The sequence below is a fragment of the Mobula hypostoma genome, chromosome 8, assembly GCF_963921235.1.
Source record: "Mobula hypostoma chromosome 8, sMobHyp1.1, whole genome shotgun sequence".
NCBI classification, from domain to species: domain Eukaryota; kingdom Metazoa; phylum Chordata; class Chondrichthyes; order Myliobatiformes; family Myliobatidae; genus Mobula; species Mobula hypostoma.
Genome location: NC_086104.1, coordinates 144,778,255 through 144,922,433, shown reverse-complemented (window position 1 = coordinate 144,922,433; position 144,179 = coordinate 144,778,255). Strand labels below are relative to the sequence as shown.

The following is a 144,179-nucleotide window of genomic DNA, read 5'->3' as shown; positions in this document are numbered from 1 at the left end:
TTTTTCTTTCTGTTATCATGTATTGCATTGTACTGCTGCCGCAAATTTAACAAATTTCACGACGTGCGCCGGTGATATTAACCTTATTCTAATCCTGCAATTAATTACAGTGAATCAAATGCTAATGAAGTTAAAGTTTCTCCATAGGAAGAGGTCATGCTTTCTTACTAAAATAGTTTGGCTTGATAGTACAATACGTGGTACCCTTTAAAATGTCATTGTAATAGAGAATGCAGAACTGGTTGTGGATGAGTCAGAGTGGCCCAGATGTTGGAGTATGTCACGAAGGACGAGAAGTTGGTAGTTGGAATTTAGAAAGTGCTAAACCATAATAAACTAAGATAGAACTCCACCCAACATCGTAATAAACCTTAACCACCCATAAAGTGTATTCATACCTTTACATGTATCATATAAAACTATCTCAAAATAAAGGCATGACCTCGTAAATCACATAATCTCACTTTATAATGATCTTGGAGATCACTGTTATAGGTCTTCTTTAAATTATTGCTTAGAATCCTGCAAAGGAGTTTGATACTGTTTATACCAAAAGATTAAGTGCTACACAACATAGATGTTAAAAGCTTTGCTGAGCAGAATGCTCTGTGGTCCATACTGTCTTAAATCTGGAGGTAACAACCAGCAATAACCAGTATCTTTTACCCTATGTAATCCTTATTGGGATTCTGGAGAAAGCCCAGGTCTCACTGTACACAATGCCATTTAATGTGAATCATCTGGGAGCAAAGATTAAGTAAATTGGGTCATTCGTATTTTCAAAGCTGGTTGCCTTACTTTTGTTCTGGCTGACTTTATCACCAAGATTCATGTAATCCATCTTGTTCAAAGCCTCTAACATAGGCTAATGACAAAGAAGCGATGCAGACTGGAGAGTGCGTTGTACCTTATGAGAGACAGGATATCCCAAAGTTTGCTTCCAAACACGACTCCCTCCACAGCACCATCATCGCTGACCCAAAGTGTCTGAACAATGTGTAAATGCTGGTATTTCAACTAGCTCAGAAAAACATTTTATTAACATGGAACGCAATGAATGCCTCAGCTGTCCATTGACTACTGTTGTGTCCATTTAGATCAGAGGTTCCCATTCCCAACTTTTCTTATTCCGTGGACCAATATCATTAAGCAAGAGGTCTGTGGACCTCAGGTTGGGAACCCCTAATTTAGATGATACCTTGCTTAGTTAACGAAACCAAAATGTGGAACCAGATGTTGCTCGATATTCCACGAGTGATCCTGACCAAGTTGGTGATAATCACCCTTGGGCTTGATGGTTGGTCCAATGGACACCAGGGTTGCATAAATCCTGACATTCAACAGGCAATATTAATAGACGCATAAAATGCAGAAGCAAGAGTAGGCCATTCGACCACACGTGCCTGCTCCAACACCCAGTCAGGTCATGGCTGATCTTTTACTTGAACACCACTTTCCTGCTCTCACCTCATGCCATGATTCCCTTAATACAGCGTTTCCAACCTTTTTTACCCGCCAGGAGGACCACAACCTTGTCATGGTTTGGAGGCTTGTGCACCTCGGTGACCCAAAGAGCTATGCTTTCGCTCCTGGTAGGGTCACTAACGCCAAACAGGTCAAAGGGTAGAGGCCAGGCTAAGAGCAGTCCACTGATCCTCCAGGTTCGGAGATTCAGCTCAGGACTAACAACCCAGACTGGTAATACAAAATTTCTATGGAAACAGCAAGGAAGAATCCTTCTACATCTGACTGCAATGTATTCCTGAGTCTTCACCCAGGACTTGCATGACTGATAGTAGTGAAAACCATGAGGAAGCTATTGATATGATGAAAGAAGCCCTGAACACCACCAGAGATGGAGGACCTTCATTACTGCTCTAAATGCCCCTAGCGTACTGGGCAGTAGATAAGGAACCTTTTTTATGCCACAGACCAATACAATTAAGCAAGGGGTCCGTGGACCCCATGTTGGGATTCCCTACCTTAATATCCAGTAATCTAGAGATGGATGACTTGGATAAACTCAATCAACCTTTTTTGGCAAAAAGCTACAAAGGCTCACTACCTTCTGAATGATAAAAGTTCTTCTCATCTCTATTTAGAATGGCTGATCACTTATGTTGGAACTATAACTGCTGGTTCACGATATCCTGGTTAGAGGAGACATGATTCCCATATCTACCCTGTCAAACCCTGTTAGAATTTCCTGTTTCAACTAGATCATCTCTCATTTCCTCATCTGGGGTGACATGGTAACAGAGTGGTTAGCACAACGCTTTACAGTACCAGTGACCGGGGTTCAATTCCCACCACTCTCTGTAAGGAGTTTGTACGTCCTCCCCGTGGCCATATGGGTTTCCTCTAGGTGCTCCAGTTTCCTTCCATGGTCTAAAGACATACCAGTAGGTTAATTGGTCATTGTAATTGTCCTGTGATTAGTTGCTGTTGTTCCTTTGTTAAGTCGAGTCGGACTCTTCGTGACTTTGTGACCTGCACATCAAGCTTTCTTGTTGGAAACTGTCTCTCTAAGATCCCCCAAGGTCATACGTATTGCCTGAGTAATATTATCTATCCAGTGTAGCCTCTGTCGTCCTCTCCTTCTTTTACTTTCTGTATTACCTAACACGATTTAACCCTTAGCCTGTGATTAGGCTAAGAGTGAAATCAGGGGTTGCTAGGCAATGCGACTCAAAGGGCCGAAAGGGTCTGATCCACGGTGTATCTCAATAAGTAAATAAGCAAGTTTTCCTAAAGGACCAAGCTGCCACCCTTGGAATCAATCTGGCTAACCTTGGCCCTCCCTCTCTTGCAAGTATCTCCTATAGGTGAGGAAATTGAAAATGTACATAATATTCCAGATTTGATATCCCAAGCACCACGTATTGTTGCAGTAATACTTCTTTACCTTTGCATACAACACATCACACAGTAAATTCTAATTCCTTTTTCTATCTGGATGTTGCTATTCAGTGATTTGAGCACAAGACAGCCTGGTCCCTCTGTGTACCAACACCCTGAATCTCTCTCATTTTAAAAATGTCCAACCTGAAACTCTGTAGTTGGCTTCATATTTTCCAAATTCGATACCATCTGCTGTGCCCTTGCCCACTTGGTCTCATTAAATGGCCTTAAAGATCTTCTGCTTCCTCGGCCAGCTGTTTCCCATCTTGGATCAGAATCAGAATCAGGTTTATTATTGCTGACATATGTTGTGAGATTTGTTGTTTTGCAACAGCAGCACATTGCAAAATATATAAAAATATTACTATAAGTTACAATAAAAATATTAAAATAGCTAAGTAGTGCAAAAAGAGAGCAAGATAATGGAGTCATGTCCATGGGTTCATGGACCGTTCAGAAATCCGGTGGCAGAAGGGAAGAAACTGCTCTTAAAACGTTGAGTCTTCAGTCTCCTGCACCTCCTCTCTGATGGTAGTAATGAGAAGAGTCCACGTCCTGGTTGGTGTGAGTCCTCAACGATGGATCCCACCTTCTTGAGGCATTGCCTTTTGAAGATATTCTCGATGGTGAAAAGGCTAGTGCCCATGATAGAGCTGGTTGAATTTGCAACTCTCTGTAGCTTTTACCAATCCTGTGCATTGTTGCCCCCATACCAGATGGTGTTGCAACCAGTCAGATACTATAGAGATATTACGTGCACTACAGTAGCGTAGCAGTTAGCTCGACGCTATTACAGCTCGGAGCATCAGAGTTCAATCCCAGCATCCTCTGTAAGGGATCTCTGTACATCCTCCCCGTGGAATGTGTGGGTTTTTATTTTCTCCCACAGTCCAAAGATGTACCAGGCAGGTTAATAGGTCATTGTAAATCGTCGCGTGATTAGGTTAGGGTTAAATCAGAGGCTTTTGAGGGTAGCTGGGCGGTGTGGTTCGAGCGGCCACAAGGTCCTATTCCGCTCTGCATCTCAAAACAAAATACAATAAAAATCGTGGTGCTGTCATCCAAATCATTGACAACTGGGGTCCCAGCACCAATCCTTGTGATGTCCCATTAAGCATTGTCTCCGAAATAGCTTATTCCCGCTCTCTTGTGTACTAACTAAACCAGCATATAACCCCCAGTGCTCTAATTTTGTTCCATCATCCTTTGTGTAGCAACTTATTGAAGGCCTTCTGAAAGTCCATGTACACCCATATCAGCTGGTCTTCCCCTTTCTATTCTGCTAGGTACAACCTCACTCTCAAATACGCTTTCCCATTCATAAATATTGACTTTGATCTATCCTTTTCTATAAACCCTGTTACCACTCCCTTGGTAATAGAGTATAACCTTTGCCCAATTATTCATGTTGGGCTATCTGGCCTACAGTTTTCCGTTTATTCTTCTCTTCTTTTCATAGATGGTGGGCTTATATCTGGCACCCACCAACTAAACGAACTACTCTAGAATCAGTGGGGTTCTGGAAGATGTGACTTGTGCGTCTATTACCTCCATTTCTACAACCAAAACCAGATCATCAGATCCCAGGGTTTCAGATTTAGATTTCTTTACATGGTAACATGGTAGTTAGCAGAAGGCTTTACAGCAGGGGTACCCAATCTGGGGTCCATGGCCCCCTTGCTTAATGGCATTGGTCCGTGGCATTAAAAAAAAGGATTGGGAGCTCTTACTTCACAGCATCAGAGATCACCGATCAAGTTTCAATTCCTGCCACTGTCTGTGAGGAGTTTGTACCTTCTCCCTGTGACTGTGTGGGTTTCCTCCCACAGTCCAAAGCTGTACAGTTAGGCTAAGTGAATGGTGGGTATGCTGTGTTGCCACTGGTAACATGGCAACATTGCAGACAGCCCCAACACAATCTTCAGACTGTGTTTGTCATTGGCACAAACAACACATTTCACTGGCTGTTTCGATGAACATGTGACAAATAAAGTCAGCCTTTATCTAACCTTTTTACTGTCATAAACACCAGGGTTCCATGAAATCCCTCGTTCACAGAGTAATCAGTACAAATGGCATTGAACAGCAACAAAACAAAACAGAGTGGTGCAAAGACAGTGTAGAAAGAAATGCAGAAGTTTTGATCTCAATTAACCAAGAGAAGTATAATCACATTTCAGTCCCATTAATTCCTCCATTATTAGTTTCTTTAAGCCCTCGTTCACTCTGGACCTGTTGGTCTCCACCATTTCCAGGAAATTTTCTGGATCCCCTGTGAAGATAAGCACAAAATACTTGTCTACTACCATTTTCTTGTCACCAGTGTGATGTTTCCTGCTTTGTTGGTATGGAACCTTCACTAGCTTGGGCTAATCATTTCTTTCTTACATGTCTATGGAAGCATTTTTTTTCTATTTTTATGTTTTGTCCTCCGCTGAATTGTGATATTTTCCCAGTCCTCAAGCTATTAATTATGACAACACAAGGCTTTTCCTTTGATTTAATGCTATCTTTAACATCTCTTGATGGTGACAGCTAGACCATTTCCTTTTGGGGTTTTGAGCTTTAAAGCAGTATTTTATACTGTAAACAATATATTGACTAAGGATCTAGTGCTTTCCTGGTGTAAATGACGAATAAGCTCTTCTTGGGCTTCCTGGGAAGAGTTTATTTGTAATATACTGTTTCTTTTAAATGGTAGCAATTACCTGTTTATATTGCCTTTTTAATGTAGTTTTCCAGACTGCCACGACCATCATATGTACTGTGCCTTTGTAGTTTACTTTTTCATATTTAAATAAACTGTTTTCACTGATAGTGTTAATAATATTATGATCGCTGTTGCCTAAAGGTTCTTGAACTACAAGATCACCAATTAACCATTTCTGACTGCAAAATACTAGCTTTAAAATAGGCTGTTTGCTTGTTGGTTCCTTAACATAATGATCTTGAAAGCTATTTTTATACACTGTGAGTTTGTCTCTCACAATACTATTGTTAATTTGGTGTGTTAATGCTGCCTGTCCCCCATGGTTAATGCAGTTTTTGTTTTTTTGTGCGTGGGGGTTGATGTTCTTGTTGCCATTTGCGCAATTCGGGTTTTTTTTGTGCGGGGGGGCGGTGTTTGATGTGCTTGTTGCCATTTGCACATGGGGGGGGTGTGTGGTTGATGTTTATCTTTGAAAGGGTTCCATGGTTTTCTGTGTTTCATGGCAGTCTGTGGAGAAGACGAATCTCAGGGCTGTATACTGCATGCCTACTTTGATGATAAGTGTACTTTGAACCCATTGAATCATGTGCCTCTAATACACAATAGCACCACTGCTTGAAAGCTGGTATGCAACTCCCAAAGATGTTTCCTGCCTCCTTTCGCTTTTTCATTCCACCAAAACCGATTCCTCCACATGACTCTCTGAGTTAAAATCTTTTTTTCATTCATTTGATATCAGGGCTACCTTAACCCTTTTTATTTTGTCTATCTCTTCCAAGAGTGACGTACGCAATCCCTAACCTTGGGTACTTTGCAGCCACGTCTCCATAATAGCCATAGATCTTGCCCATTGCTGTCCAGTTGTGCTGGTAATACGTTTTGAGCAGTGCCCATTCAAAGAAAATATTTTAAAATGAGCTTTATTTGCCACATGTACATAGAAACATATAGGGAAATGCGCCATTTGTATCAATGACCAATACAATCCAGGGGATGTACTAGACGAGGCCTGCAGGTGTTGTCATGCTCCTGGAGCCAACAAAACATGCTCACAGTTTACTAATCTTAACCTGTACGCCTTTGGAATGCGGGAGGAACCCTCGCGGTCATGGGGAGAACGTACAAACTCTTTAAGGACAACAGTGGGAATTGAACACTAATCGCTGGTGCTGTAATTTACTGCACTAACCACTCCATTACCATGCCACCCTTCAGAGAGAGTCCTCAGTTTTGTCTACTCCACTTTTTCCTTTTGACTTCAATTATGCTCTTAAACATGTACACTTTCCTGACAGATTCTAGTTATTATTGTGCATTTTTCTACTTTTCAGTAGGATTTGCCTTGATCTTTATCCTTTAAATTGATAAATGTACCATGGCAACATCTGGTTTTTCCTTAGGGGTCTGCAGAGGTTCGGCATGACATCTAAAACTTTGACAAACTTCTATAGACGTGTAGTGGAGACTGGCTACATCACAGCCTGGCATGGAAACACCAATGCCTTTGAATGGAAAATCCTACAACAAGTGGTGGATTTGGCTCAGTCCATCACGGGTAGGGCCCTCCCAACCATTGAGCACATCTACATGAAGTGCTACCATAGGAAAGCAGCATCCATCATCAGAGGTCACCACCACCCAGGTTATGCACTCTCCTCGTTACTGCCATCGGGTAGGAGGTATAAGATCCCTGAAACTCGCACCACCAGGTTCAAGAAGACTTACTACCCCATTTGAACAAAAGGGAATAGCTACACTCAGCTTAACTTGTTCCATCACTGAAACATTCCCACAACCAATGATCTCACTTTTAAGGACTCTTTATCTCATTATCTTATGTTTTCGTTATTTATTGCGAGTTATTTATATCTGTATTTGCACGGTTTGTTGTCTTCTGCACATTGGTTGTTCTTTCATTGATTCTGTTATTGTTACTATCCTATAGATTTGCTAAGTATGCCCACAAGAAAATAAATCTGGTGACATACTTCGATAATAACTTTACTTTGAACTTTGAACCCGCACCTCCCCCCCACACACACTTTTTGTTCTTCCTTCTTGGGCAATCCCTCTAGACCGAGGATAACTTGGATCCATTCTGGTTTGCTGGGTCTGAGGTGCCGGCCATTGTGGAAGCCACAGGCTCGCAGGAGGTGACGGACACAGTGGATGGCATAGTTTGTACGATGGTGTGCTCCTTCTGCTGAAATTATTTGTGCTCCTGCTGCATAATCCTGGAGTTCTCAATGCTCCTTTTACACATTGAACATAGGCCAGAGATATCCAAGATTCAGTGGAATTGTTCAAGAAATACTATTTGTCTTAAAGCATTATCTACAACTGACAAAGGGTCTCAGCCTGAAACGTCGACTGTAACTCTTCCTAGAGATGCTGCCTGGCCTGCTGTGTTCACCAGCAACTTTGATGTGTGTTGCTAATACTGGCTCTAATCTGGTTCAAATGAATCCTTCCCAGCCGCACAGCTCCTTCTTTTCACTGTACTGGTGCCAATGTTCCATGTATTAAATCCCACTCCTCATGTGCCAATAAGAATTCTCTTACAGACTCAATCCTCCAACAGGACCACAGCCTTATTGTGGTCCGGAGGCCTGTGTGCCTCAGTGACCTGGAGAGCTATGTCGGCTGGAGTCAGGGCTTTAAGCTTTGGCTCTTGGTAGGGTCACCCATGCCAATCAGGTCAAAGGGTAGAGGCCAACCTAAGAGTGGTCCCCCGGTCTTCCAGGTTCTGGGGTTCAGCTCAGGGCTAACGACCCTGACTGGCGAAACAAAATTTTTACAGACGCAGCAATGAAGAATCCTTCTACATCTGAGTTCTCCACCCAGGACTTGCATGGCTGACAGTAGTGAAGACCGAGAGGAAGCTACTGACACGATGAAGGAAACCCTGAACCACCATCCGAGATGGAGGACCTTCATTGCTGTCCTAAAAGTCAGCGGCATAATGGGCAGTAAGTACACACATTGCCCATTTGCTTGAGGCTCAGGCTGCATCCAGAGGTTGTTACCTCTGTGATTCTGCTATGTAAATTGGATTCTAGCTGCTCATATTCTTTGTTCTAGGAATGTAGTGGTTTCCAGTTTAGACCAGCTATTTCACCTCCTGCTCCAAGTTCTTCTTTAGTGCTAAAGCTAGAGAAGAACTTGACCCTAGCACCTTGAGGAGTCATGGGCCAGAGGTCCCAGGGTATCAGCAGAGTTGTTGGACGACTATTTATTTTATTTATTTATTTATTGAGATACTTCACGGAATGGGCTCCTCCAGCCGTTCGAGCCGTGCTGCCCAGCAACCCCCGATTGAACCCTAGCCTTATCGTGGGACTATTTACAATGACCAAATAACCTACCAGCCGGTAGGTCCTTGGACCATGGTAGGAAACCCGCGCGGTCATGGGGAGAACGTACAAGCTCCTTACATGCAGTGGCAGGAATTGAACCGGGGTCGCCTGTACTGTGAACTTTGTGCTGACCACTATGCTACCAGGCAGCCCTTCACTATTTACTTTAAAGCCTTATTTACAACTCCCATTTCTCTACAACACTGCAACATTAATTTCCCTGATCCCTGATCTGAACCTTGCTCTCTGATTTATCCACCCTGAGTGAAAATTCATCAAACAACTGATAATGCAGATGTGGTTGCCATGGATTCCAATGTCTTCCATCAGCACCCACACGCTTACCTTGCTTTTCCTGCCATAGACTTGATATGATCAATTTTAAATACTGTTACTGTCAGAATCAGAATCAGGTTTATTATCATTGACATATGTTGTGAAGTTTCTTGTTTTTTCAGAAGCAATACAGTGCAATACATGAATGTACTATAAATTATTATAAGCTAAAAGGAAGAACAGGAAAGCTCTCAGAGTGAGAGAGGAAACACAGGAATACAATTTGCAGGCACTAAATAGAGCCCACAGACGTGATGACCTGGTGTAACCCTGATTTTGTCTTGTGGTTTGCCGAGCTGTGTGGAAGGTGTGACGCACCCTGTCTAGCTGTGTCGCACTTGCAATACCTGGGATTGGATGCCTTTAAAGCACTCTCACAAAGCAAGACGGTGAGCTGCACGCATGATAAAATATGGAGCTTCATTTGACTGTCCCAGACCAGCAGGACTTGCAATTTGGCAGACAACCTTCGGCAGCTGTCTCCCCAATTCAGACTTCACTTACACCATCTGAAAACTGCTCGAGCAAAATTTGACAGACTGCATCTGGCAGACCTCGAGAAATGAAATGCTTTGCATCTTAAGTCACAGATTCCTCCCCCTGTCTCCCTAATCTGGAGGGTCATGCTTTTTTGGTTCAAGTTGGCAGGACCTATGTAATTCACCCTTCATTTCAGGCTCTGTGAGCCCTTTAGTGCTTGAAGAGCTTCAACGACATCTGAAACTCTTATCCACCCACCTCTGATTACCCAGTATCTACATACAGGAGCTTTCTGGCGTGGGGTCACTTGACAGCCACCAAGAGCCTAAACCTGGCTGATATCAATTTAATTATCAGCTGCCTTGGAGCTGATAGTTAACAAATAAGGCTGGGGGGGGGTGGGGTAGGAAGCAAAATTTTGGCTGCTCTTCGTCATTCATCGAGCAGCACACTGCGGAGTTGTACTTTGTCAACTTGGAACACGCTTCCCTCTGTAGCTGATTTTGTTTGCCTGTGTGTCAGAAAGGCTTGTTCCAGGTCGTCTCTGACAGCAGCTGGAGAAATGTTAGAGCGGTTCTCTCCTCCTCTCCCCCCCACAACAACCACCCCCACTGGAATGATTCTTTCCAGTCCCCAAAGCACGCTGCACAGCTTGAATCTTAAGCTCTGTAATTTACACTCTGAACCACTCTTTAAAAACTACATTGTTGACTGAGAGCTTTGATCAACAGCAAAGTTCAAAGTAATTTTTTTTTATCGAAGTACACACTGTAAATGTCACCATTTATTAACATGGGATTCATTTCTTTGCAGGCGTTCACAGCAGAACAAAGAAATACAATAGATTCAGTGAAACACTACTCACAAGAAGACAAACAGTACAAATACAAAAACAAATAACAAATAATACTGAGAAAGTGATTGTAGAGTCCATAGATTTTGGAATCTGTTCAGTACTGAGGTGAGAGAAGTTATCCAGGCTGGTTCAAGAGCAGCAACATCTGTTTTATCTTCTTCGTGGCTTGGTACTGAATGTTGATTCTTCAAAGTTTAAAGTAAATTTTATTATCAGAGTACATATATGTTACCACACACGACAGTGAGATTCTTTTTCCTGTGGGCATACTCAGCAAATCTATAGAATAGTAACTGTAAACAGGATCAATGAAAGATCAAGTGGAGATAGAAGACTTCAGTGAAGCATAATGCTGCACTAAATGGACCTGGTCAATGCAAGTTGGTTTCTTGTGCGTATCTCCAGGGCATATCTGACTTAAAAATCTGAAAGCTTGAAGCATCATGAGAAAAGCGCAACTGGAAGCCATCATGGGTAAAGACCTCCCCCACCATTGAGCACAGCTACACGGAGCGTTGTCGCAGGAAAGCGGAATCCATCAGCAAGGATCCCTACCATCCGTGCAATGTTCTTTTCTCACTCCAGCCATCAGAATGTAGGTACAGGGGCCTCAGGACTTGCGTCGCTAGGTTCAGGAACAGTCGTTACCCCTCAGGCTCCTGGACCGGGGAGGATAACTTCACTTGCCCCATTACTGATCCGGACTCACTTTCAATGACTCTTCATCTCATGTTCTTGACATTGATTGCTTATTGATTTATTAATATTATTGTTTTTCTTTTGTGCTTGCACAATTTGTTGTGATTTACACACTGGTTGTCTGCCCTGTTGGTGTGGCCTTTCATTGCTTCTATTATGGTTATTGATTTTACGCAGTATGCCCGGAAGAAAACAAATCTCAAAGTTGTATATGGTGACATATATGTACTTTGATAATAAACTTACTTTGAACTTTGAAGATAACTCAATTTGCCCTAACGTTGAGCTTGAGGGGTTAACGGCAGACAGTGAAATCAAACTAAAGGCCATACATTTACTGGGGATATTCATACCCACAGTGTGCGTGCAATTAGGTATTCTTACAAAAATATACTTAACTACTCCAAGAATGATCAAACTCTATCAGTCGGGAAACTGAATATAGGTCCTGATGAAGGTTCTTGGCCCAAATCACCAACCATTTATTCCCCTCCATAGATGCTGCTTGACTTGCTAAGATCCTTCAGCATCTTATGTGTGTTGCTCAAGATTTACAGCGTCTGCAGAATCTCTTGTGTGCAACTGAATATACTGTAGGAGTTGAGGTGGTGGGGGGGAGAAATGTTGCAGTTGTCCAAGGCGTTGGTGAGGTTCTATTTAAAGTGTCGTGTACAGTTTTGGTTACATTATGATAGGGAAGTTGTCACTAAGCTTGAAAGGTTAACAAGGATGTTGCCAGGATTTGAGGGCCTAAGTTGCAAGGAGGGGGGTAGGAGAATGAGGGGTGACCACAATAGAGTAGTTATAAAATCACAAGGGCTGTAGATTGGGTGAATACACACAGTAATTTTGCCAGGAATCAAAAAATAGAGGGCAATAGGTTTAAAAACACAGAACATAGAATAGTACAACACAGGAACAGGCCCGGTGGCCCACAATGTTGTGCTGAACGAGCTAAAAAGCAAATCAAAAGCACCAAAATACTAACCCTCCTACCTACACAATGTCCATATCCCTCCATTTTTCTTACATCCATGTACCTATCCAAACATCTCTTAAAAGCCTCTACCACCTTTCCGGGCATCCATCACTCAGAGTAAAGTATTTACCCTTCACATCCCCCTTGAACCTATGCCCTCTCACCTTCAGTGTATGCCTTCTGGTATTAGACATTTGAATTGAATTGACTTTATTACTTACATCCTTCATATACATGAGGAGTAAAAATCTTTACATTATGTCTCCATCTTAATATGCAATGTGGAATTTATAGTAATTTATAATAAATATAATGTACAATAGGATAGTCAATATAACATAGAAATACAGTTGCGTCAGCATGAATTAAGCAGTCTGATGGCCTGGTGGAAACAGATACTCCCTGTCGACTCTATCTATGCCTCTCATAATCTTATAAACCTCTATCAGATCTCTCCTCAGCCTCCGCTGCTCCAGAGAAAACACCCCAAGTGTATCTAGCCTCTCGTGATAGCACATGCCCGCTGAACCAGGCAACATCCTGGTAAACCTCTTCTGCACTCTCTCCAAAGCCTCAACGTCCTTCCTATAGTGGGGCGACCACTTAAGGTGAGAAGGGAAAGACTTGAAGGGGACCTGAGGGCTCATTTCACAGAGAGGGTGGTGTGTAAATTGAATGAGCTGCCAAAAGTAGTTAAGACCATAAGAAACAGGAGCAGAATTAGGCCATCTGGCCCATAGAGTCTGCTCAGCCATTCATAGAAACATAGAAACATAGAAAATAGGTGCAGGAGTAGGCCATTTGGCCCTTCGAGCCTGCACCGCCATTCAGTATGATCATGGCTGATCATCCAACTCAGAACCCCGCCCCAGCCTTCCCTCCATATCCCCTGACCCCTGTAGCCACAAGGGCCATATCTAACTCCCTCTTAAATATCGCCAATGAACTGGCCTCAACTGTTTCCTGTGGCAGAGAATTCCACACATTCACCACTCTCTGTGTGAAGAAGTTTTTCCTCATCTCGGTCCTAAAAGGCTTCCCCTTTATCCTCAAACTGTGACCCCTCGTTCTGGACTTCCCCAACATCGGGAACAATCTTCCTGCATCTAGCCTGTCCAATCCCTTTAGGATTTTATATGTTTCAATAAGATCCCCCCTCAATCTTCTAAATTCCAACGAGTATAAGCCTAGTCGATCCAGTCTTTCATCATATGAAAGTCCTGCCATCCCAGGAATCAATTTGGTGAACCTTCTTTGTACTCCCTCTATGGCAAGGATGTCTTTCCTCAGATTAGGGGATCAAAACTGCACACAATACTCCAGGTGTGGTCTCACCAAGGCCTTGTACAACTGCAGTAGTACCTCCCTGCTCCTGTACTTGAATCCTCTTGCTATGAATGCCAGCATACCATTCGCCTTTTTCACCGCCTGCTGTACCTGCATGCCCACTTTCAATGACTGGTGTATAATGACACCCAGGTCTTGTTGTACCTCCCCTTTTCCTAATTGGCCACCATTCAGATAATAATCTGTTTTCCTGTTTTTGCCACCAAAGTGGATAACCTCACATTTATCCACATTTAATTGCATCTGCCATGAATTTGCCCACTCACCTAACCTATCCAAGTCACCCCGCATCCTCTTAGCATCCTCCTCACAGCTAACACTGCTGCCCAGCTTCGTGTCATCCGCAAGCTTGGAGATGCTGCATTTAATTCCCTCATCCAAGTCATTAATATATATTGTAAACAACTGGGGTCCCAGCACTGAGCCTTGCAGTACCCCACTAGTCACCGCCTGCCATTCTGAAAAGGTCCCGTTTATTCCCACTCCTTGCTTCCTGTCTGCCAACCAATTCTCTATCCACATCAATACCATACCCCCAATACTGTGTGCTTTAAGTTTGCACACTAATTTCCTGTGTGGGATCTTGTCAAAAGCCTTTTGAAAATCCAAATATACCACATCCACTGGTTCAATCATGGCTGATCCTTTTTTTTCCCTTCTCCTCAACCCCAGTTCCTGGCCTTCTTCCCATGACCTTTGATTCCATGTCCGATCAAGAACCTATCAATCTCTGCCTTAAATACACCCAACGACCTGGCCTCCACAGCTGCACGTGGCAACAAATTCCACAAATTCACCACCCTCTGGCTAAAGAATTTCCTCTGCATCTCTGTTTTGAATGGACACCCCTCCATCCTGAGGCTGTGCCCTCTTGTCCTAGACTCTCCCACCATGGGACACATCCTTTCCACATCTGCTCTCTCTAGGCCTTTCAACATTCAAAAGGTTTCAACGAGATCCCCCCTCATCCTTCTGAATTCCAGCGAGTACAGACCCAGAGCCATCAAACGTTCCTCCTATGATAACCATTTCATTCCGGGAATCATCCTTGTAAACCTCCTCTGGACTCTCTCCAATGAGGCACATGTTTTCTAAAATGAGGGGCCCAAAACTGTTCACAATATTCAAGGTGAGGCCCCATTAGTGCCTTATAAAGCCTCAGCACAACGTCCCTGCTTTTGTATTCTAGACCTCTTGAAATGAACGCTAATATGGCATTTGTCTTCCTCACCGCTGAATCGACCTGCAAGTTAACCTTTAGGGTGATCTGCACAAGGACTCCCAAGTCCCTTTGCATCTCAGATTTTTGGATTTTCTCCCCGCTTAGAAAGTAGTCAGCTACAATAACATTATTTAAAAGGTATTTCTTCAGGTACACGGATAGGAACTGAGCAGGAGATCCCAACCTGGGGTCCACAAACCCCTCAGTAAATGGTACGGGTCCATGTCATAAAAGTGGTTGGGAACCCCTGATTTAGAGAGACATGAGCCAAACATAAGTCAGAATGGCAGGCAGTGACTAGTCGGGTACTGCAAGGCTCAGTGCTAGGACCCCAGTTGTTTACAATATATATTAATGACTTAGATGAGGGAATTAAATGCAGCATCTCCAAGTTTGCAGATAACACATAGCTGGGCGGCAGTGTTAGCTGTGAGGAGGATGCTAAGAGGATGCAGGGTGACTTGGATAGGTTAGGTGAGTGGGCAAATTCATGGCAGATGCAATTTAATGTGGATAAATGTGAGGTTATCCACTTTGGTGGCAAAAACAGGAAAACAGATTATTATCTGAATGGTGGCCGATTAGGAAAAGAGGAGGTGCAACGAGACCTGGGTGTCATTATACACCAGTCATTGAAAGTGGGCATGCAGGTACAGCAGGCGGTGAAAAAGGCGAATGGTATGCTGGCATTTATAGCGAGAGGATTCGAGTACAGGAGCAGGGAGGTACAACTGCAGTTGTACAAGGCCTTGGTGAGACCACACCTGGAGTATTGTGTGCAGTTTTGATCCCCTAATCTGAGGAAAGACATCCTTGCAATAGAGGGAGTACAAAGAAGGTTCACCAGATTGATTCCTGGGATGGCAGGACTTCAATATGATGAAAGACTGGATCGACTAGGCTTATACTTGTTGGAATTTAGAAGATTGAGGGGGGATCTTATTGAAACATATAAAATCCTAAAGGGATTGGACAGGCTAGATGCAGGAAGATTGTTCCCGATGTTGGGGAAGTCCAGAACGAGGGGTCACAGTTTGAGGATAAAGGGGAAGCCTTTTAGGACCGAGATGAGGAAAAACTTCTTCACACAGAGAGTGGTGAATGTGTGGAATTCTCTGCCACAGGAAACAGTTGAGGCCAGTTCATTGGCGATATTTAAGAGGGAGTTAGATATGGCCCTTGTGGCTACGGGGGTCAGGGGGTATGGGGGGAAGGCTGGTACAGGGTTCTGAGTTGGATGATCAGCCATGATCATACTGAATGGCGGTGCAGGCTCGAAGGGCCAAATGGCCTACTCCTGCACCTATTTTCTATGTTTCTATGTTTCTATGTTTTGAATTAGACGGGATTCTTGATCTTGGTCAAAGGGCCTGCTTCTCTAACTAATAAGCTGGTTTTGGAGACCCATGTGTCGTCAGTGGAGACAGAACGTCTACTGATGCTGTGAGCTCGAAGACCCAGGATCTTTGCGATCTTCAGGCACAGAGCTCGAGAAAGGCGATGTAACGGACTTTCAACATCGTGAACAAGCGAGTTGTTTGTTACGTCTCCCCACTCGCTGGGAAAAACGGAGACACCTCCTTCTCCCTTGTTCAGGAGAGAGAGAACCTGCAGTATGTTGAATGCCGGGTGAAACGCGAAGTCTTTGGGGCAACTGCAAGTCTGTGTCTTTGCTGTTGCTTTGCTCGCGCTTGAGTGATCGGAGACAGTGCTGACGCTTGCTTGCTTTTTTTTTGCCGGTGGGGGGAGGGGGATTGTTACCCGCAGCGGCTTACACATGGGGGGGTGTACTTTGGGATTCTTACATTTAACTGTCATTCATTCTTTGGGGCACTTCTCTGTTTTCTTGGATGTTTGCGAAGTAAAGGCATTTCAGGATGTATATTGTACACATTTCTCTGACATTAAATTGGACCTTTGAACCTTTGAAGATGAGTAGGCTTAACTATTAAATATTAATGTTGCACATCTAAAACAACACAATCTGTAGCTGTCAGAGCACATTGAACTTGAAAGATGGGGCTGGTTCAGGAACAGTTTGGTTCCTGTTGTATTTCATTGGTGTATGCCTACAAGCAGCAGTTTAATCAGACAGCAGCTGATCCGTCGTTCTGACACACATTTCTAAGTTTTCTAATGTTGGCAGCACAGTGGATAGGGAGCATCACCCGACTGGGTCCCTGTTCCAGGGAATGGGAGCTTGCAAATGCACATTGATCTCCCCGTTGCTTGAAGATAGGTCAATATCTGAACCACCTTCCTTGCAATGGAAGATCAGGAGTGAGTCATTTGGCCTGTTTAGCTAGCCAATGGGATCATGAGTGACTTGAGAAATGCCTCTGCTCTGCAGTTCCGTGAATTAAATCATTGCACAAAAAGAGTCCATTCAGTCTATAGGTTATGCTGAATTTCAGAACGCTCCCTCTCCCTGGTCGGAACCTTAAATGTTTTGCCTCCTACAGATTGTCAAGCTTACAATTATACCATTTCACAGTTCAAAAGTAAAGTTTATTATGAACGTACATACATGTCACCATACACAACCATGAGATTCATTTTCACGAGGGCAAGAAACTAAGTAAAGATGTTTCTCCACAAATCTATGGAATGGTAACTATAACAGGATCAATGACGGATCAACCACAGTGCAGAAGACAACAAACTATGCAAATGAAAATATCAAGGAATAGCAATAAATAGCAAGAATGTGAGATAAAGAGTCCTTGAAAGTGATAGTATTGATTGTGAGAACATTTCTGTGACAGGGCAAGTGAGATTGAGGGTAGTTATCCCCTTTTGTCCCAGAATTGATGAATGAGGGATAGTAACTGTTCCTGAACCTGGTGGTGCTCATCCTTAGGTTCTTGTGCCCTTCAACCTGATGGCAGCAGTGAGAAGAGAACATGACCTGGGTGGTGGGGTTCCAGGTGATAGATGCTGCTTTCCTATGACAGTGTGGTACAGCAGGTTGCAGAGTGGTATAAAATGAAGGCTCAGGTTTGATTCAGGTGCTGTGCTGTTCATGTGGAGTTTTGTTCTTACCACAATTACATGAATTTCCACTGCGTACTCCAGTTCCTTCCTCACCGCAACAATAGTTAAAGGAGAGATGTTGCTGCTGGCCGTTATCTTTCAACTTCAGGGGTAAAGCAATTGGTAAACAAGAAAAATAACAGAGAGAAAAGAATATTTCATAAACTCTGGCCATCCCAAAACTATTTATAATCGGTCAATTAGTCTTGGATGTGCTGCTTGTTCTTTGTGATTTCAGAATTGTCATCCCATTTCGAATTACACTTGAGAAGATGGCATTGAGTAACCATCGTTAATTACTGCCATTTGCATAGCAAGTGCTCTGAGAAAGCTGTTCCTTTGGGAGCTTTGGGATATTGAGGGAGCAGCCGGTGTATTTCTTGTATTGGCCCAGAGGAGAAGTGTCGGAATCTAAAGGACATGTTTTTAAAGTGAGAGGAGGAAAGTGTAAAGGAGATTTGTAGGGAAAGTTTTTTTTTACACAGACTGCTAGGTGCTTGGCACAGGCTGCAAGGTGTAGTGTGATACCTGAGAAAGAGGTAGTGGTAATGGTAGAAGTAGATGCGGTAGCATTTTTTAAGATGCTTTTTAGATAGACACATGAATATACAGAGAATGGAGGAATTAGATCATGTGCAGGCAGAAGAGATTTAGTTTATTTTGGCATTGCGGTTGACGCAAACATGGGCCAAAAGCCTGTTCCTGTGCTGTACTGTTCTAGACGGTATCAGGGAACCCAAAGTTCAAAGTAAATTTAAAGAATGTGTGTGTTATGTACCTGGAGTGAGAAAGGCAAATGCAATGTTAGCTTTCATTTCAAGAGGACTAGAATGTAAAAGCAAGGATATAATGCTAAAACTTTATATAAAGAACTGGTGAGGCCTCACTTGGAGTATTGTGAGCCGTTTTGGGCCCCTTATCATAGAAAGGATGTGCTGAAACTGCAGAGGGTTCATGAACATGATTTCAGGATGAAACAGCTTGTCATATGAAGAGCTTTTAATGGCTCTGGACTTGCATTCAATGGAATTCAGAAGAATCAGGGGTGACCTAATTGAAACCTATTGAATGTTGAAATGCCTTGATAGAGTGGAGGTGAATTTGGACCTAAGGACTCAATTTGGTTTGGAATGCTGTAGTTGCTCACTTCTACTGGTTGAATTTTTTTTCTTTCTCTGTGGGCACTGAGGATTGGTCTTATTTTTTAAATTTTTTAAAATTGGGTTCTTTCATGTTCCCTGCCTTGCAACTGCCTGTAAGCAAACAAATCTCAAGGTTGCATAATTTCTACATTCCTTGGTAAAAAATGCACTTTGAATCTTCGAATGTAGAGAAGTTATTTCCTATGGTGGGAGAGTCTTAGACCAGAGGACACAGCCTCAGAACGGAGGGGTGTCCTTTTAGAACAGAGATGAGGAGGAATATTTTTAGCTAGAGAGTGGTGAATCTGTGGAATTCGTTGCCACGGGCAGCAGTGGATGCCAAATCTTTATGTGTACTTAAGGCAGAGGTTGATAGATCCTTGCTTGGTCAGGGCATGAAAGAATACGGGGAGAAAGCAGGAGATTGGGACTGAGAGGAAAATTGGACTAACCATGCTGAAATGGTGAGCAGACTTGATGGGCCAAATGGCCTAACTCTGCTCCTATATCTTATGGTCTTACCATATACCACGTTGATGGTGTTGGTGATGGTTGTGTTCCCATGCATCTCCACCCTTTAATGTTCTCAGATTGACTAAAACCTTCTGTCCACTGAGTGGAACTTAGTCTTTTCTGAACTTGAGTTCCATATTCTCGTACGCCTGTACCAAGACCTACAATGGAAGATATGACTGTAACTAATGAGTGATAATGTTTCTGTAACCTCCAACAGTGCATTTTTCAGTTCCCGGCAGAGGGATGAATGGTGAACTGAAGATGTCACAGGAAAAGAATGAGTCACAGCTGATGGTATCATGAGCCTGAGTTTTAGCAGTCTGAGGATCAACTCTGGAATATTTATGGGCCAGTTTCAAAGAGCACGACACTGCTGAAATCTGTTGTCCCTTGCTAATTCAAATTTAGTGCCTCCAGTTTATTCCCCTTGCTCCGATCCAGCTGTTTTCTCCATTAATTGTATCCACTGACGCAAAACAGCCTGTTCAACACAAGAGCTGCTCACAGATTTGAGAACTGCTACCTTTGCCTCTGACCTGCACTGGTTTAGTTGTGGTACTCTCACAGCCAAAGAGCCAGCAGACACTCGCTGTTTAATCTGCAAATGAAGGATAAAGGTTTGAGTGATGTGACCAAGTTTGGCATTTGTCAGTGCAATTGTTACCAGGCAAGAGAAAAGCAGCCAGGAATAGAGAGGTACGGGGAAGAGAGAGTGCTATTATTTATGGCTAAAAGTTATTTCATCAATTACAAGTGTCTGGGGACTGTAAGCAGAATGAGGTTAACACAGGAAAGAACCAGTACAAGTTCTCCTGGCTGTTAATGTTTGTGGATGGAGAATTACCACAATAGACTGTGATTAATGTCAGCTTATAGTGTTATTGTTAGTGCCATAAAACTCTTGGTTATTTATGGGTCAGTTATACTGCATGGCTTGTCACTATAAATGGGTTTAGCTTACACCAGCATTGAGTGTGTTGTGTAACTTGGATGTAGTGTCAGCTGACTGATCTGTCAGTCCAACAACCATTTCATTAACTACCGTCTGTCAGTCTGTCCGTCTCTCAGAAACTTTCTCACTCTCCATCTCCCGCTTACCCCACTCTATCTCTTTCCATCTATCTATCTCTCCAACTCCCTCTTCCTCCACATCCCTCTCTCCCCCCACATCCCTCTCTCTGTCCACGTCTCACTCTCTTCCTCTCTTCACACTTCTCTCATTCTCTCTCACTCCACACCTCCCCCTCTCTCCCTCCACATCCCTCTCTCCCCACATCTCTCTCTCCCCACATCTTTCTTTCTCTCCACATCTCTCCAAGTCACACACTGCCTTTCTCTCTTTCTCTGTCTGCCTCTGTCTGTTTGTCTATCTTTCTGTCTGCCCATCCTACCCATGCTTTCCTGCTCTCAAGGGGTTGGGGAATCTCACCCACACCCTCTCCAACTCCCTCTTTCATCTCCCTCTCCTTCTCTCCTTCTCCCTCTTTCCCCTCTCCCCTCTTTCCTCTCCCTCTCCCTCTCTCCTTCTCCCCCTCCCTCTCTCCCCTCCTCCTCTCTTCCCCCTCCCTCCGCTCTCCCTCCCCCTCCCTCCACTCTCCCTCCCCTCTCTCCCTTCCCCTCTCTCCTTCCTCCATCTCTCCCTCCCCACTCTCTCCCTCCCCCTCTCTCCCTCCCCTCTCCCTCCCCACTCTTCTCCCCTCTCTCTCCACCCTCTCCCTCCCCCCTCTCCCCCTCCCTCCTCATCCCTCCCAATCTCCCTCTCCCTGTCCCTCCACCCTCTCTCTCCACCCTCTCTCTCCCACCTCACTCTCCCCATTCTCTCTCCTCCTCTCCCCCTCACACCCTCTCTGCCCCCCATCCCCCCTCTCCCCACTAGCTCTCCTCCCCTCTCCCCCTCTCCTCTCCCCTCTCCCCCATCTACCCCCCTCCCCCTCCCTCTCCACCCTCTCTCACTGCCTGCTCCCTCCCTCTCCACCTGCTCTCACTGCCTACTCTCCCCTCTCCTCCTTCTCCCCCCGTCATCCTCTATCCAGTCGTATGGTCAAACCTATCTACATTTACGCCAAGATTTAAGGCCAGCTTCACATCCAAACTGAATTCACTGCTGGTAAAGTCTGGATGGAACTCCTACTAATGGACAGCAGCAGGGTTGTCAGGCTGAGGCAGATCAGAGAGCAATGCTTGGATAATGCTGTAATTGCCTTGTAGATTATGGAGTAACGGATTATCTAAGGACCTGGAGTGCCCTGTGACGGCTGGATGGATATTTGGAGAATCAAAATCAAGCTAAGGAGGCTGGGAAGGAATGAAAGGGTTAAGTAAAGTACGCTGCTTTCGGAAGATGGTGGTAAAGGATTAATGACTTCATCCTCTGAATATAGGTGTAAAATTGTGCATGGAAGAAGCAGAGCATGACTGGTTGCCGGGTAACAAGAGTGTGCTCATCATAATAAGATTGTGGGCAATGCCCATTTGCAGAGATTTCTTAAAATTGGCCATCAAACAATGTGTGGGCATGAAGTACAAAGCATTCTCATCTATGGATAGACACTGTACCAGCCTACTCACAGAGTCCTTTTGTGACAGTTGATGTTATGCCTGGTCCATCCTGGGCTTCCTTTTAACAGGAGCGTGAGGAGGAATTTCTTTAGTCAGAGGGTGGTGAATTTCTGGAATTCATTTCCACAGACAGCTACACAGTACAACTCATGTACTTAGAGTGGAGGTTGATAGGTTCTTGATTAGTAAGGGTGTCAAAGGTTACACGGAGAATGGGGTTGAGAGGGATAATAAATCAGCCAAGATGGAACAGCGAAGCAGGCTCAATGGAATGGCCTAATTCTGCTCTTAAAATTCCGGTCTTAAAATGTAGTTCTCGTTACTCCCTGCTTTCTGCAGATTACACTGATTATTGTGGCCTTGCAGTTCTGCAGCCCCTCCTTATGTAAGCTCTGGGAAGGAGAAGGGAAATCAATTGGATACAAATAAATCTGTTCTATTATAAAACAACAATCCTGCCCTTGAGTCCCTGCACATACTGGGCAGCTATCACTCTCTCTATATGGGGACGCCCACTGGTACCGTCACTACACTGAGTTGCCCGGTGCCTTTAACATTGTACAACATGCCAGGGAGCAGTACAGGATCAAATGTCAAAGTCGGTTTGTTCCATAAAGAGATGCTGACGCATTGATCAAAACCATTATTTGAAAAGATGGGCTGTAAGAGACAGATTAAAGAAGAGAGGTGGGTGGGGGGGGGGGGACAAGTTTAGGTGAGCAATTCCACAATCTTGGGTGTCGTCAGCAAAGGTATGGCTTTCACAGCCTGGTTTGGGAACGTGCAGAAGGTCTGCAATTGGAAGCTGGCTGAGATCTCAAGATGGCCGTGAGAAGTTACAGCTAAGGACGAAGCAGGACCATCGAGAGACTCGCAGTGTGCGTTGTGGATGGCACTTTAGCACAGCAGGTAGGGTAACACTTCAAAGGGCCAGATCAAAGTTCAACTCTTGCTGCTCTCTGTAATGAATTCGTATGTTCTCCCTCTGACCATATGGGATTCCTTTGGGTGCTCCTGTTTTCTCCCACGTTTCAAAGACATATGGGTTATTTTATTTTGTTACAGCACAAACAAACCCTTCTGGCCCAACAAGCACAGCAACCCACTGATTTAACTCCCAGCCTGATCAGAGGACAATTTACAATTACCAATTTTTATTTATTTTATTCATTGAAATATGAATTAGCCCCTAGTTAGTTAGCCCCTAGCCTAATCACGGGACAATTTACAATGACCAATGAATCTACCAACTGGTAAGTCTTTGGACTGTGGGGGGAAACTGGAGCACCCGGAGGAAACTCCTGCATTCATGGGGAGAACATATAAACTTCTGACAGATGGCACCCGAATTGAACTCCATACACAGGAACACCGCCAGCTGTAATAATAGCATCACACTACCCACTACATTGCTGTACTGTTAGAGTAAGTGACTTGTGGGCTTCTCCCAACACACCTTGCTGATTTGATTTGGCACATTTCACTGTGTTTCAATGTGCATGTGTCAAATAAAGCAAATCTTTAAATCTTTAAGCTTGGTAAAATTGAGTTGTTGGCCAGCCTAGGTTGCGGGCATATGAGTGAAAGGCACTTGGTGTGAGCAAAGGCAGGTGTAACAGAGTTTTTGGGAGTAAGGCTAACCAGGCAAGTGTTTTAATAACATAATTGTATCTGCAGCCCTCATTGGTCAGAGCTGGCCATGGATATTGTGTCCTTGCTGTCTAGATACGCAAGCCTGGGCAGTACGATATGGAGAGCAAGCTGTTGCTCATATAGCAAACTCCCCCTCTCCACGCAGCTGATGAACCCAAAAGAATGGCAGAGACCGATACAGTTTGGTACCAGACTGTCGCAGGAACTGCCAGTCAGCTTTGAGCTCAATGTGGGACTGCCTTAGGGACTCCAGCTCCGGAATTTTCCCTCAGGGTTTATTCCCGAAGCCTTCCTCATGAGTGGGTATAGCCTCAAGGTGTCGAAGGTTTCAGATCAAAGTTTTCCCTCTAGATGAGCTGCCAACTTACAGCTGACAAGCCCCATTTGCCCAAGGTGGCTGGTTTTAAGGCGCCAGTAACCCATCTTTGCCCCTCCTCCTGTCATTAGGAACTGTTCCGCTGGGCTTAGTAGCTAAGCCACATGTGAGGGCCAGGAGATGGACTTGGTTGTCAGAGGCTATTTGAGGCACACACCATTGGGAGCATTTAATAGATAGTGGGAGCTTATCCCCATTACCACCCCCAGCTACAACAACCTTAAGGAACCGACATACCCTACACTCATCTTCTTAAGCAGCATTCCATGGAGCATAGTCTCAGGGTGAATATGGCCCTGGTGATTTGGTAATTGTTTTATTATCGTTGCGTGCACTGAGATACTCTGAGCTTTGTTTCTCCTGCCATGCAGACAGCTCATTTCAAGGCACAGGCACAGTACATCAACAAAGGGAAACTTAATAACAGAGTGCAGAATAGACTGTTACAGATACTGTTGCAGAGAAAGAGCAATGCAGATACACAAATAAGGAGCAAGGGCCACAGCAAAATTGACTGCCATGTCAAGAGATCATCTTTATCATACAAAAGGTCCATTAAGGAATTTTATAACAGCAGGATAGAAGCTGGTTTTGAGCCTGTCTTTGCTTTTGGTTCTTCTGCCCAGTTGAGGGGGGAGAGAGATTGACGGGGGGGGGGGGGAAGAGGTTGACCGGGTTGGGAAGGGGTCTTTGATTATGTTGGCCTCTTTCCTGAGGTCACGGAAAAAATAGATACAGTCCACCCCTCCTCCTACCCATAGCCCTTCGATCACATCCAAGTCAGAAGGTTATGGATTCCAGCCAGATTTCAGAGACTTTCAATATTAAGAGAGTGTTGCAAAATCAGATCTGGCATCCTTTCGGTGATAAGTGAAGCCAAGGCTGCGTGTGCTCCTGCTTCTAAGCTCCCCGTGCATTATTCTGAAGAGGAACGTGGTCTCTATCTCGTCAGCGACCTGGCCAATGTTTACCTCCGAACCACAGCAGATGACCTCATCATGTTTCTGTCTGTGGGAGCTTATTGTGCACAAGTTGGCTGCCGACATTGCATGAATTCTGTCGGCAGTAATACTTAAAGGGATTCATTGCCTACAACAGGTTTATGTGTAGTTTCTCATTGACTCCATTGTATTTATTTGTTCTACTGTGAATGCCTGCAAGGAAATGAACTTCCAAGGTAGTCTTATAGTACCTACTTTGATACCAAATGTACTTTGAACTTTGAAATACTTGAGTGAGGCAGAGAGACATGGAAGATGGGGTAGATTGTGCAGCCCTGAACTATACTACATAAATACAATACAACACACACAAAATGCTGGAGGAACTCAGCAGGTCAGGCAGCATCGATGGAAATCAATAAACAGTCCAGGTTTCAGGCTGAGGTCCCTCTTCAGGACTGAGCAAATTTCTATTCTTTGATAAATTTTACTCCAAGTTTGGGTATCATAGAACAATAGTAATTCTTTCCTTTCCTCTCTGCTAATTTAATATTTGCATATTTGTTTTGTACCTCGTGTAAGCGGGAATGGAAGAAGTCAGACGCAGGAAGAGGTTAACTTGTTCACGGGTATCAGGTGCGAGTCAGTGAGGGGTTAACCCTCCGTGTGTGGCTGCTTGGCAGCTTGTCAAATGGCCCTGCAGTTGTTCCTGCTGTTTGTTGGTAACGTGCCAGCAAACAGCACAGAGTATCTGTACAACTTTAAACTCTGCAAAAGGTCATCTCTCCTTCATTGCAATTCAAAGATCCCTTTATTGCTGCGTAACCTTGGCTGAGCAGAACAAGAGCCCCTGACTGGTTGCGCAACAACCTGCCAGACATGAATCAGAAATCCGGTTTATCAGCCTGTTCACACATGGAGACATTTCCACTGGTTGCCAAGCGCAAGACAGCAGTGGAAACAGGCACTCGCAAGCCTGTGCCAGTAACTCACTTCCCTTCCGTCTGCTCGCTCCACTTGTTGCTAACGAGGTTTTGGGTTTCAAAGCCCGTGAAACACGAGCATTCTATCCCGTGGCTGACTCTAAACCTCGGTGACCCACATTTCTGAAGGTGTTATCTGGAGACTCTGGGACGTAGGCTTACACATCACAGGCTAGTGGAGTTCAGCGCGGTTAATGTTTAAGCCCGGGTTTCGTCTCCCTTTGAATGAAAGAAGGTAAGGACACGGCCCTTGAGCATGTTTCTCTAAAAAGCCTGTTCCTTGGTGTGAGGATTTACAAACCAGCGTCTCCGAGGGGAGGGGAATGTAGAAGATTTTTTTTTTGAAGGCTCCAAGTTTATTTTTCTGGTTTGATTTTTTTTTAATCTGGTGGCTGAACACTAGATCAGCTGTCACTTGCTTTCAACTGCTGTGAGCTCCGTCCACAGCAACAGCAGTGTGTCCCAAACACATGGCGTGAGGGGTTGATTTTACTCCTTTTTGTTTGGAATGTCACTCAACTGACTGGCATTAACGTGAGCCTTTATTACATTACCTGGGTATTTTACACGGGTGGGTGATTGGGGGGGCGGTTGAGTGGGCGGGGGAGGGGGGGTGGGCGTAGCAGTTAGATCTGGGGCGAGCACTTGGTGGCAATTTTTTGCCCAATCATACCTCGGGGGCTGTCGGATCTAATTAGACCCCCGTGGGTTCAAACCCCCCTCTTTGGGCTTTTGAGCACCAAATTTCTCAGCATATCCTCCTCGGGAACTGCTGAGGGGGTGCTGTATTGTCGGAGGTGCCATCTGTCATATAAGTAGTAGCAAAAGAGCCCATTGTGTATTTTTGAATAAGAACAGGGTGTTACTCTTGGTGTCCTGCTCAATAGTTATCTCTCAGTCAACACCCCAAAATCATATCATATTGGTGCGTGTGTTAACTTGTTCGCTAATATGCTCTTGGAATATTTCAACAGTTTGAACACTCAAGCGTATTTCTTTGCTGTTAAGTGGATGCGAAAGCCACTATAATATGAGGGGGGGGGGAAGTATCATTATTGCTTAAGCCAGCTGAGATAAGGTCATTGTACAGTCCAGAAATGGCACGATTTGGGCTTCCCCAGATGAATAACATGTTCACAACGCTACTGGGAGAGTTTAGTGAACCTAAGTTCAAAATGTGACATGCGTTTGACATCCTGTTGATTCCAAACTGGGCAAATCGAGGCTTTCTTCTTAAACACGATTTAGCAGCCCGAAGGAAGGTTATAAATCAATGGTAGAGATCATTTTGGGGGGGGGGGGGAAGGAGAGACGCATCGTAGAGGGTCACATGGTGAAAGAGCAGAAGGGCAGAGGAAATGAGAGGACAGCAAAGGAAGTGGGAGTAGGGGCCGGAGGGAGTGTGGTGTTAGCTGTGGGAAGGGTGAGTGTGGTATTGCAGACGTGTGGGAGGAGAACGCGGGTGTGGAGCGTGTAGGGTTGAGGAGAACACGGGTGGAGCTCGTGGGATTAAGGGGAATGTGGCGGGGTGGAGCGTGTGGGGGTGAAGGGAACACGGGTGGAGCGTGTGCGGCTGAGGGGTGCACGGGGAATGCTGAGCGGTGGAGTGCATTTGTCTGAGGGAAATCCAGGGGTGGGGCGTGTAGGGGAGGGAAACGGGTGGCGAGTGTGGGATGAAGAGGTGGCGAGGGGTGGGGCCTTTGTGGACGAGGGGAGAGAGGTGAGACGGTAAAGAAAGGATGAGTGAGAAGCAAACACTTGCAGATAATCCCGTGAAGACAGCCCTGCAGCTTCGGTAACCTTTGCAAAACCATCTCCTGTGTGGTCACTGCATCCTCCTGTGACTCGCTCAGCTCTGTAAGGCGTGATATACTTGCTGCTTGATCATCGACACTTCAGGAGTCGTACATGATTCAAGTTGACCTCACCCCGGATATAAATTATCAGGGAGATTGAGTTTTTTTTAAAAAAAAAATTAAGAATAACAACAGGGAAAGAATTATATTTTATCATGAAGTGTTGAAAGTTGTGGTCACATAAAGGTCATTGATGTAGATGGTGTTAAATGGATTTAAACATCGACTCAATGTGGTTGTAGGTAGGAACAGGAGAGATGCGTGGAAAATGTGATTTTGCTCTCTTAACAATCTTTGTCTTGTTTTCCTGCTCATCGTGCTTAGATTGTGTGCTTTTGCTGGGATGATGGGGGAAGAAAATGGAGAATTCAAGCAATTGAACACATGGACCCAAGCACTGGTGGGTTCATTTTCATCGAGGATTGATGCAGGTTTAGCACAAATAACCAGCTGAGGTGTATGGTAGCCAACCCCCCCCCCCCCATTGTCAGATGGTGCCTACTTGACCCTGGTGATTTTTTTTAATGGCCTGTTATGCCACTGGCATTTAAGGCAGCAATGAAGGTGCTCCATCTCTGGCCATGTTCAAGGCTTCTTTCATGTCAGTAGCTTCCTCTCTATTTTTCGTTACTGTCAGTCGTGCAAATCCTGGGTGAAGACTCAGAAATACCATTGCACTCGGGTGTAGAAGGACTTTTCATTGCTGTTTCCATAACAATTTTGTTTTACCAGTCAGGGTTGTTAGCCCTGAGCTGAACTCCTGATCCTGGAGGACCGGTGGACCACTCTTAGTCTGGCCTCTACCCTCTGACTGTTTTGGCATGGGTGACCCTACCAAGAGGCAAAACATAAGGCCCTGACTCCAGCTATCTGGGTCATTGAGGTACGCAAGCCTACAAATCTTCACAAGGTTGTGGTCCATTTGGAGGGACCTCAGTGATTCTCCCCACTTGTGTAACCTGGTTCCCATCTCTGCAGAATAGTAATGTGAACTCTGAAATTCCTCATTCAACCCTGGGTTATTTTAAGTGGAACAACCTTAGAAATTTACAGTTCAAAAGTTCAATTGCATTTGTTGCTAGGCAAAGGGGGAGCTGTTTGGATCTATTCCAGCATCCCGATCATAGCTTTATAAGACCATGAGGTACCAGAGCAGAATTTGGCTAGGTGGCCCATCAAGCCTGCTCTGCCATTTCATCATGGCTGATCCATTTTTCCACTCAGCGCCAATCTCCTGCCTTCCCTTGTATCCCTTCATACCCTAACCAATCAAGAATTTATCAACCTGTGCCTTAAATATACATAAAGACTTGGCCTCTGCAGCTGTCTGTGGCAAAGAATTCCACAGATTCACCAACTGGGCTAAAGAAATTCTTCCTTATCTCTGTTCTAAAAGGATGCCCCTCTATTCTGAGCTCTGTCCTCTGGTTTTAGACAGTTCTACTGTAGGAAACATCCTCTCCACATCCACTTGATCAAGGCCTTTCACTAGGTTTCAATTAGGTCACTCCTCATTCTTCTGAATTCCAGTGAACACAGGCCCAGAGTCCTAAAATGTTCTTTATATGACAAAGCATTCAATCCTGGAATAATTTTTGTGAACCTCCTTTGAACCCTCTGCAGTTTCAACACATCCTTTCTAAGATAAGGGGATTAAAACTGCTCTCAATACTCCAAGTGAGGTTTTACCAGTGCTTTATAAAGTCTCAACATTTGTAGGTATAGCTTTATAGGTAATGGCTTGTCACATGCTTATCCAGATACATTCTGGATATGATTGGGTCTATCTTTGACAGACCTTTCTGACTACAGTTCCATACTCCACTATGTCAACCTTCCCCCCGCCCCCCCAATCCATCTACTGCTTCTTAACCCTATGTTCCTTATTATTCTCTCTGCCGAGGAAAATGGCTCTTTCTGTTTTCACTGTCTAGATGTCTCATTTTTTTTTTTCCTACACTTTGATTAAATATGCTTTGTTCGAAAGAACACAACCCAAGATTGGGCAGCCTCTCCTCATGACTAAACTTTTCCAAGCCTTGCAGTCAAACCATAAATCTCCTTGTCACTCTATAGTGCTCTCACATCCTCCCATTGTGGTGGTGTTGAGGACTGGTTATTGCCCAACTGATGGTGAGTGCCGTTTTGTCATGACCTCCCTGCTCTTAGCCTGTACCTCAGCTGATAAAGGCAAGTATCTTGTGTGCCGCCTTAATCATCTTATCTGCCTGACCTCCTGTTTTTAAGGGACTGAGGACAGGCACTTCCAAGATCCTAGTACTGTGTGCTCCCTGACCTTTGCCCACACATCAGGAGAGAGCCCACTTTTGTTTTATTTTCCATTTCAAGGCAAGGACAATTTTACGTGAAGCAAGTGGTTTGTTTACCAGAAAAAAATTCCTCCCTCCGCTAGCCTGCAAGACACCCTTGGGCAAGGTGTAGTGCCAGCTTAGCCCCCTCACCACCCCTTCCCCCAGCCCCCCCCGGATCAGGGTCACCTGAAGCCATGGAAGCACGTGGTGGATGGTCATTTGAGCAGCTGGTAAACACTGCAAGACCAGGTTATGTGACCAATGATGCTAGGCAGACAATCTCTGAAGAGTCTTTGCACTAGTATAAATGAGATGATCAGGGCCGAGGAACTTAGTCACTGAAGAGTATGGATAATGGCTGGGGTCACTCGTCTTGGACCTTAAGACATGGGAGCAGAATTGGGCCATTCAGGCCCATTGAGTCTGCTCCACCATTCCATCACGGCTGATTCCAGATCTCACTCAACCCCATACACCCGCCTTCTCACCATATCGTTGATGACCTGACTGATCAGGAAACTATCAACTTCCGCCTTAAACATGTGCACAGAATTGACCTCCACCACAGTCTGTGGCAGAGTATTCCACAGATTTACTACTCTCTGGCTAAAAAAAAAAAAAAAAAATTCCTCCTTGCCTCTGTTGCCTCTCAGTTGTGAGGCTGTGCCCTCTGATTATGAATACCCCCCCTCCCCACCATAGGAAACATCCTCCACATCCACCCTACCTAGTCCTTTCAATATCTGGTAGGTTTCAATGAGATTTTGCCCCCCCCCCCCGCGTATTCTTCTAAATTCCAGTGAATACAGGCCTAGATATGGCAAATGTTACTCGTATGTTAACCGCTTCATTCCCTGAATCATCCTCATGAACCTCCTGTGGACTCTCTCCAATGACAACACATCCTTTCAGAGATGTGGTGCCCAAAACTGTTGACATTACTCTAAGCGTGGCCTGACTAGTACCTTGTAAAGGCTCAGCTTTATCTCCTTGCTTTTATATTCCATTCCCCTCGAAATAAATGCCAACATTGCATTCACCTTCTTTACCACAGTCTCAGCCTGTAAATTAACCTTTTGGGAGTCTTGCACGAGGACTCCTAAGTCCTTCTGCACCTCTGATGTTTGAACCTTATCATCGTTTAGATAACAGCCCGCACTATTGTTCTTTTTACCAAAATGCATTATCATACATTTCCCAACACTATTGCATCTGCCATTTTTTTGCCCATTCTTCCAATTTGTCCAAGTCCTGCTGCAATCGCATTGCTTCCTCAGCACTATTTACCCCTCCACCTATCTTTGTATCATCTGTAAACTTTGCAACAAAGTCATCAATTCCATTATCCAAATTGTTGACAAACAATGTGAAAAGCAGCTGTCCCAATACTGACCCCTGAGGAACACCATTCATCACTGGCAGCTAACCAGAAAAGGCCCCCTTTATTCCCACTTGCTGTCTCCTGCCTGTCAGCCATTCTGCTATCTATGACAGTATCTTTCCTGTAATGCCAGAGGATTTTATCTTGTTAAGCAGCCTCATGTGTGGCACCTTATCAAACTTTTGAAATCCAAGTAAATGATATCCACTGCCTCTCCTTTGTCCACCCTGCTTGTTAATTCCTCAAAGAACTCCTACAGATTTGTCAGGCAAGTTTTCCCTTTATAGACACCATAAAGACTTTGCCTTAATTTATCATTAGTCTTCAAGTACCTTGAAACCTCATCCTTAATAATAGTCACCAACACTTTCCCAACCACTGAGGTTAGGCTAACTGGCCCATAATTTCCTTTCTTTTGCCTTTCTCCCTTCTCAAGGAGTGGAGTGACGTTTGCAGTTTTCCACTCCTCTGGGACCATGCCAGAATCAAGTGATTCTTGAAAGATCATGACCAACGCATCCATTATCTCTTCAGCAACCTTTCTCAGGACTCTGGGATGTAGTCCATCTGGCCCAGGTGACTTATCCACCTTAAGACCTTTGAGTTTACCTAGCACTTTTTCCTTTGTAAATGGCAAAGGAAAAGCCACTGCCCAGAAGAAGGCAATGGCAAACCGCTTCTGCAGAAAATCTTGCCAAGGCTGATCATGGGTTAAATCGCTCACGTCATATGACGTGGCACGTAATGATGACAATGACCGCAATGTGCTGGAGAAAGTCACCAAGTCAGGCAGTGTTAATGGAGAGGAAATGGACAGTCTGGACCTTTTATCTGGACTGAAAGCTAGAGGGGAGGTGGCCAGTGTCAAAAGGTGGGGGGGAGCAGTGGAGCAAGAACTGGAAGGTAATGAGTGAATCCAGGTGAAGGGAGTGGGGTTTGTTTCTGTTGTTTATACTGTTCTGACTGGTATCCTGGTTTTTTTTTTGTTCGGTGTCATTTGAAACCCCCAGGTTGTCTCAATATTGCCTAGAAATTAGATTTTTGAAATGGACTTGGTGTAGAAAATAGTACAGCCAGACTTTGCCTGGCCAGCTCCCACAAACAGCAATGTTAAAAGATGCAAGTATTCTGTTTTTGTGAAATTATTTGGAGGGTTGATGTGTCTCTAACACTGAGGGAGAGCTCACATGTTCTTCAAATAGCAGATGTGGGGGGGGGGGGGCTCTTGCAAAGGAAACGCAGTCCATGGGAAAGACCCATGTAACTGTCCAGCACTGCCCCAGTATTGCCACATAACCCACCTAGATTCTGTGCTCTGGTACTTCGGGGATTGAATTGACACCCGAGAGGCTGTTCTGCTGAGTCACGTTTGTGCAGACATCGGCATTATTGTCACAAAATGTCAGGGGTGTGTTGAGTGATAACTTGGGGTTTACAGATCAGAGAAGGTTATTGAGATAAGAGTTGGAAACATTTAACAGCTCCAGCAAAGGCCAAATGAAAATTGCCATTCTTCACTCCGAAACAGTGCATTCATTTCTTCACCATTAGTGCGAGCTGGTCTTCAGTATTCTCTTTCTATCTCGGGTTCACAGCACCTTATTTTTGTGTTTTAAGGTTTTGGCATGTGGCCATCACCATTAAAATCTGCCCTGTCAGGTGAGACACAAAGAGTAACTAGATTCACCTTTATCACCATTGAGTCTTGCTGGCTAATGGTCACTGTGCACTGGAAAAGCTATTTTCATTCTGGAATCTGAGAGAAACTTGCCCCTTGACACTGCTAGACTGACAGCACCATTCCTGTTTGCTCAGAATTCCTTGGCACTTCCCTAAACTTATCACATAACTGTGCAGATTGAAGAGGCAGCTGGGCCCTCTGAAATTGGCAGTGGCTGGTAACCCTCATTGTATAATTGGAGGAGAGGGAAGGAACTTTCATCAGCACAGTGTAGTTCAGGGGAAATGCTAGCTTACTGGATGTGGACAGATGCTATAATTGAATTGACTTTATTTTATTTCTTGCATCCTTCAGATACCTGAGGAGTAAAAATCTGTCTAAATGTGCAATCATAGTAATTAGAACAGTCAATGTAACATAGAAATGCACTCAAATCAGCGTGAGTTCATCAGTCTGATGGCCTGGTGGAAGAAGCTGTCCCGGAGCCTGTTGGTCCTGGCTTTTATGCTGCGGTACAGTTACCCGGATTGTAGCAGCTGGAATAGATTGTGGCTGGGGTGACTTGGGTCCCCAATGATTCTATGGGCCCTTTTTACACACCTGTCTTTGTAAATGTCCCGAATCATGGAGTTCACAACTACAAATGGACTGGGCTGTCCACACCACTCTCTGCAGACTCCTGCAATTAAGAGTGGTACAGTTCCCATACTAGGTAGTGATGCAGCCAGTCGGGATGCTCTCAGTTGTGCCCCTGTAGAAAGTTCTTGGGATCTGGGGGCCCATACCAAACTTCCTCAACCGTCTGAGGTGAAAGAGGCACTGTTGTGCCCTTTTCACCACAGCTGATGTGTACAGACCACATGAGGTCCTCGGTGTTGTGGATGCCGAGGAACTTGAAGCTGTTTACTCTCAGTCCCAGATCCACTGATGTCAATAGGGGTTAGCCCTTCTCCATTCCTCCTGTAATCCACATCCAGCTTCTCTGTTCTTTGCGACATTGAGGGAGAGGTTGTTTTCTGACACCACTATGTCAGAGATGAATTCTTCCCTGTAAGCCACCTCGTTATTGTTTGAAATTAGGCCATTCAATGTCGTGTCATTGGCAAATTTAATGAGCATATTAGAGCTGTGGGTGGCGACACAGTCATGGCCGTAAAGGTGGGGGGGGCTTAGTACACAGCGCTGAGGGGCTCCTGTATTAAGAGTCAGTGGGGTGGAGATGAGGGAGCCCACTCTTCCCATCTGCCGGCAATCTAACAGGAAGGCCGGGACCCAGCCGCACAAGGCAGGGTCAAGGCCGAGGTCTCTGAGCTTCTTGTCGAGCCTGGATGAAACTATGGTGTTGAATGCTGAAATGTAAGCCAAGAACAGCATTCTCACACAAGTATCTGACTTCTCCAGATGTGTAAGGATGGTATGTAGAGCAGTGGCTATTGCGTCGTCTGGCGATCAGTTGTGTCGGTAGGTGAATTGTAGGGGGTCCAGTGTGGGTGGTAGCAAGCTGCAGATGTAATCCTTGACCAGACTTTCAAAGCATTTGCTTATTATTGAGGTGAGTGCAGTAGGACGTCAGTCGTTCAGACATGGATATTGAGTCTTTCTTGTTTGCGTGATGCACAAGCCAGGCCAGTACGATGTGGAGAGCGAGCTGTTGCCCAGACATCAGGCTCCCTTTCTCCATGCAGCTGATGAATCCCAAGGAACAGCAGAGACCAATACAGTTTGGTACCAGCCGTGTTACAGGAGTTGCCATTCAGCATTGAACTCAATGTGGGACTGCCTTGGGGATGCTGGTCTGGATTTTTCTTGGGGGGGGGTTACTCCTGAAGCCTTCCCCATGAGTGGGTATAGCCACGAGGCAGCAGAGGTTTGAGATCAGAGATTTCCCTCTAGATGAGCTGCCAACCACGGCTGACGAGCCCCATCTGCCCAAAGCAAATGGTTTTAAGGTGCCATTAACCCCTTTTGCCCCTTCTGTCAATAGAAACAGTTCTGCTAGGCTTAGTAGCTAAGCCACATGTGAAGGCCAGGAGCTAGACTTGGTTGTCAGAGGCTATTTGAAGCGCACACCATTGGGAACATTAACACAAGGAAATCTGCAGATGCTGGAAATTCAAGCAACACACACAAAATGCTGGTGGAACGCAGCAGGTCAGGCAGCATCTATAGGAAGAAGTACAGTCGACATTTTGGGCCGAGACCCTTCGTCAGGACTAACTGAAAGAAGAGCTAGTAAGAGATTTGAGAGGGGTGGGGGGGGGAGGTCTGAAATGATAGGAGAAGACAGGAGGGGGAAGGATGAAGCTAAGAGCTGGAAAGTTGATTGGCAAAAGGGATACAGAGCTGGAGAAGGGGGTGGATCATGGGACGGGAGGCCTGGGGAGAAAGAAAGGGGGAGGGGAGCACCAGAGGAAGATGGAGAGCAGGCAAGGAGTTATTGTGAGAGGGACAGAGAGAAAAGGGGGGGGGTGGGAAAAAGGAAAACATAATAAATAACAGATGGGGTATGAGGGGGAGGTGGAGCATTAACAGAAGTTGGAGAAATCAATGTTCTTGCCATCAGGTTGGAGGCTACCCAGACAGAATATAAGGTGTTGTTCCTCCAACCTGAGTGTGGCTTCATCTTTACAGTAGAGGAGGCTGTGGATAGGCATATCAGAATGGAAATGGGACGTGGAATTAAAATGTGTGGCCACTGGGAGATCCTGCTTTCTCGGGTGGACAGAGCATAGGTGTTCAGCAAAATGGTCTCCCAGTCTGTGTCGGATCTCACCAATATATAGAAGGCCGCACCGGGAGCACCGGACGCAGTATATCACCCCAGCCGACTCACAGGTGAAGTGTCGCCTCACCTGGAAGGACTGTCTGGGGCCCTGAATGATGGTGAGGGAGGAAGTGTAAGGGCATGTGTAGCACTTGTTCCGCTTACAATGATAAGTGCCGGGAGGGAGATCGGCGGGAAGGGATGGGGGAGGACGAATGGACAAGGGAGTCACGTAGGGAGTGATCCCTGCGGAAGGCAGAGTGGGGGAGGGAAAGATGTGCTTGGTGGTGGGATCCCGTTGGAGGTGGCGGAAGTTATGGAGAATTATATGTTGGACCTGGAGGCTGGTGGGGTAGTAGGTGAGGACCAGGGGAACCCTATCCCTCGTGGGGTGGCGGGAGGATGGGGTGAGAGCAGATGTGCGTGAAATAGGAGAGATAATTTCTTCTTCCAGTTAGTCCTGACGAAGGGTCTCAGCCCTAAATGTCGACTGTACTTCTTCCTATAGATGCTGCCTGGCCTGCTGCGTTCACCAGCATTTTGTGTGTGTTGATTGGGAACATTAAATAGATTGTGGGAGCTTATTCCCATTACCACTCCCGGCTGTAACAACCTTAAAGAACCTATATATATATATATATATATATATATAATAAAATATTTATCTCTTTTTCTATTAAACATTATGATTAAAATGTAGAATTTCTATCATAGTTTCGTGCACAGTGAAACAGGACAATGAACTGTTCCAGTATTGTTCAACAGAGAAAGCTCCCCAGGAGGTGAACATGACATTGATAAGTACAGATTCTCCTTGCCTGCTGCTGCTCACAGTTGCGGAGGAGACGTGCATCTCTTGGCCACTGTCCTATTTTTTTTTTATGGCCCCCTCCCTGCTACTCCCACCGTTATCTCTCTCGCCCTTCTGTGGATGTGCAGCTGTCTCTTGGCCCATTCTGTCACTCCTCTCTGCAGTATATATCAAATGGTGTGCAGGATGTGAGTGGGAAGTCACTGTGTTAAGCAGCAATGTCTTAAAAAGGACCCATCAAATGCTGCTGCTGAGTCCTTCTCTCTTCCACCTGTCCTCCTCTAATTGCAATTTGGCACCAAAAGTCACCTTTTCAACTCTACTCTTGTGCACCTCTCCATTTAATTCATTGCCTGCCTGTTTCCCCCCCACCCCCATGTCCAATCTCTTGTCCTGCAGCCTGTCTGCAGAGTTCTAGCTACCCTAAATCATCCATGTGTCTATAATCTCATCTCCCTCTTGCTATAACTTCACCATGGCAACCAGATGTTCCCTATTTCCCTGAGTCTCATGACCTCCTTTGCTATTATTACTGTTCTACACTGCCCCCCCCACCCCCACCCAGCTCTCATTCCAATTTGTCCTCCACCTTGCAGCCTGGAGACTAATGGGTTCCTTGGTGTAGGAAAAGTGCCATCAAATGTAGTTTTACAGAGGTGAAGGCAAAATGGATGCCAGTACATAACCACAAGACATTCTGCCAATGCTGGAAATCCGGAGTAACGTGAACAAAATGCTGGAGGAACTCACAGTTTAGGCAGCATCTGTGGAAAGGAGTAAACAGTTGTCAGTTTGGGCCAAGAACCCTTCAGGACTAGAAAGGAAGGGGGGAAGAAGCCAGAATAAGATGGTGGGGGGGGGGAGGGGAAATAGTAGAAGCTGGCAGGTGATGAGGGAAGGAGTGAGAAGCTGGGGGGGGAGGGGGTCGTGGCCTGAAATCTCAACAGTTTATTCCCTTCCACAGATGCTCCCTGACTGGTTGAGTTACTCCAGCATTTTGTCTGTGTTGCCCAAGATTTCAGCATCTGCTGAATCCCTCGTGTATTTGGTTTAATCCGTCCGGTAAACTGCCAGAGCAGTTCAGTTAAGAAAATTTACCAAGAACTATTTTCACTCCAAACCCTGTGGTGTCGAGGCAGATGGCTAAAATATTGGTTAAATTTGTTGGTTATAAGGTGCACCTTGAAGGAGAGTGAGGGAGGGCTGGAGAGGGAATGCTAGAGGTCAGATTCTTGGCAGTAGAAGGCATAGCTGCCAGTATGAGAGGAGTTGTATTGGAGAGTGATCAAGGGAGCCAGAAATAGAGGAACAGAGAACAGTACAGGCCTATCAGCCTATAATGTCCTGTTGGCATTTTAACCTCTTCCAAGATCAATCTAACCTTTCCTTCCTACATAGCCCTCTAAATATTTTTCTATTATCTATGTGCCTATCTAAGAGTGTCTTAAATGTCCCTAATGTATCTGCCCCGACCACCATCTCCAGCAGTGCGTTCCATGCAGCTACCACTCTGTCTTTTTTAAAAAGACAATTGCGTCTACTATTTCCCCCTTGCAGGTGGCACCGTAGCGTAGTGGTTAGCACAACACTAAGACCTACCTGTTGGTAGGTTAATTGGTCATAGTGCAGTGGTTAGCACGACGCTTCACAGTGCAGACGACCCAGGTTCAATTCCTGCTGCTACCTGTGGCTTTATGGGCCTGTCCATTCTGTATCTCAATAAATAAATTAAATACTTTCCTCCAATCACCTTTAAAAGTATGTCTTTTCATGTTAATTGTTACTGCACTGTGAGGTGGGTGGGATGGGGGGGAAGGGAGGTGCTGGCTGTCCATTCGATCTAAGCCCCTTGTCATCTCTCAAGTTCCCTGTCTTCCTCCTTCGCTCCAAGGAGAAGTCCTAGCTTGCTCAAACTCTTCTGATAATAACATGCTCCCGAGTCGAGGTGGCATTTTGGTAAATTTCCTCTGCACCCTCTCAAAAGCTTTCAGGTCGTTCCTATAGTGAGGCGTCCAGAACTGAACACAGGCGTGCCAAGGACTAGAGGAGTTGACACACAGTGAATGTTCCAGCCACCAAAGGAACTACAGTCGCTTACTAAAGATGACCACTTAGAATACACAGGCCATTTGGCCACATTTATTCCTGTATCTTTTTGTTAGCAGCTAGCACTCAATCTGTGGAGGTTCTTCCGAGAGGATTTTTCACCCACCCGGTGTTCAATCGTTGGCAAATTATATTTTACAGAAAATCATAAATACAGCTAAAGTTCTATATCGTCAAAACCAGCCCATGGCAGTGTAGCAGTCAGTGTAATGCTATTCTGGCATTGTCTGTAGGAGCTTGTATGTCTTCCCCCTGTGAACCGTGTGGCTGTCTTCCGGCTGCCTCAGTTTCCCCCTACATTGTGGAGCACTGGGTGGCAACCTTGCCACTTTGTCTGTTTCGTACAACGCCGAGCTGTTGGCTCGACACTCAACCCTGCCGCAGACATCCCACCTCTCCCAGAAGTTCTGGGAGTCTCCCGCATATGAATAGTGGCTCCCTGATGCCCGCAAATTATATACAATATCATGGGAGTCAATTTTTTTGCGAGCGAGAGAAAGCAAGAGAGCGCCAGAGAGAAAGCAAGCGAGAGAGAGCGAGAGCGCGCCATGGCAGAGTGTTCCAAAAATATATAAAATGTACGTCACCCCAGACTACACTAAAGTGTACCCCTGTCTAGTAGGGGTCAAAATAATGACTGTGTTGCTCGCTGCACTGTTTGCAACAGTGACTTTTCTATTGCCCATGGTGGGTTAAGACCGTAAAAGTCATGTTGAGGTAAGTTTAACGGGTGTCATTCGTTCATTAGCATAGCTAACGTTATTTAAACTAGCTGGCTAGCTGCTAAGAAGCTACTCTATTGCAGACAGCCCACCTCTCCCGGAAGTCTCCCGTAAATTGATGGTGCTACCTCCCTGAGATGAGTTTTTTCAGGGTGGGATGTCTGCTGCTGGGATGGAAAGCGTGCAAGGAATGAGCCAGCCGGATTTGAATCCGGGACTGCTTGCCTTGAAGTCTGGCGCTAACACCACTACACCGTCAGCCAGCTGAAGTAGTTGGCCGTTGTGAGTTGTCCTGTGATTAGGCCAGTGGTGGGTGGTGCAGCTTCTGGGGCCACGTGAGCCTGCTCTGCACTGCATCTCTAAATAAATAAAATGAAGTAATATTTCACCAGACAGTTTGGGTTTTGCTTGAATTGCTACATCTCTAAGGGCCCCTGGCCTAAGCAGGGTCCAATTGCAGCTTCTTATCAGGAGATTAGTGTGTTCTCTGCTGAGTGAAGGTGACTAGGGCTTGTTTACCAACCAGGAGCAGTCTGCTCAGCAAGCAGCTTTGGGAAAATGTTCCATTGGTCATTGATTTGGGGCCGTGTTTATCTAAGATAGATAAGACTGTGTGTTTGACTGTAACATCAATCCCCTCTGGTTCATTCACCTCCTCGTAGTACAGGCTGGCCTCCTGTCAAGATGTTGTAGCAATTCACCTTGATTTGTAGAATGCAATGGTAAATGTGGTATAAAAATATTGCACTCCAGTGCTGAACTGCAAATCAAAAGAAAATATAAAATGCCCTGTCACCTTCCGGTTCTGGCCTGTTTTTACAATTCGTCCAGTGGCAGCCACCTTTTCTGGATCCTAAGTACTAGAATTTTTTTTCCATAGCTATGCAGCTTTCAACCTCTCATCCATGAAGGTAAAAAGATTGCCATTCTGGCCAAGCTTTTAAGTAATTTGTGCAAATGCTCCAGCTGAGATGGCTTGGTGACTGGGTTGCTAAACTAGAGAAGCACATGCCCTCTTCCCGTTACTGCCAGCAGCAAGGGAAAAATAAAAGATCTTTTCTTGTATAAAGATTAGCTTTATTTGTCGCATGTACATCGAAACGTACTGTGACATGCGTGGTTTGCATTAACAATCAATGCAGTCTGAGGAAGTGCTTGGGGGGGGGGGTCAGCCTGCGAGTGTTGCTGTATTTGCAACGGCATCAAAATAGAATGTCGGTAACTCACTAACCCTAACCGGAATCAGAATCGGGTTTAATATCACCGGGATATGTCATGAAGTTCATTACATGAACAATCGGTGAAACCCAATGAATATAAAAAAAACTTTTTTTTAGTCTTGTAGTCTGTTTTTATATTTTGTGTGTGGGGGGGAGGGGGATTTGGGGATCAATGTGCCTGTTCCTTTTTTGTTTTGTGCAGGGAGGGGGGGGATTTGGGGGTTGATGATGGTGCTCCCCTTTTCTTGGTTTTGTGGCTATCTGGAGAAGAAGACATTCAGTTGGTTACTTTGTTAATAAATAAACCTTTGAACCTTTAACTTTGCAGCAGTAGTGCAAGAAAATGTAGAAAGTGTTACTGTAAGTATATGTAGAAAATGGTTAAATAAGTAGTGCAAAAACGAATATTAAAAAAAGTAGTGAGATAGTGTTCACGGCTTTGATGTCCATTCAGAAATTGGATGGCAGAGGGGGAAAAAGCTGTTCTTGTGTGTCTTTTAGGCTTCTGTACCTCCTTCCTGATGGTAGCAGTGAGAAGAGGGCACGTCCTGGTTGGTGGGCTGCCTTTTTGAGGCACTGCTTCTTGAAGATGTCTGGCATACAACGGAGGCTAGCGCCCATCAGGGAGTTGACTAATTTATCAACTCTCTGCAGCTTGCTTTGATCCTGTGCAGTAGATTTCCCTCCCCCCCCCCCACCGCCCCCCCCCAATACCAGACAGTGATACAGCTAGTCAGAATGCTCTCCACGGTGCATCTGTAGAAATTTGAGTGTTTTAGGTGACACAGCACATCTTCTCAAACTCTTAAGAAGAGCCACGGTCTTGCCTGCCTTGTAGCATGTGGGAGGAAACCAGAACATCCTGAGGAAACGGGGAGAATGTACACATTTCTTACAGAGAGTGGCGGGGATTTGACCCTGAAGTACTGGAGCCTGAAGACCCACGTGCAGTGATTCAGGAGTGACTTCTTCCCCTTCGCCACCAGCTTTCTGAATGGCCCACAAACCAATATTCCTTTTTTTTGGATTTATTTGTAAATTATAGCAATTTTATGCCTTTGCACTGCAGCTGCAAAACAATTTTCATGTCATGTAAAACTATGAAATCTGATTCTACAAAAGTAGCTGGGAAGTTTAAATGCAGTGAATTGAAGAATAAATTAAAATATTAAGCTCATATTGGTAATGGTGATTGAAACTCGCATTGTCATCTGGAGTCCTTCACCCAGATGGCCAACTGATTGCAGTAATAACTATGTTGACTCTCATTGACTTGCAGAAATAGCTCAGTAAGTCCAATAATCAATGAAACTCACCAGAGAAAACAGTAAGACCAAATGAGTTACCCATCAAGATGGATATCAGATTAGGATTGAACAGAAGTTCACACAGTATACTCAACTGTGTAAACACCCCCTTTATTGATATTTAGAGACTTGTACCGAAGTCGAGAAAGTTCTGCTGCAGTCGAGTACCTCAATAGCTTCACAAAATCCTACCAGGCTGGGTACTAGCCTTATCGCGGTGACTGAGGGTGAGGAACAATCTGTGGTTTGGATGACTTGAGCACTGGGCCGGATGGAAGTGGTCAGGGTGTCTGGGTTGGAGGTGAGAGGTGGGCCAGTCTGGCTTGCTGCTCCATGGGATTTACTCTGCTCTGTGCTGGACTCGGGCCTTAATCGGCTTCTCTGGACCTCTGAACTTCAGTTCTGAATGCTTGCTTTATTGTTTGCACACTTTTTTTCTCTCTCTCTCTGCACATTAGGTATTCAGTCGTCTTTTGTTTCCAGTAAATTCTGTTGGGATTCTTTTGTTTCGTGGCTGTCTGTAAGGAGACAAATCTGAAGGTTGTATAAAGTACACATACTTTTGAACTTTGAACATCTCTTGCATTATGGAGCACTGGAAAGATAGACCAACCAGATGGGAGTGTGTTGCACAATCTTCCTCTTGTAGACCCATGTTATGTCATGACAGTGGAAACTTCCCGCTGTTTGCCAGCTAAACTTCACCAGCTGATTTGCATCATTTAAAAGAAGAACTGAGAGAAACAAGATTCCCCATCACTGTCTGTGAGGAAGTTCATACATTCTCCCTCTGAAGACAAGGGTCTCCTCTGGGTACTCCAGTTTCCTCCCACATTCTAAAGATGTATGGGTTAATGGGTTAATTGGACATATGGATGTAAATGGGTGACGTGGGCTCATTGGGGTAGCCTAATATCATGCTGCATCTCTGACGAGAGATCTTAGTACCCATTGGATTGAAGGGTTCAGTTGAATTATGACTGACTAAAATGGTTCCATCCTTAACTATACTTGCCTTGGCTCCCACATCACTGGCAAGAGGCAAAACTACTTGTCACTTTGGCATAGACACGTCAGTTCCTTGTGAGAGATGACTACTTTGCAGCCCTTCTGGAAACAAAGTCCAATCAAAGTTCAAAGTAAAATTTATCATCAGCATACATGCATGTCACCACATACAACCCTGAGATTCTATTTCCTGCAGGCATACTCAGCAAATCTGTAGAATGGTAACTGTAGACAGGATCATAGAAGATGACAAACTGTTGAAATGCAATGATAAATAACTGGCAATAAATAATGAGAGCATGAAATAAGATTTTAAAAAGTCCCTGAAGTGAGATCATTGGTTGTGGGAGCATCTCAATAGATGAGTGTAGTTATCCTCTTTTGGTCAAGAGCCTGATGATTGAGGGGTTGTAACTGTTCTTGAACCTGGTGGTGAGAGTCTTGAGGCTCTTGTACCTTCTGTCTGATGGCGGTAGCAGCAAGAAAAGAGCGTGACCTGGGTGGGTGGAGAGGATCTTTGATAGAATCTGCTTTCCCGCGACAGTGATACTAATTGGAGAGAAACCTTCAGAGGATCCATAAGGCATCTGCAGCAGTAGGATTGCTTTTCAAAATTTGTAAGATTGTGATCAACTCCATCTTTACCATCAAGCCGGTGAACCTGGGTCAACAAGAGTGCGGAGTAATTGGAATTGGTTTGTTTTTAGTCACGTGTACTGAAATGATGAAAAGCTGGTTTTGCGTGTTGTTCATTCAGATCGTTACACGCTCTTCAAACAGCAGCAGGCATGTCCAAAATGGAACAGTCAACATGGCCACTTGCAACTCAGAATAATAATCGAGTCAAGCAGTGTGCACCGATAGGGTTAAGCAAACCTATAGCTGACAGATCAGATTAAAGCTCTTTTGATCTGCATAGTGTTAATGGACAAATTAAACTGCCAACAGGAGGAGAAGCATTCAAAATCTCCCCATTCAGGCCCACATTTGTGTCAAAGTATGCACTGTATATGTCACCAAATACCCTCAAATTCACTTTCTTGCAGGCATACAAACAAATACAACGAATCAATGAAAAACTACACACTAAGACAAGCAACCAATGTGCGAAAGACAGACTGTGTAAATACAAAAACACACACACACACACACACTAATAAATAATACAGGGAACATGAGTTGTAGAGTTCTTGCAGGTGAGCCTATAGGTTGTGGTGAGTGCAGTTATCCAGCCTGGTTCAGGAGCCAGGTGTTTGTAGGTCAAGTCTTTTTATTTAAAAAAAAGGTATCAGAAATCTTCAGCCAGAAATGCTGAACAGGTGCCATCTGTGTGCGGCTGTAGGGTGCTGTAATGTTTTATCTCTACTCACACTATTGTGCAAGGTTGTCGGGCCAATTTGCTTCCCATAATAATGAGAAATGGTTAAAACCTCTGGCTACAGAAAATGCTAAGGGACCGGATAATATCTCAGCTATAGTACTAAGGACTTAATTCAAAATTAGCCTTGCCTCCAGCCAAGCTGCTCTGATACTAGCATCGATCCAACACAGTGGAAGATTGGCCAGATACACCTTGTTCGCAAAATGCAAGCAAATCGATCCAGACGTTCACCACCCCATAGGTCTATTTTCAACTGTCAAGACAGAATGCAATGCCCTTTTATTAGGGTTATCAAATGGCAATGCTTGCTGAAGGCATTTATTCGCAGTTTGGCCTCAATCTTGAAAGTACTCAGTGTGGCCCTAATTTATCTCCATACGGTTCTGTACATGAAGTGCCCCAGACTGCTCTCGAACGACCATCACTGCTACTTATTTTTACAAAACTATGAAAGTTTATTTACACCCCAAATACACAAGGTACAGACATTCATAATTTACAAGGCAGTGAGTACACTCAGGTTAAAATATGGTTACTACTGGTCTGTTAGACGATCAATGCCCTGGGGGGGGGGGTCCAAGGCTCCCGGAAGTCCCCCGATGTACCCATTGCGATCGCATGCTGCCTCGCCAAAGACAGCCGGACACGAATGCATCCTTGGAAAAAGGGACAGGCATTCGACCCAGGCAGCGCCCGCCACTTTCCGCCGCCTAGACCCATGAACGGCCAACTTGGCCAGGCCCAGGAGAACCTCCTCACCACCCGCCCCTTCCGTACTTGGTGCCCGTAAAGATGAGGACTGCGGGACCAAAATGCAGCCAGAACCTAATCAGCAGCCCTTTCTGAAACCCAAAGAGGGGCTGCAACGTCTCACTCCGTGTAAGCGTAATGCACTGAGTCCTCCGCGGACAGAATGGACAGGTGTCAGTGAACCTGTTGAACGGAACTGCCCGGTGCAACAACTTCCAGCCCAGGTCCCCATTGTACCGGGGAAGCGCCCCTGCTTAACGAACTTCCACTGGGGACCTCTGCTGCCAGGTTGTAACACAGACCGCCAAGGCGAGTCCGGTCGGCAGACGGAGGCAGGGCAGTGACAGCTGTGCACAAGAAACGCTTTGGAGCGTCACGGAACATCCCCGCGAGACGGCTCTCATGCGGGCACCGGTCCCGCGTGGTCTCCCGAGGCCCGGGTCCACCGTGAAGCCGGAACCTCTCCACTTACCCGCGCCCCCCGACACCCACCCTAATAGGATCCTCCACACTCTGACAGAAAGGTCAGGTAAGACCAGAATTTAGTTGACCAGCGACCCCTGCTCCTCTTGCCACCCCCGCACCCCCCCCCCATTACAGAAGCCGCCTAACCTCACAAGAAAGCAGGTAATTCGATCTCAAACGTGAGACAATCTGCAGATTCTTGAAATCCAAAGCAACGCGCGCTAAACGCTGGAGGAACTCAGCAGGCCAGGCCGCATCTATGGGAAAGGGCACAGAGTCGATGTTTCAGGTCTGGATGCTGTGGATTTCCAACATCTGCAGATTTTTCTCATGTTTATCATGACAGTCAAATACCAATCTTCATGTTCCTAACACCTGCGTGAAACATCCTCTGGTCTAAACCAACTGAGTTCCTTCAGCATTTTGTGTGTCTAAACCTGTTAAGTCTCTGCAACACACAAAATGCGGGAGGAACTCAGCAGGTCAGGCAGCATCAATGGCAATCATCGACGTTTCGGGACTGATGAAGGTTCTCGACCCGAACTATCACCCGTTTACTCTTTCCCAGGTCATTAGATCTTTATCGAACCAAGCGACTAGCACAAGAGTCAGACTAGCTAAGCCGTTGAAGGATAGTTGCGAGATTAAAAAACTTTGAGAGAAAATAAAACGTCAGTTCTCCCTGCCTTCCAGGTCCCGTGAAATAAACCAGCAATTTAAACATCACTACTCAGTAATATCCTGCTTAAAGCTCATTATGCCTTGCTATTGCCCCCAGCAAGATGGGCATCACCTAACCCAAAGGTAACAGCGCACAGATGCTTGTCTGGGGAACAGTGCAGGCAGGCTAGATCTAGCAATGCTAATAATGTGCGGTACAACATCAGTGTAGCTGCTAAACCTGCAAGTTCCTCTCAGACATGTCTGAGACCAAGTTCAAAGAAACACTTGGAGATGCACGTTCACGAGCAGACCAGAGACAGGCAGTACAAAATGTTTTACTTTATTCCTTTCCAACCTGCCTGACACATTGCAAGTTTTTTTTTAGAAATAGACAAAGTAAAAGCAGTAAGTGATGGAAAAACTAAACAGACCGAGGTGCATCTGTGGAGAGGGAGAGAGGGAAGAGTTTTTGACCTTTTGTCGGAGCTATTATTTATTAATGAGTACTGATTGTGATCCGGTGTTATGTTTCTGGGGGGGGGGGTGATAAATGCTCATTCAGCAGCTTCCGGGCATAGGAACTTCTGGTCAACAAATCTGATCAGACACAGAGACAACAAGAGAAACGCGACAGTGTTTACCTGCCCCCCCCCCATCATTTGGTGTTTCAAGTCCTCGCCCACGCAATGTTTATTAATCCCTCCCCACTAATTCACTCTCGCCTCCAACCCATCAATATTTTGTGTATCTACCCAACCCATCCTGCAACAACTCCCTCCTCTCCCCCCTCCATGATGTATCTCTACCTCAATCCATCTGCTAATTAATTGAGGATGACTCAGGTTAAAGGTGGAATCCTTTAAACAACCTTCAATGGGGCTCACACTAGAATACACTTCGGCTGTTTATGTCTCAGACTGGAAGTCTTATCATCCAACCTTCAGGTGGCACGGAGCCAGACTGACTTGCCAGGTGCTAGGTGCCAGGTTCTTGCCTCACCCATTTGTCCTCTGTCCCCTCCTTGGTCTTTGCCAATCTGCAGTGGTTAAGTCAAAACTGTGGGCCCGAGCTGGAGACGGGAAGGGCCAAGTCTTTAGCCCGAACCCTCGCCACCACAGCAGCCGTGGTAGAAGAAGCTCGTAGATGGGTGGGTCGCCCTCTTAACGCGGTGCCTCTTGTCGCCGACTAACCTGTCGGGAAGCGGTGTTGGAGAGCTGCCCAGCCTCGTGAGTCAATAACAGCCCAGGATGCTCCGGGTAATGAGGGGACGTTTTTGAGGGGTGGGGGGAACTAAGTGGTGCTCCTTTTTTTAAAAAAAAAGTGGGGACCCTATTCTTCGGGAGAATGGTTACCTTAAAACAAAGTTAATGGACCTTCCCCAACCCCTTTCACATCTGTGTACTGGCGGCAAATGTGTCTGCTGCCTCGCCCATTCTCAGTACATTCCCTGCATAGCCGGCGGCCAGAGCGGAGTGGTCCGTGTTCCTACTCTTTCCCCCGGCGATGACAGCTTTCCTAGGGGCTGGGTCTCCAGCCAGCAGCAGTGAGCAGCAGCAGCAGATGGCAGCCTGCCTCCTAACGGCTGATGTAATTACTTGTGAGTGACTCAGAGATCAATTGTGCATGTGGGGCCGGTTACACATGCCTCTTTGCCTGGGAGAGAGGCCGTTCAGAGGAGATCGTGCGACAGCACGCCTGTTCTTGCAACGAGTTCCTGGTGGGGAGGGGGTGGGGGAAGGATTCCGGCTTGCTTTTATTTTCTCTCACTCTGTAACGAGTGCCGTGCCGCAGGCAATTAAACTTCCCTGCCGTTCCTGCCCTGTCTCCCCAAGTGCTGAGATCGGAAGGCTGGAAATCACTGCTCGTTGTCATTAAAAGAACTGAGTGCCCGGTTGCCTTCAACACAAGCCCGAAACATACGGAACAGGACACCGAGGAGCCGCTACAGTGGAGAGTGCCCAGATTTACACTCTGATCCTTGCTTGCGGAGCAGATTCTCCACAGTGTCAAGGTGAGTGCCGGCGTTAACTTGTTTAAAAAAATTTAATCCGATCTGTTTTTGATGATGGAGGGGCTGGGCCTGTAACCTCATCCTTTTTGAGTGTACAAAATGTTCTAAGAGCAGATCTCAGGAGCAGGCATGCGGGGGTGTAGCCTCTAGCTCAGGGTATAGTGTTCCCCCGGCACTGCTTGCTTGGGCATTAGAATAGATTTGATCCTGTAACCTCCTGACCCTCGACCCGAGCTTGCCAACCGCCCCCCCGCCCCAGCCCAGCCAGACGAGACAGTATATCTCCGCTTTCATTGTCATCCGGAGACACTGTTTGTTTTGACAGGCTAAACTTGACGGGGCTGTGGAAACAAGGGGTCGAGTCTGATTTTAAAGAGGTTTCTCTCCTCGGTCGAACTCTCGCAAGGACATCGAGCCGCGTTTGAAATTTCTGCCCACAAGTTTTCTCTTGTTTCAGTACAGACTGATTTCATCTTTCACCAGCAGAGGTTAGACTTTGCCAAGGTGGCCGCGCACTGGTTGATCTGAGACTCCAGCGGCCCTTCAGCACGGAGTGAGTGTGAATCAACTTTGGCAATGTTTCTGCAGTGTTAGAGACCCCGGCAGCAAGGACTAGCTGTGCTCCATGCTAAACTGGGTCAGGTTATAAAAAGCCGGCACTCTGGGAAACGCTCGGGGAGGGAGTTCTGCTAACCCAGACAGTTCCTCATGCCTTATCATGACGTGGATTCGCAGCAGTGCTGTAGCGAGAACCCGCCCACCGCCTCCGCCTGGAGCTCTCCAAGCAGTTCATTCTGAGTCAGAGTGTATACATGAGGTCGGCCTGGGGTGCAGGGAGTGTGTGGGTGTGTCTGCTGGCAGGGAAGGGGGAAGTGGGGAAGGTGTCCAGGGGCAGTGGGGTGAGCCGAGACTATATCGCTCTCGTGGAGAGCGTGACAGTGGGTGGGCGTGCAGCTGAGGACAGACGCGGGCGGATGTGGGGACTGTGTGAGAAGTGCGGTGTTCTGTGAAAGTGTGGACTGGTCTGTTTGGATGCTGGGCTGAATGTAGGGCGGAGTGGCGTGGAGGGGGGGGGGAGTTGAGGAGGGCTATTGAAGTTGTAGAGGTTCAGATACGTGTGGGAGGGTGTGAGATGGGTGGAGGATGTTGTGGCTGATGTGTCTGTACCTGTGAGGGAGGAGGAGGGGGAGTGGCAACGTAATTAAAATGCAGCATATTTGTGTCTCTGTTGTGGAAACAGTTTGATATCTGGAAACCATGGGAAAACTGTTGCTATATCCTGAGACAGTGCTTGCACAGAACCACAGGCAGGAGCCAATACTTAATTAACTTCTGCTGCAAGCACTTCAACTGCCTGTGCTGTTTAACCCTTTCGGGGGCGGTTTAATTCCCATATCCCATTGGCAACCCCCCTCCTTGGAATCATGCATTGTGCATTCAGTGGGAATATCCCCCACAGTTAAGTTTGCTAAATGGAGATTTGGAATTCTCTTACAGAAAGCGTGACAAATGTTAAATGATGATTAGAGTACAGAATGGGACTATCTGGCCCATTCAGTCCATGCTAGCAATCCAATGTTTCATTTACCTCTCTTTCTGTCTCTCTCTCTCTTTCAGTCTGTGTGTCTTGTGCTCTGTGTGTGTGTGTGTGTGTGTGTGTGTGTGTCTCTCTGTCTGTGGCGTTTCTCTCTCTTTGTGTATCTCTGTGTGTGTCTCTCTCTCTCTCTCTCACACACACTTGCCTCTGCTAAGGTGCAATTTGCTGCATCAAGTTTAAATCTTTAGCACACCTTTGGGATACGAAGGAAACCTGACATCAGAACCCAGTAGAAATCCATGTGGTTGCAGGGAGATCATGCAAACTCCACACAGACAGGAGATCGGGTTCACACGGACTGGACATCGGGGTCACACAGGGAGATCATGCAAACTCCACACGGACTGGAGATTGTGGTCACACAGGGAGATCATGCAAGCTCCACACAGACTGGAGATTGTGGTCACACAGGGAGATCATGCAAACTCCACACAGACTGGAGATCGGGGTCACACAGGGAGATCATGCAAACTCCACACAGACTGGAGATCGGGGTCACACAGGGAGATCATGCAAACTCCACACAGACTGGAGATTGTGGTCACACAGGGAGATCATGCAAACTCTACACAGACTGGAGATCGGGGTCACATCTTTTCATCTGGAACTATGAGGCAGAGTTCTGACGGCCATTAATTTAATACTGATAATATTTATTATCTCAAGACTTATGGCATAAAGGCAGGCAATAGTCATACAACATGGAAAAGGCCAATTGGCTCAAGATTCTCATTTGCCTTTGTGGGGCCCATATTCCCCTAAACCAGGGGTTCCCAAACTAGGGTGCACAGACTCTTCGGTTAATGGTAAGGGTCATGGCATAATAAAGATTGGGGGTCCCTGTGCTAAACCTTTCCTATCTGTGTACCTGTCCAAGTTCCTTTAAAATGTTAATCTATCTGCCTCAACCACTTCCTCTGGCAGCTCATTCCATATATTGACCGGTCTCTGTGTTTGTAAAAGTTGTCCTTGAGTTTCCTATTAACCTCTCCCCTCTCACCTCAAACCTGTGCCCTCTAGTTCTGGATTTTCCAGCCTATTAGGTCACCGCACTTTCACCATCTCTCAGTCTGGTGGTCAAAACACAGTGAGTCAATTAGCCCTCTTGTTCCTCTGGTTCCAGCCCAATATGCCGAGCTGCATTATAATAAATCACATGACATGTTCTGAACGCTATATATAGTAATGGAGGAAGGGCGCTCTCAAGGAAGGCACACAAAATGTTTCAAGGACTTCCTTGTGTTATCCTTGAAGTGTTTCAGCTCTGATCCTGAGACGTGAGATGAGCTCAGCCACAGTCATTCCTTTATCAAAGCCTTCTCCGGACTGGAGTCTCGGTCTGTGGGGGGGGTGGGAGGACAATGAACAGCTGACGACAGCAGTGCAGGCAGCAGCGATCCCACTGTTAATCAGGCAACCCAAACAGTGTCCCCTTGCTCGGTATATCACCGAAAGGACAAATTAGTCAGATCAGCCACGCGCGTTAAGCGCAGCAACCTATCATGTCATGATCATCTTCAAACTCAGAGGACAAATGGATGTAGCACAGCATTATATCGCCTGTGTTGTATAGACTGGGGGCGTTGTACTGACTATCACTGTTTAATGCATGGTCACATATATCCCACTGATGGTGTTGGTTCAGAGAGATTATAATGGTATTTATTAAATCAGAATTTAGTATTGTAGAGCATGCATGTCCTAGTTCAAGTTTATCGTTGTCACAAGCACATATACACAGGTTATAAATACTGTAAAAATTAGCTTTTTTTTTTGCAGTAGCAGCAGAGCAGTCCGGCGGAGTTTGAATGCATGAGTTGTTGGGATATTACGCACGATATTAGCTGATGTGAACGGAGGGGGTCACAGCTAGTCAGATAAATGTCTATCAGTGCAGAATATTTATTACAACTGGAAAAATTAACGTCAGACCCTGGTGATTCACATTCCAGACATCACACTTTTAAGTGCAATGATGTCCCCGTCATTTCTCTAGCGTCTGAAAGAGTCACAATATAAACGGTATGTCCCTGGATTTGAATTGTGCAGACAATTTCCCTCTAGCTATGCCATGAAGCAGGGGGTCACAACTTTTTTATGCCACGCACCCCTACCATTGACTGCCGGTGGGGGGGGGGGGGGGTCCTTGGACCCCAGGTTGGACGCCCCTGCTGTGAAAGGACAGGTTGGGTTGTTGGATCCCCAGTGGCAGACATTGTGACCCGTGCAATCTGGAATCATCTGGGTGGGAGAAACCCGTCGGGGTGTGGGCAAAGAGCGGAATAGCAGGACCAACCGGGTCAGACTCATTCCTGGGATTGCAAGGCCGCCACTACAGAAAAGATTAGATCAGTTAGATCCGTATTTGTTTAGAGTTTGTAAGAGTGAGTAGGGTTTCAATTGAAATGTTTAATGCCGAGAAGGCTGGACAGATTGGATGCAAGGACGGAAAATATGCACCATTGTTATCTCCATTAACCAATATGCATTGGGCAGTTATATAACTGGAAAATGCTTAAGGCTTTCATTGACGATGGAGACACAAATCGGATATCAGTTCAGAGCTCCTGTAACAATCCTAATCTGTTAAGAATGTTTTAGCTTGAAACAAATGCTTAACCATTCAGTATTAGTTCTATTGGGTGTTGGCACGTGGCCAAGTAGTTAAGGCATCAGTCTAGTGATCTGAAGGTCGCTAGTTTGAGCCTCAGCTGAGGCAGCATGTTGTATCCTTGAGCAAGGCACTTAACCACACATTGCTCTACGATGACCCTGGTGCCAAGCTGTATCGGCCCTAGTGCCCTTCCCTTGGACAACGTTGGTGGCGTGGAGAGGGGAGACTTGCAGCATGGGCAACTGCCGGTCCTCCATACAACCTTGCCCAGGCCTACACCCTGGAATCCTTCCAAGGTGCAAATCCATGATCTCACGAGACTAATGGATGCCTATTATTAGTTTTATTGGCTAATGGTTGCCTATTCTTCCTTCCGACTCCACAATACAACCTTTTTCATTTCACTGTCTCCTTTTCCACTCCTTCTCACCTTTCTCCCCTCTGCCTTCTCCTCTGGCCAGTCTCCTTCTCCACTCTCCCTTCCTTCTCCCCAACACATCTTTACCCACAGCCTCTTTCCTACACCCTCACTATTTCCCTGTCCATCTTGATCCCTCCCTTATCCATTCCTGTTTCCCTTCCTCTCCACTCATTCCTTGGTATGGGTGTGCTTTCTCCTCCATTAGCCTCTCCATTTCCCCCTGTACATTCACCACCTGAACTGCTTTCCCTCCTGTCCCATCCTTCAATAAACTTACTATTTCCTCTCTCCCCTCTCTTTATTCCCCCTCCTGCTTCTGCTCCATCCCGTCTCCTTCCCTCCCCTGCCACCTCCCGGGAATGCTAACACCTAGGCCAGACTTGATGCATTCCTGTTGTTCAGCTGCCTGTTACTCTTGCCCACATCCCCCTCACCTTGCCTCGCATGCTGGTGCTCTGACAAGTCTTGGGCTGGGGCACAGTGAGCCTGCAGGCTGTGTTTGCTTTTCCTTTGTGTGACTGTGAACTCCCGGAGATTTCTGACCTGCCACAGTTTATGAAAACAAGAACTTGGCACTGATTGTCTCTGTTCATCAGTTAGCAGGCCCAACCCTGACCACATCTGACTGGGCCACGCCTACCTTTCCTGCTCCAAATTCACAGGGGATTATCCTTGTTCTTTAACTACAAAGCCAGTCGCAACCTTAAACCTGTGCCCTACTCGTCCCCCTCATCACTCTGCCTCCACATTCACTCCTAACAACACGGTTGGCACAGCAGACCGTGTAGCACAGCTCATACAGTGCTAGAGAGACCTGGGTCCAACGTGGAGTCTGCATGTTCTCCTTTCGACCAAGGGGGTTCCCCCTGAGTATTTTGGTTTCTTAGCAACATGGGAAGATGTTGCAGGTTGGTAGGTTAACTGGCATTATAAACTGTTCCTTGAGTAGTTAAGTGATAGCATCGGGGGTGGGGGGGGGGAGGACAGTAATGGGAATGTGGAGAGAATAAAATGGGTTTCTGGCAAATGGGTAGCTGATGGTTGGCATAGGTTGTTTGATGGGCCAAAGGGCCTGTTTCCATGCGTTATGTCCAAATGGCAAGAGTGGTCTCCATGGGATTCTACTTTTTCCCATCTGTTCTTGATTGCCTCCTGCTGTCTATCCCTAGTCCCCATCCTCTAACACCACAAGACATTGTTCATTCCTTGTGCCTTGTGCCGTGTTGTATAACGTGGGTGATCATGGTCTTTTCATGACCATGATTGTTCTTGGCAAATTTTTCTACAGAATTGACTTGCCATTGCTGCCTTCTTGGCAGTGACTTTACAAGATAGGTGACCCCAGCCATTATCAATACTGTTCAGAGATTGTCTGCCTGGCGTCAGTGGTCGCATAACCAGGACTTGTGATGTGCACCGGCTGCTCATATGACCATCCACCACCTGCTCCCATGGCTTCACATGACCTTGATGGTGGGGCTAAGCAGGTGCTATGCCTTGCTCAAAGGTGATCTGCAGACTCGTGGATGGAAAGATTGCCTTGTGCCTCCTTTGGTAGAGATATGTCTCCACCCTACCACCCATAAGATGTAGGAGCAGTATTAAGCCATTTGGCCCATCAAGTCTGCTCTGCTATCTGATCATGGCTGACTCTCAACCCCATTTTTCTGCCTTGTCCCTTTAGCCTTTGTCACCATTACTAATTAAGAAACTTATGAATCTCCTCTTTAAATGTACCCAAAGATGGCCTCTACAGCAATTTGTGCAAATGAATTCCACAGATTCACTACCCTCTGGCTAAAGAAATTCCTCCTCATCTCTGTTCTGAAGTGACATCATTTTATTTCTGATGTTGTACCCTCTGGTACAAGAGGCAGCCACTACAGGAAACATCCTCTCCACCTCCATTCTATCTAGGCCTTTCAATGTTTGCTAGGTTTCAGATTTATTTACCACATGTACGTCAAAATCTACAGTGGAATGTGTTGGCGGCAGCCTGCAAGTGTTGCCACACATTCTGGTGTCAATGTAGCATGCCCCCAATGTTCAGCAGAGCAACAACAATGGAACAAAATAGCACCACAACGAGCCCCTTTCCCACCCACCCCCCAGTCTCACACACAGAAAGGCCTTGAACTCTATGTCTTTGGCCATAGACTCTCAAACTCTCAAATTTCTTCTAACTTCCTGCAAATCCTCTATTTGCACTGTCAATGCCCTCTCTGCCCTCCCATCACCAGCCCATCCCCTTTTCCCCCTTTGACTTGATCTTGATGCCTCATCACCCAACACCTCCCCTCCCCCCCCCACCAATTAAAAAGACCCTTTCTCAGGTGCACCTTCAAGAATAACATGGTCTTTTGAAGTGTTCTCTGGTAATTGGAAGGGGCAGAAACTTGGCTTGGCATTGCCTTCCTGACTTCGGAGAGGAAGACGCGGTGCGGACAGAATTGGTCGGCTGGCCAGCTGCGAACAACATGAGCTTTATGTGTTCTCAGATTTCCAGAAGGCTTGTAAATGAAGGGTCATCTCTTTTTTTTTTAAAAAAAAAGAGTTTAGGCAATTTTGTTTATTCACAGTGACTTAAAAGTCTTTGGAACACTCTTCCCCAGACAATGGTCTTTGAATATTTTTAGATTGAAAGTAAATAAATTCTTGATACGTAAAGAGGCAAAAGGGTATTAGTTTATTATTGGCACATGTACTGAGGCGCAATGAAAAACTTTTGTTTAACTTGCCACCCAGACAGATCTTACATTATTACATCAGGGCAGTAAAAAGAATGCAGAATACAGTGTCACAGTTACAAAGGAAGTGCAGTACATATAGTGTTTTTTTTAAATAATGTACAAGGGCAAAATAAGTTGGATTGGGAGATCAAGATCTTGCTCATCTGATAAGCATGGGATAGAAGCTGTCCTTAAGCCTGGAGGTGCATGCTCGCAGGCTTTTGTATCTTCTGCCCAACAGGAAGGGGGAGAAGGGAGAAAGCCCACAGCAGCAGGGATCCCTGATTATGTTGGCTACCTTCCCAAGGCAGCAGGAGGTGTAGATGGAGTCGAGGGGAAGGGAGGCTGGCTTGTGGAATGGCCTGGGCTGTGCGCACAGTTCTCTGCAACGTTCTGGAACTTGGCCAGCAAGCCACACCAAGTCGTGATGCTTCTGAATAGGATGCCTTCGATGCTGCGCCTCTGAAGATTCCAGTAAGAGTCATCAGGGGCATGCCAAATTTCTGTGACCACCTGAGGAAGTGGGGGCATCGGTGTGCTCTTTTGTAGCGTGCAAGGGATATGTTGGGTTGAAAATGCAATTGTACCTTACTGAACGTCAGAGCGTGTTTGAGGAGCTGAGTAGTATACTCCATCTAATTTGTATGTACCTATGAACCTCTATTGCCAACTTCCATCCAGAAATCCACTCTGACCAGGCTGTCATTCTCATACAACTCACATCAAAGTTGCTGGTGAACGCTGCAGGCCAGGCAGCATCTCTAGGAAGAGGTACAGTCGACGTTTCGGGCCAAGACCCTTCGCCATCCTCGTGCTCAGTTTGCCTCTTCATTCAGTATGTTGTTGCTTCTGTCCTTGGAGTCTCTGTGTCCAGCAAGTCCAATTCTCGGGGGGATTTGAGAAGCTCGAGTGTACAGAAGACCTGCACGTGCAGTGGAAAATGCGCAAAACTACCCGCCTGCTCGCCACCTCCTGTCCCATCTGAGGAAAGGTTTGCTGGTCCCACACTCATCTCATCAGTTACCTCAGAACCTAGAAAACGTGACTGAAAGCAGGTCATCCTCGATCCTGAGGGACTGCTTACAGAGGAAGATATATCAGTGCAAGGTTCCTGTACTGCAGAGTATCTTCACTGCACAGACTACAGCAGCTCAGAACTGCAACTCAGCACGATTTTCCCAATAAAAACTGGCCCAGCTGTTATCCTCCCGTTTCATTTTTCAAAAAAAGGACCATCCTTAAAGTTCACATCAATACCCATAACATGAAGCATTGCTAAAGCAGCTGTTTGCCTCCTTGGATCTCACTGGGCATTATGGCCCCTCTGTGACTTAACTCCATAATTGTTCCACTACTCAGTGGAAATTATCAGGGTCATTTGCTGAATCTTTGCTGATAATGGTATCTCTCTCGGGTTAGATTTGTTCTCTCTGCTCTGTGAGGAGTTGCTGATGATGAATCATGTCACTCTGCAGCAGAACAGAAGGAAAAATGTAGCCTTTCTTTTCTGGGCAACATCACCCACTACAGTCAGCAGAAGGAGACCCTGTACAAATTGTTCTCTCTTGCTTTCTTCTGCATCATGCCTCAGCACAGTCCTTTCTGGATTGTGACTAACCAGAACTGCATTTTTCCAGTGAGGGCTGAACATAGGCCTTTCAGCCTATAATGTTTTGTTAACCTTTTAACCTACTCCAAGGTCAACCTAACCCTTTCCTCCCACATTGTCCTTAATTTCCTTTCATCCATGTACCTATCAAAGTCTTTTAAATGCCCCTAAGTTATCTGTGTTTACCATCACCCCTGATAGTGCATTCAATGTACTTACCACAATGTTAAAAATAAATAAAAACCCTACTTCTGATATTCTCCTCCTCCCGTACTTTCCTCCAATCATCTTAAAATTGTGCCTACTCTTTAATTATTGCTACCCTGTCTGTCCACTCTATTTATGTCTCTATCATCGGTTTGGAGGGTTCTGACTACTAGTGTCCCACAAGGATCAGTTCTGGGACCTCTACTTTTCATGATTTTTATTAACGACCTGGATGTGGGGGTAGAAGGGTGGGTTGGCAAGTTTGCAGATGACAAAGGTTGGTGGTGTTGTGGATAGTGTAGAGGATTGTTGAAGTTTGCAGAGAGACATTGATAGGATGCAGAGGTGGGCTGAGAAGTGGCAGATGGAGTTCAACCTGGAGAAGTGTGAGGTGGTACACTTTGGAAGGACAAACTCCAAGACAGAGTACAAAGTAAATGGCAGGATACTTGGTAGTGTGGAGCAGCAGAGGGATCTGGAGATACATGTCCACAGATCCCTGAAAGTTACCTCACAGGTAGATAGGGTAGTTAAGAAAGCTTGTAGGGTGTTGCTTTCATAAGTCGAGGGATAGAGTTTAAGAGTCGTGATGTAATGATGCAGCTCTATAAAACTCTGGTTAGGCCACACTTGGAGTACTGTGTCCATTTCTGGTTGCCTCACTATAGGAAGGATGTGGAAGCATTGGAAAGGGTACAGAGGAGATTTACCCGGATGCTGCCTGGTTTAGAGTGTATGTATTATGATCAGAGATTAAGGGAGCTAGGGCTTTACTCTTTGGAGAGAAGGAGGATGAAAGGAGACATGATAGAGGTATACAAGATATTAAGAGGAATAGATAGTGGACAGCCAGCACCTCTTCCCCAGGGCACCACTGCTCAATACAAGAGGACATGGCTTTAAGGTAAGGGGTGGGAAGTTCAAGGGGGATATTAGAGGAAGGCTTTTTACTCAGAGTAGTTGGTGCATGGAATGCACTGCCTGAGTCAGTGGTGGAGGCAGATACACTAGTGAAATTTAAGAGACTGCTAGACAGGTATATGGAGGAAGTTAAGGTGGTGGGAGTTATACGGGAGGTAGGGTTTAAGGGTCGCCACAACATTGTGGGCCGAAGGGCCTCTACTGTGTGGTACTATTCTATATTCCATGTTCTATCACCCCTCCTCCTCCAGTCCAAAGAGAAGAGCCCTAGCTTGTTCAACTTTTCCACATAAGACATGCTCTCTAATCCAGGCAGTAGCCCGATAAATCTCCTCTGCGCTCTCTAAAACTTCCATGCCCTTGCCATAATGAGGTGACCAGAACTGAACACAATACTCCAAGCACGATCTAGCCAGAGTTTTATCGAGCTGCAATATTATCTTGTGGCTCTTGAACTCATTCCCTAACTAATGAGGGCCAATACAGCATTCATCCTATCAACGTGCATAGAAACTTTGAGGGATCTGTGGACATGGATGTCAAGGTCCCTTTCTGCCTTTACACGGCTGAGAATCCTGCCATTAAGCTTGTATTCTGCCTTCAAGTCTGACCTTCCAAAGCGTATCACTTTGCACTTTTCTGGATTGAATTGTATCTGCCACTTCTCAGACCAGTTCTGCATTCTATCAGTATCCTCTTGTAACCTTCTACATTATCCACTGCCTTTGTGTCATCCGCAAACTTTCTAACCCACCATTCCACTTCCTCATCTAAGTCATTTATAAAAATCACCAAGAGCAGAGGTCCCAGAACAGATCCCTGCATAACAACACTACTCACAGACTGCCAGGCAGAATATGCTCCACCTACTATCACCATCTGCCTTCAGTGGGGAAGCCAATTGTGAATCCGCACAACCAAGTTTCCCTGGATTTCCTGAAACAACACTTGGTTGCAGAGAATTCCTGCCTTTCACAATATCTCTTCTTCTTGCACTGTGCATGCTAATTGCATTTGTCATCAGAGTAAAGACAGTTGTCATGTTTGCTTTTGTTGGTCGGGGCACTGAGTTACAACTGTGGGGAGTTTGTGCAGTTCTGGTCAGCCAGATGTAGGAAAGATGTCACTGACCCGGAAATGCTACAGAAAAAAATTAATGTGTATGTTATCAGGACTGGAGGGCTTTAGTTACCTGGAGTGACTGGATAGGCTGGGATGTTTTCCCTTGGAGCACAGGAGCCTGAGGGGGTGACCTTTTAGAATTGTATAAAATTACGAGGTTTAGACAAGGAAAGTGGGTATGAAAGATCTGTCGGATCACTGTAGAGGCAGGTAGAATTACAAGGTTAAGAATATATTTAGTTCAAAGTAAGTTTTGTTATCAAAGTATGTGTATGTTTTTGATATATATCATCATAGGAAATCCTGAGACTGGTTTTTCTTGCAAGCATACACAGTAAATCCGAGAAATGCAATAGAATCAATGAAAGGCCACACCCAACAGGACACACCCAACAGGACACACAACAACCAGCGTGCAAAAGACAAACTGTGCAATTACAAAAGAAAAGAAAACTAACAGTAATAAATAGCTGAACAATAAAAATCGAGAACATGAGAGGAAGAGTCCTTGAAAATGAGTCCATAGGTTGTGGAAACAGTTCAGCGAAGGGAGGATTCAGGTTGGGTGAAGTTATCGCGTCTGATTTAAGAGCTTGGTAGTTCAGGGGTAATAACTGTTCCTGAACATGGTGGTGTGATCCCTGAGGCTCCTGTACCACCACCTTGACGGCAGCAGTAAGAAGACGGCATGGCCTGGGTGGCTGGGGGGTCCCTGATGATGGATGCTGCTTTCCTGCAACTACACCCTGTGCAGATGTACTCAACAGTGGGGAGGGCTTTACCCATTATGGACTGAGCCATATCCACTACATTTTGTAGTGTGGCCACCCTCAGGGTCGCTCGGCTCACTGTCGTCTAGGGAAATGGCCCTCGGCCCCAGCACACTGGGTTATTAGTTTGTGTAGGTGCTGTGTGATGTACCCCACCCCGCCCAAATAACAGACAATACACCAGATACGATTAAATGATTTACAGTTTATAGATATTACTGGAACTATATAATTAATAGAGAATAAAATATAAAGGGCGCCGCACTTATCAAAGTTCAATCTCTTCGTGCACAAACAGTTGGAGCTCAGGACGCTTCTTCTTCACCCTGCGACCCCTTGGACCACCTCGACCAACAACGGTGGTCGACCAGACGCTCCACACAAGTCCGTCTCCGTCTCCGTCTCCTCTCCTCGCCGAACACACCGCTCGGGGTCCGACCCCCGTTAGCGGACTCACAGCACCTGGTCCATTCTCCCTCTCCCGCCTTCTGCCCCAAAACCCTGCGCATACAATATCTTCAGACACACCAAAAGCATAACAACTATTGCAATTGGTTCATTTGTCCTCATATCAATAGATAATCCAAAACAAACTGCGAGCGGGAAGGACTTTCTCAGCGTTTAACATAACAAAGAAGCATTCCCAAGTATAACATAACAAAGAAGCATTCCCAAGTATAACATAACAAAGAAGCCATTTTAATTAGCCTAGACAGTAACATAAAAGACGAAACCCCCTTGCAGTAGTATTTTCCATTCAAGGGCGTTCTTCATAACTGCACTTGCGTGCAGGGCCCCGGACGGTCCCTCCGAAATAATAACACAGTTAGGAATTTAAAGTTGCTGACCCTCTCCAACTCTGATCCTCCAATGAGAACTGCTCCTGGACCTCTGGTTTCCTCACCCTGAGATCAATAATCAGCTCCCAGGTCTTGCTGACATTGAATTGTTGTTTTGGTACTACTCAGCTAGATTTTCAGTCTCCCTCCTGTACTGTATGCTGATTCATCACCTCCTCTGACTCTGCCAGCAGCAGTGTTGTCGTCATCAAACTTAGCATGGCATTGGAGCTACGCTTAGCCTCACAGTCATCAGTATAAACCAACTAGAACAGGAGGCTGAGCACACAGCCTTGTGCTATGCTTGTGCTGATGGTGATTGTGGAGGAGACGTTTTTGCCAATCTGAACTGACTGGGGTCTGAATGTGAGGAAATTGAGGATCTAGTTGCACAAAGAGGTATCGAGGCCACTTTCTTGAAGCTTATTGATTAGTTTTGAGGGGACGATGGTATATAATGCCGAGCTGTAGTTGATAAAGAGCATCCTGACGTATGCGTCTTCACTATCCAGATGTTCCAGGGCTGAAAGAAGAGTCCATCAAATGGCATCTGCTGTGCACCTGTTCCTCTGATAGGCAAATTGGAATGGATCCAAGTCACTTCTCAGGCAGGAGTTAATGTTCTTCATCACCAACCTCTCAATGTATTTAATCACAGTGGGTGTAAATGCTACTGGATGACAGTCACTGAGGCAGGTTACCATGTTCTTCCTAGGCACCGGTATAACTGAAGCTGTTTGAAGTAGGTGGGTACTTCAGACTGCGAGAAGTTAAAGATAATCAGTGAACAGTCCAGACAGTTGATCAGCACAGGTCTTTAGTACTCAACCAGTTACCCCATCTGGGTCGGGTGCTTTCCATGGGCACACCCTCCTGAAGGTTCTCTCACGGTGCCCTCAAAGACTTAAAAACACAGGGTCAGTGGGGGCTGTGGGAGTTTGTGAAGGTTTCTCCATGTTTTGACAGTCAAAGCGAGCATAGAAGGCATTGAGCTCACTTGGGTGCGGAGCGTTATTGTCGCCTGTGTTACTTGGTTTCACTTTGTACGAGGTAATAGCGTTCGAGCCCTGCCACAGCTGTTGAGCATCCCCTAGTGATTCAAGTTTGATCCAGAATTGCAACTTCACATGTGAGATGGCTTTCCAGACATCGTTCCTGAACCTTTTGTATCTTCCTCAGTTGCCAGCTGATAATGTCGCTGATCTGACCCTTAGCAGATTGTGGATCTCATGGTTCATCCAGGTATTCTGGTTGGGGAAGGCTGTGAATGAGTTTGTGGGGACACACTCATTGACAACTGTTTTCATGGAAAGTCCGTGACAATTGTGGTGTATTCGTTCAGATCTTCTGAGTCCTTGAACACAGCCCAGTCTACTGACTGGAAGCAATCTCATAGCTGCTCTTCAGCTGCTCACAACTGCCTCTTGTTCTCATCTCTGGAGCCTTGCTCTTTATCCTCTGCCTACATGCAGATAGGAGGAGGACAGCCAAGTGATCAGATTTCCCAACATGCATTCTAAGCATGGAACAGTAGGCATTCCTAATTGTCATTTAGCAGTGGTCGTGTGCTTTGGGACCCCTGGTGCTGTAGGTGATATCTTGATGATAATTAGGCAGCAATTTGTTCAAACAAGCCTGATTGAAGTCACCGACTATGATTTGGAATGCGTTGGGTGGGCTGTTTCTTGTTTAGTGATGGTAGCATTCAATATCTCGAGTGCCTGATTAATGTTGGCTTTTGGTGAAACTTTGAGGGGGAGGGATGAATCATAGAACTAGGAAGTTGATCTGTGAAAGAGACAGAAGGCCATGAAAGAAAGGGAAGTGGGAAGGGGGTAGGAGCATCAGAGGGAGGCGATGGGAAGGCAGGGAGATAACATGAGAAAGGTCCAGGGGGTTGGGACATGGTGAAGGTGGATAGGGTGGAAGCTTTACTGGAAGTCTGAGAAATCAATGTTCATGCCATCAGGTTGGCGGCTACCCAAATGGAATATAACACTCCACCTGTAAGTCTGTTGGGGTCATGTACTGTGTTCAGTGCTCCCAGTGTGGCCTCTTGTGTATCGGTGAAATGCAATGTAGAGTGGGAAACCGCTTTGCCGGGCATCTATGCTCCGTCCGCCAGAACAAGCAGGATCTCCCAGTGTCCACCCATTTTAATTCCTCCTCCACTGTCAGGATAAGGCCACACTTAGGTTGGAGGAACAGCACCTTGTATTCCGTTTGGGTAGCCTCCAACATGATGGCTCAATTTCTCAAACTTCCAGTAATGCCTCCCCCACCCCTTCACCATTTCCCATCCCCTTGTCCCTCTCTCATGTTATCTCCTTGCCCATCGCCTCCCTCTGGTGCTCCTCCACGCTACCCCCCCCCACTCTTCTTTCTTCCATGGTCTTCAGTCTCTGTCACCATTCAACTTCCTAGCTCTTTGCTTCATCCCTCCCCCTCCAAATTTTACCTATCACCTGGCGTTTCTCTCTTCCCCCCCGCCCCCCACCTTTCAAATCTACTCCTCAGCTTTTTTTTTCTCCAGTCCTGCTGGAGGGTTTCAGTCTGTAATGTTGACTGTACTTTTTTCTGTAGATGCTGCCTGTCCTGCTGAGTTCCTCCAGCATTTTGTGTGTGTTGCTCCAATTTCCAGCACCTGCAGGTTTTCTCTTGTGTGTATTGTTGGCTTTTGCCGGTATGTAAGCTGCGGTCAGGATCAAGGAGAAAAGCCCTCTTGATAAGTAAGAGTTGCCACTTGATAGTTAAATATTCCAGGTTAGGGGAACAAGAGTGCGATAAGATCATTACGTCCAAGCACCAAAAAGAGTTTATCGTGAAACACAGACTCCCACCTTTTGCCTTCTCTGAGTCAGCAATCCAGTCCATCTGGTGTATCAAGAAGCCTTCAGGTCTTACCGATATATAGTACACGATCTGGAGTGAGCCATGTCTCTGTGAAACATAGGACGTAGCAATTTCTCATTTCCCTCTGAAATAGCAATTTTATCCTTGGGCCCTCAGTCTTGTTCTCTAGCAAATATACATTTGCTAACAAGATACTGGGTAGAAGTAGCCGTCTAACACTATTACTTCAGAGTACCTCCTGACGAATGCCTCCACCCTGAATAACAGGTTCTATCTTCTAAGCATTTTCTTTCCCACCTTCTTTTGTAATTGCTGTCATAGAACAACTGTAAGTCAGGTTTAAGACAGTTGACTAATCCAATACTCTTAATAACAGGGACTGGATCTCTGTTCCACCACCTCAGATTTGTCTTGAGGGCAGAGTATTGTTTAATGATCCATGCTCTAAGCAGCATTACCTCAAGGAACAGCAACAAAGGCCCTTCAGGGATGCCGTCCAAGTTGGAGCCTTCCTTATTTTTTTTGTAGCAGTTGAATTAATATTTGCTAAGTATGGCTGTGGTTTAGTTACTCCCACTGTAAGAGCCAGGAACAAATTGCTCTTCCATTTCAATCCATTCCAATCCTACAGCTCATTTATTTTGGAACTGACATGGCTTCCTGAATTCCTTCAGCTTGCCCTGAATTTCATGTCCCTAGTCCCCCACATTTTTACTCACCCCAAAATTAGAACATAGAAATTTACAGCATATTACAGGCCCTTTGGACCACAATATTGTGCTGACCATGTAACCTGAGTCTAGAGAATGCCTAGAATTTCCCTACCACATATCCCTGTATTTTTCTAAACTCCATGTACCTATTTAAGAGGCTCTTGAAAAACCCCGTTGTATCCAAGTTTTTCCTCATTACCCTTTTTCTCTGTTCTCTAAACCCCTGACCCTCGCCCCCTCATCCCTCCCCAGTGGTATCGCCATCGGCAATCTTGGAAATAATTTCACGATTCTCTGCTCCAACTACCATTCTACAACGGGCTCTCTGGAACTTATCCTGCCTTCCATCTTCTCCCTCATATTCATTCCTTGGTTATTGCCTCCTCCCCGAGGCAGAAAGGTGGGACATTGTCCTCTGTGAAAGGTACAAGCCTCTGCTATTCAAACTGCCTATGCATGAGAAATAATCATTCACAGTGAATGACTAAGAATGTGTCTGTGGCGGCTGAATGCTGGTGTTCATTTGGAATAACTGTCGAAGCTTGTGTAGACAGACGTAGCAGTCAATTCTAACCAAACCAAATTGCCGCTGCTGGCAATCCCCACAGATTTGTTATCCTTGTATGATGTGTCCTCCGCTCCAATAATTGTTCCAAAAGTCAAAGATGTATATTCAATGCTTTATTAAGAATTAGCAGACATACAATTTTGAAGCAATGAAACTTGACCGCACCCAAGTGTGAGTGGAATGTAATTGAGCAGTCAACAAAAGATGCAACACCCTTCAGATCCTAGCTGCGAACTGTCACGAGCGAAACATGGAGATGTAACTTACTCCCTTTGCTTTTACCACGCCCCCCACTCGTGTGACTAGCTGCCATAATAAACTCGCAATATGGAATATAATGCAGATAGAGAAATGATGCATGTCTCCTAGAGTGTGGACCCATACGATGCCCGAGGGAGAGGTACGGGAGCAGTGCCAGGAGTAGTGGTGGATGCAGATACAGTAGTTACTAAGGAGCAAGGCAAAGACTGTCATTAATTAAGAAGCTGTATATTTCACTGAGTTTTGGAGCATAGGAACATAACGTTCAGCCCGCCACATACAGGTTGTCCATTGTACCTGTTGACACGAATCCCATTTACCAATATTAGGTCTGTTTTCTACCTTGCATTGGCAATTGGGTGCTTCTAAAATGTGGTGTAACTATGTGCATCCACCACCTCTTCAGGCAACACATTCTTGACTCCAATCATGCTCTGAATCTTCTGCTCCACACCTAAAGGCAGGGAAGGGTTCCCAACTTGGGGTCTATGGACCCCTTGCTTAATGGTATTGGACCATGGCATAAAAAAGGGTTGGGAACCTCTGCCTTGAAGTTATTTCTCCTGTGTTAACACCCCCACCGGGGGAGATCGATGAAGAAATGTAGTTGTAGATCTTTGCCCCAAAGGTGTATTCGTTACAGTGGCTCAATGAGAATCCCCAAGCTTTGCCGTGTGTGGTTTTGGTCACCGATGTAACATAGAAAACAGAGGGGTACAAAATGATCCAGGGTTGTTTATAGTCATTCAGTACACGAATGTAAAGTAGAATGGAATGATTGTTACTCTGGATCTGATGCAGCATTTAAAAGAATACACAATAAGCGTAAAAAACACAATAGAATAAATCCACAGTAAATATAATCATTAAAAGCAGTCCTATAAAACAAAATGTAGACGTGACTGTTACATGCGTAGACTGGTTGTATGTATGGTGGTGACGGGTGATGTGTTGGGGGGAGGGCATCAGAGGCATGGATTGGATGGGCAGCCGCAAGCATCTTTCTTAAGGGTAGAACTGGCTAATACAAAGGGGCATAATATTAATATGATTAGAGGAAAATATAGGCGGATGTCAGAGTTGTTTCCCTTAACAGAGAGAGGTGGGTGTGTCGAATGGTCTGCCGGGGCAATGGTAGAGACAGATACATTAAGGATATTTAAGAGACTCTTAGATAGGCACATGGATGCTAATAAAATGGAGGGCTATGTAGGAGGGAAGAGTTAAATAGATCTCGCAGTAGGTTAATAGGTTGGCACAACATTGTAGGACACTGTTCTCTGTTCTATATTCTAAAATCCACACCTGCAATGAAACATTGAGTTGGAATTGAGGGGATGGAGGATCAGAGATAGAAATATTTTCTCATTTAGTTCATTCTGACTGAGATTTGCAACTACAGGCTTCCAGCTAACCCCTAGCAAAGGCCTCTGAGCTCTCTAATTACCTCTCTACTCTAGGGCCCTTGTAAGACACCATTGCCTCTCATGCTGAGATCAGCAACTTAAGCACAGTCTGGATTCAAACCTGTGACATCGGTTAGTTTCCTTGCCTGCTGAGTAACCGCGGAGGAAATGTGAGGGGGAATTGCAACTAACCTTTTGCCAAGAACAATCCCACATTTGAAAAAAAATAGTATCCAAATTACCCCTTCTATACTAACTGCAAATGCTGGTAAACGGCCAGTTCTTGCAGTCACAGTGTTGGGAATGCCCAAAATGACCTTAAAAGTCTCATGAGTTGGGTAAAACAACAACCTCCTGTCCACTGAAACCCTGCGCCTGAAAGAGATGGGATGGACTGTTGCTTGCGCCAGAATCTGAAAGGTTGCCAAGGCAATTGGGCTTTGGGCCTACAATTTCCTGAGCGTTGGCTACAGGCTCAGAATGACTGCCCTCTCTTGCCCCTTGGAATCAAAACCTTTCTAGACAAATGCTGCAGGCTGCAGAGAGAGTGGAGACGGTTTGAGAAGGTTTTTCTTTGTTTGAGTGAGAACAACGCAATGCCGAGGTAGGAATGTTAAAAAGTCCAGCACTTATAGAGGATTTCTTTTTTTTTAAATACACTTTCACAAGTATAGTCAGAATTATGATTTGGAACCTAGGCGCGAGCGCACACGCTCATGCGTGCTCTCTGTCTCTGTCTCTCTGTCTGTCTCTCTGTCTCTGTCTGTCTGTCTCTCTCTCTCTCTGTCATTGGCCTTGTATTCTGTACTGAGGCCTGTTTCTTTCGCTGTTAATGAAGGACATTTCATTGACTTCCAGAAGCTCCCATGAAAGCACGCTTTGAGTGGATGTTTACAGGCCCCTGTGGACTCTTGTATCAGAGTTCAAAAGACCTGAGTGCAAGCATTAGAACTGAGCCTTCGCGGCATGAGATCCAGCCGCCAGCCTTCCGCTGGAGCTGCTGCTCTGTGTGGTTTCTCCACGTGGGATTTGGGGCTGTGAACCACGAGCAAATGAAATGTTGCTGTATTCTTGTCACATACGTTCCTGATGTACAAACTTCTTCCTTCTTTTTTGTGTCTCTCTCTCTCTCTCTCTCTCTCTCTCTCTCTCTCTCTCTCTCTCTCGCTCTCGCTCTCGCTCTCGCTCTCTCTCTCTCTCTCTCTCGTCCCCCACTGCCCCCTCCCCACCTTGTCCTTTCTATTTTCCTACTGGGATTTGACATGTTTTCTTTTACTATCTCCCACTAATGAACAAGAATTGACTGTGGTGGCTAGCAATGATTAAACGGGGCCTTTGATAACCACTGGAGATAATAGTATTCTTCTACCTCTTCTCTTAACCCCTGTCAAGAGCAATATTGGGAGTTAGTGACACAAGCAGATGATCAGCCACCCTAGGTGGGACATTGAAAGTCTCACTAAACCTGTCAGGGAGATGGAGGGATATTTCATTGACTTCTGAACACCAGCTTTGATGATTACTGTCTAACTTAGCAAAGACTTGCATAGGCTGCAGTTCTCAATACAACCTTAAAACAAAATCCCCGTTCTAAAAATATATTTGGCACTGCAGCATCTTGAAATGTTTGTTTTTCTCCAGGGAACTTTCCATTCCTGTGGGGAAGCAGCTCTGTGTGAGTGTTAAGCTCTCTCAGCAACACCCAGTGGAAAGATCGGGGACGGAAATAGAATAGGGCATACATTGGATGCAGGATTATTCTATTGGCTTTGGGTGTCATTGCCAAAGGCAGTGTTGTTGCCAATTCCTGATTGCCCTTGAACTAAAAACAGAGAAATGTTGGGATTATTCTGCAAATGGGGCAGAGTCCATGAAGAGATGAGCAGCTATCATTCTGGGCCAAAGACCTTTCGGGAAGGCCTTATCTCAACACTTGGAGTAGACAGTGAAAAGTCAGTCAGGATCAAAATCAGGTTTAATATCACTGGCAAAAGTCGTGAAACTTGTTAACTTCGCATCAGCAGTACAATGCAATACATAATAATTGAGAAAAAACTGAATTACAGTCGGCATATATATGCATATTAAATAGTTAAAATAAGTAGTGCAAAAACAGAATTTTTTTTTAAAGTGTTGAGGTAGTGTTGATTGTCCATTCAGAAATTGGCTGGCAGAGAGGAAGAAGCTGTTTCTGAATTATTGAGTGTGTGCCTTTAGGCTTCTGTACCTACTTCCTGATTGGAGCAATGAGAAGGGGGCATTTCCTGGGTGGTGGGGGTCCTTAACGATAGATGCCGCCTTTTTTTTTTGAAGTATATACTGCCAGATCTGCTGAGTTCCTCCAACACCTTTGTGCGTTGCTTCAGATTTCTGGCATCTGCAGTCTCTTGTGTCTATGTTCGGGAATATAATGACTTGTTGCCATACCCCACAGTAACTGGAGTTGCTCTGTTTGTATTACCTTCCTCTCATCTGCTGCTTTTTTATTTTTTTGCCTAGACAGAGGGTGGGATTGTGGCCTGGAATGCCAGCCAATTACTTGACCTTGAAGTGCATGATAGGTAGACCATACTGTGGGCGCGTCGGAGAGCCAGTGTCACTGCTCTGTTTTGGCCGAAGGCACTCGGCTCATTTCAATCCATCGGAGGGAAGGCCAGTCTTCCAAGGCCGTCGCCAACGTTGTGCCTGGTCTCTCCGCAGGTTGACGCTGCTGCAGCTGGAAGCAGGACCTCGCGGAATCCGACGGGCGGTGCCAGCCAGTGGTTGCTTCGAATGCGCGGACCCTGTGCCGAGTCTCTGCAGTACGATGATCGTTGTGAATGATAAGGTGGGGACTTCATGGCATTAGCTGTCATTCACTGGGGAAGCCCTGACCCACCTCTGTGTTAAGTTTAGTGGCTTCAAGGCCAACGTGTTGTCTTGCAGACATTAATTCCACCTGCTCTATAACCTTATGAACATTTAAAAGATTCCACCAGCCCTTAATGAAAAATAGATTTCTCCCCAGTGTCCAAGGCCACTGAAGCGTACAACTTAGCAGTTGAAGGAGGCTCGCTGTGCACAAGCTGGCTCCATGTCTTAAGGTCAAGTTTATTGTCAGATGCAAAAGTGCATGTGTGCACAAGCACTGAAAACCTTAAACTTCTTGCAGCATCGTGGCACACAGTATTAGGTACACAGCATTCCCATGAAAAAACATAACTTGCATAAGAAAAAACCAGTTAGAACAAAAAAAACCCATTGTAGTGCAAAGTGGTCATAGTGGTGCTATAATGAGGTGGCGATTAGAATCGTGTAGATTCACCAACCAAATGATTTTTACATAAATGATTGCACTTGGGTGACCCCATGACAGGAAAAGAAAGTAGTACATTAGATTAGACATCCTGAGCTCATGATAGGAGCTTTTGAGGTACACTTCTTTTATCTTATCGAGTGGGGGGGAGGGGGAGGAGAAAAAACGCATTTTACAAAGGGACTGTGTAGATTTGAAGCTCTGACAATCCCCTGAATGAGCGATCGCCTGTGATCAGCACTAACACGTGTGTTCTGGTGCATGAGGCAGAAAGGAATGAGTCAGTGAGATGTGAGGGAGCTCCTGGGGAACATAGACACCAGCGCAGACCTATGGGATTTATCTGCAATTGCAAAAAAAAAAATGGAAAATACACACTGGAGCCGGTCTCCTTATGTTTAGATCCCCGATGCTCGGAGTGTGGAACCTGCGCTGATTCAGGGGAGTGTGCTTGGAGACGAAGACCCGTCACCGTGTGACGGGTGCAGCACCTACGGGACAACTTTGCATCGAAGAAGTCAAGGCGATAGCCATGTGAGTGTCTGACCATTTGTCCTTTCGTAGCATCGTCTCCTTAAACATTGGGCCTTTCTCTCCAGAGGGAAAAGATTTAAAGGGGACCTCGGGGAAATTTCTCACACGCAGGGTGGTGGGGTATGTGAAACGCACTGCTGGAGGAAGTGGTTGAGATGAGTACAATTAGAATCCAGCTTATTATCACTGGCGTGTGTCGTGAAATTAGTTGTCTTTGTGGCAGCAGCGTATTGTAATACATAATTATAAAAACTGTGAATTACAGTGTATATATTGCAATAAGTATATATAAGCATTCTTTGTCCTACATCGATTAGAATTCCAGACCATCTACTTGGCACCAGTCAGTGTGGCTTTGGATGGGGCAGGTTTTGTTCTTACTCATTTGATTTAGTTTTTGAAGAGGTGATTGTTGAAGGTAGATCTGTGGGTGTTGTCCACATGGTTTTTAGTGTGGTGTTTGTCAAGGTCCCTTGTGGGAGGTTCAAACAAGTTTAACCTGCCTGGGATCCATGGTGAATTAGCCGTTCAGATTCAGAATTGCCTTCTTGATAGAAGACAGGGGATAGTCACCAATGGAGCTTATTCCGACTGGTGGTCTGTAACTAGTGGTGTTCCACAGGGATCTCTGATGTTTGTGCTATGTATAAATGACACGAATCAGAATTGGGTTTAATATCAGAGGCATATGTCATGAAACTTGTTGTTTTGCAACGGCAGTACAATGTAATACATAATAAAAGTGCGAATTACACTGAGTGTGTGTGTGTCTGTGTATATGTTTTTTTTCAATAAAAGTAGTGAGGTAATGATCATGGGTTCAATGTCCATTCAGAAATCAAATGGCAGAGGGGAAGAAGTTGTTCCTGAGTCATTGAGTATGTATCTTCAGGCTCCTGTACAAACTTCCTAATGGTAGCAATTACAACATTAAAAGACATTTAGACAGGTAAATGGATAGAAAAGGTTCAGAGGGCTATCAGCCCAGCACAGATAAATGGAACTAGCTTTGTCAGATATTTTAGTCACTATAAAAATGGGTTAAGCCGAAAGGACTGTTTCTCTATGAAATAACACTGTGCCTCTCCTAGGAAAGGTGCAGTAAATGTGCTAAGTGTCTAAATCAAAAGGGCCAGATACAATACGCCTGTGTGAAAGAACTGGTACATCTCATCAGAGATTGCGTGACTCAGACTTCCTAGTGAAGGGCTGTGAATGAGTGACAAAATGTGTGATTCTGAGCTTATTAGGTGCAGGGCAGTATTTAGCTCTGGCATATTTTAAAGATTAGCTTTATTTGTCACTTGTAGTGAAATCGTCGTTTGCATCAACGGCCCGAACATATGCTGGGGGCTGCCCGCAAGTGTTGCCTTGCTTCCGGCGTTAACATATCTTATCCTGCACAAAAAAATTGATTACACGTTATTGATTTTTCTTTGCCTATTGGGAATTATTCATACAGGTTGAATAAATATTAATAAGGAATAGTGATTTTTTTTTTGTTTGTTCAAACATTTAATTGCCTCAATTAGAAATGACCTGGGTGGCACTTCACCCGGTGTACTGAGTACAGTCTCGGTTTACTTAATCAAGAAAGGATACATTTGCCTTGGAGTGTGGCAAAGACATGCAAAACTGATTCCAAGATATAAGATTGCATGATGGGAGCCTAATTGGACCAAATCCATAATTCTCTAGAGTTCAGAAGAATGAGAGGTGATCTCATCCAATGTTACAGTGTTTAACAAGCAGGATGTTTTTCCTGAAAGAGGAGTGTAGACTTGGAATTATTATCTCACACACACACAAAAAAAAAGGTGGACTATCTGGGATGGGGATGAGAGTTTTTTTTTCGCCCACTGCAGGGCAGATCTTGGGAATTCTTTACCCCAAAGGTCTGTGGTGTTTCAGACACTGTCTATTCAAACGTCACATCGGTAGATCTTGGATACTGAGGGAATCGAGGAATATGGAGACAACGTAGGAAAATGGAGCTGAGGTAGAAGATCAGCCCTGATGCTGATGAGTGCTAGAACAGGCTCGAAGTGCCAAATGGTCATGAGATCGTAAGGTATAGGAGCAGAATTATGCCATTCGGCCCATCGGGTCTGTTCCACCATTCAATCATGGCTGATATATTTTCCCTCTCAACCCTATTCTCCTGCCTTCTCCCTGTATGTAATCTTTTATGCCCTTGCTAATCAAGAACCTATCAAACTCCACTTCAGATAGACCCAAAGACTTGGCCTCCACTGCCATCTAGGAGAGAATGAAATCCACAGATTCATTCTGGCTGAAGAGATTCTTCTTCATCTCTGTTCTAAAGGGACATCCTGAGGCTGTGGCCTCTGGTTCTGGACTCTCCATCTATTGGCAACATCTTCTGAAAGTCCACTCTATCCAGGCCTTTCAATATTCGAACAATCTTAATGAGATCCCTCCCCCCCCATTCTTCTAAACTCTAGTGAGTACAGGCCTTGCAGCCATCAAATGCTCCTCCTACATTAACCCTTCCATTCTCAGAATCATTCTTGTAAATGTCCTCTGGACCCTCTCCAATGCCAGCACACCTTTTCTTAGATATGGCCTCCTATCTTATTACTTTGTTCTTATTTGGGAAATAATTAAGAAAATGTCTCAATAGTCAAATGCAATCTTCTAAGGCAGGGGTTCCCAATCTTTTTAATGCTATGGACCAATACTTTTAAGCAAGGGGTCCCTGGACCCGGTTGGATACTCCTGTTCTAAAGAAGTAGCTCTGTGTGATTCAGATTTGACACATCGAGCCCCTTGTCAGATGTTTGGTGTAGCTGCTCAATTTTGCCTAAAGCCAATAAATAATTTCTCATTCAACATTTGCACACTCCCTCTGTTAATATCACTGCAATTGTTTAGTGTAACCGGCCCAAAGTCCATGGCAATCTCCTTCCAAAGACATCTATTTTATGTGAGGGCATAAGTACCGAGGATGAAGTTGTTTTCATGTCAGTCACCTCTCCTTATCTTGCATGTTCTTCTGCTTCTCCAACCACCCAAAATCTCTGACGTCCAACTCCAATGCTTACTGTGTGCTCTCTGAGTCCATGTACTCGAGATGCTGCTGCAGGCAAGGTCCTTATCGTTCCCGCAGCTCACTTGTGCACGTGACAAAAGTGTGACCTGACTTCAGGGTTCAATTGCATTTATTTTTCACGCATACAGTACTGTGCAAAAGTCTTTGGCACACATCTGTAGCTAGGGTGCATAAGACTGTTGCACACTACTGTGTCTGTCGATGTGAAGTGGAGGGTGAGTTTGTAAATCTGGTGAGAGCAAAGCATGTTGGGAATGGCGAGGGTAGAGTGCCGTGGGAGAAGTGTGAGAAAAGTAGCAGAGAAGGAGCACCAGGCGGGGTGCAGATACACTCAACCCTGAGATTGATTTATTGATCATTACAGAATGTCTCTCTCATGCTGCTTGCTCTCTCCCCTCTCCCTTCCCCTTTTCCAAACCATAATTCCCCTCTCTCTGCCCCCTCCCCACTCTCAGTCCACAACAGAGACATGTCAGAATCAGGTTTATTTTATCATGACTCTCATATGTCATGAAATTTGTTTTTTTTTTGGGGGAGGCAGCAAAACAGTTCAATACATAAAATTACTAGAGTACCGTACATTGAAACATACAGTGAAATGCATCGTTTGCATTAACAACCAACATAACTAAAGGATGTGCTGGGGCACACATTCTGGTTTCAGCATAACTTTTCCACAGTGTTCAGCAGAACCACACAAGACACCCAACAGAACTAGTGCAACAACAAAAAAACAAGCCCCTTTGCTCCTTCCCTCCCACTCATATACACAGACAGTCCTCCAACCCGAGGAGAGGTCATCTCTGGGCTTCCAGCCTCCAGTGGACTTGCAGACCCTGGGCTTTAGCCACTGGGCCTTGACTTCCAGGCTCACTGACTTTGGTCTTCAACCTCCAAGCTTTGATCTTCGCTATCTACCTCAGGACCCATGAATGATGGAAGCCTGAACTCTAGGCCTCCAACTCCAGACTCGCCAATGACAGGACCCTGCACTCCGGGCCTTGAACTCCTGCCTTGTTGACTTGCTGACCTGGGGGTCACCGGCCCTCATGTCTGCCGCTTGCAAGAATCTCTGATCCTGGGACATGGGGCTGGGGGCGAGGAAGGGGTGTGGTCAACCGGGGGGAACTCGCTGACCGAGTGGGTGGCCACCAGCCCACATACTTGCTAGTCATCGCCCACAGTTCTTGTGGGCTTGGCATCCATTCACAGATGCCCTTAGTTGCACGTCCTCATGGCTGGCCTTTGATCTTGGAACATTACATTAAACATCTAGAACATGAAGGCCTAGACTCCAGCTTTACCTCTAACTCCCTTACGTTCCTGCCCCTAAACCCTAACCTGACCAATGTTCCCTCTCTGAATCCCCCCCAAAAAATGTCCCTATGAACCTAAAAAGAACTAAGCCTGACCCATGATCTCGACAGAGCCACAGCTTAGTGGCATCCTGATTGGATGCCTCCAGACTTGACCCCCAGGTCATATCTGATTTTTGTTGTTGATGGCCTTCCCTTCACATCCTGGGGCTCTCAACTTCATCTCCTCCAAATCCATTCCCGTCCTCTATACCACCTCCATGTGCCATAACACACATCAGCATTAAATCTGTGCAAAAGTCTTAGACACATGTATATAGCTAGGGTGCCTAATGCTGTATTTGTCAATGTGGATCAGAGAGCGAGTTTGTAATCTGGCGGGAGTAAAGGATGATGGGATGGCGAGGTTGGAGCGCTGTGGGGGTGGGGGGAGTGGGACAGGTGGCAGAGAAAGAGTGCTGGGGTGAAGAGGGGGTGGTGTAGGTGCAGACACACCCAGTCCTGAGACAATAGGCAAGGTTATTTGATTCCAAATAATTGGTTTATTGATCACTACAGAATGAGTCTTTGGTGCTTCCCACTCTCTCCGCTCTGTACAGTGTTCGCAATACAGTTTCTTTGTTTCTCACTCCCGTACCTTGTATTCCTTTTCTCCTCTCACTTCTGCCCCAATTCTTCTCATTTTGTTGGTCTTCCTCTTTTATTCCCATTGCTGTAGAAACCAAAGCTGAAACACTGGGGCTGCTTTCATGGAGTACACAACCAACCTTGTCAGTTGTTTCCATAGCGACTCCTTATTGGGTATGGTTGCAAATCCTGGAGTTATCTTGCCCTCTTGCTTTTCCTTGAAATAAGGCAAATCACAAATGGTTAGGAATACTGTAATGAGGATTTTTGTTTTATTCAATAGTGTTTTTTTTTAAATATCTTCTAAGCATTTCTATTGTTAGATCCCAGGAGCAGAGGTCAAGAGGCAGTTCAGTATTGAAACTCATTAGTTGAATTTGTTTCCCGTGGTAGATAGGTTAGCAGCCATCAATTCTGAAAAGAACTAGAGTTAACATAGTCAATTATGATCTGAGCGAAAATATTATCCAAATGAATTGTGGAAGCAGATTAGATAGTATTGAAAAGGTCATTGCATAAATTTTGGAAGCAACGCAATTTGCTGGAGGTAATTGGCCAGCTATGTACGCCACAAAATATGGTTGGGGCTTAGCAGGTTGAAAGGCATTTTGTGCTGTATCTGACATGACTCTGTATTCTGTACTTTCAGAGACAGTTCTCAAGTCCGCCCATGAGCTGCCACTCCTCGTTTCCAAGGCAAACAGCAGAGCAGCACCACAGCAACAATAATGGGAGGGGGAGTCCCTCCGAGTCATCGGCAAGCCACAGCAGAGAGGGTATGACCATAGAAATTATGTTGGAAGGAAAACCTTTGGTGAATCAAGGGGGCTGAATGATGTAGTCCTGATGAGTAAGAATGCAATTTGAGCCTGTAACATTGATACAGAGGTGATATGAATCTGGCTGTTGGTGGGCAAGGAACATAGTGCCAAGCCAGACTAATTCGGCATTGATCTAGCACTCTCCTTGCAAGGCCAGAGGTTGAGAATCCCTGCACGTTATATGTACATGGGAATACAACAGAAGCAAAGCTGAGGGAACTTTGCTCTGTATATGCTGGGACTAGTTAATTGTTGCAAGGTGTTAGGTTGAAAATTAAGCTGTAACATCGGAGGATGCCAAAACTCTCTAGGGTCAAAGTAAGGTGGTGATATTACTGATAGTAATATCAGTAATATCACCACCTTACTTTGACCCTAGAGAGTCCAGTGAAAGGTTCAAATTTAACCATAATAACTAGGAAATTTAAAAATGAGTTACTTATTTAATTAATATTTAAAATTACAAAATTAAAATATTCTGTCTTCTTTCATCGTCTCCAGTCCTGACAAAGGGCCTCAGCCGGAAACGTCAACTGTTTATCCCCCCCCGACCCCGTAGATGCTGCCTGACTGAGCTCCCCTAGCACTGTGCGTGTGTGTGTGTGTGTGTGTGTGTGTGTGTGTCTCTCTCTCTGTGTCTCTGTGTTTCTGGCATCTCCAGAATCTCTTGTGGTTATGATTAACTAAAACCGGCCCATTAACAGGGAGAACAAGAAGAGCCAATAGATGTAATGGAGGCTACAAAACCAAATGATTGTGAAAACCCACCTAGTTCACCAGTGTCTTTCAGGGAACATAATCAACTGCCTTCATCCAAATCTGGTCACCAGTGCACTATAGACCAGTAGTCAAGATTGCAGATTCTTAATTGCCTCCTAAGGCACTGAATTCAGATTTAGATGGTAAATGGCTAGCAAAGATTCCAGCATGTCATGAATGGATTGGAAAATAGATTAAGAATTGTGTTGAATCACTGTTGGGATAATATATGATGGATTGCCTGATCACGCATTGGATATGTGTATTCCATTATGTATGTGTAGAATTATTAGGCTTGACAGGCCAGGAATTCCCTTTATTGTGTCCCATCTGCTTTAGAGTCATAGAAAACTACAGCACTGAACCAGGCCCTTTGGCCCATCTCGTCCGTGCAGAACAATTTAAACTGCCTACTCCCATCGACCTGAACCGGAACCGTAGCCCTCCATACCCCTACCATCCATGTACCTATCCAAACTTTTCTTTAGTGTTGAGATCGAGCTCGCATGCTCTCCTTGTGCAGGCAGCTTGTTCCACACTCTCACGACCCTCTGACTGAAGAAGGTTCTCCTCGTGTTCCCCTTGAACTTGTCACCTTTCACCCTTAACCCATGAACTCTAGTTGTAGTCCCACCCAACCTCAACTGGGGGGGGGAAACCTGTATGAAAAGATTCTTGGAATCTGGGACACTTCTCCCATAGCCAATGTGCTGTATATCCACATGAAGCCTTGGCTTTTCAGATATTACCTTTTCGTAATTCCATTTTTCAATGTGGGCGCCACTAACAAGACCAGCGAATGTTGCCCTTGAGAAGGTGGTGATCAGCTGCAATCTGGAGTGAAGATATTCCCATAGTTAGATTGGAAGTTCTAGAATTTAGATCCTATAACATTCAAAAGCAATGCTGCATGTTTGCAGGTTGTGTGTGAATTGGAGGAGAACCTGCAGGTAGTGGAGCTCCTATGCAGCTACCTCAGGGTTTCCCAACCTGGGGTCCATTGTCCCCTTGCTTCATGGTTTTGGTCCAAGGCATAAAAATGGTTGGGAACCACTGACCTGCTGCCACGTTGATGATAGAAATCACAGTTTGTTTAATTGCTTGATGGAAAGTACCCCAAAAGTACTCTTTGCCCTGAGCCGATTAGAATTCCAGATTTTCTACCATAGCACAAGTTGGTGTGGCTTTGGATGGGGCTAGTTGTATCTTACTAATTTGATTAGGCTTTTTGAGGAGGTGAGTGATGAAGCCAGTGGAAGTAGTGGTGTTGTCCACATGGATATTAGTGAGGTGTTTGACAAGGTCCCTCATGGGAGGCTCATACGAAAGTTTAACAGATCAGCATATAGGAGGGAGATTGAAAACCTGGCTGAGTGGTGCCATAACAACAGCCTCTCATTCACTGTCAGTAAGACCAAGAAGTGGATTATGGACATCAGGTTGAGGAAACCAAAGGTCCATGAGCCAGTCCTGATTCGGGCATCAGAGGTGGAGAGGGTCAACAACTTTAAATCCTTGGCGTTATCATTTCAGAGGACCTGTCCTGGGTCCAGCACATAAGTGCTATTACAACGAAAGCACTTAGAGGTTTGCAACACAGCATCTGCAGATCTTCTCTTGTTTATGGTTGGACTTGGAAGTCTGTGAAGATTCGGTATAACTTTGTCAAGCTTCTATAGATGTGCGGTGGAGAGCATACTGACTGGTTACATCAGAGCCTGGTATGGAAACACCAATGCCCTTGATGAGAAAAGCCTACTAAAAATGGTGGATACGGCTCAATTCATCCCCACCATTGAGCACATCTGGAGCGGTGTGGCAGGAAAGTAGAAACCCTCATCAGAAACTCCCACCACCCAGGACATACTCCCTTCTCGCTGTAGCCGTCAGAAATAAGATAAAGGGCAAAAGTTTAGGGGTAACACAAGGGGGAACTTCTTTACTCAGAGGGTGGTAGCTGTGTGGAACGAGCTTCCAGCAGAAGTGGTTGAAGCAGGTTCGATGTTGTCGTTTAAAGTTAAATTGGATAGATATATGGACAGGAAAGGAATGGAGGGTTATGGGCTGAGTGTACGTCGGTGGGACTAGGTGAGAGTAAGAGTTCGGCATGGACTAGAAGGGCCGCGATGGCCTGTTTCCGTGCTGTAATTGTTATATGGTTATATGGAGATTTGGGACTCTCATCTCCAGGTTCAGGAACAGTTATTACTCCTCAGCCATCAGGCTTTGAACCAAAGAAGATAACTTCACTCACCCTAATACTGATATATTCCCACAGTCTTTGGGCTCAGTTTCACACAACCTTTGGATTCATTTTCATGGACCCTTCAACTCTTGTTCTCAATAGTTATTGTTTTTTTGGTATTTGCGCAGTTTGTTGACTTTTGCATATGGGTTGTTTGTCCACCTTGTGAACGGTTTTTCAATTTATTCTAAGGTGTTTCTGTGTACATTACTTCTGTGAATGCCCACAAGAAGCTGAATCTCAGGGTTGTATATGGTGACATATACATATATATAGATGATAAATTTACTTTGAACTTTGAATATAGATGAATTGCAGGAATAGGCAGAAAAATGGCAGATGGGGTTTAACCTGGCCAAATGTGAAATGTTGCATTTTGGGAGATCAAACGTAAAGGAATAGTACACTGTTAATAGCAAGGTTCTTTACAGTGTTGATGTGTAGCGGGATCTTAGAGTTCGAGTTCATAGCTACGTAGGTTGATAGGGTGGTAAAGAAGGCATATGGCCTTTATTTATTGAGGATCTGAGTTCAAGAGTTCGAACATGTGGCAGCTTTATAAAGCTCCAATTAGGCCGCATCTGGAATATTGTACTCAGTTCTGATCATCCCTTTTTCGGAAGGATGTCTAGGATTTGAAAAGGGTGCAGAAGGTAGCACTGTGGTTAGCACAACACTTTACACTACAGGCAACCTGGGTTTAGTTCCCCCAGTTGCCTGTTTGTACATTCTCCCCGTGACCTCATGGGTTTTCTCCGGGTGCTCTGGTTTCCTCCCACGGTCCAAAGTCATATCGATTGTTAGGTTAATTGTTCAGTGTAAGTTGTCCTGTGGTTAGGTAGGATTAAATCAGGGGATTGCTGGGGGTGTGACTTGGCTGGTTGGAAGGGCCTATTCTGTGCTGTATTTTTTTTAAAGTTCTGCTAGGATGTTGTCTGGATTACAAAGGGTAGGAAAAACGGGTTATTTTCTCTGCAGAAGGGAGATGTCATCGAGGATTATGAGAGGCATAGAAAGAGTAGATAGCTGGTATGTTTTCTGAGGGTTGAAATGTGTAATACCAGAGGGCATGCATTTTAGTTGAGGGGGATAAGTTCAAAGGACAGGTACATGGCAAGCATTTTACACAGGCTGTTGGGTGCCTGTAGTGCGTTGCCTTGGGTGGTAATAAATACAATAGAAGTGTTCAAGGTCTTGGGTAAGAACATGTATGGAAGAACATGGATATTGTATAGGCACTGGGAATTAATTAGATCCTGCCTACCTGTTGAGTTCCTCCAGTATATCATATAACATACCAAGAGATTCTGCAGATGCCGGCAATCTTGAACAACACATACAAGATGCTGAAGGAACTCAGCAGGTCAGGCAGGTAAATGGGAATAAACAGTCAATGATTTATTTGGGCCAAGACTTCCTGCATTTTAAGTGTGTTGCTCAGGGTTTCTAACATTCCAAGGTTAGCGTGACACTGTTACAGCTTGAGGTGCCGGAGACTGGAGTACAATTCCAGTGTTCTCTATACATCCTCCCCACGGAATGCATGTGTTTCCTCGCCCAGTCCCAAGACGTATCAGGTAGGTTAATCGGTCATTGTAAATTGTCCCGTGATAAGGTTAGTATTAAATCAGGTTTGTTGGAGGTTGCTAGGTGTGTGGCTTGAATGGCCCACTCCAGACTGTATCTGTAAATCAGAGGTCCCCAACCTGGGGTCTGTGGACCCCTCAGTTAATGGTAGGGGTCCATGACATATATAAAAAAAAGTTGAGAACCCCAGCTCTAAATAAATAACTAAATCTGCAGAATCTCTTGTGTCTATAATTACTAATTTAGTTAATTCAATACAACAAAGGGCCTGTTCTTGTGTTATACAGTAGTATACACTAATGGTGACCTCCTGTCATCCCTATATTCAAAAGTTTGAAGTAAATTTATTATCCTGGTCGGACATGGCAGGGAGAGTTTTCTTCCTTCTCTCATCTGCATGAGATGTTGGATTTTCGAGAGACTTTGAATTTCTTTTACCGTGCCCATGGCCTGTTTGTCGTCAAGTTACGGTATTGCTTGCACTGTTGTAACTATATGTTATAATTGTGTGGTTTTTGTCAGTTTTTCAGTCTTGGTCTGTCTTGTGTTTCTGTGATATCACACCGGAGGAATATTGTATCATTTCTTAATGCATGCATTACTAAATGACAATAAAAGAGGACTGCATGTCCTGATAATCTAATCTAATCTAAATTTATTATCAAAGTACATATGTCACCATAGACTACCCTGAGATTCATTTTTTTGCTGACATTCACAGTAGAACAAAGAAATACAATAGAATCAATGAAAAAATACACGCAAAAACTGACTTCCTATCATAGAAGTGCAGAGGACCTTGTGATTAATGCAATCTTAACACTAGCTATTATTTATGTAATTCTTCTTTCTATAGATAAATGTTTAATGTGTTTTCTAGGCATGTGGTCAACAATTGCAGAAATAAAGACATGTGAGATAGGTGAATATCCAAGATTAGAACCTCAGCAGCTGGTGAGGCAGTTGTCAGAAGGAGAGCATTGAAAATAAGGACCGAGAAGAAACAAGTGGAGATATTGCTTGCTTGTGGGAGGCCAGGCTGCGGAAATATTTTTGCACCCTAAGACAGGAATGCAATCACAGAGCTGGGACTCGGTGTGACTCAGTGAGCAGGATTTCATGTGGGTCAGGGCAAAGACCCCAGGGTTTTGGCTGAGCTCTCAGAATGCCCGCCTGCCAATCACAAGTTCAGACCAGTCTGGATAGAGGATGATCGTACACTGGCCAGCCAGCAGAGCGTTCATTCCTGACGTGACCCTGTGTCACTCAGTACTAATTAGACATCGTGAACTCAAAGCTTGAGGTCAGAGCAAATCTTTTTCAAGAGTGAAATGCAATATCAGTAATACTTGGGCCAGATTGCACTAAGTACTCGTGACACTCTGAGCTTTGCATGGTCACTCAAAAGAACTGCCCATACGTGATAGGCACAGCTGTTAATGTTAAGAAAGTTAAGGAGTCACAACAAGTGGTTAGAATTAAGCTTAAGAAGCATAGTTGTTAACTGACTTATTGTTGTCGCACATACCAAGATACAATGAAAAGCTTTAGTTTTATATTTGTGTGTGGAATTATCCAAACAGAATATCCCACATATAAATACACCATAGTAGTGGAAAAGGGGAGGGGGAAAAAAAACAAAGCACAATTTGGAGCAGCATGGTAGCATAGTGGTTAGCACAATGCTTTACAATGCTCATGACCCGGGTTCAATTCCCGCCGCTGTCTGTAAGGAGTGTTGTACGTTCTCCCTGTGACCACGTGGATTTTCTCCGGGTGCTTCAGTTTCCTATCCACAGTCCAAAGATGAACCGGTTGGTAGGCTAATTGGTTATTGTAAATTGTCCTGTGACTAGGCTTGGATTAAATCGGGGGATTGCTAGGCAGCGTGGCTCAGTAGGCCTATTCCATGCTGTATATAAATAAATGTTTTAAGAAAGTGTTACACTTGCACAAAAAGTGTAGTGTTGGCAGACAAGTGCAAGGACCACACTGAGGTAGATTGACAGATCAAGAGTTCTTCTTTATCAGTAAGAGGTCTGTTTAACAGTCTGATAACAGCAGAAAAGAAGCCACCCTGGAGCCTGGTGGGACGTGCTTTCAAGTTTTTCTAGCTTCTGCCCAATAGGAAGGGGGAGAAAATAGAATGATCAGGGTGGGAGAATCCTACCTTTTCAGTCTGAGTGTTCCAATTGATCTACCTGCCTATCACGAATGCAAGGCATGAATTTGTCCCATTTAAAAAATATTACTTTGCATTAATATTTCTCCTTCTGTTTACCAGGGAACCAGCACTCTGAAGGAGCAGAGACAAAAAACCACAAAAGAAAGCTGTATCACGGAGAGGAAAATGATATCAATTTACCAAAGCTACCGAGGACGACCCATCACTCCAGTGCAAGGCTGGAAAATGGTCACTTGCGATTTCCACAGGGCGCAGAACAACAGGGCAGAAAGGACGCACTATTACCAGGTCATAAAGATCTCAGAGGAACAGAGGAGCTGGGACGAGTAGTACGTGATGGCAGTAGTCAGTCTAAAACTTCTCACCGGGAGCAACAATATGGAGCAAATCTGGGTGCCCAGGACAATCCAATCAAGCATTACCATAATGGAAAAGGAGAACTGAAATCGAGTTGCACCACTTACGAAAAGGTATTGGCTCAGGGTTCTCTGACGGACAATGACAAAGTGGCCCTCCGTAAAAATGCAACTTGCTGCGATCATCTGGAGGATTTGGGAAGGGCACCGTTGCTATTCCCTGCCAACTCCGTCAGTAAGCCAAGCAGTGGGAACTGGAGAGACACTAATAAACTATTTATTGGGAAAGATGGCCATAAAATGGACATTCTAAAAGGCCCATTGCAATCTTCATTCGACTATCAGGCATCTCACAGTTCAAAGTTCAAATCAAAGGAATCATTGGGCATGGTGAATCGTTCAGATTGCCATGATTTGCCTGCACATAAGGAGGGGAATGCTGCAGATGCACTTTCTAAAGTTTCAACTTGTGACAACGGTCATAAGTTTGGCTTTCGGCACCCTTCACCCAAAGCCAGCAATGCGGATGGATCAAAGAAGACTTTGGTTTTGAACAAGAGCGATCCATCTCCTTTGTACAATGGATCTGGGGTTCTGGATGCCACCTGGCATCCATTCTACTCTGCACCTGCGTGCACTGAAATTGCAGGACCTCAACTTGTTTCTTACGTGACCACAGATGCAGGATCAAGCACTTACTCACCGTTACATGCTCATTTCCCGCACTTCCTCAGTGGCAGCTTACCTGTCGGCCATCAGTCATCTCTGTCATCACTGCTGGCTCTCAGTCCTCACCTGGACTCAACATACGGCAGCAGTATTGGACCTCTTGCCTCCGCTTACAGTTGTTACCATCCAAAGCATCTCCAAGCCTCCAGCCAGGCCCAACTAACTGCAGCCTATGGGCATCTCGGCCTCTATCCCGCAATGTGGCAAAATGTGAACATCGACGTCCACTCAGGGTCAAGGTTATCGGCTGCACATCAGGGCTATGCGAACGGAGAGCCCTCCTTTAATATGGTTGGTACCAATACTCGCACACTAAGACTATTAAGCAAAATTTTTAACCATAAATTGTTTGGATTAGGTGAAATAAAGTTTCACTTACTGCCACTACACTGTGCTGGGATTTAGGGCAATAATAAAGGAACTCTATCTCTGCTGGTGTTCAGGGCTTCATTTGTCATGTCAGTAACTGCCTCTTAGTTCTGGTGGAGACTCAGGAATACCATCACACTCAGTTGTAGAAGAATTCTTCATTGCTCTTTCCATAACAATTTTGTTTTACCAGTCAACCCTGAGCTGACTGACACCCCCCCCCCCCAACCCCCGGACCTGGAGGTCCAGTGGACCACTCTTACTCTGGCCTCTACCCTTTGACCTGTTTGGCATGGGTCACCCCACCAAAAGGCAAAGCCTAAAAACCCTGACTCCAGCCAGCATAGCTCCCAGGTCACTGAGGCACACAAACCCCACCAACCCCCATGACAAGGTTGTGGTCCTCTTGGAGGAAAGTTTCAGATTGAGATAAATTTTATATCCAAAATAAGGAGCGAGGATACCATCAAAGAGCACGTATAGAGAATTGTCAAGGGACTTGATTGTTTCTTGGTGACAGAATTCGGAAGAGAAGTGTAATTGTACTTTCCAGGCAAATAGACTAATGTTATTCCCACTTATCTCCTCAATATTAAAGAAAGAGTACACACTTTATAAATTGTTATTCTTGTATTATAGGCAAATGTGGCAGCCAATATGTATAAAGGAAGTTCCCACAAAGTGTAGGGGCAAATAACTGTGGTCTTGTTCATCCGCGGGACAACACACCATACTGGTCTTCAAACAAGGCAGTGAGAGCCTTTGCAACCAGTCAGATGTAGGTTGGATTGCCCCAGGTTCAATCTGTAGTCTCCACCCAGTTATATAACGTATCTCAACACAGTCTGGGGTCTCTAACATACGTTACAAATTTTAGAAAGTTAAAGGTCTAATTCCTGATTTAAAAATATCCACAGATGTGTTTGCATGTGTGGTTGTTGCGCAAGGCTGAGAGAGAGCTTGGTGCCGATACCGCATTGTTGAAAAGCCCGCACGCTCGCTTCCTCCACGGCGGTGTTGCTGCTTACCGCGTACCAGGTCTGTGAGCGTGTACCCAACAGGAAAGAGTGAATGACCTGGGTCTCTTTTGAAAAGGGAATCAGATTAATTACCACTGACTTGAAGGACGTGGAGTCTGTTGTTTTGTGGTGGTGTACAAAGACATGGAATTGCTCCAAATTACAGAAATAAGTCAATAGTGCAAAATGAAGGAATAATAAGGTAGTGTTCATAAGTTCATAGACCACTCATAAATCAGGCAGTGGAGGGGGAAAAGCTGTTTCGGAATCATTGAGCGTGGGTCTAAAGGCTCCTGTACCACTTCCCCAATGGTGGCAACAGAAGAAAGCATTCCCGGGTGGGGAGGGCTCTTAGAAGGACGCTTCCTTCTTGCTGCACCATCCTTTGAAGATGTCCTCGATGGTGGGGAAGGCTTTGCTCTTGCTGGAACTGGCTATGTCTACAACCCTCTGCAGCCTCTTGCAATCATGTGCACTGAAGCCCCCTTACAATGGAACTAGGAGGAATCTTGTCCACTGTATATCTACAGAAAGTTTTAAGAGTCTTTGGTGTCATACCGAATCTCCTCAATCTCCTAATGAAGTAGAGCTACTGGTGTACCTTCTTTTGTGATTGCATCAATATGTTGGGCCTGAGGTGTTGATGTTCAAGAACTTGAAGCCACTCACCCTTTCCACTGCTGGCCCCTCAATAGCTGAGTGGTTGTCCATCTGGGGACTTTGAAACGCTGAAAGATCTTGGTTAAGTAGTTAGAGATGGAGTGTGTTCATACTGGCGGATAAGAGTTACAACACAGTTTGCCAAGCAACACGTGCAAAATGCTGGAGGAACTCAGCAGGCCAGGCAGCATCTATGGAAAAGGGAGAACAGTTGACGTTTCGGGCTGGGACCCTTCATCAGTACTGGGAAAAAGATGAGAACTCAGAGCAAGAATGGGGTGGGGGGGTAGGGGAGGGGAGGAAGGAGAACAAGGTGATAGGTGAAACAGGGAGAAGAGGGAGGGGTGAAGTAAAGACTTTACCAGACCAGGATAATCAAGCAATCCATTAGAAATTCAGGGAAATATGCCTTTCCCAGAGCAGTGGGAATGCAGTATCCCCTCCCCCTTGTAGAAGTGATGGTGGTGAGGACATGGTGGATGCTGAGTGTAATACAGTAGTAATTAATGGGAAGTTGGGTAATCACAGGAAGCAGGAGAGATTAAAAATGTTGATTGGACTATATTAAAATTGGGAGGGGGGATAAATGGCACATCAGCACAGGCAAGCAGGGCTGAATGGCCTGTATATTTGATGCAGATATTTTTTTTGGAATAAGGTGGGTCATGCCAGCAGGAAAGCGTAGCTTTGAAGGAAACTCTGGATACTTTCCCAATTCAGTTAATGATGACCATCATGTTGCCCGTATTTTTTTTTTCTCAAAGCAAAATTTTTTTGGAAAACTAATGCACATTAATCTGCTGTTTTGAACAGGGCTTTCCCAGCCCGTGGCCTCGACATCAATCTCAGAGAAATGGTGCTGATGACCAAGCAGAACTGGGCCAATATTCCAGCTTGTCCAACACCAAGGAGCTTGCAGCATCTTCTGGTCCGAAAGCGAATTCCACTTATGTTTACAAAGGGTATGTATGATTTTGCTCAGGAAACCAACGTTCCATTAACTCAGCCAACCTGTACACTGTCTACAAACTTCCCTGTTTAGGGTATGAAGTCAACAATCTTGGCAATGGCCAACCCTTAAGTTTTTCAGACATTGATTGGTTTGCCAAGTCAACTGAACAGCTAATCAAGCACTCTAATTAATGCTCCTTGCCATTCACCAGCTTTTTAACAGTGGACTGAACTGAATTTTATAAGTTTTATCATAACATGTACACCATAAAGAAGATGTGATCAAATGAATTCACCATGAACCTCTTTCCTTTCTTTATAGAGATGCCAATGGCACCAGAATGTATGGGGATTTTTTACACCCATTTCCATATGGTTTGGGGAAAGTTGAGGTCCAAACTGCTCCATGTTCCAAAGCTGGCATCCAACTAATTCCAGAGGGACAGCTGTACAAAGAGGCTGCCTTCAAACAGGACCTGGAATGTGCCAGCCCCACTGAAGCACACAGTGGCAAAAAGGACAATGCAAATATAATCGCAGAGGCAACGGACGGGAAACCACTCTCGCTGGTCTTGAAGAGAGAGCAAAAGACCAAATCTGGGGAACCTCCTCTGGTATCTTCCAATCTTGGGCCAGCTCCTAGCAGTAAAGAATGGTCTGCACCATCTTCGGGCTTCACAGTGTTGAATCGCTCTCCTGATTTTTCCAGGAAAATGGAACCTACCACCCAACATCAGCAGCTCATCAGTGATGAGAACCAAAGGAGCCTATCATTGGAAGCCACCTCCTTGTACTCAGCTGTTAATGGTGCCAGTCTGCAGCATCCTCCCTTTCATAGGTCACCAAGGGAAGCTGGGCCAAAGGTGAAAGATCAGTACGTACAGTATCAAGAACCACTTACCTTGTTTCCAGGCAGTTCATCAGGCAACAAAAATAACTTTCGAGACTTGAGTCATGGACACTTTGCACAGAAAAGTGATGTGCCTAAAGTCTTAGCTTTACCTCTGCCCCTTGCTACAACTATGGAGGTACACCAACCCGGTCCATTCCCCTTGATAATGCCAATGTCTAAGTCACCAGATGTAACTAAAATTCCAAAGGATATGGCAAACAAAGATTCCAATGGGAATTCCAAACACGGAAGACTGGAGTCTGAGAAAGCAAATCACATTTTTGGTGTTCATAATCAACTGCCTTCTACACCCTGCCTTTCAGCTACCACAAAGCAAATTACATTTGTCCCACAGATGGACCTGGGTGGGAAGGTAAGCCAAGGCACATACCCCACGATTGCTTATACTGACAATAGACACCTGGAGACAAATGCTGAGTGCAATCCTTCAAATCAAGAACATTGTTCCAAGTCACCAACCCCCCTGCCAAGCAGTCAGGGTTTGGCTGAATATAGTTACAATTTGTCTCCCTCAAAGGGTGCAGTAAATAGCAAACGAACTTTGGAGGTAACCAATGCCCCGGATTACTACACACCCAAAAAGTACAAGGCAGCCAGGGCAGCTACCCCTTGTCCCATGAAACCCACCAGTGAAAGCCCGACTTCTGTTCAGACTATTGATGTGAAAAGGGACGCAAATTCACCTAAAGTGCCCTCGACCAACGTCTCGCCAGTGAAGCCGGCATCTGTGCAAGATGCTTTCAGCGCGAGTCTCTCTCTGCAGTCCAACCTGCACAATTGCCACACAAAGCTGAAGAAGGCTTGGCTTACGCGACATTCTGAGCAAGACACCACGAGGGCCCAGCACACTGGCGATACTAATGGGGTGGATTCAGGGCAGACTGTTTCAAAAAGGCAAGGGTCGGAGCCGGCAGCCCTGCTTAGTGACCTGAAACAGCCGGAAGAACGTGAGAGGGGGACGCCAGCCAAGGGAGGCAGTGAGAACGAGCGCAGTGACCCAGCGGAAAGTAGACATTGGCTCAGGGCAAGGCGAGAAGCCAAGCTCAACAACCAGCACAAGTCCGGCCAAAAACTGGGGGAGAACATGGTGAAAAATAGCAGCAAGGCAAAGGAAGAGGAGGACCAGAAAGGAACCAGAAAAGCAGAAAACGAAAGTAGCAACAGGCAGAATGGTAAGTTGGCTTCCCTTCTCAATACAGAAAATGACGTAGAAAGATGACATTCCGCTTAGACCATAAGACCATAAAACATAGTAGCAGAATTAGGCTGTCCATCATGGCTGATTATTATCCCTCTCAACCCCATTCTCCTGCAAACTTTGACCTCCTGACTAGTCAGGAACCTATCGAGCTCCCTTTTAATTATACACAATGACTTGACCTCAAGAGCCAGATGGGGTAGATTGCGAGAGGGGTTGACAGAATTAGATTCTAAGTGGTTGTAGAGTTTGAAACCGTGGAGGTACAGTTTGAGGATGACCTCATGGCCAGTGTTCCCACATTTGTAATGACCCAGGGGGCCAGTGTCCTTAAATTTGTAATGACTTCAGTAACAAGCATTCTCATACTAGTAATGGTATTGTTGACTGGTGTTCCCAAATTTATAATGACCCTCAGTTACCAGCGTTCCCACATTTAGACCGTAAGATGTAGGAGGAGAATTAGGCCATTCAGCCCATCAAGTCTGTTCTGCCCTTCAATCATGGCTGACTTATTATCCCTCCTCAACCCCATTCTCCTGCCTCCTCCCCATAACCTTTGATGTCATTTCTGATCAAGAACCTCTCATCACCCTCCACTTTAAATACACCCAAAGACCTGGCCTCCAATGTAACGACTTCCCAGTCTCCCCACATTCGTGATTACCTCAGTGAGCAGCGTTTTCCAACTTGTAAAGAAAGCGATTAGCTTTATTTGTCACACGTACATCAAAGCATACAGTCAAATGTGCCACTTGCTTCAAATCAAATCCGCAAGGGTTGCGCTGGGCAGTTCACAAGTGCCACCATGCCTATGGCACCAACAGAGCATGCCCACAGCTCACTGACCCTAAGCATACACCTTTGGACTGTGGGAGGAAACTGGAGCACATGGGGGAAACCCATGCGGTTACGGGGTGAACGCCTAGACTCCTTACAGACAGCGGCAGAAAAAGAACCCCAATCTTACAGCTGCTGCTGTAAAGCATTACTCACTGTCAACACAGAGAAAAATCTGAGCAACACACACACACAATACTGAAGGAGCTCAGTAGGTCAGGCTGCACCTACGAAGAGGAATAAATACTCGGTGTTTCGGGCTGAGACCTGATGAAGGGTCTCAGTCTGAAACGTTGACTATTCATTCCGCTCCTTAGATGCTGCCTGACTTGCTGAGTTTCTCCTGCATTTTGTGTGTCAGAGTCGGAATTGGGTTTAATATCTCCGGCGTACTTTGTGAAATGTGTTAATTCTGCGGCAGCATTACAATGCAATACACAAAAATAGAGAGAAGAAGAAAACTGAATTGCAGCAAGTATATTGATTAAATAGTTAAATTAATTAAGTAGTGCAAAGAAATAGGAAATTTAAAAATAAGTAGTTAGGTAGTGTTCATGGGTTCAACGTCCATTCCGAAATCAGATTGTAGAGGGGAAAGGAGCTTTACCTGAATCATTGAGTGTGAGCCTTTAGGCTCCTGTACCTCTTTTCCTGATGGTAGCAATGAGAAGAGGGCATGTCCTGGGTGATGAGGGTCCTTAATGCTGGACGCTGCCACCTTTTTGAGGCACTGCTCCGTGAAGGTGTCCTGGATACTACTGAGGTTAGATTATGAAGACATGCAGTCCTCTTTTATTGTCATTTAGTAATGCATGCATTAAGAAATGATACAATATTATCACGATGGAGCTGACTGAGTTTACAACTCTCTGCAGCTTTCCTCGATCTTGTGCAGTAGCTCCCTCCATACCAAGCGATGAAGTCAGTTAGAATGTTCTCCTTGATGCAGCTGTAGAAATTTGCAAGTGTTTTTGGAAGAAATTTTGTGTGTTACTCAACGCACCCCTGCAGCATAGGCACTGAGTCGAGGGCGACTAGCACAGTAACCTCAGTGCTGTGAAACGCACTGTCGTAATGATTTTGATGCAAGGTTTCCACATTAGGCCTTGATTTCTTTTCCAACAGTCAGCGGCTGTCGTTAGAATGGTCACTTCCCAGCAGAAGATCAAGCAAGGATATAAAACATGAACTCTGCTTGCTTATTCCCATCCTAGTTCAGGGTTCAGTAACCTGGTAGGGACTTTATCTCAGAGGCTAGCCAGCATTCATAGACCCAGTCTACACTTTAACTAACAAGTAAATGGAAGCTCTGAGGGAAGCAAATTTGTCCTGCAATGTGTAGCAAACTCCAAATGTTTCAATAGATACATTTACTGTCAGAGGAATGTATACAATGTATATCTTGAAATTCTTTTTCTTTGCAAACATCCACAAAAACCGAGGAGTGCCCCAAAGAATGAATGACAATTAAATATTAGAACCCCAAAGCCCCCGGCAGCCTCCCCCTCCCATGTATAAGCAGCAGTAAAGCAACAGCCCCTCCCCCACCAACAAAAGGCATTGGCACCCCCCACCTAGCACTCAAGCATGCAACAGAACATCAGTAAAGACACAGTATCCCAAAGACTAATTCACCCTATAATTCGACATACCACTGGCTCCCTCTCCCTAAAAAGGGAAAAAGAGGTGTCCCCATTTCACAGTGAGAGGGGAGACATAACAAAACAACTCGCTGATTTATGGTGTTAAAAGTCTGTTGCGTCACTTTTTCCGAGCTCTGTGCTCAAAGAATCCGGGTCTCTGGGCACACAGCCAGCAGCTTCCGATCTTCCGTGTACTCCCACGACGCATCAAGCGGCAGCAACGGCCTGGAATCTGCCCGCCTCCAGAGCCACGAAAATCCGGCGCCCTGAAGGCGCGCTAGTCTTCCAGGCCACGTCCTCGGCATATCGAAAAGCGGCCCGTCGCGAGGCCCTGAAAGTGGGTCCCATTTCAGCAAAGAACCGAAGTCAGCGTGTATCTCCCGGCCAAGGTCTTCAAAAGAGCCTTGAAAGGGGAAAAAAAGAGATATCGAAGATAGAAATAGAGCTGTTTCCGAAGATTCAAGCAAAGAAATCGCTGTTTAGGTGCCATCATCCTCCTGGAGCTATTTCTGCTGAAGTCTGTTGCACAGAATTTCAGAAGTAAACATTATTACATTCTTTGTGTAGTTCTAAAATACTCCAGAGATTTCTTTTTCCTCAGTAGGCTTCATTTGCAGGAGTGCTTTGAATTATTAAGTGGTGGAGCACCCAGGGTAATCCTATAGTGTTGATCTGAGGTTGCCAAGAGCATTTTGTCTCTACTTTATGCTGATGATTTAACCCTATCCAAGAGATCCTTTTCTTCATGAATGAGTTACATCTGGTGATAGATCACCCTGCTGAACCATTTCCGAAACAACACTGTCGATCATAGTGCGGGAAAATGCCTCGTTTATTTGCCGTAACCTTCACCCAAAAATGTGCTGTGTGACAGAAGTTGGGGGCATTTCTACCGATGAAGTGTGTGGGGAAACGGCGTCCATTTTGTTTTAAGTCATTAATTTCAGAAGATGTAGAATTGTTGCTGTTTATATAATTGCCTCCTCTTGGGTTTCCCGCAGACCGATTGGACTTATCAGGCCCCAAAGAGCCCCCGAAGCCAGCACTTCTCAAGGGTTCAGGAGAATCATTTCTCCAGGATGTCCCGTGCACTGAGCTCTTCACAAACATCCCTCGCTGCCGAGATTGCTGGCCAAGTCGCAGTAGAAAGGGACAAGAATCACCTCCGTTGTCCTACTCTTGCAGGTTCATGCATCTCCGCAGGTATCTCACTTTTGGTGAATGGCACGGGGACGCTGGAGGACTTGGGTTGGGGGAATAGAACGTTGGAAGAATTGTGCACGCGTTGAAAGCAGTTTATGAATCAGAACAGATTTATTGTCACTGGCATACTGTAAGTTGTGAAATCTGTTGTTTTGTGCCAGCAGTGCAGTATAAGTAAAACAAATAACTCTGCTACAATAAAAATACATAGTGTAAAAGAGGAATAGTGAGGTAATGCCCATGGGTTCATGGACCATTGAGAAATCTGATAGCAGAGGGAAAGAAGCAGTTCCTAAACCATTGGGTGTGGGATCTGGGCAGAGGATGCCACCAGTGACCAAGGCCAATATCAGCAATGGAAAATGGGATAATGCCAAGGCCTATTGGAATAATGTCACTTTTTTTTCTCAGTAATGCTTAAATTAGGAAAATAATTTTTATAAGAATGCATTGGTGTGAGCAACTGCTCCTTCTACCTCCATCATACTTTTATTTAAGCCTGTGGTTTTTACTGTTGCTTTGCTTAGTAAGTAGAGGAATTTGTGTTGATCTCGGATGTGTCATTATCTGATTAAATTGTCTCTGACTGGTGTGCAAGGTTCAAGGTAACCACTGGGGACAGAACAGATGGGGTGTGTCATTGGAAAAGTCAATCACCTCGAGATGAGCTTCCCTCTGTACAGCCAAGAAGTTAATCTTGTATACTTTCACTCTCTTTTTCTGTTGTAAGGCTCTCTGTTGGTCGAAATGGAGGTCTGAAGGTCGAAGGCTTCTCCACAGAAGACCAGATCAATGAGGAAACCCCACTGGAGTCATTTACCAGTGCTGCAGAGAGTAGTCTGGACTCTGACACTTCAGCCTACATCTTGGGGCACGTGGGCGACCTTTTTTGTGGCCTCATGCTGTCTGAGCGGGGACTGCTCGAGCGGGTTGGCAAAAGCTATGATGGTAAGCATCCCATGGTCAACAGCAGTCATAAATCAGGATCTTGTAACCAACTGCAGACGTGGCTACATGCCAAATCTCCCCTCTTTGCAGGAGCCACGTTTCCATAAGGAATGTGCCAACAACGTGTGGCATACTTGCACAAGAGACAGTGGCTTGCGTCGTTCCTCTGCCACATCTTCCTCCTAGAATTCTGTCTCTCTTTTCTCGTGGCTTTGACTCCCAATGATAGCCTCCTGTGCATCACACAATCTGTGTGCACGTGTGGAGACTCTGAGAGTAGCGGCTAGCTAGCTATCTAACCACCATGTTGGTAGAGACACCCTAACCAGTGGCTGCCCTTCTTTTCTTTTCCCCAGGACTGACTGATCAGCAGTTGTAGACTGTCCTTTGAATCAGAGCTGGTCCTTTGTAGAGCAATCCATGTCTGGATTTTGCAACCAGAACGCATGATTTCCCCTCCAAGTTATTGTGGTTAACTAAACCTCGTGCAGTGCCATAGATAATGTTAGAAGTCATCTGATCGATGCGACTCAATCAGTGCATTTACCAATTGAAACATTGCCAGCAGTGACGTCGGTATTTCCTATCTTCTTTTCAATCAATAGGGGCCATTGCTTGCAAGGCACCAAATGGAGAGAAGGAAGAAAGGTGTGACAGCTGCCACTCTGTGGTGTTTAACCTTCACTGGGTCTGCCCGAGGTGCGGCTTTTTCGTCTGCATGGAGTGTTACAACCTGAAGCAGAAAAAATGCATGAGGAATGAGAAAGGTAACTCTGCACGTGTGTGTGTGTATAGCAGGGGTATTGTGAGTAATAGAAACGTGCACGTGAACACCTTCACTGGCAGTTCAGCTATGGCTTGTGAAGATGCAGGCATCTTTGTTAGGAGGTGGTGGGATTCAATTCTGACACTTCCTTCTCTCTGGCTGTATGGTTGTAATTGCCAGCTTTCGGAAGAGGCATCAACCCAAGGCCCCAGCTGATCCCGTAAACATACATGGTCCCTCGTCACTTTTTTTTAACAAGAGTAAGTAATTCTTAGTAATAAGTTAGTCAAGGTATCAAGAGATATGGGGAAAAAGCCGGAAATTGGAACTAGATGGGTGAATAGTTTAGCTCATGGGGGAGCTGCGGAGCAGACTCGATGGGCCGAATAGCCTACTTCTGCTCCTTTGTCTTGTGATCTTGTGAATTCTGTAGTTCCCTGGATGATACTTGTATATCAACAAGCATCACTAAGCAAAGAATTGTCTTATTACACTGGACAATCATTTTTTTTCAAAAGTGTTACTTCCTCAGAAAGTTATTTTGCTTATGATACACTACTTGAAGCTGAACACAAATATAATTTCAGACCACTTGTATCACGTAAGAATTTTGAGAGACAAGTAATTAACCTTTATTGAATATAATGCGCTTAATTGCGTAACGGTGCTGATTCTTGCAATAGTTTGACTCAGCTAAAAATATTTTGTTGATTTTTGTTTGTACTCAGTGTCTGAGGCGTCTCGTGTAAGTGTTCAACAATAATCAGCCAGCTTTGATGGATTCCAGTTGCCCTGAGGCAGTTTCTCTTTGACTAATGTCCCGGTGAAACCTTTCACCATGCTCGTCACTGACAATGCCAAGATATGCAGGGAAGAAGTCTAAATGGGAATGCAGAAAATCAATTTTTAGGGACATGTTGCACTTCATGGTTTTGTATGCTTGAGGCATTTTGATACCAGCTGAATATAATTTGGTGCTCTGAATTTACCAAGAAAATTTTCAATAACAACCTTGAATGCCTTCCATGCAATTTTCTCCGGTCCCACTAGAAGTTCTACAAATTGATCTATTAGATCTGTTGACCAACAAAAATGCCTTCCTTAATCTTGACATCAATTATTCTGACTTGAATTACGAATTGAAATAAATATAGGTAATTTTTTTAAAAAACTGCAAGATAGGGAAATTTCATAGTGATGTTCTTGTTCAGGAGCTCAAAATCCATAAGATACACCAAAAAGTATTCAGGAAGCAAAATCTTTGTTGTCCAGTGTTATTACCAAGTTGCTCTTAGTTGTTGAAAGTCCCAAACATTATAACAGTAATGATATTCAAACGTAGTTCATTGACTACAAAGTGCTTGGGGCACCCTAAGGTGTGTAAGGTGCTATGGAGAAGCAGGTGTTTCGGTTGGGTGTTATGGAAAGCATTAATTTTCAAACGCAAACACGAGGAATTTTGCAGATGCTGGAAATTCAAACAACACACATCAAAGTTGCTGGTGAATGCAGCAGGTCAGGCAGCATCTCTAGGAAGAGGTACAGTCGACGTTTCAGGCCGGGACCCTTCGTCAGGTCCCGGCCTGAAACGTCGACTGTACCTCTTCCTAGAGATGCTGCCTGACCTGCTGCGTTCACCAGCAACTTTGATGTGTGTTGCATTAATTTTCAAAGTTGTGTTTAGTGACACACCAAACAACTGTTTTTCGTATTATTTGTAAGACCCGGGTGTGAGCAAATGATGTGGACTAGGGCGGTATGGGAGTGGCTCAAATGTGTGGTACCATACCATGTCAACAGTATGGTATGGGCCCCCAAATTCTAAGAACTTTCTACAGGGGCACGACTGAGAGCATCCTGACTAGCTGCGTCACTGCCTGGTATGGGAACTGTACTTCCCTCAATCGCAGGACTGCAGAGAGTGGTGCGGACAGCCCAGCGCATCTGTAGATGTGAACTTTCCATGATTCAGGACATTTACAAAGACAGGTGCATAAGAAGGGCCCAAAGAATCATTGGTGACCTGAATCACCCCAACCACAAACTGTTCCAGCTGCTACCATCCAGGAAACAGTACGGCAGCATAAAAACCAGGACCAACAGGCTCTGGGACAGCTTCTTCCACCAGGCCATCAGACTACTTAACTCATGCTGACACAACTGTGTTTCTATGTTTTATTGACTGTCCTGTTGTACATAGTATTTATTATAAATTACTATAATTGCACATTTAGACAGATGTAACGTAAAGATTTTTACTCATGTATATGAAGGATGTAAGTAATAAAGTCAAATCAATTCAATTCGTTAGACTGAAAGCGTAAAAGGGTAATCGCAAGGGAACTTGGGAAAGGATAGAGTTTGGCCAGACATAGGATTCTGCTGATAAACAGAATTGGTACCACATCTTTATATTTTCTGCCTTGCGTTCCGTATCAAAGAATTCTGGACTTTGCCTGAGATGCACAGCTGGTGGCACGGTAGCACAGTCATTCGCATAACACTTCACAGTACCAGTAACCCAGGTTCAATTCCCGCCACTGCCTGTAAGGAGTTTGTATGTTCTCCCCATGACTGTGTGGGTTTCCTCAGGGTGCTCCGGTTTCCTCCCCAAAAACCTACCAGTTGGTAGGTTAATAGGCACTGTAAATTGTCTTGTGATTAGGCAAGGATTACGTTGGGGGATTGCTGGGTATCACGGCTCGAAGGGCCTGAGGGCCTGTTCAGCATTGTATCTCAATAAATAAATATACATACAACGCCCAAGCCGTTCTCATTATCCGTCTTTCTACTGCTTCGACAATGTGGTCTATTTGTCACCTGATGCAGCTCCCGAGGTTCTTCTTGACCAGGGTTACGCTTGGATACCTGCTTTGAAAATTCTGTAACTTATGAACTATTCATATCTATAGTGTTGTGGAAGCATCGTGCACCATCTGAAAGCACCGAGGACAGGATGAATGAATTACTATTGTTAATTATTAACGTCTCTCAGGGAAGGAAGTCTGCAGCACTTACCTGAACTAGGTCTAGGCGACCCATCGTAATGTGATCGATACTTAATGGTCCAATAGGGATGGGCAATAAATGCTTGGTGTATTTCATAAACAGATAGTGAAAAGGTTTTCTAATTTTCAAATCCTACCTCACACAGATGAATCACAGTTCTCCAATTGTTTGGAGTTGGCACATCAGGTTATAAATTCTGATAAGTAGTAGCAGTGCTGACAGAAAGAGAATTCGGCTGATATTTTTAACCCTAGAATTATCCAGGGTTCTCGCTAAATCACTGAGTAAGGCTGTTTTGGATGAAATCAGGAAATTTCTTATGGTGGGGGGAGTCTACAACCAGAATAAAGGATCATCCATTTAGAACGGAGATGAGGAGGAATTCCTTTTGCCAGAGAGTGGGCAGTCTGTGGAATTTGTCGTCCCAGGCAGCTGTGGAGGCAAAGTCAGTGGGTGCATTTAAGACAGAGGTTGTTACGTTGTTGACTGGTCAGGGCATGAAGGAATACGGCAAGAAGGCAGGAGATTGGGGCTGAGAGAGAAATAGGTCGGGTATGATGAAACGGTGGAGCAGATCTGATGGGCCAGGTGGCCTAATTCTGCTCCTATATCCTATGATCTAAACAATGTGTCCAATGAATCAGTCTGGCCATTCTCCAACCTCTCTCATTAACAGGGCATTTTCACCCACAGAGCTGCTGCTCGCTGGATTTTTTTTTACCATTCTCTGTAAACTCCACAAAACATTTTGTGTGAAAATCCCCAGGGATCAGCAGTTTCTGAGATACCCAAACCATCCCGTCTGGTACCAACAAGCATTGCACGGTCAGAGTCACTTAGATCATATTTCTTCCCCATTATAACGTTTGGTCTGAACAACAACTGAACCCCTTGACCATGTCTGCATGCTTTTATGCATTGAGTGCTGCCACATGATTGGCTGATTATAATATTTGGATTAGCGAGCAGATGTACTTTTTACAACGTGGCCACTGTGTGTGTATGTCCACATTCCCACACGCAAGAGCTCTGCTGTTAGGTAAAAGTGAATTTTGCAGCGTACATGAGACAGTAAAACTCCAATAACCTGACTATCGCGAAATCCCAGCAGTTTAGCATCAGACTCGTAAGGTAACGTTTGCTGAACTTCCTTATAGCTCATCATTAGAGTATCAACTCCTCGGCTCTCCTGGTTCCTGTACTCCCTCACAACTCGCCAACCCTCAATTTCTGTGCTTCCTTCTGATGCACCAGGACCCCGGTTCCCAGGTTCCCTTTTAATTCACCAGAGCTCTGTTTCCCACACCTTCTTTAAACCAGTTTTATTTTCCCTTGCTCAGTTTAAGATCACCCAGTTCACTGGAAAATCTATTACAATGTTACATAACTTCTTAAAAAAAAAAATTTAATGTGTTTGGGATGATATCTGGAAAATCTGCTACTCCAGCACTACCAGGTTCTCAAGAGGCTAAATATTTTTACTGTATTGTTAAAATGTAATATCCTTCAATGTAATGCTGCATAAACACCATGTAAAATACTGCAGCGTTGCAACAATTCTTGTCTCTCACCCCCATGAGAACTGATGTTGGCTTCGACTCATATAATGGTAAACTGTAGAATAGGGGTCATTTGTGCAAGTTCTTTCAAAGATCAAACCAGTTTATCGCTTCCCAGCTCCTTTCTCATGCTCTCTCATTTCCTCCCCTCATGTTCTGTGTATCCAACGCCGTCACCGTTGAGTCTGTAACATTCAGCTTCGTCCCTCCCCCATGCTGAAGGAAAGAACATGAGCATTAGATGCAAGAGCAGGCCAAACAACAGTCAGATTTTTCTCCTTGTGAAGGTGTGCCTGACGTCTAGCTTCTTGCCTGGAAATAACTCGGCAAATGTGTAGCTCGGGTGGCTGTGTTGAGTTGCTCTCAGATCTTGGCAATCCATTTGCAAACGTTTCGTCACCGTACTAGGAGACATCATTAGCGAGCTGTTCACTTGCGGTGTGTCCTCCGAATGCTTGGCCTTTATATACTTAACAATCATTTGATTGGTTGTTGTTATGGAAACCCAACTGTGACCTAAGGACGGGATCTCGTCACTGATTCATTACGCTCCGTGTTCCACAATAAACTCAACAACCCATCTACACCCTTCAGAGGCAAAGAAATCCAGCTTCTGTCTTTCCAGATATAGAAGCCTACCCTCATTTTGGTCCTGAATGGTTGATCCTGGATGTAGACTCTTCACTTTGGACAAAGTACACCGGAAATGTGGTCTCGCCAAAGGCCTGTACAGTCTCAGCAAAGTTTCATTAATTTTCTGTCCCACATTAAAAACGTTTGTCTTCCTAAATGCTCATTGTACCTTCATGTTTACTACTTCTCGGGAACCAGCAAGCCCCATTCCTCGGCATGCAAGCATTTGCAAGTTTCTCACTACTAGAGTGCACAACCTCACATTTTCCTACATTTCTTACATCTGCTCCAAATCCAAAGGCCAAATTGAGAAAGATTGCATCCAACCAAATCAAAAGTTGGCCATGTCCAGGCCATAGAGTGTATCAAAGCGACTGAACCCAATGTTTGGGTGACAATCTAGGCTCTGGGCCAGCTTGAAAAGATCAGAGCGTTGGGCACCGTTCAGCTCACTGCTCCACTCTGTGCTGAACTAGGGGGCTGTGGACAGATTCCCTTTGTGGACTCCTGTTCAGAATGCTATTTATTTGCTTTAATTGTTTCCATGATTTGTTTTTGATTTTTTTTTTCTCTCTGCACATTGGGTGTTTGTTTTTTGTTACGGGTTCTTTCAGGTTTCTTTGTTTTGTGGCTGCCTGTAAGATGGCAAATTTCAAGGGTTGTACAATGTATACATGCTTTGATAATAAATATACTTTGAAATCCCTGGCAGAAGCCAGCTGATGAATGTGGGAGCACAGCAGAATAGGCTCCTCTTACCAGCAGATCAGAACCAAATCTACTAGTCAATCAGCAAGCTGTTTAGTCCTGTGCTGGTGCACATTATAGCCAGTGCCTTGGATTCTCCTCACCACTTTCCTTTCAGTCCCTAAGCCAGTTTCTAAGCTTTATAGATCCAAGTCAAAAAAAAAATCCTTCATTTTTGTTGGAGCCGTTTGAATGTTGCAGCTTAGCCTTGCAAAGATTGAAAAGGAAACAGGAAAAATCTGTTTATCACCAGCAGCTTTAGAGAAAGGATTGCCTGCAGTGGAAAAACATGCTTGCTTCACTGTAACTGAACCTTTACTGTACCATTATGATAAAAATCGTATATCAAGATTATGATCGGGATCATACAGTTTATCGTATAGAGGAATGCTTTTGTTTGGACTGAAATCTAATTAGAGTTGGGCACTGTAGAGGCATCAGACAAAAAGATAAGGCTGTATGGGGTAATATGTCTTTGAGGTGGAAGGAGCACCTTAAACTTGCCGTCTTGCTGAATATAAATTTAAAATGTGGGGTCTTCAAGGAAATGGAGTGATGATTTCTTATGTCAGTAGATAAATGTTGTTCTGTTGTTTGAGCTGTGACAGGATGTCCACAACATTTGCCAGACTTCTGATGTAATTAATGTTTCCTTTCAGAGAGGGGTGAAGACCTCACAGCATGGCTGAAATGTGCTAAGGGACACAATCATGACGTGAAGAGCCTGCAGCCAACGCAGTTGGTTCCTAACTCTGGTAAGAGCTTTTCCACAGCTGCTTTGTTCAGTTAATTTTGGGAGTTGATCCTCATCCCTTGAAGCCATCTTGATTTGTTGTGTCAGAGCTGCCATTTTGTGTCAGTCCTTCCAGACTGGGCAATTCTGACTAGAGCCTGTTCTTAAGAAAATTCAGTGAAGCCATTGTCTTGGATTGCGTGGTGGAAAAGGGGGATCCATAATCCCCAAGCTCCATGGCTTCAGTAGACTAATTTGGGTCAAAGGTATGAGGCACAGTAATTGAGAGGGGAAGAGGGAGATGATCACCATGTGGATGTTGAGAGAGATGGAGGGTTATTGCACCATTTACACCTTCACTCAAACTCTATCCCCTTCATAATCCGAGCCTCCTCACAGTCCAAGGAATCCTCTCCACTCTCATTGTGGAACGTGGGCGGCCTTGACTAAATGCAACCATGAAGAATCTTATCACTCTCAGCAATTGTACATCGAGGATCATCCAAATTTCCATTTGGAGCCTGGCTCTATTTGGTGGGAAATTTGTGTCATTAAGAGCAGAAGAACTCAAGCAACTGAATGTGCAGTACTTCCAAAGGCGGTGTGTAGATCTGTCTCAAACTCTACCGCCTGTATCCAAATTAGCACAGACTCCCAGTCATCCATCATCCTTTGTCACTGATCCATGTTTCTGCTGGTAAAGTAACTTCAAATTATAACCTTTCTCCCATGTCCCTAAATCCATCATGGTCTCACTGCTTCCTGCCCCTTGTTGTAATAATAATATAATATTTATAGAATATCTGGGCACACTTAATAAATCCAATAACCTTAATAGAATCAATGAAAAAACACACCAACAGGGCGGATAATCAGTAAGACGACGACAATAATAATAATTTTTTTTCTCTTTTGTATTTGCACAGTTTGTTGTTTTTTGCACACTGATTGTCCACCCTGTTCGTGTAGCCTTTCATTGATTCTATTATGGTTATTTGATTTATTGACAATGCTTGCAAGAAATTGAATCACAAGGTTGTATATGGTGATAGATATCTACTTTTAACTTTTGAACTTTGACCTTTGAACTCGGAACCCCAAATGAGGCTTGTATTCCAATTTTATTTGATGTATCCAGCAATGCATTCTGGTACATTCTACTACCTTAAAGGGTGCATAATGCAGATTATATCCTCAATCATTCCCCTTTTCCACCTTACTGCGTACTTCAACTACGTGTTTATTTGGGCAGGACTGTACTACTTTGAGCAGGGAATGGAAAACTAAATCTGGTTAACATAAAGGATTCCATTCGAGGGGGCGCCATCTCCCTTAAAGGAGTGAGCACAGGGTACGTAGCTGGGGTCATGAGGGAGAGGCGATATTGCCCATGTGTCAACCCCTTCTGATAGTCCTTCCAGACCAACAGTTTTGACCACAAGTCCATCAGGGACTGGTCAGCAGGGGAAGGACTCGAGGGATACCGTGCGGTCGTTCCCTGAGCATCTGGCAGAATGCCTCATCGCCAGATCGCGCCATCAGGCACTTGGTCTGGCTGGCAGTGAGAGGGGCCTTCCCAGTCAGATCCTTCCTGCATCCCCAGAGCACCCCTCCCAACATTCACATCCCACAGGGTGACTGTACTGGAGACGAGAGTGAGTTTGTGAAGAAAGGTCCACGGGCCTGTGTCACGGCTCATCCCAATCAGCTGCGTGGCAGAGATACTCTCTGATCTACGGGTCACGCTCACAGAGACAGACGTCACATGCTGAAGTAAGATCGCCAACTCGGTGGTGAAAGATGCCCTTTGCTCTTCCCCGAATCCTTTTGGCCTGCCAGCGCATCGAGATGTTGGTAGAAGAATGCTGACAGCTAACACAATCCAGGCCACAAGAGTACGTGCTGTGGGACGAACCAAAGCTATTTGCAGCCACCGTAAGGGCTCAGTGGCAAAGGACCGCAGTATAGGGGTCTTCCTTCTGGAAAGGAAGAGGCCAGGCTGGGGAACTTTTTATTAGTGACCACCCAAGTGGAGGGGGGGGGCCTCACATGAGTGGCAACAGTGCAATTGGTTTTAAGAAATGTAAAGAGCACTATATAATGCATTGCCTATAAATGTAAGTCGCTGCAAGATTTATTCTTGTAAATTTTTTTTTGTGAATGAAGTTTTTTTTTAAATTTCTTAAAAACTCTTCTCCACGAGGGCTGGACTTGCCACCTCTAGAGAGATTCTGAAGCCCTTGTTCTTGAGCAATGTAGTTGATACAGGGGAAACCCCTTTGCTTGCCTTACCCATACCTCCCTTGCCAGGTTAACTCCCTGTAGAGTCCCATGGTAATAAAAGGGGGAAAATGAGTGAGAGAGAGGTTTACCCCTTGCAATGGAACAGATCTCAAGGGGGTAGGGGAGAAAGTGGGAAATTCTCGAACTGACTCCCCTTTTCCTTTTGTTCTTTCACAGCATTGGTCAGCCTCTGTGAAAGGATGCACAGAGGTAAGAACAAACTGGGCATCAAATCAAGTTGCACTTGTGTCGATGGAGATAAGAACCGGTTTAGCAAAGCAGCTGCGTTGAATAGGAGTCCCAAGGTAACAACTGATTTCAAGCTGACGATGGCTGATATTCTCTGAAAGGGAACAACATAACATGGGCCAGTAACCACAAGCTTCTCCCTGCTGGTCAGAGGATGGTGGCTTGGATCATGTTTCGAAAAGAACAGACAGGAGCAATGGGCCAACTGACCGCTTCTGCTGTTCCATTCCCTGGTTCCTGCTGGGGCAGTTTAACAGAGAGGCCAACTGTGATCATTTATTGAGATACAGCACAGAATATGTCCTTCTGGCCTTTTGAGCTGCGGCACCAAGCAATTTCCTGATTTAATAACCCTAGCCTAATCATGGGGCAATTTACAATAACCAATTAACCTATCAAACGGTCCGTCTTTGACTGTGGGAGGAAACCCACACAGTTACGAGGAGAACATACAAACTCCTTACCTGAAACTTTTCACCTTTCACCCTTAACCCATGACCTCTATTTGTAGTGCAACCCAACCACAGTGGAAAAAGCCTGCTAGCATTTATCCTATCTGTACCCTTCATAATTTTGTATACCTCTATCATATCTCCTCTCAGTTTTATACATTCTAAGGAAAGCATCAATTTCTCGTATAGAATAGTCACAGAAAAATTCAGAACAGAAACAGGCCCTTTGGCCCATCTAATCCATGGTTCTTGCACCTTCTCCAGCATTATATGCTTTACATTTTTCCTTTAACAAGTCTTCATAAAAAAAAAAGTTATTCCACATTTCTATGAATTAAATTTAATCTCCCATGTTTGTATCAGTCACTTTAGATCCTGTTTGCTGTTATCTCACTTCCAACTTTGTGACATTTACCAATTATTGAATGATTTTTGGCATACCGAGTCAAATCCACTCATTTCTTTCAAGAGAAAGTGCAGTGCCCCCTTTCACCACACTTTTTTTGCACTACACTGTTGTATGACTTCCCCCAGCCTGAAGAACAATCAGTCGTACTGTTGCATGCTTCCAAGTCAGTCTTGTATCCATTGCATCACCTCCCTGTTTGTCCCATTGGCTCTAAATCTGCTGACACGTTTATTACATGGTACTTTGCTAAATGACTTCCGGAATTCCATTAACCGAACGTCAGATGCATTGTCCTCTGTTCCACGATTGAAAGAAAACTATGGTTAATGGGACATAGTGTGCATCTGTTAATCAAAGATGTACAAACGAGTTGTGTTGTTCCTAATTATTGCTTCCAGCAGCTTCCTCACTGACAGAGTTAAACTGACTGGCCTGCGATTGCTGGATTTATGTCTACATCCTTCCTTGAACAATGGTGTGACATATGCCAGCCCCCTGACACCGCCTCAACATTGAGGAAGGAACAAACTCCATAGTTTCAACCCTTATTTCCTCACTGACGGAGAAAGCGTCCCTTCCACTCTTGCATGACTTTCCTACCTTAATTATTTCCAGCACCTCCTCTTTATTCACATTTTAACCTACTTGTTATCTCAGCATCTCCACTTCTATAACTTCGGCATTTGCTTCCTTGTTGAAAACAATGACAGTAAGAAAAACTGGATTTACACAAACATTTTTTCAGTATAGATATAACCAGAACTTGTCAGGCTGGGTAACAGCTTCTTTCCCTGGGCTGTTAGGTTTCTTAATGCCCTAGAATCACCCAACTCACGTGTGGCTTGTCTGAATGCCCTGGTTATTGATCGACTGATCACCTTTTCATCTTTTATTGCTGCATGTTTCACATAATTTATACTACTGCTTGTTTTTATTATGAGGCCGTAAGATATAGGAACAGAATAGGCCATTTGGCCCATCGAATCTGCTCCACCATTTCATTATGGCTGATCCACTTTTCATAGTCTCAGTAATATTTATACTGTCTTACATAAGCATGCACCTCGCACTTTATGTCAACCTTCAGGCCCTGCCACTCAGGGGCTTGTGCTAGTATTATTTTGTGATTTTTTTTTATGTACTGGATCGTAACGACACTCAGTGGCCATGTTATTAGGTACACCTGTACACCTCAATAATGCAAATATCTAACCAGCCAATTATGTGGCAGCAACTCATTGCATAAAAGCATGCAGACATAGTCAAGAGGCTCAGTTGTTGTTCGGACCAAACATCAGAATGGGGAAAGGTATGTGATCTAAGTGACTTTGACCATGGAATGATTGCTGTTATCAGACAGGATGGTTTGAATACCTCAGAAACTACTAACCTTTTGGGATTTTCATGCCCAGCAGTCTCGAGTTAATGAGTGAGGTCAGAGGACAATGGCCAGGCTGGTTCAAGCTGACAGGAAGGAAACAGGTCTTTAGGACGGCACAGTAGCGCAGTGGTTAGCACAACACTTTACAGTGCAGGCAACCTGGGTTCAATTCCCACCGCTGCCTGTAAGGAGTTTGCACGTTCTCCCCTTGAGGGTTTCCTCCAGGTGCTCCGGTTTCCTCCTACAATCAAATACATAGCAGTTGGTAGGTTAATTGGTCATTGTAAATTGTCCCGTGATCAGGCTCGCCTTAAAACAAGAGATTACTGGGTGGTGCGGCTCAAAGGACTGGAAGGGCCTATTCTGTGCTGTATGTCAATAAGTGTTGGCGCGTGGCCAAGTGGTTAAGGCGTCGGTCTAGTGATTCGAAGGTCGCTAGTTCGAGCCTTGGCTGAGGCAGCGTGTGTGTCCTTGAGCAAGGCACTTTACCACACATTGCTCTGCGACGCCACCGGTGCCAAGCTGTTGTCGCAGTTTGGGTCCTAATGTCCTTCTCTTGGACAACATTGGTGTCATGGAGAGGGGAGACTTGCAGCATGGGCAACTGCCGGTCTTCCATACAACCTTGCCCAGGCCTGCGCCCTGGAAACCTTCCAAGGCGCAAATCCATGGTCTCATGAAACTAACGGATGCCTATTAAAATTATGTCAATAGGTAAATAAGTAACTCAGACAGCCCCACTAAAAAAGAGTTATATTTTGTTGTGCAGAAGAACATCCGAACACAGGTCAAACCTTGAAGAGGATTGGCTACAGCAGCAGAAGACCGCCAACATATACACTTAGTGGCCACTTTTTAGGTGCAGGGTATACCTAGCAAAGAGGCCACTGAGAGTGTATACGTGCTGTGTTTTGCACCTTGGCCCCAGACAAAGATGTTTAACTGTATACATGTGTATGGTTGGGTGACAATAAACTTGAACTCAGACAAAGCAGTGGTGAATGTTAATAGTTCTACGACAGTTATTCAAAGAATGTTTATCTTACTAGTTCAGTACACTAATGTTCCGTGCTCCTTACTTGCAGCTGCAGACAGAGGCAAAGGTGGAAGAGACATGCTCCCTGATGTCTGGAGAGAAGTCTGCTAAGACCAGGTCGATGCATGAGCACAGCCAGGGGTCCAACAGCAACCACTCCTGCTCCCAGTCACCACTGCACTGGCTGGCGGAGCTCGCTACGCGCAAGGCAAAAGAGGAAGCAAGTGGTGAGGAAATGTAACCACTAACTGTAACTTTGTATCTAGTGTAGCACCGCCATTCATTGGGTCACAATTACTAGTGGTGCAGGTCTTGTGTTTACCCTGCAGACTGTTTTACTGGAATCTGGTGGGGTCAGGATAGTACCATTGGAGATTCACCCTAAACCTAGTCTGTGCTGTAGTTACCTTGAGAGAGTTTGAAAGCAAAAAAAAAAAAGACGAGCTGAGGCCAAGCCTATGTCGCTTTTGAACAAGAACAGAGACGTGTGTGGTGACGAGAAGCAAATCATTTCATGCTACACTGAGCTCGGCTGCCCTAATACCAAGCGACGTATCAGCTTGCCATCCAACCTGTCCCATTGGGCTTTGGTCAGGTAGCTAGTCTCAGCTGCTCTGTAAGTTATTCAAACAAGAGGCACGGGAGCCTGAAGACACACACTCAAAGTTTAGAAAACTGCTTCTTCCCCTCCGCCATCAGATTTCTGAATCGACGATGAACCAACAAAACACACTACTTCACCATTTTGTTCTCTTTTTCCACTAATTTAATTTGTGTGTGTATATATATATATGTATTTTTTTAGTAATTTATAATATTTTATATGTATTGCACTGTACTGCTGCTGCAAAACAAATTTCATTACATATCCCAGTGATACTAAATCTGATGCTGATTCCTTACCCTCAGTCGACTCATTTTCCTTGTGAAGGAACAGAGTGCTTGACACTGTTTCCACTGCCACTGCAAGCAGCAACTACCGGATTTGTACAACTTTTTGTTCCTGTTTATTCTTTTTTTAAATTTTGGATCTGGGTATTAGAGACAAGGCAAGCATTCATTGCCAATTGCATTCATTGCCACTGCAGTTCAGTGGCCCTGCTGAGCTATTTAAGAGGCAACTGCATTGGTGGGTCTAAAGTCACATATTCACTGAGTAAGAATGGCAGATTTCCTTCCTTAAAGGAAATTAGAATAGACCATTAAGTTCCATATATATTTTCTGTTCATCAACCTCACTTTTGGATTAGAAAATCAGTTTAAATTCCACAGCTCCATAGTTGGAAGGGAAGTATGGTATAGGACTTCAGGCCTCTGTACTTCCTGCCCGATGGCAGCTTCAGTGGCAGAATTTGAACTTGGGCTTCTAGATTTTATTTGTCTAGCGTCTTTACCTCACACACTTTACCACCAGTGTATTCCGGAAGCTTTTTACTTAAAATTAGTTGCTCATTGACAGACAGAATCGTGCAGGAACTTTTGAACAGGGTGGAATCCCTCAGATGCTAGAAGCCATAGAAACTACAGCACAGAAACAGGCCCTTTGGCCCTTCTTGGCTGTGCCGAACCATTTTCTGCCTAGTCCCACTGACCTGCCCATGGACCATATCCCTCCATACACCTCCCATCCATGTATCTGTCCAATTTATTATTAAATATTAAAAAAGAACCTGCATTTACCACCTCATCTGGCAGCTCATTCCATACTCCCACCACTCTCTGTGTGAAGAAGCCCCCACTAATGTTCCCTTTAAACTTTTCCCCCCTCACCCTTAACCCATGTCCTCTGGTTTCTTTCTCCCCTTGCCTCAGTGGAAAAAGCCTGCTTGCATTCACTGTATCTATACCCATCATAATTTTATATACCTCTATCAAATCACCCCTCATTCTTCTACGCTCCAGGGAATAAAGTCCTAACCTATTCAACCTTTCTCTGTAACTGAGTTTCTCAAGTCCTGGCAACATCCTTGTAAACCTTCTCTGCACTCTTTCAACCTTATTTATATCCTTCCTGTAATTTGGTGACCAAAACTGAACACAATACTCCAGATTCGGCCTCACCAATGCCTTATACAACCTCATCATAACATTCCGGCTCTTATACTCAATACTTTGATTAATAAAGGCCAATGTACCAAAAGCTCTCTTTACGACCCTATCTACCTGTGACTGTATCTGTATTCCCAGATCCCTCTGTTCCACTGCACTCCTCAGTGCCTTACCATTAACCCTGTATGTTCTACCTTGGTTTGTCCTTCCAACGTGCAATACCTCACACTTGTCTGTATTAAACTCCATCTGCCATTTTTCATCTCTCGGAGATGTTATCAAAATTCTGAGATTGGTTTCTTTCCGTTCTATGTTTTCTTTTTGTGCTCTCGCTCATTCTTTCTTGTTGCTGATTGGCAGGCTGGGAGTTTGTGATCTGTTAGTTTTTTTTGTGCGAGGGAGGGGTTTGGGTTTGTGAGTGTTTACTTATTTTTTCTTTTTGTGTGGAGGTGGATTTATGTCTGTCTTTCAACTACTGTGGTATTCTGTATCTTGTGGCTATCTGGGGAAGACAAATCTCAGGGTTGTATTCTGCATACACGCTTTGATAATAAAAAGAACCTTTGAACCTTTGAATCTCTCGAATGCAATATTGAGGAATAGCAGGCAGTGTGGGCCCATGTCTGGCCTGGATGGTAAATGGGGTCACCTAACAGGTTCTTTCAATCTGGTCAAACATTTTTTTAAAAAAAAAAAACAACAAAAACAACATGGGGTTTCAGAAACAAGCAAGGTTCAGGAGATGCAAGAGATTGCACATGGTGGAATCTGGAGCAACAGGTAATCTGTTGGAGGAACTCGGCAGGTCAAACAGCATCCAAAGAAGAAAAGGAATTCTCGACGATTTGTGCCGAAACATCGCCAATTCCTTTTCTCCCACAGATACTGCTCAACCCACTGAGTACATCCAGCAGATTGCTTGTCGTGGAAGGAAGATCCAAATGCTCCCCCAAAGCCCTTCTTTCAGAGTTTCCTTTGTTGCTATTAGGTCAGGGCACAAGGGGTATATGTACCATAGCTAAGTAACCTACCAGATGGTTATTCGTAGTTTCAGGTCATTCCTGTCTGCTTTCAGTTCTTGGGTGAAACTGAAACTTTATAGATTGCAAGTTCTAAGATGAACACACCATTGATTTGATTCTCTTCACCGTAACCACAGAAGCAGAAGAGATACCAGGTAATAGACGCAGAAACACAGCCTCGAAAAGCCCTGCAGACCAGGAGTCTAAGTCGGCCGAGCACTGTTCAACACTGTGCGACCTGCTCACCAGCACAGCGGGGAAACTGCGCTTGGGATCCACAGACGCTGGCATCGCATTCGCTCCAGTCTACACAACATTAAACAGTGTAAGCATGGGTCTGGGCAAAGAGGGGTCTTGGCCCAAAATATCAACTGTTAGTTCTTTTCCATAGATGGTTCCTGACCTGCTGAGTTCCTCCAGCGCTTTCTGTGTGTTGCAAAGAATAGAGTGGTTTCTTCAGGCTGAGCAAGTGGGGGATTTATGAGGGAGTGAGCTAGGGGACTCTTGCAGTGTGGTCAGGCTAATCCCACGACACAAGAACACTATAGTAAATCACAAAAGATCCCAACTGGCTCACTGGGGAACAAGTGGGACAAACCAATCCAATATTCTATCGACAAATTTTAATCAAAAAAAGTCATTATTTGATCATTAGTGACATCAGATGTATGAAAATGTTGCCAGGACTTGAGAAACCTAAGCCCTACTAAATATTGAAAGGCCTATCTAGAGTGGAGGTCAAAGGATATTTCCAATACTGGGAGAATCCATGACCAGTGGGCACAGCCTCAGAATAGAAGAAGGCTCCCAACCTTTTTTATGCTACCATTAACCAAGGGGATCATGGACCCCTTGTTGGGAACCCCTAAGACAGAAGGACATCCCTTTAGAACAGAGGAGGAATTTCTTTAGCCAGAGGGTAGTGAAACTGAAATTCATTGCCACAGACAGTTGTGGGGGCCAAATCATTGGGTATATTTAAAGCACAGCTTGATAGGTAAGGGCTTCAAAGGTTACATGGAGAAGGCAGGAGAATAGGGTTGAGAGGGAAAATAAATCTGCCATGATCAAATGGTGGAGCAGACTCAAAGTGATAAATGGCCTAATTCCGCTCCTATGTCTTGTACCTGTTTCATAGCAAGAAGCTAAATAGGCCAGGACTCTGCTCTGTGAACACAGGAGATTGAGTAGTGTCCTTGCAGAGCTATACAAAATCTTTAGGGGCCTAGGTGGGTAAATGCACATAGGTACCAAAATTAGAGGGTGCAGGTTTAAGGTCAGAGAGGAGAGATTTAAAAGGGTGCTGAGGAGTAGATCCTTCATGCAGAGGGTGGTGCTTATGTGGAACAAGCTGACAGAGAAAATATTTGAGGCAGGTACAATAACAATTCAACAGGCTCTTTTGATTTTTGTGTTTTTATATTCTGTGTTTTTGCCCATTCTTTCTTGTTGCTGTTTGCACAATTTGTTTTATGCACATGGGGGTCGGGGGGAGAGAGTTCATGTTCTTGTTGCCATTTTAAGGATTTGTTTTTTTTTAATGTGGGGGCTGATACTTTTTCTTTGTTTCATGGCTGTCTGAGAAGACAAATCTCAGGATTGTGTACTGCATACATACCTTGATAAGAAACCCACTTTGAACTTTGACTTGGATAAGTACTTGGCGGGGATTAGACGGATATGGGCCAAGCAAATAAGATGAGCTAATATGGGAATCTGAGCCAGCTTGGGCTAGTTACGCCAAGAGAGCTTTTTCTGTGCTGTATTGCTCTGTGACAATATTCTGCTTACTGGATAAATGACTTCAGCACCTGAATTATAGGGAAAGGTGGAATTGGTTAGGACCTTTTTCCCTGGCGCAAAGGAAGATGAGGGGAGATTTGATAGAGGTCTATAGCATTATGAGTGGTATACAGTTATGGTAAATGTAAGCAGGTTTTTCCCGCTGAATTTGGATGAGACGACAACCAGAGGCCATGGGTTAAGGGTGAAAAGTGAAATATTTAAGAGGAGCATGAGGGGGATCTTCTTGACTCCGAGGGTGGTGAGAGTGTGGAACGAGCTGACAGCGCAATTGGTGGATATAGGGTCGATTTCAGCACTTAAGAGAAATTTGGGTAATTACATGGTTGGGAGGGATATGGAGGGCTATGAGGTGCAGGCCAATGGGATTGGGCAGAATAATATTTTGGGCACAGTCTGGATGGATCGAGGGGCCTGTCGCTGTGCTGTAGTGTTCTACGACTCATTGAGACTCGTACAGTGCTTTGGGACAATCTATTATTTTTTTTCCCAGCTGCGTGCCTTGAGTTGCTCCTTTCCAGTCAATGCCACCTGGTGAGATGAAGTGACTTTTGATTGCTTTGATGGTTGCTTCAAGCAAACTAGCTGCATATTAAGCTCAAGAATGCCTTCTCTTCCAAAGCTCCCTAGAGCTTTGTGATCCACTGCCACAACCAAAAGGGGCACAGGTCTATAACAATATGCTAATCTCCTCTTTGTGCAACAATCCTGAAGTTGCAGCAGTAAGTCTCAATGGCTGAACAAACTGCACTATCCACCCACCTGTGCTCCCTTCCCGTACGGTTTGCCACACCTCGCCCTTAATGCAAATACGCTGCCGCTCAGCACGTGAGGTTCTAAAGTACTGTTTCTCGTTCTGACATGACAGTGTACCGTGTCATCACAGAACATGCCAAGCATCCTGGACGACATCATTGCGTCAGTGGTGGAGAAGAAGATTCCAATCACCAAAGCTCCGAGGCAGAACGCGGAAGATCAGACGGGGAAGACAACTCAGGATAAAGAATCTGACCAGATCCCCACGCAAAGTCAAGAACAGAGCTCCACCATCCATTATTCGTGGCTTGCCAAAGGAACTTTTCCATGGATACAGGATCCCACGAACAAGAATAACTGGAAATTCTTCCAGGAATACTGGATAAAAGGGCTGGTGAGAAATGTTTATAATTAACAGATTTATAAAAATTCTACAAAGACACTTATGTCTCTGTATTATCCTATTGATGACTCCGGTGCAAGCGCATTATAGTATAGGCACATTGTGAAGAAGGTTAATGGCATGTTGGCCTTCATAACAAGGGGAGTTGAGTATAGGAGCAAAGAGGTCCTTCTGCAGTTGTACTGGGCCCTGGTGAGACAACACCTGGAGTATTGTGTACAGTTTTGGTCTCCAAATTTGAGGAAGGACATTCTAGCTATTGAGGGAGTGCAGCGTAGGTTCACGAGGTTAATTCCTGGGATGGCGGGGTTGTCATATGTTGAAAGATTGGAGCGACTGGGCTTGTATACACTGGAATTTAGAAGGATGAGAGGGGATCTGATTGAAACATATAAGATTATTAAGAGATTGGACACGCTAGAGGCAGGAAACATGTTCCCGATGTTGGGGGAGTCCAGAACCAGAGGCCACAGTTTAAGAATAAGGGGTAGACAATTTAGAACGGAGTTGAGGGAAAACTTTTTCATGCAGAGGGCTGTGGTTCTGTGGAATGCTCTGCCTCAGAAGGCAGTGGAGGCCATTTCTCTGGATTCTTTCAAGAAATAGTTAGATAGAGCTCTTAAAGATAGCGGAGTCAAGGGAGATGGGGAGAAGGCAAGAAAAGGGTACTGATTGTGGATGATCAGCCATGATCACAGTGAATGGCGGTGCTGGCTCGAAGGGCTGAATGGCCTACTCCTACACCTATTGTCTATTGGCACATTCATAAAGCTACCGTACATTGTTCCATCAAATACTCCAAGTAGTGAGAACACAGATTAGATATTGAGTAAAGCTGCCTTCAGAGCAGAGATACCTAATCTTTTTCTAATGCCATGGACCAATGCTATTAAGCAAGGGGTTCATGAACACCAGGTTGGGAGCCCCTGCTGTAGACTGTCCCATCAAACATTCTCGGTGCAGCCACATTACGGGTTAGATCCAGACCAAAGCTTCCTCTGTACTGTTCTGTAGTAGTTGAAAAGACTCTTGTCTTGGATGTTGACCGATTTGTTTTTGTTTTATTCTGAAGCCTGTGCTGGTGTCCGGGGTCCTGACAGCTACAGACAGTAACTCCTGGGGGCCTGAGTGCTTGAGGCAAGACCTGGGAGAGCAGAGTGTGAGCTTGGTCAACTGCAGGGACCACTCTGTCCTGACCAGAGCGAGGAGTAAGGAGTTTTGGGAAGGATTCAAGACCAACTCCAGTGAGTACCTCAGTGTTGTCATTGAGTTTCACTCCAAAGTAAACTCAAGCATAAATACTTGGTCAATATAGACTCAGTCGATCTATTATTCTATGCCTAACTCCAGCTCGCTTCCTGAGCTCTCTTCAATGTAAACTCTCCAAGGCTGTAACTCTCTATTAAATTCATCATCATCATCATCATCATCATCATTATGTGCCGTGTCGTATGACATGGATGATCGTGGTCTTCCATCTGTCTTCATTGCCTGTGGGGAAGACCCCACTTCACACTGTTGTTCTTACTCTTTTCTCCATCCATGCCCATGATTGTTCTTGGCAGATTTTTCTACAGAAGTGGTTTACCATTGCCGCCTTCCGGGCAGTGTCTTTCCAAGATGGGAGACCCCAGCCATTATCGATACTCTTCAGGGATTGTCTGCTTAGTGGTCACACAACCAGGGCTTGTGATATGCACCAGTTGCTCATATAACCTTCTGCCAGCTGCTCCCATGACTTCACGTGACCCCAGTGGGGTTGGGGGGGCTAAGCAGGTGCTATCGTAAGGCCAATAGATATAGGAGCAGAATTAGGCCATTTGGCCCATGGAGTCTGCCCTGCCATTTGATCGTGACAGATCCATTTTCCCTCTCAGCCCCAATCTCCTGCCATCTCCCCACATCCCTTCATGCCCTGACCAATCAAGAATCTATCGGCCTCTACCTTAAATGAACATAAAGACTTTCCATCCACAGCTGCCTGTGGGAACACCTTGGCCCCAGGGTGACCTACAGGCTCGCGGAGAGAAGCAGCACCTTCCGCCTCCTTTGGTGGAGACGTTTCTCATCCCGCCACCCTCCTGGCTAAGTAACACTCCTGAGTTTTTAAACAAAGGATTAATGCAACAGATGTTGAAATTGTAAAGTGAAATCAGTAAATGCTAGATAAAATGCCACTCACCTCTAAGATTAGCTTTGCCCACTGATGCTCCCTGATCTGCAGACTGTTCCACATTTTCTGAGCCTCTTGATTAGATTCTATTATTTGAGAGTACCTGGTTTCTATAAATTCACTGAAGAGTTCATGAACTGGTTTAATAAGCAGTTGTGGATGTTACAGTGAAATAGATCATAGCTTCTCCAACTGTCAGACAAGGTGATTTATAAAGGCTATCTGTTCTTCCTGCAGACTGCCACAGACTCAAGGGTAGAAGCTCGAAGATCTTGCGGTTAGATTACTGTGCCTCGGAAAAGGAGTTCTGCGAACAGATGCCCGCTCAGTAAGTGGCAAGTGGTTTTTTTTTTGACTTATGATGGAAGGTATACAATTATAAATGTTGAGAGTGTGTTATCGGGGAGATGGAAACCACAGTGTAAAGGTAATGGAGAATACTGAATTAGGTTCTTTGCCTGGAACTCTGGGTGTTTGAGTGACTATGTCACTATTGTGGGAAAGTTAGAATGAGGGATGCATTAATAACAATCAAAATAAAGACATGGAGGGAGAGATCATATATTACAGTTGATAAGGTCCCTGTGTTTGAACGACCTTTCTCTCCCTCAGTGCTGTCAGAGAATGGTGCAGGAGCAAGGTTTAATTGATGCGATTTGTGGATTGGACTGTAGTTCACATTATGATGCATTTTCTGGTTTCTGGTCGCTCCTTTTTCTCTTTGCTATTTTTGGCCGATTTTTTGAATCGGGGTGGTCTGCAGATAAAGGACTGAGCTGAAGTGAATACGGACCCTTTTGTTTGCATGTTTTTGCTCGTTCTTTCTTGTTGCCGTACGCGCAATCTTTGTTTTTCGCGTGTGGAGAGAGGATGTCTGATTTTCTTTCAATAGGTTCCACAGTGTTTCTTTGTTTCGTGGCTGTCTAGGGGGAAGACAGACCTCAGGGTTGGACGAGGGGTGATTGATAAGTTCGTGGCCCAAGGTAGAAGGAGTCAATTTTAGAAAACCTAGCACATTTATTTTTTCTACATTTACACACTTAGTCCAGCGGTTGTGGAGCATACGGATCTCTTCTTTGTAGAAGTCGGCGTTTTGGACCTCCAGAAGTCGTCCACAGCAGGGGTGATTGATAAGTTTGTGGCCTAAGGTACTGTAGAAGGAGATGAGGAGAAACTTCAAACTTTCTGCATTTGCACTCAAAGAGTTGAACTGCACGTGCTTGTAACGAGAGCTGTATAACTCATCTCCTTCTACCTTGGGCCACGAACCTATCAATCAGCCCTGCTGTGGATCACCTGGAGGTCCAAGACGCTCTCGTTGCATACACGTGCAGTTCAGTTCTTTGAGTGATACTGCAGAAAGTTTGAAGTTAGTAACTCATCATCTTCTACCTTAGGCCACAAACTTATCAATCACCCCTGCTGTGGACCACTTTTACAAAGAAGGGATCCATATGCTCCACAACCGCTGGACTAAGTGTGTACATGTAGGAGGGGACGATGTTGAAAAATAAATGTGCTTGGTTTTCTAAAATTGACTCCTTCTACCTTAGGCCATGAACTTATCAATCACCCCTCGTATACTGCATACATACTTTAATAATAAATATACTTTGAATCATTTAAGTTGTATAAACAAGAATGTAGTTCGTACTGTGTAGTATATTGTGAAGGTAAATCAGAATGGCCTCTCTTAATTGTTCGCTAGCTCTAAATCCCTCAAGGCCTTTCTTCTGGGAAGGTAATTTTACCACTGCACTTGGAGATGGCCTGTGGACTTCCTTGCATCTCCTCTCCATGGCAACCTGGCTGATGCAGATGGATTACGGAAACACAGCAACACACATTGCTGGGGGTCCTCAGCTGGTCAGGCAGCATCTGTGGAGGGGAACTGGATGGTCAGTATAAAGAGGTGAAGGGAAGGGGTGCAGCAAGAACTGGAAGGTGATAGATGGAGGAGGGGAGAGTGGGAATAGTGGCGGAGACTGGGAGGTGATCGGGAGCAGCAACAAAAGGCTGAAGCTGATGACCTTCTTTAGACAGAGGGTGATGAATTTGTGGAATTTATTGCAACAGGCAGCTGTGAAGGTCAGGTTGTCAGGAGTATTTAAGACACAGATTGATAGGTTCTTAATTGGACATGACATCAAAGGTTACGGAGTTGAAGAGGGCGATAAAAGGATCAACCGTGATTGAATGGCAAAGCAGACTCGATGGGCCAAATGGCCCAATTCTGCTCTTATATCTTATGGAATCAAGTGAAGGGGTGAGGAGGGCAGATGAAAACAGTGGGGGAAAGGTCCCATTGGGAAGAGTGTGTGGGTGATGGACTAATGGAGAAATGTTGAGAAGGGGAAAGGAGCAGGGTGATGAAGGGGGTGGGGTGTAGACGAAGAACTGGGTTCAAAGTACATATGTTACCATATACTACCTTAAGATTCAATTTCTTGCAGGCATTTACAGAAGAAAAACGAAGTGCAATAAAATTTTATGAAAAAAAAGTACATAAAGACTGACAAACATCAATGTGTAGTTAATGAATTTTACCAATAAGAAATTAATACTGAGAACATAAGTTTTAAAGAGTTCTTGAAAGAGAGTCTGTAGGATGTGGAATCAGTTTGAGTTGTGGTGAATGAAGTTATCCATACCAGTTCAGGGTCCTGGTGGTTGCAGGATAATAACTATTCCTGAAGTGGTGTGGGCCTAAGGCTTCTGTACTTCCAACTCCAATGGTAGTAGGGAGAAGAGGGGATGGCCTAGATGGTGGGGATCTTTGATGGATGCTGCTTTCTTGTGGTGGTGGTCCATGTCAATGTCTTCAGTGGTAGATCAGGAAAAGAGAGAAAAGAGACCGTGGGGATGCAGTTTCAGGAATCTGGAGAATTCAGTGTTCATGCCTTCAGGGTGTAGGTTACTCAGGATGAATGAGGTGATGTGCCTCTAGTTTGTGTTCAGCCTTCTCCCGGCGGCGGAGGCAGCCGACACCAGGCACGTGGGTGTTGGAATGCGGAATTGAGATGGCTAGCTGCTTTGCTTTTAGTTAGTTGCACGGTGGGTTTTTTTTTGGGGTTTTTTTTTTCTTTTTTCCATTGATATATATAAAATCTAGTATACTATTATGTTATCTTGGTTTCTTATGCTTAAATTACATTGTTTGTAGTATTTTCTTTTTGGTATTGTTATCTTTTGGAATTTTATTATACTTTAACATTGTACTAATGTTTATATGGCTTACCTTTTTTGTATACTTACTCAATAAAAAGATTTAAAAAGAAAGAAAGAGATGGCTAGCAACTGGGAACTCCAAATAGACAGAAACGCCAAATGGTTACAGCACCTTTGGCCCATCAAGTCTATGGGAGCAATTCAACTTGTCCCACTCCTCCACCCTCTCCCTTTACACCAGGGGAGCAAAACCAATGACAGAGACATCCGCAACCCCCAGCCCTTTACATCCCACTTTTTGGCCAATGCATGTACTTTATTTTGTTTATTATATTCTATTCAGAGATACAGAAGAGTAACAGGTCCTTCCAACCCATTGAACCCACACTGACCAATTACACCCTTGTGACCAATTAACCGACTAATCAGTACGACTTTGGAAAGTGCCAGGAAACTTGGAGCACTCAGAGGAAACCTACCCGGTCATGGGGAGAATGTTCGGACTCCTTGCAGAGTGTGAGGGGATTGAACCCGGGTCGCGGGCGCTGTAACAGCGTCGCGCTAAACACTAGGCTACCGTGCTGCCCCCTCGAGGCCGGTGTGACCCTGTTCCTGTTCTGCAGGTTCGAGGAGCTGCACAGAAGCTTGCCGTTACCGGAGTACACCAGGAATGATGGAAAACTGAACCTCGTGTCCCGCTTCCCGGAAGACACTGCCAAGTCTCAACTGGAGCTGAGGGTGTGCAGTGTGTACGGTGAGCAGTGCCCTGTGATTTTTAAGGTCTTGATTACTGTGACAGAGTGCCTGGGTGGAGATAACATCTCTACCAAAGGAAGTGTGAGGCAGTGCTTCCCTCCGTTACCCATGGGCAAAGTGTAGCACCTGCTTAGTCGTCCCTCGTCACCCCCCTCCACCCCGATCAGGGTCACGTGAAGCCATGGGAGCAGGTGGCAGGTGGTGGCTGGTCATATGAGCAGCTGGTGCACATCACAAGCCTTCTGATGCCAGGCAGACATTCTGAATGGCTGGGGTCACCTGTCTTGTAAAGACACTGCCCAGAAGAAGGCGATGGCAAACCACTTCTGTTTGGGGGGTGGGGGGGTGGAATTGCCAAGAACAATCATGCTCGTCGAAAGACCATGATCATTCATGTCATACGACGTAGCACATACTGAATGAAAGATTGCTCTAATGTCGAGCAACACTCATTGCCAGCAAGCCTCCTTGTACTGTGGTAAAAGGGTGAGATGAGGGGGAAATAAATAACCCTGGCCAGGCTCCAGAGTTAACTGTCTTCAGAATGGGGCCTTGAGACCTTTGTTTGTAATGACAAAGTTAAGAACTTTATCCTGTTCTGTGAGTTTGCAGGAAAGCTGAACCAGCATGTTACCAACAGAACAGGGGACATTCGTCTAATTTTGCAATAAAGTACGTACCTCCCACGGTGCTGCATGACAGTGTCAACCTAATTTTACTGATCATCCCTCAAGAATTGGAAATAAGCCAACTGTTTGCTGACTCGGAGACGAGTACTACCCTTGGCTGACAGTAGTGTTCCCATGGAGGCACTAGAGATTTTGTAGATGCTGGAAATCTTGAGAAGCACACACACAAAAATGCTGGTCAGGCAAAGTAGAGGGGAATAAGCAGCTGCTGTTTCGGGCCGAGACCCTTCAGCATTTGGCGTGACGCTGTTACAGCTCAGGATGTCGGAGTTTGGGGTTCAGGTCTAACACTGTCTGTACATCCTTCCCGTGGAGCGCGTGAGCTTTCCCCAGGTGCTCTGGTTTTCTCCCACAGCCCCAAAGCCTACTGCGTAGGTTAATTGGTCATTGTAAATTGTCCCATGATTAAGGTTACGTTTCATCAGGGCTGTCGGGAGTTCCTGAGCCTTCTCCATGCTGTGTCACTAAATAAATAGATAGATACGTAAATTAGAACTCAAGAGTTCCTCCAGCATTTTGTGTGTCACTTTACCCTGGTGAAGATCAGAAACCCTGTCACAACTTTGAGTGGGGGACCTCACCACCTGATCCATTTCAAGAGTGATAGGGAAATGAAGTGCAAAAATGGGTCCTTCAGCCCATTGTGTCCATGCTGACCATGAAGTACCCATCTATACTCATCCCATTTTCCAGCCTCCTACCTCCTATATCTTGGCAATCCAAGTGTTCTACATGTTCTTAAATGTTACAAGAGTCACAGATTCCACCACTCTCTCAGGCAGTTTGTTCGTGATTCCAGCCACCCCCAGAGTGAACAAAATTCTTCCTCAGATCCCTTTAAACTTCCTGCTCGTTACCATAAAATTCAGGTTTCAAACACCTGTGGGGGAAAATATCTTTTTTTTTTCCTCTATCTATGCCCCTTGTAATTTTGTTCATCTCCTAGATTCCCCTTCAGCTTCCTCAACTCCTCAAACCTGGCATGTCCAAACCTTTGATCTCAATGATCATCTTGGTGAATCTCCTCTATATCCTCTCCAATACATCACACCTCACTTACAGTGCGTCCACCAGAACTGTATATGGTATTCCAGCTATGGCCTGATCAATGCTTTAAATAGCTTCACCACAACTTCAATCCACACCCCTAGTAATAAAGGCAAGTACCCCATACACCTTCATCACTTTATCTATCTATGTTGTCTACTTTAACGATCTTTGGATTTCCACACCAAGGTCCCTCCATTCTTCAATCTCTAGAGCAGGGTTCCCAACCTTTTTATTACTATGGACCCCTACCATTAACTGAGTGCTCTGTGGACCCAGAACCTTTCCATTCAGGATTATATTTCATCTGCCATTGTTTTGCTCATCTTAGCAAGTCAAGAGTATCATGCTATAACCCATGATTTCCATCCTGACTATCAGCAGTCACCATCGATTCCCATGTCATCTGCAAGTTTGCTTATACTGCATATGACAAACCATAAATATCCCAGAATCACTAGTCATAGCTTCCAATCACAGGAACAACCCTCCTATTACCAAGCTAATGTTGGATCCAATTTGCCTTGGATTCCTTTAATTGCATCTCCCATTGGGATCTTGTCAAAGGCTGTACCAAGTTCCATGCAGACTACATCAACCACATTGCCCTCAACTCTCTTTGTTACCTCTTCAGAAAAAAATTAATTCAAATTGGTCATCAGATAGGATCGGCCCTTAACTAAGGAGTTCTGACAGACGTTGATTAATCCTTGCCTTTTCCAATTATGGATTAAGACCATAAGACAAAGGAGCAGAAGTCGGCCATTCGGCCCATCGAATCTGCTCCGCTATTTTATCATGAGCTGGTCCATTCTCCCATTTAGTCCCACTCCCCCACCTTCTCACCATAACCTTTGATGCCCTGGCTACTCAGATACCTATCAATCTCTGCCTTAAATACACCCAATGACTTGGCCTCCACTGCTGCCTGTGGCAGCAAATTCCATAGATTCACCACCCTCTGACTAAAAAAATTTCTTCGCCTTTCTGTTCTGAATGGGCGCCCTTCAATCCTTAAGTCATGCCCTCTCGTACTAGACTCCCCCATCATGGGAAACAACTTTGCCACATCCACTCTGTCCATGCCTTTCAACATTCAAAATGTTTCTATGAGGTCTCCCCTCATTCTTCTAAACTCCAAGGCATTACAGTCCAAGAGCGGACAAACGTTCCTCATATTAACCCTCTCATTCCCGGAATCATTCTAGTGAATCTTCTCTGTACCCTCTCCAACATCAGCACATCCTTCCTTAAATAAGGAGACCAAAACTGCCCACAGTACTCCAAGTGAGGTCTCACCAGCGCCTTATAGAGCCTCAACATCACATCCCTGCTCCTATACTCTATTCCTCTAGAAATGAATGCCAACATTGCATTCGCCTTCTTCACTACTGACTCAACCTGGAGGTTAACTTTAAGATTAATCCTGTCCCTCCAATGTTTTTCCTATAACTTCCTTATCCCTTGCGTACCACACTTATCTCTTGTCCCCTTGAGAAAAGGTGCCACATTTTGCTGTCCTCCAGTGATGTGGCTCCTCAAATACGTTCTGCAGAGATTTAAGTCTCCATGGGGCCCTAGCAATCTCTGACAGCAACCGGGGACATATCTCATCAGTCTCTGGATCTGAATCTTCATGCTGCGGCTAGAATGACATTCTTATTTTTTGAATTGTTCTTTAGAAGTTGTTTTGACAAGAAAACTGTGTTTGTTTTGCAGGCCTGAGCCTGGATGATGGTAATAAAGGAAGTACCAATCTCCACCTGGAACTGACAGACACACTTCACATCTTGGTCCATGCGGAGCCACCAAAGGAGGACCGGGACACCCTGGAGAAAGGTTCATTGAAAGCTCGCTCTCATTCTGTCTATCATTCTCTGCTCCTCCTCACCTTGTGTGCATGTGACCTTTGCCCGGGTCACTCCCTTGTAGTTTTAGCCATGCATTCCTTGTCTTGGAGTCCATGTGCAGTGGATCCATGTTGTGCTGATCAACAGCTTCAGTGAATGAGGTCAGTCTGAGTATCTTAGAACGTAAAATTAGAATTTTAAAAAGCTAGAGATGTTGGAAATGTTCAGCAGTTCAGGCAGCATCCATGGGGAGGGAAGCAGAGTCAGTGTTTCATTTCAAGCACTCTTCATTGAAAATGGACTGTGCAAGAGGTGAAAGGGTGAAAAGATCAAAGGGAATGTCTGATAGGACTGGCATTGTCAAGGTAACAACTACAGGTTGTTAGAGATAGAAGCCCGAGGTGTAGACTCAGGAATACCGTCACACTCAGATCTAGAAGGATTCCTCATTGACTGGTAAAACAAAACTGTTACAGAAACAGCAGGGTTGCTAGCCCTGAGTTGAACCCCTGAACCTGGAGGACCGGTGGACTCTACCCTTTGACCTGTTTGGCATGGGTGACCCTGCCCAAGAGCCAAAGCATAAAGCCTTGACTCCAGTCGACACAGTTCTCCAGATCATTGAGGCACACAACCCTCTGAAGCCAACAACAAGGTTGTGGTCTTCTTTTGCATACACAATAACCACATCCTTCCATTTGTTGCACATTCATGTACCTATCTACAAGCCTTTTAACCGCCTCGTATTTGCCTCCACTACCACCCCTGGTGGTACATTCCAGCGTCTGTAAAACAAAATTGCTCACACATCTATCATCACCGTCATCATTATGTGCTGTGTCGTACGATGTGGGTGGTCCATGGTCTTTCCATTACTATGATTCTTCTTGGCAAATTTTTCTACAGATGTGGTTTGCCATTGCTTTCTTCTGGGCAGTGTCTTTACAAGATAGGTGACCCCAGCCATTATCAATACTCTTCAGAGATTGTCTGCTTGGCATCAGTGGTCACATAGCAAGGACTTGTGATATGCACTAGCTGCTCATACGACCATCCACCACCTGCTCCCATGGCTTCATGTGACCCTGATCAGGGTGGGGGCGGGGGGTTGCTAAGCAGGTGCTACACCTTGTCCTAGGGTGACCTGCAGGCTAGCAGTAGGAAGAAGCACCTTACACATCCTTTGGTAGAGGCGTATCTCCACCCCACCACCCACATCTCTATTCCATCATAAAAAAAATCTCTCTGCAGCCTATCGCAGACATTCCCTTTGTTCTCTCCACTTCTCCCTTCTCTACGATTTAAAATAAGTTTATTTTCTCTCTTTTCAATTCTGATGAGCTCTTGTGAAACATTGACTCTTTCTGTCCCCACTGACCTCTTCAACATTTTGCGTATTTTCTATTTTTACCGCAAAGCAAGATTCGTATTGTCCTCGAAGCAATGTGTTTGGATTTCTGTGACATATTGCGAGGCTTCAGGCTGTACAAGGACTTAATAGGATTTTTAAAGATTATTCACTATTGTGAAAGACTATTGTATCGTCATAGTTACTGTCACATTGTCCAAAATCTGTTCAACATGCATCAGTTTACACAGAGCTTCACATTATGGGCTAACCTCAGTGAGCCACAGACCTGTTACATCAGAACAGTGAACCAAAAGACAAATTATCCAGCTTGTCAGCCGGTTGATCGGGGTCTCTAACAGGGTCAGTACAACTGCCTTCCATACAAAATGGAGTTGCCGCCATTTGATCGGTTTTGAATGCGAGGCTAAAGGCCTTCACCCAGTTTGTAAATTGATTTTTCTTATATTGTATCACTGTAACACTGAAAACTTTGATTTGCCATTTCATTACAACAGTGCACTGAGGCAGCACTGGGAGGAAAAAAAAATCAGTTCAACTTGCACTAAAAGCTAGAGGAACTCAGCAGGCCAGGCAGCATCTATGCAGAGGAATAAACTGCTGATGTTTTGGGCCACGACCCTTCGTCAGGACTGGAAAGCAAGGGGGAAGAAGCCAGAATAGGACAGTGGTGGAGGGAAAGGATTACAAACTGGCCAATGATAGGTGCAATCAGAAGAATGGAGAAGGCAGGTGGGTGGGTGTTGGTGTGTGGGTGGGGGAATGAAGTGAGAAGCTGGGGTGATTGTTTAAAGAGGTAAAGAAGATGAAGAAATCTAATGAGAGTGGACCATGAGAGAAAGGGAAGGAAGAGGCATACCAGAGGGAGGTGAGAAGAGAAGAGAAGAGGCAAGAGGGGAGCCAGAATGGGAGGAGAGAGAAAGGGCATGGGGGGAGAAATTACTAGAAGCTGGAAAAATCGATGTTCATGTCATCAGGATGGAGGCTACCCGGGCAGAAGATGAGGTGGTGCTCTTCCAACCAGAGTGTGGCCTGATTGTAGCAGTAAAGGAGGCCATGGAGGCAAGGCACACTGTCAGCAGGGCAAGCGATACTGGAGTGACGTGGTAGCGTATTGGTTAGCGCAATCACTTTACAGTGTCGGGGCTCGGTTCCTGCCACTGTCTGTTAGAAGTTAGTACATCCTCACTGTAACCCTGTGGGTTTCCCTAAGTGCTCTGGTTTCATATAGTACAACATCACACTGTACAGGCCTTTTGGTCCATGATATTGTGCCAAACTTCTAAACTATGCTAAAATCAACCTAACCTTTCCCTCCTACATGGATATAAGGAAGATGGAGGGATATGAACATGGTGTAGGTAGGAGGGATTGGTGTTTGGGTGTTTTTGATTTGCTTCTTATCTAGTTCGGCACAACATTGTAGGCCAAATGGCCTGTTCCTATGCTGTACTCTTCTGTGTTTTATAAACCTCCATCTTTCTATCATCCATGTGCCTATCTAAGAGCTTCTTAAATTTGAGGTTCCTCCCACATTCCAAAGACGTACGTTAAGTTACGTTGGCTCCGGAATTGTGGCGATAGTTGCCGGTTGCCTTCAGCTGGTTTGCTTTGATGCAAACAATGCATTTCACTGTATGTTTGCATGTACATGTGACAAAATAATGCTCATCTTTCATCTATAAAATGGAAAGCCAACTCCTCACATCGAGAAAGGACGTATTGAGAGTAGAGCTTCATACTCTATGTAATGTGACCAAGCTGGTGCCCACTGGTTAGTGGTGTTTCTCATTTATGTCTGCAGTTTGCAAAGCCACAAGTTGAAAATCAAAGTCTGTCCAAGGGAAGCGGGCTGTGCTGACGGGGAATGATTTCAAAGGTCACCCTTGTGTGTCCTGTCAACAGTAATTGTTGTGTTATTTTAAACAGCAATTCTAACCAGCCTGGAGGGAGACGCAGTGGACGACGCAGTAATAAGGCGACTGAGGGACCCAAATGAGAGGCCTGGAGCTCTCTGGCACGTCTATACCAGCCAGGACACAGAGAGGATAAAGGAGTTTTTGCAGAAGGTAGATTTTGTTTACCTGTTAGAGACAAAATGACCCACTTTGTAACCAGGCACTGGAGAATGATTCTTGATAGGAAGAGAACTTACATTGGAGGTGCGAAAGGACTTGGGAGACCAAGTTGAGGATTCCTGTAAGCTTAACTTCCAGGTTGAGCTGGAAGTAAGGAGGCAAATGCAATGTTGGCATTCATATTGAGAGGACTATGATATAAAAAAACTGGGATGTACTGCTGAGGCTTTGTAAGGCATTGATCAGACCACATTTGGAGTATTGTGAGCAATTTTAGGCCTGTTTCTAAGGAATGGTAGTGCTGGCTCCATAGAGGACCAGAGGAGGTTCACAAGAATAATATGCACATGCAAGGCTCAATATGTGCAGAATTTTCACTGACTCAGTAAAATTCAGGACGATTGGGGGGGTGGGGGTGTTCTCACTGAAGCCTACGAAATGCCAAAAGGCTGGATAAGCTGGACATAAAAAGGATGTATCCATTAGTAGGTGAGTCTAGGATCTAAGGACACGTTCTCAGAATAAAGGGACATCCACTTAGGACATAAATGAGGAGGAATTTCTTGAGCCAGAGGGTGGTGAATCTATAGAATTCGTACCCCTGGAGGGCTGTGGAGGCCAAGTTGTGTGTATTCAAGTTAAAGGTTTTTGGGTTCTTGATTGGTAAGAGGGTTGAGGTTTACACGGAGCAGTTAGATGAATGGGACTGCGGGAAAGAAAAATCAGTCGTGATTAAATGGCGCAGTAGATTTGATGGGTCAAATAGCCAAATTCCAAAGGTTCAAGGTACATTTAATATCAAAGTCAGTATACAGAATACAACTCTGAGATTTGTCCGCCTGCCGCCACGAAGAAACACCAAGGAACCCGTTCAAAGAAAACAGCACATGTAAAAGGAACAAATGATGCAAATGGCAAAAAGCGAGCGAACAACATACAGAGTATCAAACATCAAACTAGAAGACCAGTAATGTTCATTTCACGGCTGCCTCCGTTAGCCCACTGCAGGCTGTGGAGCTGGTGTGCGCCAAAGCGCTCCAGTCCGTATCAATTGCCCCGACCAAATCACTCAAAAGCAGCAGGGGAGAAAAATAAAAGAGTAACCAGAATCCAGAAATACATGCAAAATGAACCTCAAAGCCTCCAAAACGGGTCCGAATTCTTCTCCTAGTGTTTTTCTCAAATCCTGCTCATTTAGGGGGCATTCAAGAGGGGTGAGCGAACACTGAGGGTGTGTGATTGACGACTGAAAGCAGCTGTCAGCTGAGCTGCTGATGGGATTAGGTTTGACTGCCCGAGGATTGCTGCTTTGCCTGCCTCCTGCGTTTAGTGATTGAATTACCACGGCTTTGCAGAAGTTCTGGCCAACGTTATCATCACTTACTAACCATCGTAAACTGGACTTTGTCTGCACTTTAGGGTCACGACAATAATCTGATGCAGCCTCTGACATGAAGCTGCCTTGCAGGCCTCCCTATTCTAGCACCGCGAGCTAAAGCCTGTGTATACACACAACAGTCCCAGGGCTAATCCACATCTCGGATTCAGATTCATTTATTTAGCGCACGTACATGGAAACATACAGTGACAAAGTGTTTGCCTTAACAACCAACACAACCTAATGATAGGCTGAGGGCAGCCCACTTCTGGTGACTGACGAACTACCATTCCCGACCTCGGTAACCGTGACTGAGAGGCTTCACTCCTGAGGGCAAATCCCACTGCCACATACAATAGAAACTCCAGCTTTCCATAATGTTAAGTTACACTCCTCCCTCCTCAATTCTCCTACCTTGAACAAACAACAGTTCATCTCACTTCTCCCTTAGGATATTGAGCTGTATGAATTACATTCCAGATGAACAAATAGATTTCTAGTGGTTATAGTAGCCTACACCAACAATATTTAAGGTGTGCAGATAGTTCAATAGAATTACATATCTACAGTCAGGTACATTTATGAGAGGAAAATTAAGCTAGTAAGCTTCACACCAACTATGTATGTTGTTCATTTAAACCTCTGTCACTGTCATGTGATATGGGTACCATGGTAACGTCGCGGTTAGTGCATTGCCTTACTGCTCGGGCATTCTGGTGTTAGGGAGTTCAATTCTGGTGCTATTTGTAAGGAGGTTGTATGTTCTCCCCGTGAACCAAGTGCATTTCCTCCCACAGTTTAAAGATGTACTGGATAGTAGTTTAATTAGTCATTCTAAATTGTCCTGTGATTAGGCGAGGATTAAATAGGTGCATTGCTGGGTGACACAGCTCAAAGGGCTGGAAAGGCCTGTTCTGCATTTTATCTCAATAAGTAAGTAAAATGACATTTGTAAACCAGTTTACAAACTAGTTTGACAATATTTCTGAAAGTTTCTTCAAACAAATGGAACTGGGGCGATCAGAGCCATATGTCTGTTTCTCTCCCCTTTCTCACTCACAGTGTGTACAATTACCAGCTTTGTTTGAGATTACATTTCAGGGAAGCTTCTGGGATTGTGGGTATAAATTCCCATCCCGTATACTGTTGTCCAGTCCAGTTAATGTAGGTAGCATTGGCCAGAATGACACTGAAAGTCAAACTGTACTGTACAGTACAAGTCCTTTGGCTCACAAAGTTGTGCTGACCTTGTAAGCTACTATAATCCAACCATTTGCTCATGCAATTAATTTTTTCTTTCATTCATTTGCTAAAAAGTCTCTTAAATGTCCCTAAATACCAAATACTCTGCAGATGCTGGAGTCAAAGCAACACTTGCAACACGCTGGTCCCTCCGCGACTCACTGATCCACGCGTCCCTCCCCACGGATCTCCCACCCGGCACTTATCCCTGTAAGCGCAGTGCTACACCTGTCCCTACACCTCCTCTCTTGCCACCATTCAGGGCCCCAAACAGTCCTTCCAGGTGAGGCAACACTTCACTTGTGAGTCTGTTGGGGTCATCTATTGCATCCGGTGCTCCCGGTGTGGCCTCCTCTACATCGGTGAAACCCGACGCAGATTGGGGGACCGCTTCGTCGAGCACCTCCGCTCCGTCCGCCACAACAGACAGGATCTCCCGGTAGCCACCCACTTCAACTCTGCTTCCCACTCCCATTCAGATACGTCCATACATGGCCTCCTCTACTGCCATGATAAGGCTAAACTCAGGTTGGAGGAGCAACACCTCATATACCGTCTAGGTAGTCTCCAGCCCCTTGGTATGAACATAGAATTCTCCAACTTCCGGTAATTCCCTCCCCCTCCCTTCCCCTATCCCTATGTCACTCTGCCCCCTCCCCCAGCTGCCTATCACCTCCCTCATGGTTCCATCTCTTTCTACTACCCATTGTGTTTTCCGCTATTCTTCCTTCACCTTTCCTACCTATCACCTCCCTGCTTCCCCTCCCCAACCCCTCTATCTTTCCCCTTACTGGTTTTTCACCTGGAACCTACCAGCCTTCTCCTTCCCAGCCTCCCCCCACATTCTTTATAGGGCCTCTGCCCCTTCCCTCTTCAGTCCTGACGAAGGGTTCCGGCATGAAACATTGATCGTTTCCAAGGATGCTACCCGACGCGGATTTCCTCCAGCATCTTAAATGTCCCTAATGCATTTGCCTCTACCACCACCCCCAGCAGTCCATTATTACTCCGAGTATGAAGCCTGCCTCTGACATCCCTCCGCCCCCCCCATACTTTCTTCTAATCATCTGAAAATGATTCCCTCGCTGTTAGCCATTCGTTCCTCGGGAAATGGGAGATGGATGTCCATTCTATGCGTCTCATCATCTATGTACCTCTAGATAGTCTCCTCTCATCCCCGACAAGTCTCTGGGAATTCTAAGGAAGTAACAGGCAGGAGAGACAGAGGAGACTAGCTAGATGTATTTTACGTGGATTTTCGCAAGGCCTTTAACACGCTTTGTACATGAAACTACGAAACAAGATAAGAGCCCATGATATACAGGAAAGATACTAGAATGGACAGAAGATTGACTGGCAGAAGGCAAAGAGTAGAAATAAACTAGCCTTTTTCCTGGTTGGTTGCCAGCGACTAGCAGTGTTCCACAGGGGTCAGTATTGGGTCCACTAATTTTCATGTTATTTGATGGGTTTGTGGCACAGTTTGTGATGATCCAAAGCTAGGAGGAGCGGCAGGTAGTGTTGAGGAAGCTGGGAGACTGCAGAAGGACTTGGACAGATTAGGGCAAAGAAGTGGCAAATGGAAGCGTAGGGAAGTGTATGGTTAAGCACTTGGTAGAATGAATAAAGGCATAGACCATTTTCTAAATAGGAAGCAAATTGAAAAATCGGAGGTGCAAAGGGACTCGGGAGTCCTAATGCAGGATTTTCTGAAGTTTAACTTGCAGCTTGAGTCGGTTGTGAGGAAGGCAAATACAATGATAGCATTCATTTCAAGGGGACCAGAATAGAAAAGCCAGGATGGAAAGCTGAGACGTTTTAAGGCCACGTTTGGAGTACTGTGTGAGTAGCTTTTGGCCCCATCTAAGAAAGGATGTGCTGGCATTTGAGACTGGAGAGGGCCCAGAGTTGACTTATGAGAATGATCGATTTAAAGTATGAGGAGCGTTTGATGGCTCTTGGCCCGTACATGCCGGAGTGTGGAAAAATGGGAGGGGGGAGAGATCTCCTTGAAACTGAATACTGAAAGGCCTAAATAGACAGAACATGTAGAGAATGCTTCCTAGTGTGGGGAAAGTCTACCAGAGGGAATAGCCTCGTAATGGAAGGACAAGGAGGAATTACTTCAGCCAGAGAGTGGTGAGTCTGTGGAATTCATCGCCACAGGCCGGTGTGGAAGCCAAGTCATTGGGTATATTTAAAGTGGGGATTGATAGATCCTAAATTAGCAAGGGTGTCAATGGTTATAGGGGGAAAACAAAGGCAGGAGAATGGGGTTGAGAGGGAAAATAAATCGGCCGTGATAAAATGGCAGAACAGACGTGATGGGCTGAATGGACTGATTCTACTCCTATGCCTTATGATCTGTGTTCTCAGGTGGTGAGGGAAGGGGATGCCGAAGGTCAGGATCAAGTCTCCGTTCAGAGCTGTTACCTGGATCAGAGCCTGAGGACAAGACTACTTGAAGAAAGCGGGATCCAAGGCAGGGCAGTGTTGCAGTTCAGGGGTGATGCTGTTCTCATTCCCACTGCAACCACCTATCAGGTAACGTCACTGATGATTGGGTCAAGGTTTTATGCATTTCTATTCAAATGCTGGCGGAGAAAGCTCAAAGCTGACGGGCAGCGAACTCTGCTGCCGTGAAACGGACCCGCGGGCTCCCGCCTGTGACGTGCGCGGCATCTGACATCCTTGTCTGTCTCCCGTACAGGTGCAGTACTTGAGCAGTTGTATCTCTGTCACTAAGCAGTTCGTCTCGCCGGAGCACATCAAACACTCATTCACAACAAAGGCTCTCACGGGAGAGAACAAGTCTCTGATGCAAAATGGACACAAACTACAGGTGGGCCTTAGCAACAGGCACAAAAGGCTGGAGGAATTCTGCAGGCTAGGCAGCATCTAGGAAAAGAGTGAACGGTCGATGTTTCGGGCTGAAACCCTTTGGCAGGACTGGAGGGGAAAAAAGCTGAGTAGGAAGATTTAAAAAGCAGGGAGAGAGGAGAGAAAAACATGAGGTGATGGGTGAAGCCTGGAGGAAGGAGGATGAAGTAAAGAGCTGGGAAGTTGATAGGTGAAAGAGACAGGCAGCCATGGAGAAAAGGGAAGGGGGGAGGCGATGGGCGGGTAAGGAGATAAGGTGAGAGAGGGAAAAGGGGGTGGGAAATGGTGAAGGAGGAGGGGTGGGGGTCATTACCGGAAGTTTGGGAAGTCAATGTTCGTGCCATCAGGTTGGAGGCTACCCAAATGGAATACAAGGTGTTGTTCCTCCATCATAAGTGCAGATAGGCTTTGCGGAGAGGAGGGGAGGGAGAGAGAGCTGAGGTGGAGGAGGAGGGAACAGAAGAGGGTGAGTGAGCAGGGGAAGAGGAGGGTGAGGTGGGGAGAGGTAGAGGAGAGTGGTGAATGGGAGATGAAGAGGAGTGGGGAGTGGAGAGACAGAAGGAAAAACTGGGCTGTGGAGGAGTTAATATGTTCCTGGAAGGGAGTGACGTGGGTGATGGTGACCAGAAAAATATCACAGTGACCCTATTACTCAGTTCTTTAACGTGGTACTTGTTCCATTTAGCGTTCTGTTAATACGTCATTTGCTTTTGTCTCCCCAGATGAAAAGCATCCTCTACGACACTGTGAAAGACTGCGTGGAGACGCTGGCAGCTACAGCACAGGGCTGAGTTCAGCAGCCCGTGGGGAGCACTGAAAATTAAACATGACGATAATAAAATAAATGAAGTTTTGTAATATAACACCTCCCGGGTATCATCAGTTCATCCCCGATCTCTGCTAATTATAAAATGTCAAGAAGGTACAACACACACAGGGTGACTTGTATTAATTGGGTATGATGAAGAGGAAACAATTTTTCACCTCACTAAGGCAGCAGCTGTCAACTCCAGTCTGACTCGTGAGATGAACGCTGTGTTTCTCTGCGGACAGGTCAGAGGCCTGTAGCCAGTGCAGTGCACCGTCTGGGGTGTGATATTGCCTTCTCACAGCAGAGGGCGCAGAAGAGCAAGGCCTATCACTCCTGGTACTCCGCATCCCAACTTCCAGTCCTCCCGGTCTTGGGGCATTTTGCGTTCTCCCCACTCCGCACCGTCACCCGTGGGTCCCCTACTCCTTACACACTTCATCCACTGGATCCCCTCTCCCTTCACCTCTTCTCCAGTGGTTCCTCTTGTATCAGAGTCCAGTACTTGCAGGCTATTTTACTTTATTGTGATACAGCGTATAATAGGCCCTTCTGGCCCTTCAAACCACACTACCCAGACGTCCCTGATTTAATCCCATCCTAATCATGGGACAATTTACAATATAAATTAACCTACCAACTGGTATGTATTTGGACTGTGGGAGGAAACCCACTACATGGTCCCAGAGAGCATACAAATCCTTACAGGCAGTGGTGGGAATTGAACCCAGGTCACCTGCACTGTAAAGCATTGTGCTAACCACTGTGCTACCATGCCACCCCACGGCAAGGCTTTGAGACATTGCTGATCAGCTTCCAGGCTCTGTCCACCTTCACCCTCCTCCCACTTTGCTTCATCTGCCTTATTTCCTTAACCCTGTCTGCTTCCACCTATTACCTCCTTGGTCTGCCTATCAGCTGCCAGCCCATGCCTCACCCCTCCCAAGAAGGAGTCAGATCTTCCACCAGACTAAGCCTTCTCCATCACGTTTAGCAGTGACCCAGCTTCCGCAGCATTTGAGAAGATCTGTTGTTCCATTGTAAACGGGGCTTGTAAATGTGGAAATACTTGTAAGAGTTAAAGACTGGTTCTGCGCCCTGTTTGCTCATTATAAAACATAGGAGCAGAATTAGGCCATCTGGCCCCCCGAGTCTGCTGCACCATTCAATCATGGCTGATCCTTCTCTCTCTCTTCCTCAACCCCAATCCCTGGCCTTCTCCTCGTAATCTTTGATGCCATATCCAATCAGGAACCTATCAATCTCTGCCTTAAATATATCCAACGACCTGGCCTCCACAGCTGCATGTGGCAACAAATTCCACAAATTTACCACACTTTGACTAGAGGAATTTCTCTGCATCTATGTTTTGAAAGGGCGCCCCTTCTATCCTGAAGCTGTGCTCTCATGTCCTAGACTCTCCCACCATGGGAAACATCCTTTCCCACAACTGCTCTGTCTAGGCCTGAAGACATTTGAAAGGTTTCACTGAGAATTATGCACCACCTCGTACAATGTGGGCTTTCCATGACCATGATTGTTCTTGGCAAATTGTTCTACAGAAGTGGTTTGCCATTGCCGCCTTCTGGGCAGTGTCTTTACAAGACGGGTGACCTCGGCCATTGTAAATACTCTGCAGAGATTGTCTGCCTGGCGTCAGTGGTTGCATAACCAGGACTTGTGATATGCACCCGCTGCTCATACGACCATCCACCACCTGTTTACGTGACCCTGCTCAGGGGGCTAAGCAGGTGCTAGACCTTGCCCAAGGGTGACCTGCAGGCTAGTGGAGGGAAGAAACGGCTTACACCTCCTTTGGTAGAGACATATCTCCACTCCCCCGGAGTCAACAAAACAGATTAGGTTAGAGAGAAAATCTGCATTAATTTAAACAATCCAATTATCCTGAATGAGCTTAAACTCAAGGCCATATCAACAAAGCTGTTGCAAACAAAGGGCAGAAAGCAGTGCAAACACCCTGGAAAGATACAATACAAATTAATGTTTTCTGTCACCAGTTAATGAAACACTGCTGTTTAAATCTGACAATGTCTCTAACACTTTCTAATGATCGCTCTGAAACATTAGCTGAAATCAAGAAACTTCAGCTGCTGCCAATCGTAAATAAAAACATGATGTGTGAAGTGTTTCAGAACATCAGGCAACATCCATGGAGAGAGAGAGAGTGTTAATATTCCTCACAAGAAGTCCTCAACCTGAAACATTAACTGTTTCACTTTCCAGAAGCTTCTCCAGCATTTTCTGCTTTTTATTAATTTGACACAGTAACCATGCTTCATTCCTCTCGGTGAGTTGTTCCAGCGTTTTCATTTTGGATCAGAAACTTTTTGGGGAAAAAAGGTATGTTGTTCCTTGCACTGATCAGTCCACCATGGAGTCTCTGCTGCCCCCTTGTGGTATCTCATTCCCCGCAACTGTACAAATTCCAATTCCCCCTTTGAAAGAACTCAGTTTGATCTCATACTCTGTCGTCCTCATTTTGTTTAACAAATAAGCATGTAAAACAAAAAGAGTATAAAAAGTAAACATGAGTTCATCTGAGGATCAGACTGAAGAATTCATAATAGGAAATGAAGAAATGGCAGAGATTTCAAATAATTATTTTGGATTGTTAAATTATTATCTATCATTCTTGTACCATAATACATTGAAGCTGAAGTAGGCTGTTCAGCCCATCTAGTCTGCCCCACCATTCCATCTTCCACCTTCTCCACATAACGTTTGAAGCCCTGATTAATCAAGAATGTATCGACCCTCACCTTAAATATACCCAATGAACCGGCTTGCACAACTGTCTCTAGTAATGAATTCCACTCATTCATCACCCTCTGGCTAAAAGAATTCGTTCCCATATCTGTACGAAATGGGTGTCTCTCTATTCTGAGGCTGTGCAATTTTGTCTTGGACTCCCCCACTATAGGAAGCATCCTCTCCACATCAGCTCTATCTAGGCCTTTCAACATCCGATAGGTTTCAATGAGATTCCCACTTATTCTCCTGAACTCCAGCAAGCACAGTCCCAGAGCCATCAAATGCTCCTCATATGTTAACCCTTTCATTTCTGGCCAAGTGTTTAAAGTGTTCGTCTAGTTACCTCAAGGTCGCTAGTTCGAGCCTCAGCTGTGGCAGTGTGTTTGTGCCCTTGAGCAAGGCACTTAACCACACATTGCTCTAGTGTCTGTGTGAGGAGTGGCGCCCCACACAGACTTCCAATCTGCGCCTTGTAAGGGAGGAAAATGCCCGACGCAGGCCTCTCATGGTCTGAGTTGACGTTCCCCGCCCCCCCATTCCTGGGATCATTCTCCTGAACCTCCTCTGGACCCTCTCCAATGCCAGCACATCCTTTCTTAGACAAGGGGCTCCAAAACTGCTCACAATCCTCTAAGTGTGGTCTGACCAACTGATTTTAAGTAACCAATTAATTAATACAGAGACCGGAGATGGAGAGTTGTTGAAAGTGAATCTGACGGCTGAGGGTCAGTTTAGAGTTGTGGTGAGTGAAGTTATCCACTTCGGTTCAGGAACCTGTTTGTTTTAGGGCAATAACTGTGCCTGACCTGGTGGTGTGGGCCTGATGATAGTACAGCATAGCCTGGAAGGTGCAGGTCCCTGGTGATGGATGCTGCTTTCTTGTGGCAGCGCTCCTAAATGGGGAGGGCTTCACTTTGTAATGGACAGTGCTGTAACCACCGCTGCCTGTAATCTCCGAAGGTGGGAGTGAGGACCACATAGATTTTGTGTCATTGTGCGTACAGCACAGGGGTATCAAACATCCAATGGTCTCATCCCCAGGGGCCTGTAAAACCAAGAGAAGGTAAGAAGTGTTCCTTCAGTTGAGATACTTGGCCAAGTGCCATCTAGACAGCAGTCGTCTGCCTGAAAACACTCCGGCTCTTCTCCTCCAATGTCTTATACAATCTTGGAAATCTCATGGCACAGGAAAGAGGTCATGGAGTGTGCTGTGTTTAAACCAGCCAAAAGAGGAACTACTGACGTTACTCTCATGTCTTAGCATGGCAGTCATTACCTTTTGTGGCTGTAGTTTACCAAGTTCTCATTTTAAATTCATTGAGAGCATCTGCTTTCACCGTCATTTCAGGGAATTTCACCAATACCTTTCTAATCCAGCCATTGCGCAACTTGAACCTAGTCCCCTCATTCTTGGTCGATCTGCCAAGGACAGAGTGCTTTCACAAATTGATCCTCTCTGAGATAATAATTTGTACACTATTTAATCTCCTCTCAGTCACCATTGTTTCAACGGAAACAATTCCAGCCTAGCCAGCCTTTCCTCATAACTGAAATTCTCCAGAGTGGAAACCGTCATAAATATCCTCCGTAGTCTGTCCGATGCTCCCACACCCTCCCTCTGGGGACTAGAGCTGCACACGGACAGGGGCATGGATAGGAAAGGTTTAGGGCAAGGATTCCCAACCATGGACCCCAGGGTCGGGATCCCCTGGTTCAGAGTGATATGGGCCAAATGTGGTGAAGTATTTAAGGAGAACCTGTCGGGGAAACTTCTTCACTCGGAAGATAGTTCACGTGCGGAACAAGCTGCCAGTGGATGTGGGTCCAAGTGCATCATTTAAGAGACGTTTGGATAAGTACATGGATGGGAAGGGTATGGAGGTCTGTGGTCCAGATGTGGGTGAATGGGACCAGGCAGGACCACAGTTCAGAATGGGCCAAAGGCCCTATTTCTATACTGCAGTACCCTATGACACAACAAATGTACCCCTTACCCATCCTCTAGTTCCCGCCCCCCCTTGTCTTTCTCCCTGGGCATCCTGTCGAATGATCATCTCTTATCCCTTTTGCCAATCACCTGTCCGGCTCTTGGCTCCATCCCTCCCCCTCCTGTCTTCTCCTATCATTTCGGATCTCCCCCTCCCCCTCTCAAATCTCTTACTAGCTCTTCTTTCAGTTAGTCCTGACGAAGGGTCTCGGCCTGAAACGTCGACTGTACCTCTTCCAATAGATGCTGCCTGGCCTGCTGCGTTCACCAGCAACATTGATGTGTGTTGCTAGCATGGGTAGTGTGATGGGTTGGGCCGAAGGGCCTGTTTCTGTGCTGTATAACTATGATATTACTTTTTGACTGTTGTAACTCTCATTCCTTCTGCGTTGGCTCTTTTCCTCACGATTTCCACTCCTGTTCTATAACCATATAACAATGACAGCACGGAAACAGGCCATCTCGGCCCTTCTAGTCCGTGTCGGACTCTTACTCACCTAGTCCCACCAACCCGCACTCAGCCCATAACCCTCCATTCCTTTCCTGTCCATATAGCTATCCAATTTAACTTTAAACGACAGCATCCATATTCCCTCCTTGCCATGTTTCTATTCCAGTTGATAGCACTCTCAAAATCACCTTATTAAAGGTTAATTTGCAGGTTGAGTCAATAGTAAAGATGTCAACTGCAGTGTTAGCATTCACTTCGAGAGGACTAAAATGCCAAAGCAAGGATGTAAGGCTCAGGCTTTATAAGGCATCGGTCAAGACTGCATTTAAAGTATTGTGAGCAGTTTTGGGCTCCATATCTGAGAAAGATATCCTGGCATTGGAGAGGAGAAAGTTCAGAGAAAGTTTACATCAATGACCCTGGGAATGAAAGGCTTAATGCCTGAGGAGCATTTGATGGCTCTGGAACTGCTTGCTGGAGTTTAGAAGAATGGGGGGTGTGGGGGGGGTTCTCATTGAAATCTGTTGTATATTGAAAGGCCTAGATGCAGTGAACATGGAGGGGGAGTTTCCAACAGCAGGAGAGTCTAGCACAGCCTCAGAATTGAGGAACTCCCCTTTAGAACAGAGAAGAGGAGGAATTTTTTTTAGACAGAGGGTGGAATGTGGAATTCATTGCCGCAGACAGCCATGGAGGTCAAGTCATTGGGCATTGTTAAAGTGGAGGTTAATAGGTTCTTGATTAGTAAGGGCAGGAAAAGTTACAGGGAGAAGGCAGGAGAATTGAGAGGGAATATAAATCAGCCATGACCAAATGGTGGAGCAGACCCAATGGGCTGAATGGCCTAATTCTGCTCCCATGTCTTATGGTCTTATTACTATCACATGGCTGTGGGAACTTCCTGTACATTAATTGGCTATTCTGTAATGTTGTGAAGAGGTTTGTGAAAGACCATGGGACTTAGGAGCAGAATTAGACTATTCAGCCCATCAAGTCGGCTCTGCAATTCCATCACGGGTGATTTACTATCCCTCTCAACCCTATTCTCCTGCCGCCTTCCTGTAACCTTTGACCCCCTGATCAATCAAGAGCCTATCACCCTCTGCTTTAAATATACCCAATCACTTGGCCTGCACAACTGTTTGTGGCAAAGAATTCCACAGATTTGCCACTCTCTGGCTAAAGAAATTTCTCCTCATCTCTGTTCTAAATAGGCATCTCTGAATCGAGGTAGTGCCCTCTGGTCCTAGACTTCCTCACTATAGGAAACATCTTCTCCACATCCACTCTATCCAAAGCTTTCGATATTCGATAGGTTTCGCTGAGATCCCACCTCCCTCATTCTTCTAAACTCCAACAAGTACAGATCCAGAGCCATCAAGCACCCCTCATATGTTAAACCTTTAATTCATGGATCATTCTCGTAAGCCTCCTCTGAACCCTCTCCAATATCAGCACATCTTTTCTTAAATAAGGGCCCCAAAAATAGGTCACAATATACGAAGTGCAGTCTAGCCAATGTCTTCTAAAGCCTCAGCATCACATCCTTGCTTTTGAATTCCTTTCTTCCCGAAATGAATGTTAACATTGCATTTTCCTTTCTTACCTCTGACTTAAACTACAAGTTAACCTTTAGAGAATCCTGCACAGGACTCCTAAGTTCCTCTGCACCTCTGTTTTTTTTAAATTTTCTTCCCATTTACAAAATAGTCCACACCTTTACTCCTTCTGCCAAAATGCATGGCCATGCACTTCCCTACATTATAATCCACCTGCCACTTCTTTGTCCATTCCCCCAATCTAAGTTCTCCTGCGCACACCCTGTTTCCTCAACACTACCTGCCCCTGCTCCCACCTCCATCCTTGTATCATCTGGAATCTTGGCCATAAAGCCATCATTCCTTCATCCAATTCATGAAAAGAAGTGGTCCCAACACTGACCCCTGCAGCTCATCACTAGTCACCGGCAGCCAACTAGAAAATGCCCCCTTTATTCCCACTCTTTGCCTCCTGCCAATCAGCCAAACTTCTATCCTTTCTAGTAGCTTTCCCGTAATACCACGGGTCCTTATTTTATGTCACCTTGTCAAAGGCCTTCTGAAACTCCAAATAAATAATATCCACCAATTCTATTTCATCTTCCTGTCTGTTATTTCCTCAAAAAATTCAGAATCAGGTTTACAATCACTGGCATTTGCCATAAAATTTGATGTCTTAGAGGCAGCTGCACAAAACAATACATAATATTAGAAAAAATAAAAACATGAATTACAAATTTGTTAGGCAAGAATTGCCCTTTAGAAAACCTTGCTGACTTTGGCCTACTTCATCACGTCACCAAATACCCCGAAACCTCATCCAACAACTTTCCAAACACTGAAGTCAGGCTGACTGTCCTGCAGGGTGAATTCTATTACATTATAATCACTGTCTCCTCAGGGTTCCTTTACCTTAAGCTTCCTAATCAAATCTGGGTCATTACATAACACCCAATCCAGAATTATTCTTCCTCTAGTGGGCTCAACCACAAGCTGTTCTAAAAAGCCACCTCATAGGCATTCTACAAATTCCCTCCCTTGGGCTGCAGTCCCAACCTGATTTTCCCAATTTGCCTGCATATTGAAATCCCCCATTACTATCTGTTTGGAGGCCTGTATATAACTCCCATCAGGGTCTTTTTACCCTTGCAATTTCTTAGCTCTACCCACAAGGATTCTACATCTTCTGATCCTATGTCACCTCTTTCTAAGGATTTGATTTAATTTTTTTTTAATCAACTGACCCGTCCCACCCTCTACCTACCTGCCTGTCCTATGATTTTCTTTTGGCCATGGCTCAGAGATGCCTAGAACATCATACCTGTCAATCTCTCACTGCATTATAACATCAGCTACCTTATTCCATATATTGTGTGCATTCAATTACAACTCCATCAGTCCTGTATTCATCACCCATTCTAATTTTGACCCTCTGGTACACTGCAACTCATCCCACTGAATGCAATTTTGCCCCATCATCTGCCTGACCTTCCTCACGGTCTCACTACACACTGCATCTACTTGTATACCAGCTGCCCCATCCTCAGTCCTATCACTCTGGTTCCCATCTCCCTTCCAAATTAGCTTAAACCCTCCCAACAGCTCTAGCAGACCTGCTCACAAGGATATTGGTCCCCCTCGGGTTCAGGTGTAACCCATCTTTTTTGTACATGTTATACCTTTCACAGAAGAGATCCCAATCATCAAGAAATCTGAAACACGAGAACATCTGCAACCCTGACTCCTACACCAATTCATCAACCATGTATTCATCTGCCGAATCATCTTATTCTTACCCTCACCGGTACATAGCAAACGCAGCAAACTAGAGATCACTATCCTGGAGATCCTGCTTTTCAGCTTTCTGCCTTAACTCCCAAAATTCTCTCTTCAGGACCTCCTCCCTTTTCCTACCCATGTCATTGGTACCAGTATGTACCACGACTTCTGGCTGCTCACCCTCCCTCTTTGGAATGCCATGGACCTGATTAGAGACCTCCCTAAACCTGGCAGCTGAGAAGGATTCTCTGGAACTGTAAGTCAACACAGTGGCACAGCTGGTAGATCCGCTGCCTCACAACGTCAGAGACCCGCGTACAATCCGTGTGGGGTTGGCTTGTTTGCCCAGTGACCGACTGGTTCTCTTCCGGCTGTCCTGGTTTCCTTCCACCTCCCAGAGTCGTAGAAGCAGGTACGTTACTTGGCACTAGCATGTGTGCGAGGCTAAAACTCAGAGCAGCGAGGGTGAGGGGAAGAAGGGATGAAAGAGGGGAAAGGAGGAAAAGGGGGACGGAGGAAACATGGGAGAGAGAAGATGGGCAAGTAGGGAAGGCAATTGGGTGAGATTTAAAATTGGGATTGATACAGGATTACTCCACATCAGAGATTCCCAACCTGGGATCTGCAGACCCCTTAGTTAATGGTAGGGGTCCATGACGTAAAAAAGGTTAGGAAGCTCTGGTGCATATGGATTGCTGATGGTCAGCTGAGACTTGTTGGGCCGAAGGGCCTGATTCTGTGTATTATCACTCTCAGGTTCATCCTTGATTGACTTATAAAGGAGCCCAGCTTTATAACAATAAAAATCAATGCTTAGAAACTCACATGTTGGAGAAAATCACCAACTCAGTGCAGAGTAAAGCTCTCCTCTACATTGTCCCACTAAACTTGCCCGGGGCAGGTAAAGTATGTAGCTTAAAGAGTAGAGTCGACGTTTCAGGCTAAAACCCTTCAGCAGAACTCAGTTTCAGCTCGAAACATCGACCGAGCTATTTTCCTGGATGCTGCCTGGCCCGCTGAGGTCCTCCAGCATTTTGTGTGTGTTGCAGCCTATTGCTGCCTTCGAGACAGCCCGTACCGCCACGCGTTCATAGCGAGAGCACAAAGCTCAGCAGAACTACACAGAACACGATACCAGCCTTTGGGGTTGGAGGCGGTAACCAAGATAAACCTGAAACTGAGGGAGACACAAAATCACCAAAAAGGAAGATGGAGAACGAGAAACAGCGTGCACATAACCGACTGTTGACACTGCCGTCTGTGAGATTACTGCGGCGATAGTTCACACTGTGCGCTGATAGGAAACAGCTGGCCACGTCGTCTGAAGGTGATGACTGGCAGGAAACAGTGGTAGGGTGTGTGACTCACTCCAGACCCCCATCTCCACATCCTCTGATATAAATAGTATTTCATTCACATTGCATTGTAGAACAGAGGGACCCAGGAGTAAAGGTTCAAAGTTCAAAATAAATTCATTATCAAAGCACAGTACATATATGTCATTATGGACTAGCCCGAGATTCATTTTCTTGCAGGCATTCATAGTAGGTACAGGGAAACAGAATAGAATCAATGAAAATCTACAAAGACATACAGTCAATATGCAAAAGAAGGCAAACTGTGCAAATAGATAGATAGATAGATATACTTTATTAACCCCGAGGGAAATTTGGTTTCGTTACAGCCGCACCAACCAAGAATAGAGCGTAAATATAGCAATACAAAAAACCCCAACAATCAAACAACAAAATGCCAACTACGCCAGATAGAAAATAAGTCCAGGACCAGTCTATTGGCTCAGGGTGTCTGACCCTCCACGGGAAGAGCTGCACGTTCGATGGCCACAGGCAGGAACGACCTCCCGTGCCGCTGAGTATTGTATCACGGTGTTATATCAATATAAATAATAATGAATAAATAAGTAATAAACAATATTGAGAACATGAGTTTAGAGGCCTTGAAAGTGAGTCCATAGGTTGTGGAAGCTGTTCAATGCTGAGGTGAGTGAAGTTATCGACACTGGTTCAGGAGCCTGAAGGTTGAAGGGTAATAACTCTTCCTGAACCTGGTGTCGTGGGACCTACAGCTCCTCTACTGCCTCCCTGATGGCAGCAGCAAGAAGAGAGCATGGCTTGGACGGTGGGGAACGCTGATGATGGGCACTGCTTTCCTGTGGCAGCGCTCATTGTCGATGTGGGCAACGATGCTCAAAGGAGCGCAGATGCATATTCCCTGAAATCGACACCACAAGCAGGCAAGGTAGTGAAGAAGGCTTCTTGTATGATGACCTTCATCAGTCAGAGTACAGAGTGTAGAAGTTGGGATTTTATGTTGCAAGTGTGCAAGATGTTGCAAGTGTATCATCTGGAGTGGCGTGTTCAGTTTTGGATGCACTGCTGTTGGAAAGGTGTGATTAGTCTCCACTCTCACTATCTGACATCTCTCTGACCCTTTATTAGGGAGAGCGAGAAAGCCTGTGGTATGCCAAATTGTCGG

The 144,179-nt window shown here is 45.2% G+C and overlaps 1 protein-coding gene across 1 annotated transcript; it reads left to right on the top strand.

Moving 5' to 3' along the window:
• The first annotated feature begins 48,354 nt into the window (after positions 1-48,354).
• On the top strand, positions 48,355-133,284 carry LOC134351028 (probable JmjC domain-containing histone demethylation protein 2C). Its single transcript, XM_063057010.1, has 23 exons — positions 48,355-48,527; positions 69,858-69,984; positions 70,855-70,986; positions 76,652-76,778; positions 83,699-84,975; positions 87,546-87,694; positions 88,006-89,768; positions 93,279-93,480; positions 94,211-94,428; positions 95,034-95,195; positions 101,802-101,897; positions 104,336-104,463; positions 107,735-107,912; positions 110,894-111,081; positions 113,428-113,709; positions 114,791-114,962; positions 116,129-116,219; positions 119,683-119,813; positions 123,271-123,390; positions 126,700-126,839; positions 131,845-132,012; positions 132,179-132,310; positions 133,071-133,284. Exons 2-23 carry the CDS (start codon positions 69,964-69,966, stop codon positions 133,137-133,139), a joined length of 5,946 nt encoding a protein of 1,981 aa, XP_062913080.1. The 5' UTR covers positions 48,355-48,527; positions 69,858-69,963; the 3' UTR covers positions 133,140-133,284.
• Positions 133,285-144,179: the final 10,895 nt, after the last annotated feature.

Excerpts from the sequence above, each read along its gene's own strand:
- LOC134351028 (XM_063057010.1), top strand. The coding sequence starts at position 69,964 with ATGATCGTTGTGAATGATAAG. Across the intron at positions 69,985-70,854 it reads TGATCGTTGTGAATGATAAG|ATCCCCGATGCTCGGAGTGT; the intron begins GTGGGGACTTCA and ends CCTTATGTTTAG. Across the intron at positions 87,695-88,005 it reads TCCACTTATGTTTACAAAGG|AGATGCCAATGGCACCAGAA; the intron begins GTATGTATGATT and ends CTTTCTTTATAG.